This window comes from Rana temporaria, chromosome 2 (assembly GCF_905171775.1).
Source record: "Rana temporaria chromosome 2, aRanTem1.1, whole genome shotgun sequence".
Classification (NCBI taxonomy): Eukaryota; Metazoa; Chordata; class Amphibia; order Anura; family Ranidae; genus Rana; species Rana temporaria.
The window spans coordinates 236,495,235-236,639,413 of NC_053490.1; positions in this window are offsets into that span (position 1 = coordinate 236,495,235).

Below are 144,179 nucleotides of genomic sequence, written 5' to 3' on the forward strand. Positions count from 1 at the left end.
AAAATATAACAAAAACACAAATCGCAGTAAAATCGCGGTAAAAACTCATGTCGAAAAACACAGCAAGCATCCACTCACGTTTTTACCGCATTTTTACCGCCTACGGCACAAATCAATCCTATGCATGTTGCTTTTGACCGTTTTTGCATACTAAGCTAATATGACAGGAGTGCTAACCTCTATACCAAACTATGCTAATTTGACAGGAGTGCTAACCACTATGCCCTACTATGCTAATATCACAGGAGTGCTAACCACTACACCATATGATGCTAATACGACAGGGGTGCTAACCACTACACCATACTTTGCTAATATCACAGGAGTTCTAAAAACTACACAATACGATGCTAATTTTACAATGCTAACCACTATGCCATACTATACTAATATGACAAGAGTGCTAAAAACTACACGATGATATGCTAATATCACAGGAGTGCTAACCACTATGCCATGATATGCTAATATCACAGGAGTGCTAAAAACGACACCATACTATGCTAATATCACAGGAGTGCTAACCACTATACCATACTATTCTAATATGACAGGAGTGCCAACCACTATACCATACTATGCTAATATCACTGGAGTGCTAACCACTACGCCATACTATGCTAATATCACAGGAGTGCTAACCTCTATACCAAACTATGCTTATTTGACAGGAGTGCTAACCACTATGCCCTACTATGCGAATATCACAGGAGTGCTAACCACTACACCATACTATGCTAATACGACAGGGGTGCTAACCACTACACCATACTTTGCTAATATCACAGGAGTTCTAAAAACGACACAATACAATGCTAATATCACAGGAGTGCTAACCACTATGCCATACTATGCTAATATGACAGGAGTGCTAAAAACGACACCATACTATGCTAATATCACGGGAGTGCTAACCATACTATGCTAATATCACGGGAGTGCTAACCATACTATGCTAATATCACAGGAGTGCTAAAAACTACACCATACTATGCTAATATCACAGGAGTGCTAACCACTATACCATACTATGCTAATATGACAGGAGTGCTAACCACTACGCCATACTATGCTAATATCACTGGAGTGCTAACCACTACGCCATACTATGCTAAGATGACAGGAGTGCTAACCACTACACCATAATATGCTAATATCACAGGAGTGCTAAAAAACTACACCATACTATGCTAATATGACATGAGTGCTAACCACTACACCATACTATGCTAATATGACTTGAGTGCTAACCACTACACCATACTATGCTAATATCACAGGAGTGCTAACCACTATGCCATACTATGCTAACATCATAAAATAAAAAATATATAAAAAAACGCAAATTGCTGTAAAAATTGTCAGTTGCAAGGAACAAAATAACAAAAAGATCACTCTCATTAATGTTGAGGTGGCAAAAGTTAATCAGGTCCTGATAAACTTAAGAACAATGTAACTAAAAAAAACAATGCAAAAGAAAATAAACATACAAACATACAGGGGCGGACTGACAACTCATGGGGCCCTCGGGCAATAGGAGATTATGGGGCCCCCGGGCAATAGGAGATTATGGGGCCCCCAGGCAATAGATTATGGGGCAATACAGTACTGTATACACATGCAGTATACATACACAGTATACACACACAGTATACATACACAGAGAATACACATACAGACACACAGTACACACACACACACACACACACAGTATACATACACACACATAAGTTACTGGAGAGGCGGGGCAGCTATAATCTTGGGATTTTTAGACCAAAAGGATGTCGATAGGGGACATTTCAGGGACAGATGTAAAAAAACACAGATTTTTACATACTGTCCCTGGTTTTACTGAGACTGGAAACCCTGATGGGGTCCCCTAGTGGCATAGGGCACTCAGGCAGTGCCCTAATGGTCAGTCCGCCCCTGCAAACATATAATATAAGTACCATCATCAGAAGTGCAAGCTATATCCATTCCCAGTGGGTAATCCCACCCCAATAGAGGGAGGAATCCTGACTGGGGCCTTGCGTTCCTAGTGGCACTAACTCCTGTGGAAGCAGGGATGGGCTGGCCATAGGGACTACAGGGAGTTTCCCGGTGGGCTGATGGCTCAGTGGGCCATTTTTTAAAATGGAGACTCTCCCAGTCCCCCTCCTCTGTCTCTCAGTCCCCCCCCCCCTCTGTCTCTCAGTCCCCCCTCTGTCTCTCAGTCCCTGTGTCTCTCAGTCCCCCCCTCTGTTAGCCCCCTCCTCTGTCTCTCAGCCCCCTCTATCTCTCAGACCCCCCTCTGTCTCTCGGACCCCCCCCCATCTGTCTCTCAGCTCCCCCCCTCTGTCTCTCAGCTCCCCCCTCTGTCTCTCAGCTCCCTCTTCTGTCTCATTCACTCCCTGACTTTTACGCTGCTTTCACACTGGGGCGGGCAGGTTCTTCAGCTGCGGTGGCCATTCATTTCAATGGGCAGGAGCAGTTTGTACACCGCTCCTCCACTGCCTCAAAGATGCTGCTTGGAGGACTTTTTTTAACGCCCTGGCAGCGCCCCAGGGTGAAAGCACTCATGCTTTCTTACTGTGACTGCAGCGGAGGCGTTTTTAAATTAGATCACTACACTTTACAGGTGCTATTTTTAGCCCAAAAGCGCCTAAAAAACGCCTCAGTGTGAAAGGGGTCCTACACTCACCCCCTCTCTTTTACACTCACTCTCCTTTTCTTACACTCACCCCATTTCTCATCCACCCCCTCTCACCCCCTTTCCCTCAACCCTCCCTCTCTCTCGCTCTCATTCCCCTCTCTCTCACCCTCTCATGATATACAATAATGGATGTAGGGGCCTTTTGGTGGGCGTGATTTTTCGGGAGGGGGGGGGAGGGTGGGGGGCAGCACATTTTTGTCCCAGTCCAGCCCTGTGTGGGAGGCAGGCTTATGAGGGAATGTGGGTAGGCATTCAGTGCATAGGTGAGACTCAAGCGCCATCCACTAAAATACAGGAGTCAGAATGACCAGAGGCGTAACTAGAACCTTCAGGGCCCGGGTGCAAGAAACCATAAAGGGCCCCCCCTGACCACGAGTCGGGGCACACCCATGGTGGCAGAATGCCAGAGCTTGGTCGCAAGTGCAACCTTTGGGACCCTAGTAACACCGACACTGGTGTCAGTATTTTTTTTATTTTATTTGTTACCACTTTATTTAGTTTTTCTATTTTTATTTTTAGGAGCCCATTGGGGGGGGGGCTTGGGTGAGATATCATATGTGGATATTCCCCAGTACAACAAGGATCGTCAATTTCGTCCAAACATTTTTTTATTCAAGAAAGCTCACATCACAAAACAATGTAGTGAAACTTTTCAGAGCCACGCAGGACCCCTGACAAAGGGGTCCTACATGGCTCCGAAACGTTTCACTACATTGAATGAATGAATGAATGAATGACTTGTATAGTGCAACGCATGCGAACTGAATCGCCTCTGTTTTGTGATGTGAGCTTTCTTGAATAAAAAAACGTTTGGACGAAATTGATGATCCTTGATGTGCTGGCCAATATCTACAGGTTCCAGTATCCAGCTAGCGGTCGCTACAGCATCCAGTACCTTAAGCGTGCATTCCAGGAGTGTGCGCAATGGGAAATTTGGACTGTGGGTGTGATATCAGGGGTCTAAACAGACCTCTGATGTTTCATCTTTGAAACAGAGAAATGAGATTGAGGACACAGCCCACAATCTCCATTTCTGCAGCCACAGCTGCACAGAATGAATGGACAGAAATAGCTCCATACAGAGCTTCCTGTTCATTCACAAACTGAAGCATAGTAAACATAGTTTACCATGTCTCAGTTATAAATGAACTGGGTCAGTGATCCCTATTCATTAAGGCAAGGGAGGAGCCGGTAAATTACACATTTACTGGTCCCTTCCCCACACTCCATGCAGAAAACATCCCCCCGCAGCAGCCAGGAAGGAGAGGAGAGGGGGAACCCAGGAACACTGTGGGGGAGGGGGGGGGCAAAGAGTACACAGGAGATTGGGGCAGTAGGTGGAGGATAGCACGGGGGAGGGGCTGCATATAGAGGAACCATTCCCCTTCATTTTCCTTCTGCAGCCTTTCAGCTGCTGCAGAAGGAAAATTTAGGGATAGGTTCCTCTATATGCAGCCCCTCCTATCCAGGTGTACAGGCTGCCGCATGGAAACCCTGGAGCATGCAATTGTGACCCTGGCAACTTCTGTACATACGCCCCTGCTGGTGGGATGGGATGAGTGGCAGTGCTGGGGGGAATGGGATGAGTGGCAGTGCTGGGGGGAATGGAATGAGTGGCAGTGCTGGGGGGAATGGAATGAGTGGCAGTGCTGGGGGGAATGGAATGAGTGGCAGTGCTGGGGGGAATGGAATGAGTGGCAGTGCTGGGGGGAATGGGATGAGTGGCAGTGCTGTGGAGGGAGGAATGAGTGGCAATGGTGGAGGGAGGGAGGAATGAGTGGCAGTGGTGGGTGGGTGGCATGAGTGGCAGTGCTGTGGAGGGAGGAATGAGTGGCAGTGGTGGAGGGGGGGTGAGTGGCAGTGGTGGGTGGGTGGCATGAGTGGCAGTGCTGTGGAGGGAGGAATGAGTGGCAGTGGTGGAGGGGGGGAATGAGTGGCAGTGGTGGGTGGGTGGCATGTGGCAGTGCTGTGGAGGGAGGAATGAGTGGCAGTGGTGGAGGGGGGGGGAATGAGTGGCAGTGGTGGGTGGGTGGCATGAGTGGCAGTGCTGTGGAGGGAGGAATGAGTGGTGGAGGGGGGGGGTGAGTATCAGCGCTGGGTGGGAGGGATGAGTGGCAGTGCTGTGGAGGGAAGAATGAGTGACAGTGGTGGAGGGGGGGGGGAATGAGTGGCAGTGGTGGGTGGGTGGCATGAGTGGCAGTGCTGTGGAGGGAGGAATGAGTGGCAGTGCTGTGGAGGGGGGGATGAGTATCAGTGCTGGGTGGGAGGGATGAGTGGCAGTGCTGTGGAGGGAGGAATGAGTGACAGTGGTGGAGGGGGGGGATAAGTGGCAGTGGTGGGTGGGTGGCATGAGTGGCAGTGCTGTGGAGGGAGGAATGAGTGGCAGTGCTGTGGAGGGAGGAATTAGTGACAGTTGTGGAGAGGGGGGATGAGTATCAGTGCTGGGTGGGAGGGATGAGTGGCAGTGCTGTGGAGGGAGGAATGAGTGACAGTGGTGGAGGGGGGGGATGAGTGTCAGTGGTGGGTGGGTGGTATGAGTGTGATTGCTTGGGGGAATGGGATAAGTGTCAGTGGTGGGGGGAGGTAGGGATGAGTATCAGTGCTGGGTGGGAGGGATGAGTGGCAGTAGTGGGGTGGGATGGAATCAGCAGTGGTGGTGGGGACTGTCACTGACTGGGAACATTGCCAGCGCTGGGTGCCAGGATCAGAGACTTACTTGCTGGCAGTTTCCACTTGGTTTTCCCCTGCATTGCTCCGTGTCTCTACTCTTTACACAGTGGCCGCGAACTCCTGCTGCTCCTCCCCCACCTTCTTTCAATTGGTGTCAGCAGTGTCCGCCCCGCCTCCCTACATTCTCTGTCTCTGGATAGGCAGGGGTAGGGGCAGGGCGGTCCACAGTCTCAGCGCTGCCTTCTCTCTCCCCTCAGCTGACGAAAGCCCCCCTCCCCACGTCGGAACGAACCGACGACACACACAGTGACAGGACAGTTAGGTGGGCCCCTCATGCGGGTGGCGGCCCCCCTGAATTGGTGGAACTACAGGGCTCAGTCGCACATGCGACTGCTGCGACTACGATAATTCCGCCACTGAAAATGACGCAGAGGTACCAACATGGCATCACCAGAGTACGCTGATTGTCCATGATCACTTGGGCTGCAGATTATGTGTCTACAGTGGGGATGGAAGGTTTGGGCACCCCAGGTAAAAATTTGTATTAATGTGCATAACAAAGCCAAGGAAAGATGGAAAAATCTCCAAAAGGCATCAAATTACAGATTAGACATTCTTATAATATGTCAAAAAAAGTTAGATTTTATTTCCATCATTTACACTTTCAAAATTACACAAAACAAAAACATGGTGTCTGCAAAAGTTTGGGCACCCTGCCGAGTTAATATCTTGTACTGCCCCCTTTGCAAAGCTGAGACCTGCCAGTGTCATGGATCGTTCTCAATCAACGTCTGGGAAGAAAAGGTGATGTCAATCTCAAAGGTTTTAAATGCCCAGACTCATCTGACCTTGCCCCAACAATCAGCACCATGGGTTCTTCTAAGCAGTTGTCTAGAAAACTGAAACTGAAAATAGTTGATGCTCACAAAGCTGGAGAAGGCTATAAGAAGATAGCAAAGCGTTTTCAGATGTCAATATCCTCTGTTCGGAATGTAATTAAGAAATGGCAGTCATCAGGAACAGTGGAAGTTAAAGCAAGATCTGGAAGACCAAGAAAAATATCAGACAGAACAGCTCACAGGATTGTGAGAAAAGCAATTCAAAACCCAAGTTTGACTGCACGATCCCTCCAGAAAGATCTGGCAGACACTGGAGTTGTGGTACACTATTCCACTATAAAGAGATACTTGTACAAATATTGTCTTCATGGAAGAGTCATCAGAAGAAAACCTCTTCTACGTCCTCACCACAAAAATCAGCGTTTGAACTTTGCAAATGAACATTTAGACAAGCCTGATTCATTTTGGAAACAAGTTCTGTGGACCGATGAGGTTAAAATAGAACTTTTTGGCCGGAATGAGCAAAGGTACGTTTGGAGAAGAAAGGGCACAGAATTTAATGAAAAGAACCTCTGTCCAACTGTTAAGCATGGGGGTGGATCAATCATGCTTTGGGGTTGTATTGCAGCCAGTGGCACAGGGAACATTTCACGACGAGTAGAAGGAAAAATGGATTCATTAAAATTTCAAGTCTGGTATGGATTTTAAGGGAACCCCACACGCAACCTGGCAGGTCGCAGGAAAAGAGGGTGGACAAGAGAGCGCCCCCCCTCCATACAAGGCCACATGCCCTCAACATGGGGAGGCTGTCCCCATGTTGATGGGGACAAGGGCCTCATCCCCACAACCCTTGCCCTGCGACCTGCCAGGTTGCGTGCTTGGATAAGTGTCTGGTATGGATTTTTTGGGGGGGGGATCCCCACACCATTTTTTTTTCTATTTGGCACAGGGTCCCCTTTAATATCCATATCAGACCTAAAGGGCCTGGTAATGGGATTTGGGGGGACCCCACGCATTTATTTATTTTTTGGTTCAGGGTTCCCCTTAATATTCATACCAGACCCACATGGCCTGGTAATGGACTAAGGGGGGGACCCATGTAATTTTTTTCAATTACTTTTATCTGTATTGCCGGGACCCGACAATTCAATATAGCCGCAAGTAGTTTTAAATTACTTTTTTTCCTTTTAAAAAGGAAAAAATGATTTTTCATTTTGTGCAGGGACTGTTATAAACACGCATACTATAGACATCCCCCAGGTACGAAATTTAAAGGAATATTTCACTTTTATTGTTTCACTTTAAGCATTATTAAATTACTGCTCTGAGCTTTTTAGTGGGATTGCGACATTGTGGCAGACAAATCTGAACCTAAGTGACACTTTTTGGGGACCAGTGACACCAATACAGTGATCAGTGTTAAAAAAAGGCACTGATCAATGTATAAATGACACTGGCAGGGAAGGAGTCAACACTAGGGGGCGATCAAGGGGGTTAACTGTGTTACCTGGGTGTGTTCTAACTGTGTGGGGGATGGGCTCAATGGGACAACACAGAGACCGCTGTTCTCACAGAGTCTCACAGCCGATCTCAGAGTTGTCCCCTGTCAGAACTGGGATCTGCCTGGTTTACATCCCCGTTCTGCCTCTCTGTACCAGGATCACAGGAGGCTGGCGGACATTAAGTTCTCCGGCCGCACTATCTCATGCACGGACTGACGTACAGGTACGTCGGTTTGCGCAGCCTAGACGCCTTGACGCAGAATATCTGCAGGAGGCGGGTAGTGGTTAAGAATGCTTTCAAAAATAGAAGTTAATAGTTTATTTTTTATCAAATAGCAATATGGAAAATAAATGAACAAAAGAGAAATCCAAATCAAATCAATATTTGGCGTGACCCGTTGCCTTCAAACAGCATCAATTCTTCTAGGTAGAATTCTTTAGGTCCATCTCTATCCAGCAATGTGAATGAATGCCTCAGCCGTCCTGAACTCTCCCTTCTGATTGGCTGACACACAGCAATGGCGCCATTGGCTCCCACTGCTGTCAATCAAAGTCAGTTAGTCAATCAGGAGAGAGTGGGGGTGGGGCCAAACGACGTCTCTGTGTCTAAATGGACACAGGGAGCTGCGGCTCAGCTCAGGTGCCCCCATAGCAAGCTGCCTGCTATGAGGGCACTCGACAAAAGGGAGGAGCCAGGAGCACCAAAGAGGGACCCGAGAAGAGGAGGATCCAGGCTGCTCTGTACAAAACCATTACACAGAACAGGTGAGTATGTCATGTTTGTTATTTTTAAAGAAAAAAAACAAGACTTTATCCCTCGTTCTCACTGAAGGCGGGTTTGAATTCGTGCAAGTTAAACTTAACTTTTAGTGAGAGTTCGGGTGCGATTTGAAAGACATCTGTGGGGTTCATGCACAGATTGTAAATGCACTTTTGGAAATCGGGGTGACGCCACAAAGTCGTTGTCGCACTGATTAGGACAGTGCTGTTATTGGTAATAGGCTGAGATTTGACATGTCAAATCGCATGTCAAATCACGTCAATGTGAACCTTGGCTTAAGCCTCGTACACACGATAGGTTAACCAGAGGACAACGGTCTGAAGGACCGTTTTCATCGGTCCAAACCGATCGTGTGTGGGCCCCATAGGTTATTTAACCTTAGGTTAAAAAAATGGCAGCTTGCTTTAAAATTTAACCGATGGATTGCTAACCAATAGGTCAAAACCAATCTTTATGAACGCACAACCATCGGATAAAAATCCATGCATGCTCAGAATCAAGTCGACGCATGCTTGGAAGCATTGAACTTTTTTTTTTAGCACGTCGTGTTTTACGTCACCGCGTTCTGACACGATAGGTTTTTTAACTGATGGTGTGTACGCACGATGGACCATCAGTCCGCTTCATAGGTTAACCTAGGACAACGGTCCTTTGGACCATTGTCCTCTGGTTAACCTATCATGTGTACGAGGCTTTAGTATCACTTTAAGCTTCTTACACAGCTGTTTCTGTTTCAGTTAATGACTGTGTTGTGTTTCAACCTACATATGAAATTGATGATCATTACCACATGCTTGGTATGATTGGTTAGTGTAACTCAAGCTGCTTCTAATTTTAACTGTCCTGTCATCCTGGACCACAAACCTTCCTCGCTGTGCTATATGTTTTCTGCTGCACCATTGGCATGGTTATATCTTCTTAGGCCCCATACACACGATAGAATTTATCCGCGAATACGGTCCAGGGGACCGTTTCCGCGGATAAATCTTCTTGTGGATTTCGGCGGATTTTCATGCGATGGTGTGTACTCACCATCGCATTGAAATCCGCGCCGAAATCCTCTTGCGATGACGTGTCGCGCCGTCGCCGCGATTATGACGCGGCGACGTGCGCGACGCTGTCATATAAGGAATCCCATGCATGCGTCAAATCATTACGACGCATGCGGGGGATCCCTTCGGACGGATGGATTCGGTGAGTCTGTACAGACCAGCGGATCCATCCGTTGGGATGGATTCCAGCAGATGGATTTGGATTTGCTGGAATTCATCCCAGGAGATATATATGCGCGGATAAAGATCCGCTGGCGTGTACACACCATAGGATCTATCCGCTGAAACCCATTTGCTGGGATTTATCTGCGGATGGATTCTATGGTGTGTATGGGGCCTAAGTCCTCTCCATAAAATTATCCAAAATTTTTGCTTAAAGTAGAACTATAGGCAACACTTTTGTTTTTCACATTGGATAAAGTAAGGCCTCGTACACACGATAGGTTAACCAGAGGACAACGGTCTGAAGGACCGTTTTCATCAGTCAAAACCGATCGTGTGTGGGCCCCATAGGTTATTTAACCATAGGTTAAAAAAAGCCAACTTGCTTTAAAATTAACCTATGGATTCCTAACCATAGGTCAAAACCGATCGTTAGTAGGCACGACCATCGGTTAAAAATCCACGCATGCTCAGAATCAATTTGACGCATGCTTAGAAGCATTGAACTTCCTTTTTTTCAGCATATCGTGTTTTACATCACCGCGTTCTGACACAATCGGTTATTTAACCTATGGTGTGTAGGCGTGAAGGACCATCAGTCAGCTTCATCGGTTAACCTATGACAACGGTCCTTCAGACCGTTGTCCTCTGGTTAACCTATCATGTGTACGAGGCTTTAGGGTGGGTTATAGCCCCTGTCAGTTTATTGTTTACCATCCCTGTCCCATTGCAGAGATTTCCCTTCACTTCCTGCCCCATAGCCAAACAGGAAGTGAGAGGAAATCTATGCAAATTAAGGGAATCCATTGCCCCCCCCCCCCCAGGCCCTAAGAACTAGTGTCCCCACTCAAAAATGTCAGGGTGGGTCTTAAACAGAAAGGGGTGTGGCCTTGACAGGAAGGGTGAGTCATATTTTAATTAGGGGGTGCTCAAGTTTAGTCAGGCCTAGGGCAGCATAAAACCTAAATACACTACTGATGTCCATCAGACAATTACTGTTGTACAATTGGATCGTGTGTACAGGCCTTTAGAGTAGTCACACCAAATATTGATTTGAATTCGATTTTTCTTCTCTCCTCTCACTTTGCATTTTGTAAATTGATTGAAAAGATCAATTAACATATATATTTTTGAAAGCATTCTTATGTTATAGCATTCTTCACACCTATCTAAAACTTTTGCACAGTACTATGTACTGTATATTTTAATTGCTTGCATACTTTATGTATTTACCTGTATTCAGCTGTAAAATGTAACACTTTTATTGTATGTTAGATAAGATAATAACTGTATCATTTGCTAAATTCTTTTAACTCATATGGGTACAAATTAAAGTCAATCTGAGCAAATGTATGCTCTGCAATGTCAACAGAAGCAGTATGCAAATACAGCTCTGCCTACTGCTCTGATTTCAACAAAGGAATATTTAAATGAGGCCTAAGTAACTTTGGCTACCTGCTGTGCCTGAAAGTGGTTATTTCTCAATGTGTTTATATTCAGGGCTCATTAAAAAAAGATTGATATACTTCACCTCAGTGTCCTCTACTGTTCAAAAAGAAAAATAAGATTTAGTCGAATGTTTTCTAATTAAAGTTACAGCTTAATTGTTGCAGATCCTGCTAATCAAAAGCTAATGGAGTGATTTCAAAATTCTTCATTTAGAATGTGAGAGTATTAGATTGTTATCTAACTTCGGTATAATCTAAAATTAAGAAACCATTAACCACAAATGCTGCTTTTGTAGAACCAGTCAGATACTGAGGTCAAAGTGTAGCAGTTTTTCATGAACATAGGTAGTAAAACGTTATATACATGTAGCACTACCCTCGTAGGAGCTGCTGGTTTAGATTTTGGGTTTTGCACGTTACCTCTAAGTTCGTTGTCCAGGGGAGGAAGTTGTAGAAATTGCAATGTCCACCCCAAGATGTAAAACCGTCAACTGTAGGCTTCATTTTTGCTGCATAAACTAGAGAGTATATAGAGAAGGGGAAGGTTCAGGCACGCAGTACAGAATACACAAAAAGTATTCAAAGTTCCAGTATTCGCCACTCACTCCTGAGTGGGTATTGCTCACCCGGATAGACCCCTCTCACATGGCCTAGCAGCCGGAATGATGCACGGACAGTATAGAAACAGTCTCTGGCACAGTCCGTCTGAGAACACAGAAGTGCTTTATACAAAATCCTAGACATATCAAAGCAGGTTTCTGACATTTCCTACAAATCCATCATACCGGCCATTGGCTCACTAAAAGGTGTGTGGAAAGTGCATCTCTACCAGGTGCTGACTCGTGTCGTTCCCCTGACATTCTTTTTTTGTGTTGCACAGCACATCGCAGCACAGTGCAACACAAAAACAAAAGAATATCTGATGGACACAATACCCCCTGTGAGGCAGTATCCACTGCCTCCCTAAAAGCAGCAGTTCAGAAGGAGGGGGAACCTCCTTCTTTGCTCCTATGACAGAGCGGAGAGGGGAAGAGGGAGTCCTTTCCTTGAAGTCAGTACTGGAAAAAAAGGAGGTATCGTGGTGTCTCTGTAACTGAGGGGTGTGTACTGGGGAGGGAGGTCTGTAATGGAGGTTGACTGTTCTGAGGGGTCTGTACTAGGGAGAGTGGTCTATACTGAAGGGCCTGTACTAAGGAGGGGGTTTGTTTACTGGGGAGGGGGTTCTCTACTGAGGGGGTCTATACTGGGGAAGGGGTTCTGTACTGGGGGGGGGGGGGCAGGGCTGGATTTGCTCTCCCTGCCGCCCCAAGGCCAGGTTCCACAATGCACCCCCTTCCCCCGCCAACCGAACCACCCTCCCCCCCCCCAAATCAACAGAGAATGGCAACCGGATGGCAGGGGCAGCACGGTTAGTTCTAATAGTTTTTATTTTGTAGCTTGTCGTTTATTTTTTAATTTTCTTATTATTTTTAATATTGTTTTTCTTATTCTTCACTTTTTAATTACTTTTTTATTTTAATAATTGAATTATTTCTTATTTTTTTATCATTTATTTTCCATTTAACTTTGTTGCTATCACACAGGAGAAAACAATTCCCTGTGTGATAGCAATTGGAGGTAGCAGGTTCTCTTTATTGACCCTGTCACCTCAAAAACAGGAGTCCTAGCACTGTGCTAGAACACCTGTCAAAGCTGAGATGGGAAGAGCACAGCTCACCCCTCTCATTGTGTACATCGGTGGCAGGGACAGTCACAGGAGACAGACTTAGCGGCCTGGGGGAGGACAGAGTCCCAAAGACAGAGCCAGTAGAGAGAGGTATGTGGGGGGTGGGACAGCAGCACAATCGCCGCGAATACTTAAGGAGCGAGCGGATTCCAGAAAGCAACTTGCCGCCCTTAACTGGCCGTCGGGGGACTCCATGTCGCTGCCGCCCCTCGGAGCCCTGCCGCCCCAAGGCCTGGCCTTGGTTGCCTTGTGGGAAATCCGGGCCTGGGGGGGTCTGTCCTGAAGCGTCTGTATTGGGGGAGTGTCTGTACTGAGGGATCTTTGCTTGGGCAGAATAAAATTCCAAAACATGGAGGTATCTGTACTATAAGGAGAAGGCTGTCTGCATTCAGGGGTCTGTACTGTGTGCTTTGTGGAGGAGGGAGGGTTCTGGTCTGTACTAGGTAAGGTGGTATGTACTGAAGGGTCCACACAGTGGAGGAGCGTTTGTACTTGGAAGAGAGGTCTGTACTGAGGGGTCTGTACCAAGGAGGGGTATCTGTACTGTGAAGTCCAAACCAGGGAGGGGTGTCTGTGCTGAGGAGTCTGTATCAGCAAGGGGTGTTTTTACTTGTACTGGGGATGTCTGCTGTGGAGGGTTGTCTGTATTGAGGGGGTCACTTAATTACTTTTGAACATCTAGGCGGTGGCGGGGGGTGTTCAACAAATTATTGGCGCAGGATGCCAGATATCCTAGGTACATCACTGGCACACAGACAAGATTCTCACCGCTCCAGGTGAGCCCCGTAGGCAATCAAGGGCTGTTGAACCACCAAGGTGCTGGCAATGCTAATGATAGCAAAAATGGAAAGAACGAAAAACTGGACAGCCGCACTCCAAAATCACTTAAAAAAGAGATGTCTTTTATTGTTCAACTGTACATACAGTCACTGCAAACCAACAACATTCAGTATGGCCGACGCGTTTCGCACTGGCAGTCAGTGCTTAGTCATGGCTAAGCACTGACTGCCAGTGCGAAACGCGTCGGCCATACTGAATGTTGTTGGTTTGCAGTGACTGTATGTACAGTTGAACAATAAAAGACATCTCTTTTTTAAGTGATTTTGGAGTGCGGCTGTCCAGTTTTTCGTTCTTTCCATTTTTGCTATCACTGGCACACAGGACTGGCCACAAACTGTGCATATGAAGATGAGTTGCGTTGCATAGACACCAGTAAATTGGAAGTGTATACAGAAAACATCAGCCTACGTAGGAGCAGATGCAGGATTACTGTTGCTACAACAAAACAAAAAAATCCCAGATTTCAGCTGGCCTCATTCTGCTCCAGCAGCATTGCTGGTCTTCTTTAAACTGCTCTTCTACTTAGTTTGCTGTTAGAGGAGCGGAGCCTACTTACACAGTGCTTACAATGAAGTCTTCTATTTGTGCTCTACACCTTCCTATTATGTATACTCCATTGTGTGTGTTTCTGCTCCACATCTCCCTTCACTGTACTCTGTGCTGTAGACTTCTATACTTCACCACTCTGTAAGCTGCACTATACAGTATGTTCTCTGCTGCATACTTTTTTGTTTTGTGTGCTGCATTTAGTACAACAAATATATATAAAAAAAACTGGTTTGGTGGGGCTTTTAAAGTGGTTGTAAGCCCTTACATATACCCAAGGAGGATGAGACCAGGTGAATATAGACAAAAGGCTGCTTGAGGCCAATTAGCATAAATAATCACAGGTCAAGGGGTATTGGTTGGGACTTTGGAGGCACTGATAGGAAACCATAAGGATAGTATAAAACAATATTTATTCACATAAAACAGTATACATATAAAAACATTGGCTTGTCCCTAATGTTTTTATATGTATACTGTTTTATGTGAATAAATATTGTTTTATACTATCCTTATGGTTTCCTATCAGTGCCTCGAAAGTCCCAACCAATACCCCTTGACCTGTGATTATTTATGCTAATTGGCCTCAAGCAGCCTTTTGTCTATATTCACCTGGTCTCATCCTCCTTATCAATCAAACGGGATGTTGGCACATTGACCTATTATATAGCAATTCTAACTGAGGCTATACTCTCCTTTTTTGACTTACATATACTCAGTGAAGTGACTGGCCTCAGGTGATACATAGAGATTAAACAAATATTATATAAGTTGTACCCATTTATCTGCAGCCTTCTCTCATATTTGTTCAAAGTGAAGTTTTTTAAAGCTTGTGTGAGAGTTCAGAAAAAAGGGGGACAGAACAGTGAAAGTACACTCTGCAGAGCTCAGAGAGGAGAGCTCTGAGAGCTGATTGGAGGAAAGAGAAACACACTGCACACAGAAACAGAGCTGAGGCTGTCAATCAGCTGGAGCTCCCTCCCCTATCATCATTTTTCTCTTGGTGTCAGGAAAATATGCTTTGTTCATGTTTTATGTCTGGGGTTTACAACCACTTGAAGGTGCTTATACTGTAACTAATTCATAAACCCCCAAAATGTAAATAAAAAATTACAATGCTGATTCACATATCTTTAAGAAACTATACAGAGCCACACCCTTTTTATCAAGGTACAATAGAATCATGTCACAATTAATTCCTCTCCTTCAAGGGAATACCACATAGGTGGTCACCCCCCTTTTACTGTATGCAAAGTGTGTATCACTTTCTCAAAGAGTTCCATTTATTTTGTTTTCAAGGAAGTCTCCTTTTCCAACGTGTTTCACAAATAAAGGTTCATCAGAAGAATATGAAGAGGAACATTCTACATTATTAAGATCAAAAATAAACCTCAGAATCCAACAATATACTTATGTTATACGTAATGGTATATGTAATACATCACGGTACATACTGTAGGGTCTGGTATACAGACTCTTTCAAAGTCCATATTGAAGAAAGGGGGGATTGTCCTACCTGGTAGAGGAGATCAATTTTCCGTTATGAGTAGACGAGAAGTGTTTCGGATTTTTAAATTGGATACTTGTATCAGAAAAGAAATGAATTATGAGTGGAATGTGACACACTATTTGGAATAGTTGCTTCCAGGATTTTCCATTTTTCCTTTATAGTTTATTTTCTTCTTTCCATGTACCTCATTTTACCTTCTACATTCATCCCTGTCCCCCTGCCCTTTCCTTTCTTTTTCTTTTTTCTAATTCCTCTTGTAGCTTTTTACTCTTTCTCTCTATCATTTTCCTTCCCCATTTTTATCCCATGGGGGTATCATAATAATGCCTAATTGTATTGTTTGATTTACGTCTTTTAATGATTGATATTTTTAAATATTCAGGTGATTCTTTATTAAAGCGGAGGTTCACCCATAGCCAACACCTTTTCCCCTTAGCTTCATGCTCGTTTTGTCTAGGGGAATCGGCAATTTGTTTTAAAATATGATCCGTACTTACCCGTTTTCGAGATGCATCTTCTCCGCCACTTCCGGGTATGGGCTGCGGGACTGGGCGTTCCTTCTTGATTGACAGTCTTCCGAGAGGCTTCCGACGGTCGCATCCATCGCGTCACGATTTTCCGAAAGAAGCCGAACGTCGGTGCGCAGGCGCAGTATAGAGCCGCACCGACGTTCGGCTTCTTTCGGCTACGAGTGACGCGATGGATGCGACCGTCGGAAGCCTCTCGGAAGACTGTCAATCAAGAAGGAACGCCCGCTCCCGAAGACCCATACCCGGAAGCGACGGAGACGATGCATCTCGAAAACGGGTAAGTACGGATCATATTTTAAAACAAATAGCCGATTCCCCTAGACAAAACGAGCAGGAATCTAAGGGGAGAAGAGAAAAAAAAAAGAATTGGGTGAACTCCCGCTTTAAGTATTGGGTACATAATGAATGTACTTGACATTGGCATGAATAAGAAGTACCCCCATTTCTTTTCATATTCCCCCTTTTCATCTTTCCCCTTCCCACATTTCTCCCTGTCTTTTCCTGTTACTCTCTCATTACTATTCTCTGAGATGTATTTTCCAATGTGCCCCCCATGGTTATCCTATTACCATGAGATATCACTCTTGTATATCATGGGTATATGGGTATCGCTCTTGTATATCATGCAGTAGGAGATCTATGAATACCTATCAGAGCCTGTACTCACCGAGACCGAGATGCTGAGGGCGGCTCACCTTTGCGACCCTGTGCAGACCACTCCCTGGAGTTGGGACAGAGGAGGGACGGCACAAGGAGGCACCGGTGCCGGGAGCTGGCAGGCAGACTTGGTGCAGCTGACAGAAGCAGGGCAGGTGCAGAAGACTGGAGACAAGCGTTGGTCAGGCAGGAACTGGTAGGTAAGTCTGGTAGGGTCCACAGGAGATGAAGGCAAATCCGAGTCACAGGCCGAGGGTCAAGGGCAGGAGAGTTCAGAGGGAGTCCATGAGAGCAAGCAAAGGTCAAGGGGCAGGAGACAACAGCAATCCAGGTAACATTAGCCAAAGGGTCAGAGGTTCCAGGTGAGAGGAGAGTCGTCAGGAATTCCGGGTCAAAACAGGCAGGTACGACAACAGGTAAACACATAGGAGCTGAAGACAAACCAGCAACCTGTTCAGGGAAGGCTGCTGGTTTAAATAGGAGTGTCCGGCCTCTGATTGGCCCCAGGGTTGCCGCATACCTGCACGTGCGCGCTTCCACACACACGGCGCGCTGCCGTACCGTGCATGCGCGGGAGCTCAATGGAGCCGGGAATGGAGCCCTGACAGTGCCCCCTCCCAAGGGGCGGACTCCGGACGCCCAAACTGTCCATCACCTCAGGGTGCTCCGCATGAAAGGCCCGAATCAGACGAGGGGCATGGAGATTTCGGGAAGGCTCCCAGGAGTTGTCTTCAGGGGGATACCCCTTCCATTTGATGAGGTATTGTAATTGTCTTCCTCTCTTCCTACAATTCAAGATGGCCTCCACCTCAAATTCCTTTTCCCCCTCAATCTCCACTGGTGGTGGCGGCAGTTCTTCTCTACCGTTGAAGGGGTCAGACACAACGGGCTTAAGCAGGGAGGCGTGAAACACAGGGTGGATCTTGTAGGACCTGGGTAAAGCCAACTCAAAAGCTACTGGGTTGATTTCTCGCCTGATCTCAAATGGCCCGATGAACCTTGGACCTAGCTTCCGAGAGGGAATAGGTAACTTGAGGTTGGTGGCGGATAGCCAGACCTTCTCACCCACTTTGAAGACAGGGCAATCCTTCCTCCCCTTGTCATGGAACCTCTTATAGTCCTGCTGAGCTTGCTGCATGCTTTCCTGTAACTTCTGAAAGTTTTGCTGGATGCAGGTCACACGTTCCTGGACCGCTGGCACAGATGTTTCCGGGATGGAGTCCGGCAAAAAGGAAGGGTGGAAACCGAAGTTAGCCCAGAACGGGGTTTGGTTTGTGAAAGAATGTATGGAATTATTGTAAGCGAACTCGGCTGTGGATAACAAGGAGGACCAATCGTCTTGGGAGACTGAGCAAAAGCATCGTAGATACTGTTCTAGCGTTTGATTAGTGCGCTCTGTCTGGCCATTACTTTGAGGGTGATAGGCCGAGGACAGACAGATCTTTACTTCCAAAGCTCTGCAAAGTTCCTTCCAAAATTTGGATGTGAATTGAGTACCTCTGTCAGATACTATGCTTTTGGGCACTCCATGGAGCTTGATAATCTCTTTAAAAAAGATTTTGGCTGTGTCTGCCGCGGAGGGCGTACCCACCATGGGCAAGAAATGCGCCATCTTGGACAGACGGTCCACCACGACTAGGATCGTGGTAAACCCGGCTGAAGGAGGCAAATCGACAATAAAGTCCATGGAGATGTCAATCCAGGGCCGTTCTGGGATAGGAAGGGGTTTCAGCAGCCCCCAGGTCTTCGTGTTTGGCCCCTTACTCCGCTGGCAGCGAATGCAGGAAGAGACATAATCCTTGCAGTCGGACCTCCATTTAGGCCACCAGAAGGAGCGAGAGACCAGTTCGGAAGTTTTACGGGTACCAAAATGGCCAGCCAATTTACGATCATGGAAGGTGCTGAGGATTAACTGTCTTGCCTCTGTTGGAACAAAAATCTTCCCACGAGACCACAGCAGGTCGTCCTTTTTCTCCAAGGAGGAAACCTCATGATCAGGGCACCGTTGGCATGCGGTCTTTAGAGCAGTCAACAAATCTGTTTGAGGGAGAAGCAAAAAATTTTGAGGTGACAGGATCGTGCTGGGCTCGGAAGTATCGGGCGTCTCTGGAAACATCCTGGAGAGGGCATCAGCTTTTCCATTTTTTGCGCCAGGACGATAGGTAATATGGAAATTGAAGCGAGCAAAAAAAAGAGCCCAACGGGCTTGTCTGGGCCTAAGGCGTTTTGCAGACCGTAAGTATTCCAGGTTCCTGTGGTCAGTGAAAATGATAATGGGATGCGCTGCCCCCTCCAGCAGGTACCTCCACTCCTCCAGTGCAAATTTTATGGCCAGTAGTTCTCTATCGCCTACGTCGTAATTGCGCTCAGGAGGACTTAGTTTCCGAGAGGCGTAGGCTACTGGGTGAAGAAGCGACTTCGGTCCCTGTCTCTGGGAAAGAATAGCGCCTGTAGCAGATTCCGAGGCGTCCACTTCTAGAACAAAAGGTAACGTAGAATCCGGATGACAAAGTACAGGTGCCGAGGTAAAGGCCGCTTTGAGTTTGATAAAGGCCTCCTGAGCCTCTTGTGGCCACTGGAAGCGGTGCCCCTGGCGGGTCAACTTGGTGATGGGAGAAACAATTGATGAAAAACCGATGATGAATCGTCTATAAAAATTGGCGAAGCCAATGAAGCGCTGAACGCCCTTCTTGTCTGTTGGAGGTGCCCACTCCTGGATAGCACTGATTTTCTGGGGATCCATGGCTACCCCATTCACAGAAATGATGAATCCTAAAAATTGCACTGATGTCTTTTCGAACTCGCATTTTTCTGATTTGAGATAAAGCCGGTGTTGTCTCAAGATGGTGAGAACCTGCCTGACATGTTGCCGATGTAATTCTTTTGTGGCTGAAAAGATGAGAATATCGTCCAAGTAGACTACGAGAAAGTCATCTAAAAATTGTCGAAAAATGTCATTGACTAGATGCTGGAAAGTGGCGGGCGCATTACAAAGCCCAAAGGGCATGACCAGATACTCGAAGTGCCCGAATCTGGACCTGAACGCAGTCTTCCACTCATCTCCTGCCCTTATTCGGACCAAATTGTAGGCGCCCCGGAGGTCCAATTTAGAAAAAACCTGAGCTGATCGGAACCTTTGAAAGAGCTCGGGGATTAGAGGCAGCGGGTACCGATTCTTGATGGTAATTTTGTTTAACTCCCTATAATCAATGCAGGGTCTAAGCGATCCATCTTTTTTCTCGACAAAGAAGATCCCCGCCCCCGCTGGCGAGGAGGAGGGACGGATGAACTTCTTACTTAAATTTTCTTCAATATAGGCCTTGAGGGTCTTCAACTCAGTCTCTGACAAGGGGAATATGCGCCCAAAGGGAATTTCAGATCCGGGCAAGAGGTCAATGGGGCAGTCATATGACCGATGTGGTGGGAGACAATCGGCTTGTTTTTTGTCAAAGACATCCTTGAAGTCTAGGTAGGCTGGAGGAACATGCTGTAGGTCTTCAGGTGGAGTAGCTAACGTGGAGCAGGAGACTGGAACGGGTGCGAGACAGTGCTGGTAACAGTAGGTGGAAGGGAAGCTGACTTCTTTCTTGAGCCAATCAATGCAGGGCAGATGAACTTGTAGCCAAGGGAGACCCAGAATGATAGGGAACATGGGGGACGGGATCAAGTCCAAACAGAGGAACTCCCGGTGCCCAGAATCTGAGATGGCACAAAGAGGAAGGGTTTCCTGGGTAATCAATCCGGAACGGGGAAGAGAGCCGTCAGCCAGATGAACTTGCAGCTGAAAATCCTTGGTACGGCAGGGGATACGCAGCTTTTGGGCCAAGGATGAGTCCAAGAAGCAGCTGCAGGCCCCGGAATCAATTATCGCCGGCAGACGTGTTGCCCCTTCCGGGAGCTGTAGGGAAAGAAAGAGGATAACATAAGTCTGAGGCAAACTGGTAACAGGGAAATTGATAGCAGATGGAGGTTTCGACTTACAAGGCCTTACTGGGCAAGTGCGCAAAAAGTGTCCGGCGGCTCCGCAGTACAGACAGAGGTTAGATTGACGCCTCCGGAGTCTCTCTTCTGGAGTCAGAGGGGCCCGTACTATACCAAGCTGCATCGGCTCTGGGTCGGGTAATGAGGTGTTTGGTGGAGCTGGGTGAGGCGGAGGTACTGGAGCATATCTTGGTGGAACCCAGTTAGGCCGGTTGGACTGGAACCTCTCCGAACGACGTTCTCGAAGGCGCCTATCCAGCTGAGTGGCGGTTTGGATTAAATCCTCCAGAGAGGCAGGGGGTGCCGACCTTGCAAGCTCATCCTTTAGGTTCTCAGAGAGGCCCTGGCGGTATTGGTACCTGAGGGCCAGCTCATTCCAGCCTGTGTCAGCAGACCACTTTCTAAATTCGGCGGTGTAGTCTTCCACCGGCCGTCTCCCTTGATTTAAGCTGTGCAGAGTACCCTCCGCTGTGGCTGCACGTAGAGGATCGTCGTATAATTTCCCCATGTGGGTGAAGAAGGTGTCCATAGAGTCAAGTATTGGACTGCGTTGTTCCATTAAGGAGTGTGCCCATGCTTGAGGCTCCTCAGAAAGGAGAGAGATTACGAATCCAACCTTAACAGCTTCGGTCGCAAAAGTTCTAGGTTGCAAGGCCAGGTAAAGGGAACAGGCATTCTTGAAAGCCCGGTATTTCCGGCGGTCGCCTGAGAATCGCTCGGGCATGGAGACCCGGGGTTCGGTATTATTCCCCATCATGGCAGGGCTTGCAGGAGCTTGGGCAGCAGAAGGTCCGGGTGAAGAGGCTAGGGCTGCAGCAGATGGACCTGGGGAACCGGCCAGTTGTTGGAGGCGGCCATCAATCTGGAGGTAGCCTTCCTGAAGCTTCTGGACTGCCTCTGTTAAGGCGGAGACCTGTTGGCACAGCGTCTCAAAGGGTGAGCGCGCCCTGTCGGTCTCAGACATCTGGCTGGTTTGTACTATCAGAGCCTGTACTCACCGAGACCGAGATGCTGAGGGCGGCTCACCTTTGCGACCCTGTGCAGACCACTCCCTGGAGTTGGGACAGAGGAGGGACGGCACAAGGAGGCACCGGTGCCGGGAGCTGGCAGGCAGACTTGGTGCAGCTGACAGAAGCAGGGCAGGTGCAGAAGACTGGAGACAAGCGTTGGTCAGGCAGGAACTGGTAGATAAGTCTGGTAGGGTCCACAGGAGATGAAGGCAAATCCGAGTCACAGGCCGAGGGTCAAGGGCAGGAGAGTTCAGAGGGAGTCCATGAGAGCAAGCCAAGGTCAAGGGGCAGGAGACAACAGCAATCCAGGTAACATTAGCCAAAGGGTCAGAGGTTCCAGGTGAGAGGAGAGTCGTTAGGAATTCCGGGTCAAAACAGGCAGGTACGACAACAGGTAAACACATAGGAGCTGAAGACAAACCAGCAACCTGTTCAGGGAAGGCTGCTGGTTTAAATAGGAGTGTCCGGCCTCTGATTGGCCCCAGGGTTGCCGCATACCTGCACGTGCGCGCTTCCACGCACACGGCGCACTGCCGTACCGTGCATGCGCGGGAGCTCAATGGAGCCGGGAATGGAGCCCTGACAATACCTGGAATAAAACTCCAAAACATGATGGAGCAGAGATGGGAATTATGGCAGTGATACTTTGCCAGAGCTCCTGATAATTAGGGAATGGTGGCACATTATTCAGCTTGCCAACACAATATAGATTTTGGGCGGACTAAAAAATATATATTCAAAATTGGTATGAAATAAGTGTCTAAAAGAACAGTAAAATCAGTCTGTATATGAAGTAAAGTATGCTCCTGCGCATTGTGTAATAAGGCTGTTTGATCCTGTATTCTCTGATCCTCCCCTATCCATCTCCTGATAGAACAGAGCCTTATGACTCTGCACATGCTCAGTTTGGTGTGTATTGCTAGAGAGTTTATTTTTCTTTCTTCAGAGGGTGCATGTTGTCAGCACAGGACCAATCAGCACTGTCCAGACAGAGGGTCGGGGGTCTTGCAGCCTCATAGGATAGTCAGAGTAGAATGTAAACTCTTCCTACAAGCTTTAACCAGACACTCATAGAGGTCATAAGACTGCTATATACTGCTGATGAGAAAAGGTATTTAGCAGTTTATATTTACTAAAATAATTGCATTTCCATGTTCTGTATACTGTGGAAGACGAGATATAGTGAATGCAGGGTGCTGGGTTTAGTAACACTTTAATATACTGTATTTATTGGCGTATAACACTCACTTTTTTACCCTGAAAATGGAGTGTAAACTGTGCCTGCGTGTTATACGCAGGGGGCTGTGGAAAGTTTTTTTCCTGAAACTTCCCTCTTAACGTTAGGGTGCGTGTTATACGCCGATAAATACGGTACGTATCTCTCTTCCCTGGAATGTAAATAATTTAGCTGCCACCCAATAAAAGCTTTACAAAATACTTTTCATTGCTTCGGATGTGTCTGGTAACTTCCAAACTGTTCGTTACATTTTCTCGACTTTGTCACGTGCTACACAGATATAAAATCAGCCTGAGAATTTTTTTTTAAATTTGGCTTGTTTGCTACACTTATTGACAAGCTCCGAATTTATTTTTTGCACCCATGCAACCTCTCTTTTTGAAAAAGTTAGTTCATAAGAAAGGGGTGTTTAATATATTCAAAACAGAGGCAGGCATAAAACTTTGTTAGAATATTTGCAATATATGTAGTAAAGATGGAGTTTCAGTTAATTGCCTAAATATAGCTCAGCTGCCAAACACCATAATTATACTGAAAAACAGGGACGTGGATTAGATATGGAGTTTGTTCCTACAGTCAAAAATGTTCCACAATGTATGTTGTTAAACATTCAGTATTACCATAGTCAAACTAGTCAAACTTATTCACTATCCAAGGTAATCGGAGGATGGCACAAATAATTTTACTTCACGTCAATCAACAGCTATTTTTTGGAGACACTAAATCACAGCCTATTCTTATGCAAACTGAACAACTGCCTTTTTTCTGCCTAATTGGCTTCACATCACATGGCTGTCAGGTAATGACAAAGCTGTTTGCAAGTGGATCTAAAAAAAAAAGTGTTTAGCTGAACTCTGTGAGCTGACAAGTTAGTTCTTTTGGGTTTATACAAATAATGAGTATTCTGAAGCCTCTAAAGACTTATCGGTACACAACCTGCCACCCTGCTGACAACATGCTTGACTGGAAGACATGTTGCCTGAGCAAACTTAAATGTGATTGAAAAATATAACATTTATACTATATATATATATATATATATATATATATATATATATATATATATATATATATATATATATATATATTATTGGTATATATACAGTGGGGATCGAAAGTTTGGGCACCCCAGGTAAAAATTTGTATTAATGTGCATAACGAAGCCAAGGAAAGATGGAAAAATCTCCAAAAGGCATCAAATTACAGATCAGACATTCTTATAATATGTCAAAAAAAGTTAGATTTTATTTCCATCATTTACACTTTCAAAATTACAGAAAACAAAAAAATGGTGTCTGCAAAAGTTTGGGCACCCTGCAGAATTTTTAGCATGTACTGCCCCCTTTGCAAAGCTGAGACCTGCCAGTGTCATGGATTGTTCTCAATCATCGCCTGGGAAGACCAGGTGATGTCAATCTCAAAGGTTTTAAATGCCCAGACTCATCTGACCTTGCCCCAACAATCAGCACCATGGGTTCGTCTAAGCAGTTGTCTAGAAAACTGAAACTGAAAATAGTTGATGCTCACAAAGCTGGAGAAGGCTATAAGTAGATAGCAAAGCGTTTTTAGATGTCAATATCCTCTGTTCGGAATGTAATTAAGAAATGGCAGTCATCAGGAACAGTGGAAGTTAAAGCAAGATCTGGAAGACCAAGAAAAATATCAGACAGAACAGCTCGCAGGATTGTGAGAAAAGCAATTCAAAACCCACGTTTGACTGCACGATCCCTCCAGAAAGATCTGGCAGACACTGGAGTTGTGGTATACTATTCCACTATAAAGAGATACTTGTACAAATATGGTCTTCATGGAAGAGTCATCAGAAGAAAACCTCTTCTACGTCCTCACCACAAAAATCAGCGTTTGAACTTTGCAAATGAACATATAAACAAGCCTGATGCATTTTGGAAACAAGTTTTGTGGACCGATGAGGTTAAAATATAACTTTTTGGCCGGAATGAGCAAAGGTACGTTTGGAGAAGAAAGGGCACAGAATTTAATGAAAATAACCTCTGTCCAACTGTTAAGCATGGGGGTGGATCAATCATGCTTTGGGGTTGTATTGCAGCCAGTGGCACAGGGAACATTTCACGAGTAGAAGGAAACATGGATTCAATACAATTTCAGCAAATTTCGGATGGTAACTTGATGCCATCTGTGAAAAAGCTGAAGTTAAAGAGAGGATGGCTTCTACAAATGGATAATGATCCTAAACACACCTCAAAATCCACAGGGGATTACATCAAGAGGCATAAACTGAAGGTTTTGCCATGGCCTTCACAATCTCCTGACCTCAAGAAAATTAAAAATCTATGGATAGACCTTAAAAGAGCAGTGCGTGACAGACAGCCCAGAAACCTCAAAGAACTGGAATACTTTTGTAAGGAAGAATGGGCAAAGATACCTCAAACAAGAATTGAAAGACTCTTGGCTGGCTACAAAAAGCATTTACAAGCTGTGATACTTGTCAAAGGGGGCAGTACAAGATATTAACTCTGCAGGGTGCCCAAACTTTTGATCCCCACTGTATATATTATTGATATATATATATAAATATTTTTTTTTATCAATAATAACAATTATAAACATAAACCTCGAGTTTAAGAAAAGGGAATTTACCCTTATTGTTTGTACCTAGTGGGTGCTTTTCAACTATTAGCTGTATATATCCCATGTAGCTACAAAAATTACTGAAGCAAGGCATACCTGTTAAAGCAGAACTTTAAAGTGTTTGCAACCCTAAAAAAATCCTGTTCCTTTAAAGCATGTTATACAGCACAGTGCAAGTGCTGTGTGATTTGCCCCCCCTGTAACACCTGAAATATCTGGCTGATCCTGCCTGGTTCTGCCCTCCCCCCTGTAAACTGGACTCGGTTTATCATGGCTGCTGAGCTCTGACACCATGGTCAGTTTACGTGCCACTGTCATCTGCAGCTCTCCTCTGTCCTCCTCCCCTCCCCCCCTGCCTGTCACCCCCCCGTTCCTCTCCTCCCGATGATAGAATATGAGTGTAAAGTCTCTCCAATCCCCTCTGTTAGATAATGCTATGTTCCCCAGTGTGTGTGATTTAAAGAAAAGCAGCTGTGTACCTTATTCCATAGTGCCGATCGGCGCTCACCTAACCACCTGACTCTCTCCTCTCCTCTCCTCTCCTTTCCTGCTCCTGGCTGAGATCAGTGGGAGCTCCTCCCACTGTAGCTGTCAGCCTGGTGGTCATGTGAGCACCAATCAGCGCTATGGAATAAGGTACACAGCGGCTTTTATTTTAAAATAACATACACTGTGGAACATAGCATTATCTATCAGAGGGGATTGTAGAGACTTTACAAGTGGCTTCACAACCACTTTAAAGTGATTCCAAAGGATTTCTTTAAAAAAAGGTAACAAACATGTCATACTCACGTGCTCTGTGTAATGGTTTTGCACAGAGCAGCCCAGATCCTCCTCTTCTCGGGTCTCTCGCCGGCACTCTTGGTCCCTCCTTCCGAGTGCCCCCCAGAACAAGCAGCCTGCAATGGGAGCACCCAAACAGGCTCGCTCCATTCACACACAGAGCCGTGGCTCTGCCCCGCCCCCTCTCTCTCCTCAATGGCTTCTGCTGCTGTCTCAGCCAATGAGGAGGGAGAGTCCCCAGACAGTCGAGGGTCTCCTGCACATCGCTGGATCGAGATTTGTCTCAGGAAAGTATTTCAGGGGGCTGGAGGGCTGCTGAACATAGAAGGTGTTTTTATCTTCATGCTTAGAATGCATGAAGGTAAAAAACCTTGAGCCTTTAGAACCACTAGAATGGTGGGTGTTGCATATTTTTATGTCACACAATATTTTTGTTTCTTCAAATGTAATTTTTTGTGAAAAAAATACACTTAAATTAAATTTAATTCACAAAAACACAATATAATTAAAAAAAAATGTTCTCTCTACATTGGCGGCGAAACCCAGTTATTTCTGTTGATTGTCTAGTAGAGAGAGCTAGAGGCTCAATAGCCACATCGAATAGTAATGGGGACAGAGCGCATCCCTGTGTAGTTCCTCTAGACAGTGAAAATGGCTGAGATACTGTGTCATTAATTCTTACTCTTGCTTTTGGGTCATTATCCACTTAAGGACCGCCTCATGTACATATACGTCAGCAGAATGGCACAGGCAGGCACATCAACGTATATATACGTCCTCTGCTTGACGTGGGTCGGGGGTCCGATCGGGACCCCCCCAGTACATGCGGCGGTCCCCGTGGCTTCAGGAGCGATCCGGGACGACGGCGCGGCTATTCGTTTATAGCCGATCCGTCGCGATCGCTCCCCGGAGCTCAAGAACGGGGAGAGCCGTATGTAAACACGGCTTCCCCGTGCTTCACTATGGCGGCGCATCGATCGAGTGATCCCTTTTATTAGGGAGACTCGATCGATGATGTCAGTCCTACAGCCACACCCCCCTACAGTTGTAAACACATACTAGATGTACCCTAAATGTTACAGCGCCCCCTGTGTTTAACTCCCAAACTGCAACTGTAATTTTCACAATAAACAATGCAATTTAAATGCATTTTTTGCTGTGAAAATGACAATGGTCCCAAAAATGTGTCAAAATTGTCCGAAGTGTCCGCCATAATGTCGCAGTCACGAAAAAAATCGCTGATCGCCGCCATTAGTAGTAAAAAAAAAAAAAATGCAATAAAACTATCCCCTATTTTTAAACGCTATAAATTTTGCGCAAACCAACCGATAAACGATTATTGCGATTTTTTTTTTTTACCAAAAATAGGTAGAAGAATACGTATCGGCCTAAACTGAGGAAAAAAAATGTATATATGTTTTGGTGGATATTTATTATAGCAAAAAGTAAAAAATATTGAATTTTTTTCAAAATTGTCGCTCTATTTTTGTTTATAGCGCAAAAAATAAAAACCGCAGATGTGATAAAATACCACCAAAAGAAAGCTCTATTTGTGGGGGAAAAAGGACGCCAATTTTGTTTGGGAGCCACATCGCACGACCGCGCAATTGTCTGTTAAAGCGACGCAGTCCCGAACTGTAAAAACACCATGGGTCTTTAGGCAGCATATTGGTCCGGGGCTTAAGTGGTTATACAACATTCTTACCTATTTTATAAATCCAGGCAACCAAAAGCCTCTAATACAGCCCATAGATATTCCCACTCCACCATATCAAAAGCTTTCAGGGTATCGAGACACAATATTGCTCTAGATCCAATATTTTACATAGGGAGTTGAATATTTAGAAAGAGTCTACGGATGTTTGTTGATGCTGCTCTTGTTGGGATAAAACCTGTTTGATCTTTATGAATTAAAGTATTGATATATCTTGATAACCTATTTGCAAGTACCCTGGCTAAAATCTTACCATCCGAAGTGAGGAGGGAGATAGGGCGATAGGATTCAGGTAATAATAGGTCCTTACCCTGTTTTGGAATCACTATTATTATTGTTTCCTGCATTGACTCTGAGAGTTTTTGCATTCTAAAAGCAACATTTATTACTTCCAATAGTTTTTCCAATAGTTTTGGTAACAGAATCTGACCAATTGTTTTGTAAATTTCCACCAGAAGTCGTCCATCCCTGAAGCTTTTTTATTATTAGTCTGTGCTACTGCTTGTTTTAACTCTTCCAGGGATATAGGACTATCTAGTTTTACCTGTAACAAAAAGTGGTCTGTATGGGTTTACAACCACTTTAAAGTATGGCGAGGCAAAGTGCTGAATTTTGCCATCCCGTGGGCAAATAGAGTTCTTTGTTTCAGTAACCATGTATAGTGTTAAAATGCAAAGTAAGCCCGCCCATCCATTCTATATGTTTTATTTTATTGCAAAATCACTTTAAAAAACACCCTCTAGCATTTCTAGTCGTGGCTAAAGTTGTGACCATCTTGAGCAAGGGCAGATGATTCATATAGCATTTGTTTTCTGGAATCCATTGCCCTTAGTTCAAGCATGCAGACATGAGGGTGTGTTTAGAAAAGAAAAAAACTCCCATGAATATTGCTGGGATGTATGACATAATTTTGGCCTAGGCTAGAAACCAGGAAGTAGCTGAAGAAATGTAAAAAAAAAAGTTTAAAACAAGTAAATATAATATACCATCCTATATATTTATAGGAATTAAAAATAGTTTAAGTGATACTAAACAGAGAAGTGTTAATTGTCACTGTTTTTTTTTTTTTTTAGGTATACACCAATATCAGTTTTTTAAGACTGACTAGGACTATGGATACCTTTTCTCAAGTACTTTCCGATGCCAATTATGATACCCATTTTTAGTGTCATGTGACAGTATTTGTAGACAAATGAGGATGCGGAGACCACTCGTGTGTACAGAGTACCAGCAGTAGACAAAAGGAAATCCAGGAGACAAGCCAATGTCAGGGCGGGTAACGAACAAGCACAGGCGATAAACTAAGCCCGGATTGGTACACGGGTAGTCAGTCACAGTATAAAAATGTGACAAGCGACTGGGAGCTCAGAGAACTGTGAAGGGGCAAGGCTCAACATGGTCCACTCAGCCGAAAGACCTGATGGACCACTCTCCTCATGCTCTGCCGAAGCCAACCACTGAGTACTAGATGAGGAACTCTCCAAAGGGGAGACTCTCTGGTTTAGGGGAGGAAGAAACCAGATGGTCACACATCCTCCCCAGCTAGACTTCATAGGCCCTAAGACCCACACCCTCCATTCTAGTGAGAAAGAAACACAAACAAAAGTGCAAGTGACAAAACAGTGAGAACATTTTATGAAATAAATAATGCCGATGTGGGTGCACTGGCTAGGCCTTGCACCTTGGAGGTATGGACTGCAGTACAAACACAGTGGAACATATATAAGGTCCCATAGAAGAAGGCTCACTTCTGTGAAGCCCTGTATATACATGTACTCATTGTTAAGGGGGGGATTAACGTAATACAAATGTTGCAACATTTTTCCCTTTAAATGTATTAACTGTATCCACAATCTGCAAGCTGATTACTGAAGCATTGCAGAGTTAACACCATTGACAGGATCCTGTTTATTTTGGGTTCTGGAGTCTGGTAGGGGGAAATTAAAAAAAAGTTTACGCAAACCTGAAAAGTTTAAACTATGCTTAGTAGATGGAATATGTGATGCTAAACCTTTACAATACACATTGGCCCAGATTCAGTAAGCAATTGCGCCTGCGTAACCATAGTTACGCAGCGCAATTGCTGACTTGCGCCGGCGTAACGAGTTCTCCTGATTCAGAGAACTTGTTACGCCGACTGCAGCCTAAAATCTGCGTGGCATAAGGCTCTTATGCCACGCAGATTTTAGGCTGCATTCTTGCGATGACCGCTAGGGGACGTTCCCATTGTGGTCAGCGTATAGTATGCAAATTGCATACTTACGCCGATTCACAATGTTGCGCGCCCCCTGCGTACGCAAGTTACGTCGTTTCTGTACGGGGTGTTTATCGTAAGGCTGCCCCTTCTAATAGCAGGGGCAGCCAATGCTAAACTATACCCGGCGTTCCCGCGTCGCGACATTCGAATTTTACGTTGTTTGCGTAAGTGAAACGTGAATGGCGCTGGATGCCATTCACGTTCACTTTGAAGCAAATGACGTCCTTGCGACGTCATTTGCCGCAATGCACGTCAGGAAAGTTTCCCGACGGAGCATGCGCTCTACGCTCGGCGCAGGAGCGCGCCTAATTTAAATGATTCCCGCCCCCGGCGGGATCATTTACATTGCGCGCGCTTACGCCGGGCAATTTTGCCGGCGCGCCCTCGCAATTTACGGAGCTACTGCTCCGTGAATCGAGGGCAGCGCAAAATATTTGCGGGGGCGCAGGGCAAAATCGTTGCCCTGCGCCTCCGCAAATAGAGCGCAATTCTTTCTGAATCCGGGCCATTCTCACTAACAGCCCCGGACAGTCAAGGGTTTAGTCTGGGACATGTTATTGTGGCTTCAAGGGACGTTTGCCTCCTTTGAGCCGTGAAAGCCAACCAGTAAGAGTAAGGGTGGGCTCCCTTGCTCTCATTCCCTACTGGATTTCCCAACCTGGTGGTGCAATGCAGCAAGAATTCCTGTTTATAAAGACTTTCCTGTCTGTGAATAGTTATGAGGTACCAAGCGGATTGAACTGAAGCTGTTTTCTATTCGCTATACCTCTGCATGACCAGAACTATTGTTAAATCTTTTTGAACAAACAACAGTAGGAAAAAAGCCCTGAAATATAAATAAGCAACTAGAAATTTAAAAACAAATTTGCCTTTGCCATATGGTTTCTGGTCATGAATACTGGAACTTTTTTTTCTAAACTTAGAAATAATGTAGTAAAAGTCAATCCTGACATTTTAAAAGCTTTTTAAGCACATTTGTAAAACTTTTGCTTCATGCTGAGATGAATGCCACCTGGTTCACTGGGAGGTACAGGAAACCAAATAAAACTTGTTTTAAGTGTGAAGTGCAGACACCTTGCCGGTGACAAACTATTTTCAATATGCACCATTAGGAATCTTCAGCATCATTATGGTAGTTGAATGCTGGAGCACATAATTAATCCTTCATGCACAGACCCACCTTTAAATTATGTGGGCTAATAAAACTATGCCATTATGTCTAGCAACGGTCTTGTCAGAAGAAAGTAGACAACTGAACACATTTATCCAGGCATCCCACATGCACAAATCTGGTAACACTGTCAGTATTAAAATGACATTAGCTGTCAGTTTAGAAATCCTTTACTTATCATTTTTTCCATTTGGTTAAGAAATGTCTAGAATTAAATCATGTAATAAAAATGTAAAAATCTACACTCGAAAACTTACAACATCAGTCAGGCAGACCTGTCAAAAGGTAAGGCCTGTTTCTGACATATCTCAACATATCTGTATGTGTAAATTGAATTATGTGTTCCTTTTAAAGAAGTTTTCTGGTTTTCTGTACGCTAATAAACCAAAACAACAGAGAATTAAAAAAATATATACAAAGGTCAACATTGCAAACACCTTATCTCAATGTATGTAACAATACAACATGATTTCAAATAATATTTGCAACTTTGTTATAAAAAAAAAGAAGAAAAAAAACTGTATAATCCTGTAAAAATATTGGCCCAGATTCTCGTACATGGGCGTAAAACTGTGCGGGCGTAACATATCTGGTTTACGTTACGCCGCCACAAGTTTTACAGGCAAGTGCTTTATTCACAAAGAACTTGCCTGTAAAGTTGCGGCGGCGTAGCGTAAATCACCCGGCGCAAGCCTGCTTAATTCAAATGAGCCAGGTAGGGGGCGTGGAGCATTTAAATTAGGCACGTTCCCGCGCTGAACGTACTGCGCATGCGCCATCTGGAAAATATCCCAGGGTGCATTGCTCCAAATGACGTCGCAAGGACGTCATTGGTTTCGACGTGAAGGTAAATGGCGGCCAGCCCCATTCACGGACGACTTACGCAAACAACGTAAATTTTAAAATTTCGACCCGGGAACGACGGCCATACTTAACATTGGTTGCCCCTCATATAGCAGGGGCAACTTTACGCATCGCAAATCTAACGTAAACGTCGGGAATTCGCATATTTTGCTAATTTGCATACTCGATGGGGAAAACAACGGAGGTGACACCTAGCGGCAAAAAAAAATTGCATTTAAGATCCGACAGCGTAAGAGCCTTACGCCTGTCGGATCTAATGGATATCTATGCGTAACTGATTCTAAGAATCAGTCGCATAGATACGACGGCCCAGATTAGGGCTTACGACGGCGTACATTGCGTTGCGCCGTCGTAAGCCATTTGAGAATCTGGGCCATTGTCCTCCTATTGCCAGGATTTAACTTTAGCAGCCCTAAGAATGACACATGATTTTAAAAAGAGTATATACAGTATTAGACTTGCATATATGTTCTTTCCATTTTGTTTATTATGTATTGTAAAGGACTAAAAATAAAAATACGAAAAAAGTTTTTTATTTTTGTAGTTAGCCATAAAAAAGCCCATTAATATTTTTCCTATTCTTTAAGTGTTAGGATGATCCTCTGGGATCTATTCCTAACCGTTTCTCCCTACCAGAGGTAAATCTAAGCATTGCTCATCCAAAAGAATGCCAAGCATGTCGTCCTTCACACATAATTTCCTGTGTAGATGGATGAAATCAAATAGAGATTTGAATTGGTAGGATAAAATAAAAGGTTCAATACATTTTTTACTAATTTTATCTGTATCCATTAAAGCAGTTTAAGCATTGTGCAAGCACACATATACTGTACATTTAGGGGCCTATTTAAGAATGTTTTCCAAAAAAATACCTACAACTCTCACCCAGGATTGACATGTTTTGCCAATAAATCTAATAAAAATGTCTTGGATGAAAATTGTGTAAATCTCAGATGAAAAATGTATAAATATAGCCCTCATGCCTTGTACACATGATCAGTTTTCCCGGCTGTGAAAAGTCTGCCGGGAAAACCGAGAACCTGCTCGATAGCTTTTTCCCCCCACACACGGAGGGGTTTCCCGAAAGGAAAACTGCCATAAGAGTTTTGGTCGGGAAACCCGGCCGTGTGTATGCTCCACCGCAGGTTTTCCCCATAGGGAAACTGCAGGCTTAAAAAATGCTGGGAATCCCGGTGGGAAAATAGAGACCATGTTCTCTTTTTTCCCGCTGGGATTCCTGGCGGTTTTCCTGTAGGGAAAACTGCAATGGAGCATACAAATGGCCGGGATTTTCGGCCAAAAGCTCTCATGGCAGTTTTCCTGCCAGGAAAACCGGTCGTGTGTACGAGGCATGGGTGTTATTAGATTGTAAGCTCTTCTGAGCAGGGCCCTCTTAATCCTCTTGTATTTTATTGTATTGTAATTGCATTGTCTCCCTTTTATATTGTAAAGTGCTGCGTAAACTGTTGGCGCTATATAAATCCTGTATAATAATAATAATGTACAAATGAGCATTTGATGCTTGTATAGCACTTAATTTTGGACAGTCAATGTTTGACAGCCAGCTGACTAGACAGTCTTTGGTCTAGTATACTCAAAATGCATAGTACAAATTTGGTTGACCAGGGTCCATTTCAAATTCCTTGTATCACTTTGAGATATACAATCATATGGCCAGCGGAACAAGATGCTAGCAAAACAAAGCTTGTTTTTCAAAGGCTCTGTGTCTCATTAGTGCAGTGTTTCTCAATTCCAGTCCTCAGGCCCCCCCAACAGGTCAGGTTTTCAGGATTTCCCTCAGATGAAAAGGCTGTGGTGATTACTAAGGCAGTGAAACTGATCAAATCACCTGTGCAAAATAATGGAAATCCTGAAAACCTGACCTGTTGGGGGGGCCTGAGGACTGGAATTGAGAAACACTGCATTAGTGTGACTGGAAAAAAGAAAATGTCCTGGGGTCAGTGGTGTCACATGAAAGATAAAATGTCCTTGTATAGGTGGTACCAGGAAAATTGAATGGACAGTGGTATGAAGGGGGAAGGGGAGCTAGGAGGGTGGGGGCTCTGTAGAGGTTCATTTACCTAAGGGGCTCTGTGTGGCTCTGGGGGCCAGTTAACACTGGCAGTACCCCTCTGAAGAATTAAACACAGGTGGTTGTGTTTCAGGAGGCTTCATGTGACCTGCTCACCATCTGTTTTAACCCCCTAAAAGCCCACACCGCTGCTTGCATTGCACACATATTTGCGATGCAGCAGCATTGAGTTGAATGGGTTTTGGTACTGCTCAACAAACTCAACAGAGGGATACATTTTTGCCATGGCACATTTACACCCCTGTCTGCTGCCTTTGCAGCTTAACCCTTACCCTTTTAGGTCTTTGTTTCCTTTTTTATAGTAAAACAAAACACAGTATAAATACCACCGAAAGAAAGTTCTATCTAAAATCTTATCTATCTTATATAAAACTCATTTGGGTACAGTGTTGCATGACAGAGTAATTGTGAGTAAACTATCACATTACTAAAAACTGACCTACAGTAGTAATGAAGGGGTATCACAGGCTGGTACTAACCATGGCCCTTTAAGTCCCTACCACTGTTAGCGCAATTTGGCCACATAGCCCCACTCACAAGTCGGCATGCTGCTTCATTCCTTTAGGTATTTCTTTTGGAGGTGTGTGAATGTATGGGGGGGGGGGTGTTAAAAAATGATGGGCCCTGGTTGCCAGATATGTTAAATATCTTTAACACTGACTTACCCATTCATGTGTAGCTGGAGAAGTCCCACAGAGTTCACTTCATTCAATGAAGCAGAGAGAATTCAATGGTTGGAGGGGAGCTGATTGAGTGATTTGGACAGGTCAAATGAGTGGGCTTTCCTCCTGGCATTTTTTTCTCTTGCAACAATCACTCATTTCCAAGGCACTCCACTGGCTTCAGAGTCCCAAAACCAGCAGAGAATATTGGTAAAGTTCAGTGTTGTGTTTTATGAACCTGCACTGTTTGATTTCCTTTTGTGGTGCGGAAATATTGATGCTTTTCTCCCTTGTGATATAAACAGATATTCTAACTTCCAAATTTTATGTGGGAAATTTTTGCACCAAGAGTGAGCATAGCAGAAATGTATATTTACCACCAAACCCCTTCCAACGTTTACAGTTATCCTTTAAACTAATTTACAGGTGCATACAGTATATACAGTAAATGGCTAATGAAATTTGGGGGCGCACTATCAGCCCTCTGGCAGCTATCAAATATAACTTGGATATCATTGTTCGTGAATGCCTTTTGTGTACATTGATGTTTCTGCATGTGAAAATCTGATCCTGCAAAGGAAAACCATACAGCGGTGAACAATAAGGGTCATTGAAACTCAGACGGTATCGACGTTTGTTGTCTGAGCTGAAAACAATGTAGCTGCTTTGAGAGAGACCCTTAGGTCACTTTTATTGTGCCATTCGTGATTTTCTTGGCCACAGAGTTGTATTTTGCTTATAAAATATCAATAAGTCTAGTGTACATTATAACATTTTAAGTAAAAAAAGTTTTCCCAGCAAGACAAACCTACGTGAACATAAATCTAGATAAGTTCTAGACATCAAATATTTAGACAGAAACTTGCAATTTTCTTCCCTATCACAACGAATATGGTAATTAAATACATAAAAAATAATAATAATCTTAACCACTTCAATACCAGGCACTTACGCACATTCCTGCCCAAGCCAATTTTCAGCTTTCAGCAATGTCGCAATTTAAATGACAATTGCGCAGTCATGTAACACTGTACCCAAACCATTTTTTTATCAAGTAACTTTTTTATTGAAGATAAGAGAAAGAAGGAGTACATATCTTACGAAACACAGAGCCACATGTCGCAGCATGAAGAGGCACATGTAGACAAGGCACATTTCAACTTTCCATTGGTGTCCTACTGCTTCAGTGCATACAATAACAAAACATGAACCGTCTACCCGGGTCTATATAATACACAGGCACATAACTTAAGGTAAGGGTGTCGCCGTACAGCGACCAATGCTTTCATGGTGCGAAGCTGCGTACACAAAAGAACAGAGATAGTTAAAGAGAGCGAGAGAGGAAGAGAAAGAGGAAAAAACAAAGAGAACAGATAGAAGATAGGAAGGGGGGGGGTGGGAAGAGGGGAAAATGATCATCGGATTGGCACAGCTACCTGATCAAGGTGAGTCCTCCCGAAGGCGCCATGGTTCCCAGACAATGTCGTGGGTCTCCAGTCTATCCTGTATCCTGGCGGTCATTCTCTCCATCAGCTCCACATCCTTAATCCTGGCGTGCAGGGCCTCAGGGGTAGGGGGGAACCTTTTTTTCCAGTTCAGGGCAACAAGGCAACGGGCGGCCGTGAGGACATGGCGCAGCAGTTTTTTGCAAGGCGTGGAAATTTTCAGGGGGGATAGACCCAGAAGAAAAAATTTTGGGGACATGGGGATCTGAGTGTCTAGGAGGCAGCTAAGCAGGTGCTGAACATCAGACCAGTAGGGGGTAATCAGTGGACAGCTCCAGTAGATGTGAAAGAGGGAGCCCCTGTCCCCTTGGCATCGCCAGCAGCGATCGGAGCTAGCGGGAAATATGGCATGGAGCACATCGGGAGTCATATACCAGAAGAGAAGTATTTTATACGTATTCTCCTTGTATAAGGTGCAAAGGGAGCTCTTAGCTGCTTGGGACCAGATAGTCCGCCATTGCTCCAGAGAGAGTTCCTCTCCCAGGGCTTTTTCCCATTTTAACATATAGGGGTGTTTGCCTAGGGACTCCAAGGGGTAAGAATTTAGTATTTTATAGATATCCGAAATTAGGCCTTTCTGGGTCGACCCGGCCAGGACCAATCTTTCAAAGGGGGTTGGGGGGGAGAATTGCAGGTTGGGTGTTATAGACAAGGCGTAGTGGCGAATTTGCAGGTAACTATAGAATACCGTCTTGGGGAGATCATGTTTGGCCTGGAGGGTAGAAAAGGGTAGGAGTTTACGTGAGATAGGATCCACCAGGTTCCCAAAGTGAAATAGGTTCCGTGACGTCCACGGGTGAGACATTTGGTAGGTGAGGCTATCTGGCACCTTGGGATTATACATAAAGGAATTCAAAAGCGAGTGCTCCGCCGAGAGTCCGCACGATCGCGACAGTCGACGCCATAGTCGCCGAAGCTGCGCCACCGAGCCCAGCATGCGTTCAGGGGGGGCCTCCGCATCCGCGCCCCACAGCAAACTATTGGGGTGGGTCGGGGCCAGCCACAGCTTCTCGATCTCCGTCCACCTGTTGTATGACCGTTGGGTGAACCACGAGGCCACTGCGCGCAGCTGCGCGGCCTCATAGTACTTGACCAGATTAGGAAATGCGAGGCCGCCGTCCGAGCGCCCTACCGTTAGTATCTTCTGGGGTACCCTATGTCTCCTGTAATTCCATGTAAATTTAAGTAGGTCCGTTTGAAGTTTTCTCAAGTGCTTATAAGGGACCGGGATGGGCAGCGTTTGAAAAAGGTAAAGGAGCTTCGGAAGAATCGTCATCTTGACCGAGGCGATCCGGCCAAGCAAGGAGATATGGTGTCTTTTCCATTGTGATAGCAGGGATCGGATAGACCGGAATAGGGGGGGAAAGTTTTCTTGATACAGGGTAGTGAAGCTTGAGGTGATATGCACCCCCAAATATTTCAGGGAGGTTGTCTTCCATTGATAGGGGAAGTTGGCTCGTAGGAGGTCGACCTCCACGGTGGGGATGTTAACAGGGAGAGCCTCAGATTTGGAGGTATTAATTTTGTAGCCCGACAAAGCTCCGTATCGGGTCAATTCCGCATGGAGGTTTGGCAGGGAAATCCTGGGTTGCGTAAGGGAAAGGATGATGTCGTCCGCGAAGAGGGATATTTTAAATTCCCTGCCCCGGACTGTCACCCCCCGAATGGACGGGTTTCCCCGAATCGTGGCCGCCAAAGGTTCGACACATAGCGCAAATAGGAGGGGCGATAGTGGACACCCTTGTCGGGTGCCATTAGTAATGGGAAAGGAGGGCGAAAGGGCGAAGGGCGTCTTAACCTGGGACGAGGGGTCGAAGTAGAGGTGGCGAATTGCATTCATAAATGGGCCCCGAATCCCTATATGACGCAGCGTGGCAAACAGGAAGGGCCACCCAAGCCTATCAAAGGCCTTCTCGGCGTCCAAGCTAAGAAGCAGGGACGCCGCATTTTCCCTGTTCGCCGCATCCACCAGGTCGATCACCTTTCGGGTGTTGTCGCCTGCCTGCCTAAGGGGTACAAAGCCTACTTGATCTTTGTGGATAAGGGAGGGGAGAATCCCGTTCAAACGAATAGAAAGTAATTTCGTAAAAAATTTTAGGTCCGAGTTAAGCAGTGCGATGGGTCTATAGTTAGCGCAGAGTACGGGGTCCCTGTCTGGCTTGGGGATCAGGGTGATAAAGGAGCGTTGCATGTCTGCCGGGACAGGGGTGTCGCGGAGGAAGGAGTTAAAAAGCTTGCACATGTGAGGGAGGAAGAGGGGCAGAAAGGCTTTGTAGTATTCATAGGGCAGGCCATCAGGGCCAGGGGACTTGCGGGAGGGCAGGGATTTAATAGTTTGCTCTATCTCGTCTTCGGAGATCAGCATGTTGAGGAGTGTCAGGTCGGAGGGTTGGAGGCGGGAGACTCCACTCTGTTCTAGATATTGTCTTATACTAAGCGAGACGTCTGGGGGGGGTGGATTACCGGGGATGTCAGGGTTGTTATAAAGTTTTGTGTAGAAGTCCGAGAATGTCTGGGCTACATCTCTGGGGTGGGACTGAAGGCAGCCCGAACTGTCCTTAATCTGATGAGGCGTCGTCGCAAGATGTGTGTCACGTAGTTTCCTCGCTAACAATGAGTGGGCTTTGTTGCCCTTATCGTAGTAGAGTTGTCGTAGTCTAACCAGAGCCTTCTCTACACAGCCAAGAGCCAAGTCCTTCAAAATTGCGCGCAGATTTGTGATTTTCTTAAGGAGGGCAATGGAGGGGGTAAGCTGTAGGCGGCGCTCCAGACCCACCAGTTCCTTTTCAGTCCTCTGTTTAGTGGCCTGTGCGTCTTTTCTCAGGGCGGCGGATAATGCTATGCATTTACCTCGAAGGACTGCCTTATGGGCCTCCCAGAGCGTAGAGGCCGAAATGTCAGGGGTGTTGTTCTCCGCAAAGTAAAGCTGGAGTGTGGTAGTGAGTTCTGTCTTAGATGGCAAGTGCTGGAGGAGGAAGGTATTGAGCTTCCAGTTACAGGGCCTACGGGTGGGGGAGCCCAGATCTAGCGTTAGGAGGACAGGGGCATGGTCTGACCATGATATTGGAAGAATCCGCGTCTCACGCGTCGCCCGGAGCGTGGTACTATTAGTGAAGAAGTAGTCGATACGTGAGTGCGCTCTGTGGGGGGCCGAATAGAAGGTGTACTGCCGATCCCCCGGGTGGAGGGCCCTCCAGGCGTCGAAGAGAGCATAACGTCTAGTGATTTGGCGGAAGAGCTTCGAGTCTCTGAGGGCTCGAGCTGACGGCACCCGTGGGCCCACCACGTGGCGATCGGCAGTTGCAGAATGGGTCAAATTGAAATCCCCCCCCACCACCAGTAGTCCATGATCTGATTTAAAGAGGCGGGTAAGTAATCTAGTTAGGAACCTATGTTGCCGGACATTAGGGGCGTAGAGTGCGCAGAACGTCACCTCCTGTGCCTGCCATTTGCCTCTAAGAATAACGAAGTGACCCAGGGGGTCGCTGTAGCTGCTAGAACAGGTGAACGGAGATCCATGTTTGAGAAGAATCGCAACTCCGGCTCGTTTGCGAGGGCCCGAGGAAGAGTAGATTTGTGGGAATTGCCTAGAGGCGAACGCGAAAGACCCCCCGCTGTCAAAGTGCGTCTCCTGGGCGAAAATGACGTCAGCGCCCGACTGCCTAAATTCCCTCAGTGCCAGAAATCTCTTCCTATCTGAGTTTAGACCATGTACGTTCAGGGACAATATCTTAGCCATGGGAATGGGTAGAGAGGAGGGAGGAGCATCCTACCTGATGTGATGTGGAGCCGATGGAGATCAGAGGCCGAGGATGGAGGCGCCCCGGGAGGGGCTTCAGGTGGATTCCACAAGTACCATAGCGGACCGTCCGACGATCGGGGGGAAGGGAGGGGGGATGGAAACTGAAAGAGAAAAAAGACATTAGAACACAGAACGAAATAACATACAATCAGAGGTAACATTTGCGCCAGACCTTGGCAGGCCAAAGGGCCTAGGTCAGCACGGTTTCCCAAAGACCCATCCGGCCACATCCCAGGGGAATGCGCCAGATAGGTGCCCGGGAGCCCTTGGGTGGTCATCAAGAAATAACTAGGGATGCAAGGCGTGGATAAATACATTCGCTAAACCAGGGGGGGGGGGGGGGCCAGCAGAGAGACAAAACAACAACAAAAAAAAAAGGGAAGAAGGAGTAGTAAAAAAAAAAAAAAAAAAACTCCTAAACTCCCGAGTCTCAGCAGAAACAAGCCCAATGTGTAAACTAGAACTAGTGTTAGGGGCACTTTTAAGGGGGGGACTAATTGCAGGAGGAAAATGTCCAGGGCGGATAAAACGGTCCCAGTGGGACAGTAGAAAGAACAAAAAGCGGACTGTTCAGGTTGAAAAGCTAGAGAATAAAGTTCGCATAGAGGGGGGGGCTCTCCAGGTTCCGGCCTCAGGTGCCCCCATGGCGGGGTGACTTGCGGGGCGGCCCCCCACTCCGGGGGCGGTTAGACGGGGGCACCTTCTGCCAGACCACTGGCGGGGCAGGTGGTGTAGCCACAAGGTCCCACTCAGGAAGTTGGGGGACAGGGATCCCCAGCACATCGCAGAAGGCGTCGAGATCCTCCGGATACCTCAAGATGGCCGACTTGCCCTGATGCTTGGCTGTGAGGCTGAAGGGGAAGCCCCATCGGTAGATTATGTGTTCATCTTGCAGGGCGCGCAGCAGGGGTTGTAACAGTCTGCGCTTTTGAAGAGTGATCCACGAGAGATCAGGGTACAGTTGTATGGGAACCTCTCGAAGCATCACTTTCCGTGTCAGGCGGGCTTGGCGCATGATCTCCTCCTTCAAAGGGTAGGAACTAATCCTGCAGATTATGTCTCTTGGTTTAGAGGCAATGTTTTTTGGGCGCAAGGCTCTATGCGCCCTATCCATTTCAATGCGGGCGTTCGGCGGCTTCCCCAGAAGATTATTGAATACCGAGTGTAATGTGTCTTGGAGGTCCTCCGGTCCGTCCGTTTCCGGCACCCCCCGCAGCCTGATGTTGTTTCTGCGCCCCCTGTTGTCCAGGTCCTCCACATGGCGCTGCATGTCCCTCAACAGGGTGCGGTGATCTGCACCCTGGAGTTGAACTCTATGGACCGCTAATTTGGTTTCCTGAAGTTCTTCTTCTGCCATTTCTACGCGATCTGCCAGGTGCTTCATGCCAGATTGAAGCACCTGAATTTCTGAGCGGCATGCCGATTTGACTTCTTCAATCAGGAGCTTAAAGTCCTCTTTGGTAGGCATGGCTTGTAAATAAGAGTGCCACTGGAGGGGGACGGGGTGAACGTTAGGCGGTGCTGGTGGATGCCCAGAGGATGAGGATCGGGGAGTCGGATGCTCCGAGTTGGGGGTGGCATACCCGTGGGCTAGGTACGCCAGCTCCATGGGAGAGTGCTCTGGGCCAGCCTCCACCAGGGCCCGGGCAGATGGGCATGGCCCCTGATCTGAGGGGTAGGCCGCAGGGAAGCCTGCTTTCTGGGCGTATGTAGCCACCGCAGGACGCACCTCAGGATAGCCGGAGGACTGTGCCCTCGGAAGCCTCTGTGCCTTATGGGGGGGTGAATCTGATGCACGGGGGGTGGGAGCGTCATGGGTCCCCCCAGAGTCCTGCAACACACGATCCATAGGGTACATAGGGGGCGGCAGGTCAGGAAAGTCCCCTGATGAGATCGAGGGGGTGGGGGAGCCCCCTTCAAGGTCGGGGAGGCAGGGGTCCGACATGGTCCTCAGTAGTAGAGGAAATGCTTCAGAGCATTGTGTGTCAAGCGGGGGGTGGTGGGGGCCTGTCATGGCGGCCTGCACTCCATGCGGTGAGAGTCTGGGGAGGGCAGCGTGGCCTGGGCCGGGGGAACTCACCGCTCCCAGGGTGAATGGGTAGTCCGTGGAGTCCAGTGGGGCCACCGAGAGTCTCCCGGGAGACATGGATCCGGAGCAGGCAGGCCGAGAGAGCCGCGTCGGTGACTCAGTGCGCGCCGTGTGAGGGCCCGGCGCCATCTTGGCTGCTCCGTCAGGCGGCGTGTCCTGGGCCATAAAAAAGGATCGGAGGTCCGCAGCCGAGCCCGGCGGTGGTTGAGAGGATCCGCGGAGCTTTGTGGATCGAGTGCCCCTGGATTTGCCCATCAATTTGTGGTTTAGGGTCCCCTAAAGTGCCTTCTCAGTGCGGGCTGTGCTGGAGCTGAGGATTCAGGCTTCCATCCAGGTCGGTTTCCGGTCACGCCCCCCCCAAACCATTTTTTATCATTTTGTTCCCACAAATAGAGCTTTCTATTGGTGGTATTTGATCACCTCTGCGATTTATATTTTTCAATATCAACAAAAGATACCATGCAGGGGGTACATAATGGGTACAGTATCATTTAACGTGCATCCAAAAAACAAGTCGATTAAAATGCTAAATTTAATCCAGCAGGCCAATATGTATTTAAAGTATGCATCCAAAAATGCTTCTCTCTACAACAGCAAGTGAGCCAGATCACCATTTCTGTGTGGCAGAGAACCAAATTTGATGAAATTCAAGAAATAGAATTTTAATTTGAGCAAAATGTAAAGCTACATGTTTAGACATATCAAGATCCTCCTAGTAGGTCTTAATGGCCATTCAGATGTCACTGCTATGTATTGGAAACCATTGTTTCAGTGTGCCCACCTCTTACCAATATAAATAATAGATATAGGAGAATAATATAAATAGGAGAGCACTGGCACTTTCACAGATAAACACAAAAGTTAGCAATGCATATAAAATATCCCTATATCCTATAGAGCAGGGATTTGCAATTAGCGGACCTCCAGCTGTTGCAGAACTACAAGTCTCATGAGGCAAAGCAAGACTCTGACAGCCACAAGCACGACACCCAGAGGCAGAGGCATGATGGGACTTGTAGTTTTGCAACAGCTGGAGGTCCACTAATTGCATACCCCTGCTATAGAGTATGGACTGATTTTGTGTTTTGGTAGAATGGACAGGAAGTATCAAATTATAAACATTGCAGATATGACACCTGCTTCTCTTGTTTGAAAATCGGAATTATTGTCTAGTATATTTCTCCATAGGATCTGTTTTTACCAGAAACAACCTTCTTGTTCTATTGGTTCGCCCAGTTTGCATAGGGCATTGTTTGACTGGTGCATTTAAAAAAGGAAGAGTCAGCCTGTAGAATATGTCAGTTCTGGGTTATGACACTTTTTTCCACACACCCTGATGCTTGGCCGTAGGACTGAGCAAAAAGGAACTTGTCCCCATGTGTATCCACCCTATGGTGAAGGTTCATGTCCCTCTTTCAGGCTTCATCCAAGGTAGGTTATAGAAAAACTCAAAGAAAATTCCATTGTTAAAAAATTTTAAACAAGTTTTCCAGCATTATGTTCTTCGTCATTTAGACTTAAATTCTTGGGACTCACAAAATCTGAGACACAGATAGGCCCTCAGCCAGTGTGAACGAATGTTATGATCAGCAGGTTTAGTAAACAATAATGTGGTATGCTTGCTGTTGGCAAGGAAACCTCAACATCGAAAGAATGTGATGCATTTTTGTGAAAACTCCAGGTTGAAAATAACACCTGGAAAATTAGAATGTTCGATGTAAGCAGGTAATTATCATACTGTACCCACCCAAGTCATGACTAACACAAGTAAAAATAGATCTAGAATATTTCTAGGCTGTCAAAAGTTTAGACAAGACACTGAATGCAATTATGTCACTATTCCAACAAATATGGTAATTAAATATGTAAAAAAAAAAAATGTTTTCCTCAAACCTTTTTTCACACTAGGTCTCATCTTCATGGATCAATTATTCCAGTCTATAACCCCACCAAGTGGAGCCTGGTTACAATATTTATAGCTTAAGAAATTTGTTGGTGAGGTAGCTAGCCTTACTAGCTAAACAGTTAAATCACTCACTATATCTATCTATCTATCTATCTATCTATCTATCTATCTATCTATCTATCTATCTATCTATATATATATATATATATATATATATATACTGCTATTTTTGCACTTTTACATCTGTAACTGTTGCAGTACCAGCGCACTGACCGCCAGGGGCAGTGTTCTGCACCATTCTTTGTAGGGTTATACTGTTGAATTTAACTTTAATAATTCTTGCACAGAGTGTCTTCCACAGTACTTACAGTTTAGAGCTCTTTGGGGGAGGATACTTTGCATTCAGGCTTGAGCGTACAGACTCAATCCAAACCTTGGAGGTTGTGAATATTAGAGAGTATATTGTACATCCTGTATGTTTTTTGTTTTTCTCTCCCATACAGGATTTCTTCTGGACCCACCTGCTATCAAACACTGCGGAGAATGGGCAGATAGATAGCAATGTTGTGTATGTTGTATGTCTTAGGCTATTTTAAGAATTGTATTACCATGTGTGAATTCTGTCCTTCCTTCTTTTCCTCATTTCTATTTTTTTTGGCAGGTATCAGGTCAGAATTCGGGCTCGAATGCTTTAGGACACTGGGGACAGTGTAATTTCAAGTGGGGGGAGTATGTAGCGCCCCCTTGCTTTCAGCATGGGCGCTACGCTAAAGTTAGTGGGAATGGGAGAGTTACTTTGCTTCCATTCGTGTTTGTCTAAATTTGGGACTTCTGTCATCACAGAAATGTCCACTGGGTCAGTCTGTGGTCAAGGGGTGTAATACCACCCCTTTCCGGCAGTTGGCGCCAGAGGGGTTCTGGCAGAGCAAGTTTTCCCCAGCAGCCAATTGGAGGAGTTTTCCCTCGCGGGGCATGCTGGGGGAGAGTATATCTGTGACAGGGGTCATGTGTTTTTTTCTGTCCGCGGGGTCCCCGTTCCAGATGCGGTATCCACCTTCAGGGTATGCGCATCCATGGACCCCGCCAGCGCGGCCCACCTGGCCAAAGCTGACAGCTGCATCGAACCTCGTCCTGAGGAGAAAAGGGACCCCAGTCTTCCACTGGGTCCCATGACTTGTTGAGAGGATCCCAGCCTGGGATCGGGCATCCGGACCACTGACAGGTATGCTTGCTGTCATCCAGGGGGCCCATATAGGAAAAGTCAACTGGGAGGATTTGCTCTCTTTATTCACCTAAGTCCTTTATTGAAAGGGGGAAAGGGAGAAAAAAATATGGTTGTGTATTTATTATGTTAAGACTATGCATGTTGGTGTACTGTTTTTTGTACCTTTGATATGCAAATCAACAATAAAAATGTTATAAGTAAAAAAAAAAAGTCCTTTATTGAAACTGGCCTGTGGCAGAGGCCCTAGAGCCGGGTCTGTGAGAGAGACTCGTTCCTCCCAGCTAGTTCAGAGTGACGCTTCCGCTGCCAGGCCTATTATAGGGGTCTGTCCGGGGGCACTTTACCCACTCCGAGCAGAGTGTGCAAAGAGTTACTACAATTGGTACTATGCAGAGCAGTATTGATTGCTCCATTCAACATCCAGGCCTGATACCGCAAGGTTCTCTTCTCTTTCCTTCATCAACCTTGACCTTCCTAATACGTGTTGATGTTGGCCGTGTTTGGCCTGGATAATAAAGCATTGAAAACCCCTTTTATTGGCTGTCTGGACCTTCGCTCACTACCACTGTTCTCACAATTGCACCCCTAGACACTGCCAGGGTAACTTAGCAGGCCGATCCCAAAATCAACCAGCGGCTCCTTCGGGGGTGAGCGCTACATAAGGAGGGACTCTGCTGAGGACACATTATGTAAGGAGGGGCTCCGCTGGGAATGTCTGGTGTAAGTGGGGCTCCGCTGGGATTGCCTGGTGTAAGGAGGGACTCCGGGCTTCCACTGATTCTGCATTATGGTGAGTTGAATGATTTCATTTTATAGTACAATGTAATAATAGAAATAATGCGCTTCAATCATCCTGACACCATAACAACCATGGTGCTGGGATGTTTGAAGCGCCAACACCAGGTGTTTGGGGGATCTTTATCTGCTCATTTGTTAAACTTTCTGGAATACACATATTTCTATTGTGGTGTAGGATCTGGGCCTGCTGTCTGTCCATCCCTCTTTCTTTCTTTCTTTCTTTCTTTCTTTCTTTCTTTCTTTCTTTCTTTCTTTCTTTCTCCCTACATCCCTCATTCATCTCAGACTCTAACCACACCCCTCAGAGCCACGCCCATATAAGCCAAGCCCACTATTCTGTGTAAACCACTCACATTTTTCACTGCCGTAGAGGGCCCCTTAGCAGAATTTTGCTTAGGGCCCCAGGGAGGTCAGGATTGGCACTGGATAGATAGATAGATAGATAGATAGATAGATAGATAGATAGATAGATAGATAGATAGATAGATAGATAGATAGATAGATAGATAGATATACTGTATAGCTAGATATTTATATATCTAGATATACTGTATAGTTAGGTGGTAGGAAATAAGAATGGGTTTTAAAAAGTATCCTATGCGATCCCCTCTTTGTTTCTATCCTTTATCTTGTATCCAATTGTGATGAATTTTTTTTATTGAGAAAACTTTTTTTGTAAAAAAGGTCTCATCTTTAAATACATTATATCTGGACCAGTTTGTTTCCTCGGCTGATAGGAAGCTTGAAGATAAGCTTACTGACTAACAATAATGTAAATGTTTATGTACATCCTAAAAAGCAGTGTGATGTGTGGCAGAAAGATGAATTGTGCACACTCACACTCTGACCTCAAGAAAATTACGCTTTTCAGGCGATTTCACTGTAAAAACAGCACCTAAAAAGCTCACGAAATCTTATTTCCATTAAAATGATTGAATGCTTTCACACTGGGGCAATGTGCTGGCAGGGCTGTGAAAAACTCCCCTCTCCATTGAAATTAATGAAAAACTCTTCAAAAGCTCTCAGTGGGCCGGATTCAGATACCTCCGCGTATCTGTCCGGCCGGTGTAACGTATCTCCGATACGTTACGCCGCTCTAACTTTGGGCGCGACTTCTTTATTCAGACAGAACTTGCGCCCTTAGTTACGGCAGCGTAACGTATGTGTTGCGGCGTAAGGCCGCGGAATTCAAATGGGGATGTAGGGGGCGTGTTTTATTTAAATTATGCTTGACCCCGCGTATTTGCCGCTTTTCTTGAAAACATCCCAGTGCGCATGCTCGAAAATTCGCCGCAAAACGTCATTGCTTTCGACGTGAACGTAAATTACGTCCATCCGTATTCGCGAACGACTTACGCAAACGACGTAAAAAATTGAAAACTCGGCGCGGGAACGACGGCCATACTTAACATTAGCTACCCCTCATATAGCAGGGGTAACTATACGCCGGAAAAAGCCGAACGCAAACGACGTAAAAAAAAAGCGCCGGGCGGTCGTTCGTTTCTGAATCGGCGTAACTCCTCATTTGCATATTCCCCGCGTAATAATACGGAAGCGCCACCTAACGGCCGGCCTGGAATTGCAGCCTAAGATCCGACGGTGTAAGTCACTTACACCTGTCGGATCTTAGGGATATCTATGCGTAACCTGATTCTATGAATCAGGCGCATAGATACGACCGTCGGAACTCAAAGATATGACGGCGTATCAGGAGATATGCCGTCGTATCTCTTTCTGAATCCGGCCCAGTGTTTTTACTGGCAGTTTAGTAGCGCCTCAGTGTGAAAGTGGCCTAACTCATGTATTTCAGAACTAAAAGCACTCTGCACCCTTTTATTCAAAGATGTACATCCAAATATTGATGTGTTTTTCTCATGCAGTGCTACTAGACCGAAAAACTTGTGTTTTTATTTGCTGTGTATAATACAATGAAGCTTATCAAAGATGTTCATCCTACTGTACTGCTTGGCAGCAAATATGCACTTGTGTACACCTTCACTTAAGTATTCCAAGTATTTATTATGCTTCTAATACTATACAGTATATTAATTGCACCTATCAATTTTCCTATTTAGATTGTCTAATGTGTATTTGTTCCTTGTGGTATGTATACATCATGACTTGTAAGCACAACTAGAATAGATAAAAAAAAGGCTCTCAGCAAACCTCAAGATGTTATAAATCTCTCATCCTTATTATAAGGCAGAACACTTAACCACTCAGCCTTGTTTTTTCCCTGATGGCTGTTTCTCATATAGTAGCTGAGATAAAGGTGAACGTAGAAATTAGTGATCCCAGATGTTTATCATGTAAGGCAATGTGATTACTGTATTGCAAATGAGTCCATGGAAGTACTGAAAGTGTCATTGACTTTGGAGGAAGTCACACATTCTTATGTTACCAATGAAGAGATGATATTATTCCAGGGGCAATCCTCATTCACGTCAATTCATCAGGTTTCCTGATTTATACCAAGCTGTCACTTGCTGCCTGTTTGTCAGGGCCAATTGAACGGAAGATTTTTTTCCAGACAGGATAGCAGATTGGATTTGAGTTATTAAGGAGTGTGAAATGCTTCACAACAAGGTTATTTGGACAACTATATTTCCCACACTGTTTTATTATTGATTCCCTGCATAGGCAGAGGCAGTTAAAAATAAAATTGTAATATACCCAGCTGACATTGCATCCATGGTATTGATAATGCTATAATCTCCATGCCCAGCAATATATTAAGCTGGCCACACTCTGCAGTATATGCTGATGAATAGCCAGAACATTTGAACAAACCTTCATGCTACGTATAAACCTTGAATAATCACAAAAGACAAAGTATTTCCAGGTGACCTATGGTATTCTCCTCCCAAGGTCATGTCACCCAGAGCTTCAGCCTTCTGATCAAACATTTGATTGGAGATCATTTTGTCAGGAATGAACAGAGTTACATGACCCTTGCTTAATATAGCCCATATCATTTTCCATCCTCTATTTTTTCTGCAAGAAAATGGTACCCCATAGACTACATATAAACTCCTATTGTGAAAATATGATTATATATATATATCACCTAGTTATTTCCTTGTTATTAGAATTCGAATTGTTGCATACATATTTCATAGAATAAAATTAACAATTACTTAAAGCGGAGTTCCACCCTAAAAATTAACTTTCTATTAACAGCTAAAAGGGTCAGGGTTAGGGTTCGACATCGAGTTCCTCGTCGAGTTCAGTGTTGAAGCCGCCGAGGATCTCGGCGGGCCGACTTTTCCCATTGACTAACGAGAAAATAGAGAACATGTTCTCTATTTGGCCCGACTAGTTCCTCGTCGGCTTCCTCGCTGAAAAGTGTACACACGACCGAGTTTCTCGGCAGAATACGGCTCGGACCGAGTTTCTGGCTGAATTCTGCTGAGAAACTCGGTCGTGTGTATGGGGCCTTAGGGGTAGGGTTGGGGGTTAGGGTTAAGGGTTAGGGTTAGGGTTAGGGGTTAAGGATTAGGGTTAGGGGTTAAGGATTAGGGTTAGGGTTTCCCATTGAAGAATATGGCTAGGACTCAAGAATTGGAACAGGGACCTCCCCCAAAAGTCAGAAGGCGTGTTCCCAGAGGTCAAAGGTCACAGGGTGTGGCTGACCCACCCCAACCAAAGTGTACCGATTACCCCAACTAAGTCGGGGAATGAACAAGTTGGGGAATGAACAAATCGGGGTAAGCGACTTTTTTTTTTTTACTCACTTCTATCTGGCTGTTACTAGGGACATTTTGTAATCTGCCTAGTTCCTGGTCCTAGGTGGTTCAACTTCCTGTCCTAAGACCCCATTGCCTCCTGGGAAATGAAGACACTAATTTTCCAGGAGTCTCTGGGCATTACTGTGCCTAGAAATCGCCCAGCAGGCACCTCTCCCTGAAAACCAGAAAGAAAAAGGAACTGGGCTTCACATGCCCACACATATGATGGATACGGCCACAAAATGAGCTGGAGGATATAAGGCAAGTGTTTGCAATGATTTCTGAAACGATTAGGGAGCTATTAATATGTTTTAGGGACTATATAATGTGATTAATTTTAGCTTGCAAAAAAAAATAAAAAATTATGCCCGGAACCCTGCTTTAAAGTGGAACTTCAGTCATTTTTTCATCTTTCCATCTATTAATTCTTCTGCCCTTGTTATTTTAACTTTGTATAGTAAAGCATTTTTTATCTGACAGTAAATACCTTATACAGCCCACTTTCTGTAAATTGTCTGACACCATGCACAGTTCTCTCTCTCTCATTCTTGTGAGGCCCCGTACACACGGCCGAGGAACTCGACGTGCCAAACACGTCGAGTTCCTCGTTGAGTTCTGGGATGAAGCCGCCGAGCCGCCTTCTCCCATAGAACAACGAGAAAATAGAGAACATGTTCTCTATTTTCTCGACGAGTTCCTCGGCGGCTCCATCGAGCCAAAAGTGTACAGACGACAGAGTTTCTCGGCAGAATCCGGGTTTTGACCAAGTTTCTCGGTGAATTCTGCCGAGAAACTCTGTCGTGTGTACGAGGCCTGAGAGTTTGCCAGGAAGGGTGAGTCATGAGAGGGCAAATGAGAGCTGCAGAGCTGGAGATGTGCTTCTGTGTAAATCCTGGAAGTGAACAGGCAGCAGCTTCAGCTGCCCACAGTTAAAATGGTTGCAGCCAGACTCAGTGAAGGGAGATTTCTGCAGCATATTTGGCAAGTACAGAATCACAGTGTATAAAAAATAATATGCAAAGTGATTGGAATCTTAAGAATGGCAAAGATGTTTTTATTACAAGTTATGTGAGCAGACTGCAGTTCCTCTTTAAAGTGATTTTAAACGATCACCTTGTAAAACAACCTATTTAGTTTAAAATAGAAATTAAAGACAAAACATGGTTGTATAGAAAAATATATATTATTGTAAAAAAAGATTTATAAATACCCTTTTTCCATTTTTTATAAATGGTCAAATTTCCTCTGTTCTCCGCTGCATAAGAACTGGGGGGAGGAGAAGCCGCAGGACACTGAGCTTCCCAGTGAATGGCTGTGCAGCGGGGGCGTGTCAGGATACGTCTAAACATTGTTGGAGAGTACAATGAGTTCCCAGTATAGCCAGAGAACTGATCACGATGGGCTCTCCTGCTTAGTGGGGTCAGTTTTGAATAGGAAAGCATATAGATTGGCAGGAACACCAGGGATTTCACACAAATGAAGCAATATAAAGAGAACAGAATACGTTTTTATACAAATACATGGTACAGCAGGCACATATCAGGAATATAAATTGTTGGGGTAACAAACACTTTAAAGTGTAAGTAAACCCCCTTATCATTTTCAGCCAAGGAGGATGCCATCTTTGCCTCTTTTTAATCTACAACTGCCATGATGCTGCACATGTGATCAGTTATGACACCAGCCATTGGATGGTTTAACAGTTTGGTTGAGAGCACAACCAATTGAAGTGTTACATTTCTGGCACATGCCGTAAATTAAACTGTTTTATGGATGGGTTTACTTCTGCTTTAAACCTGGTGGTTCGTGTTATACGATTTAAAAATGTAGCTTTTTAGTGTGGCATTATGTTTCACTACATATTGCTTCATTTTAAATAATATGCTTTTTTTATGATTTCTTTCTACTAGAATCAGTACAGTGACTGTAAGATCGCGGATACAATGTCCCCAAGCAAATGTCGTCATTAAAAAACTCTAAGTATAAATCATATATATATATATATAAATCATAAAAGGAATAAAAATGTTAAGAATAAAACAATGAACATGTATAAAGCTTTGTAGAGCTGGTTCAACAGAATGTAAAGCTACGTTTCCACTGAGCGGATCGGTTCGGGTCGTTTAGAATGGAACGGGTTTGAATGGTCCGGTCTATTCTGGTGAGCGTTTCCACTGCAAATCGGACCGCCAGGGCCATACAGGTTTTAGAAAAAATGCCTCTCATGATGTCACACTAGTGCGACGAGAAACGTGATGCAGCGTCACTCAGCGTCAGCCAAACAACAACAACAACAATGGAGGTCATTCAGCAGCTCGTCTTTTCTCTGCTAGCCTTTTGGTTCTTTATAGGCAAAATTCATACCGCACTGTATGAGAGAAGGTTGCGAGCGGCAATGAGAAACACAGCCGAAAAGAGAAGAAAACTTTTAGCTTGGATGTGTAGCCGGGAGGAGAAGTATACATTTGTGCTGCTAAGACAAAGACGGCAGCGCTATAGGGTAAGCACAACTGACTGACTTACCTGAAACACACACACACACATACACTGACACACTGAAACACACACTGACCTACACACACACTGACACACACTGACCTATACACACACACACTGACACACACTGACCTATACACACACACACTGACACACACTGACCTATACACACACTGACACACAGACACACACACTGACCTATACACACACTGACACACACACACTGACCTATACACACACTGACACACACACACACACTGACCTATACACACACTGACACACAGACACACACACTGACCTATACACACACTGACACACACACACACACACACTGACCTATACACACACTGACACACACACACACACACACACACACACTGACCTATACACACACTGACACACACACACTGACACACACTGACCTATACACACACTGACACACACACACTGACACACACTGACCTATACACACACACACTGACACACACTGACACACACACACACACACACTGACCTATACACACACTGACACACACACTGACACACACTGACCTATACACACACACACACTGACACACACTGACCTATACACACACACACTGACACACACTGACCTATACACACACTGACACACACACACACACACTGACCTATACACACACTGACACACACACACTGACACACACTGACCTATACACACACTGACACACACTGACCTATACACACACACACTGACACACACTGACCTATACACACACTGACACACACACACACACACTGACCTATACACACACTGACACACACACACTGACACACACTGACCTATACACACACACACTGACACACACTGACCTATACACACACTGACACACAGACACACACACTGACCTATACACACACTGACACACACTGACCTATACACACACACACTGACACACACTGACCTATACACACACACACTGACACACACTGACCTATACACACACTGACACACACACACACACACTGACCTATACACACACTGACACACACACACTGACACACACTGACCTATACACACACTGACACACACACACTGACACACACTGACCTATACACACACACACTGACACACACTGACCTATACACACACTGACACACACACACACACACACTGACCTATACACACACACACTGACACACACTGACCTATACACACACTGACACACAGACACACACACTGACCTATACACACACTGACACACACACACACACTGACCTATACACACACTGACACACACACACACACACACTGACCTATACACACACTGACACACACACACTGACACACACTGACCTATACACACACACACACTGAGACACACACACACACACACACACACACACACACTGACCTATACACACTGACACACTGCATTTTTTACAGATGCTTCTCCTTTTGGCAAAGCAGCGACCAGTGATTTGGGCATTCCCTCGTGCCAATGAGTGGTGGAATGTGACCGTCCCAGGATTCACCCACAGACAGTGGGTGCAGAATTTAAGGATGTCAGAGGAAACCTTCTCATTCCTTTGTGCCAAGCTACGTCCAGTGATGGAAAAGAAAAGCACCAACTTCAGAGCCTGTTTGCCTGTAAGGAAAAGAATTGCCATTGCACTGTGGAAGCTGGCTACCAACAGTGAATATAGGAGTATAGGTCATCTTTTTGGTGTCAGCAAATCATCAGTGTGCCGGTGTGTGCAGGACTTCTGTAAGGCTGTGTGCACATTGCTAGCTCCTGAAATTGTTCATTTTCCTAACAGGGAAAAGCTCAAAGACATGGCTGAGTACTTTGAGAACAGGTGGGGCCTTCCACAGTGTGTTGGTGCTATTGATGGCTCACACATACCAATAATAGCACCACAAGAATACCACACTGACTACTTCAACCGAAAAGGCTGGCATTCCATCGTCCTCCAGGGAGTAGTGGATGGCAAGGGACTATTCTGGAATGTGAATGTAGGAAAGCCTGGGAGTTTGCATGATGCTCGGGTTCTCCGATTGTCAACATTTTGGGATTGGGTTGGCCAGGGAGGCCTGTATCCTGTTAGCACTAAGAACATTTGTGGGGTGAATGTTGGCTATTATGTGCTTGGGGACTCTGCCTATCCTTTACAAAATTGGCTCCTGAAACCATTTTCTGACAATGGGCGCCTAACAACAGAGCAGCAAATCTACAACAAGAAAACATCCAGGGCACGTGTTGTAGTGGAAAATGCGTTTGGAAGACTAAAGGGTAGATGGAGGTGTCTTATGAAGAGGAATGACAGTGACATTCAACTTACAAAATCCATGGTCCTAACGTGCTGTACTCTTCACAATCTTTGTGAAAGCCATGGAGAAGACTTTGACCAGGATTGGAATACATCTCCAGAAGAGCCAGTACCAGTAATAGCAGCACAGGATATGGAAGAAGAGTGCAGCGAAATACGTCAGGCTCTGATGAGGCACCTTAACGTTAACGTTGTTACCGTGAATAATTAAAATCTTTAATTACTTTTTGCTAAATGCTAAATAAAATCAGACATACTCAGAGAAGTCGTTATTGTTTTTTATTCCACAAAAAAAATCATCTTCATACATATTTTGTAAAAGCAAAATTTTGATAATGTAGAAACATTGTTTACAATAAAGAGCTTGTAAAGGTTTGTGTTTTATTAAGCTAGTGCAGGGATACGCAATTAGCGGAAATCCAGCTGTTTTGCAGAACTACAAGTCCCATCATGCTTTTGCCTCTGGGTGTCATGCTTGTGACTGTCAGAGTCTTGCTATGCCACATGGGAATCGTAGTTCTGAAACAGTTGGATATCCACTAATTGCATATCCCTAAGCTATTGCATTGTAGTTTTTTTCTTCAATTTCACTACCAATAAATGTTTTTTTTTTTTTTTCTTGGTCTGAATTTCTCACTTCCTGTTCCTCCTTAGTAAGCTGTTCAATAAGCTGTGCTGACTGACTAAACACAGCTCAGATGATGTTGTCAGGTTTACTGAGAAGGAACAGGAAGTGAGAAATTCAGACCAAGAAAAAAAACATCTAAAAAGGAAATTAAAGGAAAAGGTAAACCAAAAATGCCAAGTATATTCGCAATTACATCTACAATGCAAAAATGAGAAGAAATTAAGCGATCGGGGGTGCCCTTTGTTGAAATCCAGGCTCCACCGTCCAAGGGGGGTGATAACGCAAAGGAGGCAGAAGGGAATCAGAGCAGCAGCACAAAGAAAGCCATGTGCAGCAAGGAGCAAATGTGTCCAATCTTGTGTGATCGCTGATGGCTCAAAGGAGCCTATTAAAAAAAAATCTAACCTTTAAAACCCACTTTATTTTTAAACGTAAACATGGGTACAGGTCCTGTGCTGCATGAAAGGCACTAATGTCTGGGTGGTGACCTGGGTTGACGATTGGCTCCAATCACTTGAACAAGCTGACCAAGGACACCGAGGAAGGCCTGGTTGAAGGTAGCCAACTGCTCCATCTGCTGCCGGGCAATTTCTGCCTCCTGGCGCATAGCTTCCTGTGCATCCTGACGTAGTGCTTGAAACCGCCTCTCAGAAAGGTTATCCATTCTTTCCAGCTGCCTTTCTTCTGCTGCCCGCATATCCTCCATAACTGTGCGCAGATCCAACTGGAACCTTCTCCTTTCACCTGTAATGTACAAAAGACCTAAATATTGCTTTTGGTAACATCTGCCAAACCAATACTGTAAGCTCCTTTCTCATCTGCCCCACTAGACTGTACCACACTGATTCACTGCCACACCTCTGTTCCCCCCGCTCATCTGCTACACCAATACACAGCACTGCTCATCTGCCCACTGCTGAACCCCCTTCTCATCTCTTCCACCACTGTACCTCATGCACATCTCCCCCACAGCTGATCTCCCCCTCCTCATCTATTCAACCACTGTACCTCCTGCACATCTCCCCCACAGCTGGTCCCCCCCTTCTCATCTCTTCCACCACTGTACCTCATGCACATCTCCCCCACAGCTGATCTCCCCCTTCTTATCTATTCCAACACTGTACCTCCTGCACATCTCCCCCACAGCTGATCTCCCCCTTCTTATCTATTCCAACACTGTACCTCCTGCACATCTGCCCCACTGCTGTTTTAGTTTAAGAAAATGCAGTTAAAAATTACTTTATTATCATCATGTCTTACCATTGTGCCTTGGTGCATTGGGAGTACTCTGTAGTTGGCTACTCTGTGGTTGGCTACTCTGTGGTTGGCTACTCTGTGGTTGGCTTGAGGAAATACTGCTGCTGTTGCTGCTGAAAGACATTGAAGGTCCATCTTCTGATAAGTTTGATGCATCAGTGGAGAGTCCATCAACTGTTTCTGAAAATAAACATATGGTTAGATATTATATTTTAAATGGTAAGCAGAGCGATATCCTATGCAAAGTTTTTAAAAAAAAAAAACTTACCAAAGGGGTCTACCATAGATTCGAGAATTACAGTTGCAGAGTCCAGACCTCCCTCCCTGCCTTGGTTTGCTGGCCGATGACCGTAAATGGCGTCCATGGCGTCGTACCACCTCCAAGCAGTTGGACAGTTTCCACTACGGCTGTTGGCGTCCTTAATTTTTTTATATTGTGCTTTAAGCTTTTTAAGCTTTGCCCTACACTGGCCCGACGTCCGTTCAAATCCCTCGGCTGCCATCCGCTGAGAAATATCTTTATAGACCTTTTCATTTCTCACTGATCCATCAAGCTCACTCTGAATAACGCCATCGCCGATGATTGCTAAGAACGTAGATAGTTCCTCAGATAACCAGACCCTGCTGTTGTTTGCTGGCATCCTTCTCCTTTATATGGACTAATAAGGCGACGTGGTGATTGTTTGGCGCTTTGCTTTGACGTCAGCATTGATGTTTTCTGACCACCAATCAGTGGAAAGTACTGTGTGACGCCAGTAGCTCCGCCCTAACCGTACCGTTCCATTTTCTATGGACCCACATGAGAAGCAGGACCCTGAATGGTGCGGTACGGTTCGGTTTTATGGCACGCTTTCATAATGGAAACACCCAAAATAGCGTACCGTACCGAACCGTACCGAACCGATCCGCTCAGTGGAAACGTAGCATAAGTGACAACCCATAATTGGTCAGAAAACTGAATACAAGTACTAAGAAATACGAAAAAGAAACAGAAGAAAAGAGAAAGGTTTATGTGGTATGGTAAGTGTCAAGACAGTCAGCCACAGGGCCGATCATAGGGTCACAGACGCCTGGGTGCAGAAATATTTCTGGCGCCCCCACATGGGCGTGGTTATTATACTAACTCCTCCCCTTTACAAATGTTTCTATGGCAATGACTCAACCACAGAAATGCTCCCCCATGAAGTCTTCATTACCCTGGGATCCTTACATGATCTCTTAACAATAAACAAAATACAGGAAGAGAAGCAGAGTACTTTATTGGGACCTGGAGGGGGGCCTCTATAATGGACACAGAGAGGGCTTCTGTTAGAGAGTCTGTTAGAAAGAGCCCCCCAGACATACTACAGACATGATACAGGAGATGATCAGAGACTTCAGACATAATACAGGAGATGATCAGAGACTGCAGATATAATACAGGAGATGATCAGAGACTGCAGACACAGAACAGGAGATGGTCAGAGACACATCAGTTCTGGACAGACACAAACCTATGCTTAGAACACTAGTTATGGAAGGACACAAACAAGGAGAGAAGGGAGGGTAGAACTCTGCCACTTCGGCACCCCCACCTCTGCAGGCGCCTGGGTGCAATGCACCCTGTGCACCCTGCCTAGGATCGGCCCTGGTCTGCCAGATATAGTAGAGGAACAAAACAAGAAGCTAAATTGACCAGAATTTTCGTTGTAGGATCCAGGGTGTCCACACGGATAAAACATGGGCGTGGTTATTATACTAACTCCTCCCCTTTACAAATGTTTCTATGGCAATGACTCAACCACAGAATTGCTCCCCCATGAAGTCTTCATTACCCTGGGATCCTTACATGATCTCTTAACAATAAACAAAATACAGGAAGAGAAGCAGAGTACTTTATTGGGACCTGGAGGGGGGCCTCTCTAATGGACACAGAGAGGGCTTCTGTTAGAGAGTCTGTTAGAAAGAGCCCCCAGACATACTACAGACATGATACAGGAGATGATCAGAGACTGCAGACATAATACAGGAGATGATCAGAGACTGCAGATATAATACAGGAGATGATCAGAGACTGCAGACACAGAACAGGAGATGGTCAGAGACACATCAGTTCTGGACAGACACACACCTATGCTTAGAACACTAGTTATGGACGGACACAAACAAGGAGAGAAGAGAGGGGAGAACTCTGCCACTTCGGCGCCCCCACCTCTGCAGGCGCCTGGGTGCAATGCACCCTGTGCACCCTGCCTAGGATCAGCCCTGGTCTGCCAGATATAGTAGAGGAACAAAACAAGAAGCTAAATTGACCAGAATTTTCGTTGTAGGATGCAGGGTGTCCACACGGATAAAATAGATAAAAGATTTTATAGAGAGGATTATAAAGATCTCCATCCTTACAAAGGTTGGCAGATGATTCATTTGTACTAAAAGACACTGTAGACTTCCAATATAACTGTCAAAGTACCTAAAAAGAGTGATCCCAATGCTTGGTACTAGTAATAGAATCTGATAAGTGCAAAACTACTGGATGCATATTTGTTACAGTTACACAAGTACAGTAAAACCTTGGATTGCAAGCATGATTTGTTCCAGAAATACTTAGAGGCGCCTCTCTTCTCTTTAAGGCTTCATTTCCATGGACGTTTTTACAGCCACTTTGTGTAGCCTTTTTTACAGCTTAAAAACGCCTGTCCATGAGCTGGAGCTGGAGCTCAAAAACGCAGCGGTAGCGTTTTTAGCGTTTTTGCACGTTTTTTGGGCGTTTTTGAGCGTTTTTTAACGTCTGGCGTTTTTACAGCTCTAAGGCTGGAGCTCAGAACGCACTGGTCCTGTTTTTTTTCAGCTTAAAAACGGCTCAGCCATCTACAGCACAAAAACATCATGGTGGGCATGAGGCCATAGACTAACATGGAGAGCCGTTTTGAAGCTGCAAAAAAAGCTCAGAAAAGTGGCTGTAAAAACGTCCAAAAACGTCCATGGAAATTAAGCCTTATACTCAGTTGTGACATGACGCTACTTGTATATCAAGACAGCGCTTGTATATCAAGTCAAAATGTATTTAAAAGTTTTGCTTGTCTTGCAAAACACTCTGGGCCAGATTCACACAGGTTAGCGGATCTTTAGATACGTCCATCCGTATTCGCGATTGACTTACGCAAACGACATAAAAAATTCAAATTTGGTCGTGGGAACGACGGCCATACTTAACATTGGCTGCGCCTCATAGAAGCAGGGGTAACTATACGCCGGGAAAACCCTTACGTAAACGGCGTAAAGTGACTGCGTCGGGCCCGCGTACGTTCGTGAATCGGCGTATCTCGCTGATTTACATTTTCTCGGCGTAAATCAGCGAGAACGCCCCCCAGCGCCCATTTTAAAATTGCAGTTAAGATCCGACGGTGTAACACAGTTACACCTGTCGGATCTTAGGCATATCTATGCGTAACTAATTCTATGAATCAGTCGCATAGATACGACCGACGCAACTCTGAGATACGACGGTGTATCAGGAGATACACCGTCGTATCTCTATGTGAATCTGGCCCTCTCAAACCAAGTTACTCTCAAACCAAGGTTTTACTGTATATGAATATTGTAAACTATAGTTCCATTGTCAGCCTGGTGTCTATAACACACTTAAGCCCTGTACACACGATCGGATATCTGATGGAATCTAATCCGATGGATTTTTTCGTTGGATATCCGATGAAGCTGACTTTCATCAGTCTTGCCTACACACCATCGGTCAAAAATCCGACCATGTCCAACGCGGTTACGTAAAACAATACGACGTGCTGAGAAAAATGAAGTTCAATGCTTCCGAGCATGCGTCGCCTTGATTCTGAGCATGCATGGATTTTTGACCGATGGACGATCATTTTTTTCTACCGTTTTTTTTATCCATAGGAAAATTTTAAAACATGTTCTATTTTTTTCACCGATGAAAAACAAACCGATGGGGCCAACGCACGAAAATGGTCCATCGGTCTGTTTTCATCAGACAAACTGATAATGTGTTCAGGGCTTTAGATGCATCACTAAGTATTTTATATCCTGTTTGGTAGAATATGTACTTAATGATTTTTTTTCCTTTTTTTTTTGTATTAGACTAGACTGACTATCTTGCAATTATATATTAAACAGCAATTTCTGTCCTCCTCAGATTTTTTCTCCAATCTGCAATTCATATATATATTTAGTAAAAATATTAGCTAGGAATTAAGCCGTAAAGAAGAGGTATGAAATGTGCAACTCCACTCTTTTAGAAAAATGTCTTCAAAAGGTGTCATGGCTCAGGTTTAGATAATTGTAATAACCTGTTATAAGAATCTGATAAATGAAAATAGCTTAACTGTTAGCCATATAATTGCAGAGAGTAAGAGCGTATAATAATCACTCAACATGTCTCAGAACTACTCTTGCAAGCAATGCTCGTATCATCATTAAAGCTGAACTCCAGACAGATATAAAAGACACACATTATTGCAGCTCTGTATTAATTAATCATTACATTTACATTTTCTATATTAGCTACACGCAGTGCAAGCAAATGAATTTGAATTGGCAGCAGCCTCTTGCAGTTCCCTGTACAGCAGAACTCAGACTGGCAGAAGGGGAAGCAGCATAGGAAGCCGGTCAGATTTTCTGTAGTGCTCATGTGCTAACGAGGAGCATGCTGATAGGAAGAGGGACCAGAGTGACAGAGATGATCTCATTAGCATGTTGCTTTTTTTCACTGTCCAGTCCAGGATGAGAGAGGGAATACGTGTAAGTGTTATTTACCTGCAGCATGGAAAACCCAGGTCTTATGCCCTGCCAGACAGGGCTGTACACAGCTGAGATATGTATGTGTCTACTCTTATCACTGTCAAATAATTTGCTTAGGCCATTATTTTTCCTTACACAGTGCCATCTTAAGAGCATTATAGGTCCCGGGCAATACAGTGCATGGGGGCCCTGTCTACACAATCATGCACGAGAAGGGGGGGGGGGTGAGCGCCGCCATATTACACAGAGCAGGGATCTCCCACTTACCCAGTGGCCGTTGTCATACGAAGTACCGCCTCCTGGATGGGCTCCTATGATAGACTGCACACAGTGGCTGTGCTGTGTAAGCGGAAGATATTTGTAATCCGGCGGTGCTGGGGACTTCTGGTCACCCTAGGCTAGTGGCCAGCAGGACCCATAGGCTATTGTCCACTCCCAGCAAGACCCACAGGTCAGTGGCCATCAGGACCCACAGGTCAGTGGCCAGCTCCCAGCAGGTCCACAAGCTGGGTGCTGCTGGCCACTGACCTGTGGGTCCTGCTGGGAGCTGGGTGCAGACCTGTGGCTCCTGCTGGCCACTGACATGTGGGTCCTGCTGGCCACTGACCTGTGGGTCCTGCTGGGAGCTGACAGTAGCCTATGGGTCCTGCTGGCCACTGACCTGTGGGTCCTGCTGGGAGACAACCATGGCATGTGGGTCCTGCTGGGAACTGACCATGGCATGTGGGTCCTGCTGGGAACCAACCATGGCATGTGGGTCGGAGGTTCTGCTGGCCTGTAGGCCATGGGAAGCTCCCAGCAGGAACCACAGGCCATGAAGGGCAAGGTAGATGAGGTGTATGGGGGGAGATCGATCCTGTGGGGGTGTCAGGGTCTCTCACCTTGCTCAACAGACTGGTCAGGACAGGTCTTCTCTTCCACCTTCTCCTTCCGTGCACTGCTGCTTCCTCCAGTCATGGGGGTCGGTCGGTGATGTTGCTTCTGGGGTCTCCACTCCACAGTACTCTGTACTGCAGCAAGCAGCCGCCCCCAGGCCAGCCACGTCATGCAGTGTCCAGGCAGGCAATATTGCAGCGATGGGAGTTGTAGCATGTAGGCTCAGGCTGGCTGGCTGCGCTGCTCTCCTCAGTCTGACTCCACCCCCCGGGAGTAGGGAGCTTGAGCATGCAGCCGCCGCGGACTACAACTCCCATAAACAACAGCGGCGGCCGGCAGTTGTTGTGCAACGTCCCCTGGGCTAGCCCCTCACATAGTGAGGTGGCGGACAGTTTTCAATTCTGAAAAAAAATTATCTGTTATATCTAGGGCACATTTTTTTTTATGTGCCCTGTTCACACTGCAATGCAGCACAGAGGTGTGGTGCAGTGAGCATCAATAAAACGCAGACATTGTTCTGTCCACCAGACTTATAGTCTGATTATCTGTATCTGTGTTGTGAAAATAACATGTAAAGTTTGTAATTTACATAAGACAATCATATGCGGAGTGCAGGAGCCATCTAGTGTTCTATTTTGGTTTTGCTGCAGTGTTTATTACTGTATGTGTAGTTAAAGAGTCACTAAAGGAATTTTTTTTTTTAGCTAAATAGCTTCCTTTACCTTACTGCAGTCCTGGTTTCATGTCCTCTTTGTTCGTTTTTGCTTTCATGTTGCTGTAAATCCTCTCTGTTCTGGACACTTCCTGGTTGCCTGTTTCCTGATAACCACAGTTCTGGGAGATTTCCCACGGTGGTCACTAATCAAGGAGGTGTGATTACTGTGTGTAAAACGAAACTGGATTGGTGCTGAGGAGTTTTAGACAAAGTATCACTGCTCTCTATTGGCTGACTGCCCTCTAGTGGCTCTCTGTACATCAGAGAACCAGCAAACAACAGCAAAAACGAAACTACACTGCAGGCACATTATATGATTGTTTTTTTTATCTATTTTTAATCATTTTTAAAAGGAATCAGTTAACTATTATTTCTCTATGCCCTGTAAACAGTCATTTTAGCTAAAAAAAAATTTTCCTTTAGTGACCCTTTAAGGAAGTTGTTAGTAAGCAGGGAATTCTGGGTAGAATCTTCACAGGAAGTGAACCAGCCACCATTCTTTGAGGCCTTGTACACACGACCGAACATGTCTGCTGAAACTGGTCCGTCGGACCAGTTTCCGCGGACATGTCCGACCGTGTGTAGGGCCTACCGGACAGTTTTCTGGCCTAGCGGACAGGTTTCCAGCGGACAAAAGTTTCTTAGCATGCTAAGAAACTTGTCCTCTGGAAGCCTGTCCGTCGGACATGTCCGATGGTCAGTACGACTCATCGAACATGTCCACTGGCCCGAAATCCCACGCATGCGTCGAAGTGATTCGACGCATGCGTGGAAGCATTGAACTTCCTGGTGCGCGCACGTCGCAGCGTCATCATCGCCGCCACGTCGCCGCCACATAACTGCGTATTCTGTCCACGGGGAATTTGGTCTGATGGTGTGTACACACATCAGACCAAATGATCCCAGCAGACATGTCTGGTCGTGTGTACGAGCCCTGAGAAGACACTGCAGGGAGCAAGACATGTCTTTCTCAATTTATCGCCATCACTCCTTAGAGAACTTACAAAGTAAGTTTTTATTATCTCATCTTGTATTGTATATCGTTGTTTCTGTAATGTATGCTGTATTCTGTGAAATATTGTACTTATTGTGGTCTATTTCTGTTATTTATAGTTTCACCTGGCTTGTTCTAATAAAACTGAGATCAAGAAATATGGTATCTGAAGTTTATGGAATAGAAAGGTTTAGCTCTCTGTCCTAGAGACAGAACAGACATGCTGCAGTTTATCGGAGTGCACAGGAAGGCACTGTATGTCACCGCACAGCAGCGTAACACACCATGGTGCTGTGCAGTAAAATGAATGAAGGGTTAATTTGTGCACTTTAAATAAAGTTGACAAAACAGTAAAACAAGGGAAATGTGTGATGGTTTTAAATCCACATCATATCACCCCCTTACGATAGGGTGACCAGACATCCCCAGTTTCAGGGGACAGTCCCCTGATTGAGGACACTGTCCCCGGACCAAGTCTGTCCCTGGTTTTGTCCCCAGATTGGATTTAATAGGGGGCAGGGGCAATTTCAAAGACAGCCTCCTCCGCTAGTTAGAGGAGCGGACGGCGGGAGGCGGGACATTTTTGAACTGGGGGACGGGACCAGAGAGGTAGCAGCCTGTCATGTTGGACGGCAGGTGATTGGCTGCTAGGAGGCGGTCCTAGCAGCCAATCACCAGTTCGCCCAAAAGTCTCCCCGCCCTGCCCAGTGCTGCTGCGGCTTCACTTGGCGAATGTCCCGCCTCCTGCTCTCCACGCTGAAAAGTTACAAGTAGGAGTGGAGAGGGAGGAAGGGAGGAAAAATATATGGAAATGTTAAGGACGAGGAGTGGGGGCTGTGCTGTGGGGGGAAAAGGGGGGTTATGTGATGGGGGAAACTGTGTGCAGGATATGTGATGGGGGTCATGTAAAGGGGGCAATACTTTGTGGGGGGGGGTATGTGATGGGGTCATGTAAAGGGGGCAATACTGTGTGGGGGGATATGTGATGGGGCAATACTGTGTGTGGGGGGATATGTGAAGAAGGGCAATACTGTGTGGGGGGATATGTGGATACAGTGTTATGCAGAGGTGTACTTATAACAATTTTATAGACAAATGATACTATTTACAGTCGCGCGGGGGGCGCAAAATGTTTTCTTCTTCCTAGGGGGGGCATGACAGAAAATAATTGAGAAGCACTGCTTACGCCGACTCACTGCAGCCAAAACTGACAGCTAACTGCAGTAAACTTGAGCGCTTAGTGTTCTGGAAGTGTGAACGGGCCCTAAGGAGTGCAGTGATCAGCTTAAAGAGTGGACCAGCTTAAAGAGTGGAGTGGTAAGGAGTATGTCATACAGTGCCAGGCATACAGAGTTTAGTGGTCAGGAGTCATAGGTGTGCACAGCCTATTGCTTTAGAGAACAGGTGTCAAACACAAGACCCGCGGGCCGAATCCGGCCCTCCAGGCCATTTCATGTGGCCCTCGAACCTTTCCTGCAACTGCAGGAGAGCTCCAGCCCTCCTCTGGTCCTTCTCCAGACCCCTACTTTCTGCTTTCAAGCAATGCATCCAGCTTCTTCCCAGCAGCAGTATAAGGTAAGGGGGGTGCACTGTGAAATAAGAGGGGTTTACAGGATTTGTAATCAGTGACTTTAACCCTTACAGGAGAGACCCACTGCAAGGCTATTTCTTTTTTTAATTTCGGAGTTCAGCTTTATTAATGCCCTGTACATTGAAAAAATAAACCTGTAAACAGTGACTTACAGTAATGCCATCTCACATTAAAAGCCCAACCATTTACATGAAAAATGAAGTGTCCTTCTGGCTGTCATTTTATCCAAAAACATCAAATTACAACTGTACGCTTCCAGAAAAAATGTTGCCATTCGCATTAACACTGGGCTTTCTGCTAGGAATTTTCAAAGGGCATTTTACTTGTCTGCGCTGGTCTCTTTACAGCTTGAGGCACAATTTGGCTTAGAAAATACATGTTGGCAACAGACCAGACAACCTTACAAAGTGAAACTCTTTGGCGTGATACATCATGACAAGATTTGTGATTTGGTTCCTGAGAGCTTGTTTATCAAAGTTGGTACATTTGATGTAGATCATTAAGTCTGGAAGGCTTATACTGCCAGCCAGAAGCTGGCTCAGGTTGGTGTTGAATCAATACAGGAGACGTGTGAATGTCAGAGAGAGAGAGAGAGCAGGAGGTAGCTAGACTAGCTCCTCCTTTTTAATGCAGCCATTGCTTTCATTATAATAAGGTATAAATTTATGCATTCAGTCGTGTCACTTTCTGTATTATCAACGTGTTCTGCAATATAAATTACATGATAATGTTAAGTGTACAGCAAACTATCTCTGACCTTAATGGCTAACCTATGATGCCATTATAGATTAACACTGATACAAATTCTGGTGTCCTTTTAATATGCATATTAAAATAGCATTTTAGATTCATGGTGTGGTAATGCTGAACATTGGCACAAAAAAAAAAATTTATCAAAAATACAAAGTTGCATTGTGATTCTTGCGTGTTGATTTCTTACTATTGTTTTCTTACTTATGTAACAAGTCTTCTCAGACATAATTGTATTTGCATTACTAGACTTTATATATACATATATATATATAATTTTTTTTTTTTTAAAGGGGTATTAAACCCAAACAAATATAATATATTTCAGCTTATCAATCATTAGATGTAGTAGCTGCATTCATGTTTTTTTTTGGGGGGGGGCTTTTTCCCTGTTTTCACCTGGTGAAGTAACCACGCCGGTAACACACCTCCTGTATTAACCACTTGACAACTGGGCACTTAAACCCCCTTCCTAACCAGACTGATTTTAAGCTTTCGGTGCTCTCACATTTTGAATGACAATTACTCAGTCATGCAACACTGTGCCCATATTAAATTTTTGCCTTTTTTTCCCACAAATAGAGCTTTCTTTCGGTGGTATTAAATCACTGCTGGGTTTTTTATTTGTTGCGCTATAAAAGAAAAAAGACTGAAAATTCTGTAAAAAAAAATGCAATTTTCTTTGTTTTATGTTATAAAATGTTGCAAATTAGTAATTTTTCTTCATAAATTTTGGCCAAAATTTATACTGCTACATATCTTTGGTAAAAATAACCCAAATTGGTGTATATTATTTGATCTTTGTGAAAGTTATGGTGATAATCTCTGAAAATTGATCACACCTGAAGTACTGACGGCCTATGTAATTTCTTGAGACCCTAACATGCCTGGACAGTACAAATACCCTCCAAATTACCCCTTTTTGGAAAGTAGACATACCAATGTATTTAGAAAGAGGCATGGTGAGTTTTTTAAAGTTGTAATTTCTTCCCACAATTCTTTGCAAAATCAAGATTTTTTTTTCACTAAATTGTCAAATTAGTGACATACAAGTTATTATTTCACACACAGCATATGCATACCACAAATTACACCCCAAAACACATTCTGCTATTCCTCCCGAGTATGGCGATACCACATGTGTGAGACTTTTACACAGTGTGGCCACATAGAGAGGCCCAACATGCAGGGAGCACCTTGAGACATTCTGGAGCATAAATTAAACATCTAATTTCCTGACTACCTCTTATGATGTGTACACACGATCGGACATTCCGACAACAAAACCGTGGATATTTTTCCAACGGAATGTTGGCTCAAACTTGTCTTGCATACACATGGCCACACAAATGCTGGTGGAAATTCCAAACCTCAAGAACGCTGTCACGTACAACACTACGGCGAGCCGAGAAAAATTAAGCTCACTGATTCCGAGCATGCGTCAAATTGATTCTGAGCATGCGTAGGATTTTTGTGCGTCGGAATTAGCTACAGACGATCGGAATTTCCCACAAGAACTTTTGTTGTAGGAAAAATTGAGAACCAGCTCTCAAACATTTGTTGTCCGAAATTCCGACTGCGTGTACGCGGCATTACACATTTGAAGGCCCTGGAGCACCAGGATAATAGAAACGCCCCAAAAATAACCCCATTTTGGAAAGAAAACACCCCAACGTATAATCTATGAGGCATAATGAGTCTTTTGAATATGTAATTTTTTTCTACAAATTTGGAAAGAAAATTAAAACGCATTTTTTTAACATAAAGTTGTCCATTTATACAATATTTCCCAAAATAGATTATCCTACTCCTTCTGAGTATGGCGATACCACATGTGGGAGATTTTTCCACAGCCTGGCCACATACAGAGGCAGAGTTTGGCCAAGTATGGCTGAGTATGGCAGGTTGGCTTTGGCCAATTATGGCTCAGGGGGTTTAGTACACGACCCACACTATAAAAGGCTGCCTGCAAGTCGGCCTTGTGTAGTGGGTTGCGGCAGTGGTTAAAGATAGAGACAGAGAGAGAGAGACAGTGTCATTTCAATTCAGTTAGATAGAGCAGGCAGGCAGGCTATTCAGTTAGAATTACAGTGTGTATAGGATATATATGCATCCCAGGTGTTGTATTTATGTTTATACACTGTATAGTTTAGCTAGATCCGCTCTTCCTAATTTACTGACAGGCAGGCAGGTGATTGTGCTAGCTGCAGTATTCTCAAGTGGTGTACTGTCTGTGTCCTCTGCAGTGTGCACCTAAAGCTACGTGGTGTGTGTGTACTGTCCGTGTCCTCTGCACATTGTGCACCTAATGTAAAGCTGATGTTTCTCATATTTACTCCTAGAAGCAGAGATCTTCTCATATTAATACTACAGGCAGGGTATATTGCTACAAGTACTTTCACGTGGTGTACTGTCTGTGTCCTCTGCAGTGTGCACCTAAAGCTACGTGGTGTGTGTACTGTCTGTGTCCTCTGCACATTGTGCACCTAACATAAAGCTGGTGTTTCCCATATTTATTTCTAGAGGCAGGGATCTGTTCATATTAATACTACAGGCAGGGGATATTGCTGCAAGTACTTTCACGTTGTGTACTATCTGTGTCCTCTGCAGGCCATTAGTATGTCTGGAAGGACAACAAGGAGAGGTAGAGAGTCACAAGCCGATAAAAGAGGGCAAGCAGGCTCTGCGTCTAGAGGCAACAGTGCTGGTCGTGGACACGGTGCATCCTCATCGGCAATATTGCTCACGAATTTCACTCTGAGGACAGCCGTGTATTAATTCCGGTTTCTATTGTCCTTCTGGTTCGCTTCTTTGGAGCGCACGCGTCACTTCCGGTTCCAGTGCTGTGGAGGGCGTTCCTCCACAGCACTGGAACCGGAAGTGACGCGTGCGCTCCAAAGAAGCGAACCAGAAGGACAATAGAAACCGGAATTAATACACGGCTGTCCTCAGAGTGAAATTCGTGAGCAAAACACTGCACTATTTAACTTTTTGCCTGATTGAAATGTATTTGGGGTACGGATATTTGTATTAGGGGGGTTTTGTATGGAATAAACCTTTTTAAAGCAATATTGCCCTATGTACATTTTCTCAATTCCCACATATGCACATGAGTTTGGGATACCACACACTGTGACAACATTGACGGGAGAGATCGGAGGAGGATTTGAATGTTTATGCTGATAAACTCTCAGGCCCTGGTGAGTTCAATCCCCAAAGGGGATCAGATATCCCCCCACGTGGTGAACATCCCCTTTTGGTGAAAGGAGCACTCAGCACTACCATTTTAATCATCTCACTATATTGACTGTTTGATCCTCACAAACGCACTGTTTGCAGCGCTGCTGCAGGGCTAGCTATAGACTCTATTTGAGCCTGTTTCTTTTTCTGCTTTGTTTGTGCATGTGAATTAAGGGGATGTCTCACATATATATATTTGACATTCCTAATTTTTCACTTTCACATTTGTGTCAACGGGTGTGTGTTTTAAATGTGCAAATTAACTTTTAATTAATCGATTAATCTTTAATTTATTTGATCGATCAAAATCTTTTTGATCGATTAAAATTCTTTTGATTGGTACTCACCTCTCCGCCGGCTTCTGGGCCTTCAGGGAGTTCTGTCGGAGATCTAGTAACGTCACAGACACCGGTGGGGCTTGCCGTGTCCATCTGAAGAGCTCCTTTGCTGTGCCTTCATATCTGCATGCTGGTGGGACCTTACTATCTGCCACACGCAAGGGCTGTTACACTTCCCTCTATCACTTCCCTCTATCAACCTGGGATTCTACAACCATCCACTGGGAGTTGTGATAGTTCCCTTCATGGGACATCTACATGCCGACGGACTGATGTTAACCTCTCCTCATCTGGATTCAGCAGTGGCATCGCTGTACACATTTTTATACCAGTATCATACTTAGCTACATGTTTTTATGACTGCTTTTGGTACCGTTTTGGTATTACTCGCACCATTTTTACAGTTTATGTAGCTACATCAATTTTTTCTCCAGTGCAATATTTATTTGGTTACCTACTTGAAGACTATAAAAGTTTTAATGCTATTCCCATCGAGCGCTGCCTTTGTGTGTTTTTTGTATCCTGCTATCCATTTTACCAGTGGTTGGTATGGAATGTTATGTCCCCCAGGGATCTGTCCTGGGACCAATCCTATTTAATTTATTCATAAACGACAGTTTACAGTTCAATCTCTGTAATTGCAGACGATACTAAGCTAAGCAGGGCAATAACTTTTCTGCAGGATGTGGAAACCTTTCAAATAGATCTGAACAAATTAATGGGTGGGCAACTACATGGCAAATTAGGTTTTATGTGGAAAAATTTAAAAAATTGCATTTGGGTGGAAAAAATATGAATGCAATCTACTTACTGGGGGGAGAACCTCTGCGGGAATCTAGGATGGAAAAGGACCTGGGGGTCCTAGTAGATCATAGGCTCAGCAATGGCATGCAAAGCCAAGCTGCTGCAAACAAAGCAAACAGAAAATTGGCATGCATTAAAGAGGGGATTAACTCAAGAGATAAAGCGATAATTCTCCCACTCTACAAAAGTCTGGCCGCACATGGAGTATGCTGTCCAGTTCTGGGCACCTGTCCTCAGGAAGGATGTGCTGGAAAGGGAGCGAGTACAGAGAAGGGCAACAAAATTAATAAAGGGACTGGAGGACATAAGTTATGAGGAAAGGTTTACGAGCACTGAACTTATTCTCTCTGGAGACGCTTAAGAGGGGATATATTTTCAATTTACAAATACCATACTGGTGACCCCACAATGGGGATAAAACGTTTCCGTGAAAGGGAGTTTAATAAAGACATGTGGCCATTCATTAAAATTAGAAGAAAAGAGGTTTAACCTTAAACTGCGTAGAGGGTTCTTTACTGTCAGGCCCCGTACACACGACCGAGTTTCTCGGCAGAATTCAGCCAGAAACTCGGTCGGAGTTGGATTCTGCCGAGAAACTCGGTCGTGTGTACACTTTTCAGCGAGGAACCCGTCGAGGAACTCGTCGGGCCGAAAAGAGAACATGTTCTCTATTTCCTCGTTGTTCAATGAGGAAAGTCGGCCCGCCGAGCTCCTCGGCGGCTTCCACACTGAACTTGACGAGGAACTCGATGTGTTTGGCACGTCGAGTTCCTCGGTCGTGTGTACGGGGCCTAACAGGTGGTGGTTTCAGCTGGGAGCATCAATAGTTAGATAATTAGATAAGCACCTGAACGACCACAACATACAGGGATATACAATGTAATACTGACAATAATCACACACATAGGTTGGACTTGAAGGACTTGTGTCTTTTTTCAACCTCACCTACTATGAAACTATGTAACTTAAACCAACCTAGGTGACTCAATGCCCACCCAGACAATGTGGTGATTAATCAGACAATAGGTGACCCAATCAACAATTAACTATGGGACAGGCATGTTTAGCAAGGAAACACACAACAGACAATAGCAGGAGACCACCAGCGCCAGGTGGCTTGCTGATTATTTTAACATCTGCTATGAGCCTCTCAGTCTGAAACAGTGGAATTCATTTCTCTTCATATATTTCTTGAGGGATATTGTTGATAAATATTACTGTGACATTTGAAGTAATCCGAACCACAAGATTTAGCCTGCCCACTAATGGTTCAAATTTTGGCCAGTTGAACAGACTGGTTTAGGCATATGGCCGGCCTAAGTTTAAAATGTGTTGTTCTTATCCTGAGTATTTAAAAAAAAAAAACAGTGGCCTGGTTGTAAGAAATAATATCCTACAGTTTTGCATTGATCATCCTCATTAAAGCGTAGTTCCGGCCACAATTTCACTTTTTAAATATAAATACCCCTGTAATACACAAGCTTAATGTATTCTAGTAAAGTTAGTCTGTAAACTAAGGTCCGTTTTGTTAGGTTGTTACAGCATTTAGACACTTTATAAAATAGAAATTGACTGGGGCCATCTTAAGTGTGGGCATCATGAAGCCAGGCTGTATGACTTCCTGGATTTCAGCCTTGCAGATCAGGTTTCAGCACCTGTGCTGTCCAAGTCACATGATTCTTCGAGACTGGGGAGTGCACAGACTCCTGGAAAGTTACACCCACTACATTCCCAGGAGTCTGTGCGGTGTAGGTTAGGAAGCTTAAGCACCTAGGTGCAGGAAGTGGGAAGATTAACTATTCTGCCTAGCAACAACACTTTGAAGGCATCTAAAAAAAAAAATGTTTTCTTAAAGGACTAATGACATTTTTTTAAAACTACTGATGTAATGTTATATTTATGGGTGGAACTCCACTTTAAGTTCTTTTATGTCCTATTTTTTATGTTTCTTTTTTTGGGGGGAGTTTTTGCTTTGTTTCACAATAGAGGATCCTTAGTGGCATTCATTTTACATTAAATGACGCACGTCACATTACTGAAGGCACAGCTTTATGATTCTATAATATTGAAGGTTCCTTTTGCATATATGACACTTTTTAAAGAATTCATTTAGCTGCACAGTTTGTAGCTTTTGTTGTTGAAAAGCTTTGGTTCCTTTATTTTCATCTCTGTAATCAGAATGAAGTTTCCCGCTGATTAATTTATGTCTGAGGTTGGGCTGCCTGAAAGTCAGCATTAGAGATTGTCCTGCATATCAGTTTTCTAAAATAGTGTGTATCAGTACTGCCTGGGCCTTTGAAGAAGGGGTGAACCCTGAAAGTTTGTCCTGAAAATTGTATTATTAGTGCAAATAAAAAAGTATCACCGATCATACTATATTGTTTTTCTAATATGAAGGCAAACAAAGGTCCACAGGGCAACCTCATGGTAAATGCGCTTTAACAGTTAGGTTAGTTAGTGGGCCTGACAAGTTCACTGTATGTGGTCAGTTAAGGTTGACTTTCCATGCCTGGGAGCTTAATGAAGGTCTCCCATGGCTTGAAGTTTATTCCTGAATTATTGATGTACCGCAGGTCTCCCAATGAGTCGGGCGCTATTGTAAATTTAGGGGTGTCTGAGCCCATAGTTGGGCTCAGACTTTGCTAAATCTATGTAAATTAGCCTATGTTCTGGCTATGGTTGTGTTCTGTAGAAGTTTTCCCTTGTTGCCTGTAGGTGGCGTTACCACCTCAGGTCCATGTTGGAACTTGGGCGAACCATTGTGTGTTAAGTGACCCTTCTCAGCAGCAGCCCAGTGGAAGTGGTGCCCCTCTGTGCATTCTGGGAAGGCATACTTGAGGGGCAGATGCCGTTTTTCAGGGCCCTTCTCTTTATACTCTGCTTCCTTTACAAGTTTATGCAGCAAAAATAAAACCAAACAGTTGAAGGTTTTACATCTTGTGTGGACATTGCAATTACTAAAGGCTTTCTTCCCTAGACAACAAACCTGGAGGTAACGTGCAAAACCCAAAATCTAAACCAGCAGCTCCAACGGGGGTAGTGCTACATTGAATTTACATTTTCTTCTATTTCAGAACTGTCTTGGTTATCTTACAGCTTGGGGTTACAGATTTCATCTGGAAGCTGTTGGTTTATACTATGTAATAATAACAATGAAGGCTCCCTTTATAGAGCTCTCTATTTTTCTTAGAACTAAGATTCATGATAACAATTTCACCTGCAGAGCCACTTACAGATAAATGCTATAAAATCTGCACATATATTCAGATACATCCATTATAAAGTAACAAATACTATAGCCTCTGAAACAGCTGAGAAAGATGATTTTCTCTCCCCTTTAACCCAGATAAAGCAAGTCTTTCTATAGCACGGTGGAGTATATCACTTTGATATACATATACTGTATTGAGGTCAATGGCTGGCCCATCTCTCCCACATTAGAATCAATAGTTATGCAGTAAGGGGGCAGGCCTGCCATCAAATTACCAAGTTTGTATTTGCATATCAAAACACCTCCAGCTTCAGGAGCTCCAGAAGGCAAAAAAACTGCACGCCAGGCACATAAGCTTTTATTTAAATATATTTTGCAGTATCCTAAAATATATAAATCCTTTTTGTAAGCACCAAATACCTTTGTAAACCCAGTTATTAACTTGTACAATTATTGACAACATCAACACTGTGCTCAGTGGAAAAAAGAAATGCTCCTGGACTGCCGCACTGTCATAGGCAATTTATTTGAAACAAAATGAACAAAGGATAAAATCCAAAGCTGTATAACATCCAAAAGTTCATGCAACACTGCAATCAATGGTAGAAAGTGGACATAGGGGACAAAAAAGCTAACATGTTTCACATCATGGATAGATGCTTAGTCATAGCTCTGCTCAACATAAAGAGCAGAGCTGTGGGAGGGACCCAGCAGGTCCTCCTACTATTGGTTGCCTTTTACCAAAAACTACGGGGAAGGGGGTCAGATACAAGACCAGTAACAATGCACGGAACAGCAGTGACTGGCCCTCATACATTCACACTGGTATACTGCATACATTTGGAATAAATATACCTGCTTTTTGTATTTAGACAATATTTACTTATCCGAGAGTTCAGCTTTAAGAGGTAGGTACAAGCACCAAAGCATGCTTATAGCTTACGGGTTTTTTCATTTACTAATAGCTCACAGAGCTTTGAAGGGGAAAGTAAGGACAGAGGAAATGAGCAGTGTGAAAGGCTTACTGTACAAATATATATTTTTAGAACTTCTATGTTGTTTGCATAAATTGTATTTAGCTTGGCCCATTTTTTGGGGGACTGGAATTGTCCTTTAAGAAATCTGCCAAGACAAAGACTAATAAATGTACAAGCAAGTAAAACTTTATTTCTGGAATACATTTTCTTTCATTTTAAGAAACTGATTTAGAATATGTAACATGCCCACTAGTGATTACATGTCAAGGTTATCTGTCTAATTACAGAAGTGCTTGCCATTTTGCTAATCCAAAAAAAAAACATATTTCCCAGTGGCACTTCAAATTATAAGGTACTGATTGTACTGATTTTCAAGTCATTTAGAGTCCTCAACATTGGGATCTACTATTGTATATGCTAAATCAGGTTAGTCCAGAACATAGAACATATTATACACGGTATAGAATTCATATAGGAATCATTAATGTATTCTAATGTAGAGGCTAACCTAGGAATAGACACAACTGCTTCAAAATAATATTGTTATATTATAAGTAAATGTATTTTTTGTACTACACCATGACTACATATCAAAGGGCCACATACCAAAATTGTTATGGGACCCTGCTGTTTGGTCATGTTGTTGGGGTTGTCTTTGATATGTACAAAGAGAGAGATCACACAAATAATTATAAGTGTAATTTTTATTAAACGTAATGACAGATACCAATAGAAAATATAACAATAATACTAAAACTAAAGATACTGGGCCAGATCCACAGAGCAAGTACGCCGGCGTATCTACTGATACGCCGGCGTACTTTCAAATTTCCTGCGTCGTATCGTTGTTTTAAATCCTCAAAACAAGATCCGACGGCTTCTGGGTTAGATCCGACAGGTGTACGTCTTCGTACGCCTTCGGATCTAAGATGCAATACTTCGGCGTCCGCTGGGTGGCGTTTTCCGCGTCGGGTATGCAAATTAGCATTTTACGACGATCCACGAGCGTACGTGCGGCCGTCACATTTTCTAACGTCGTCTGTAGTCGGCTTTTTACGGCGTATAGTTAAAGCTGGTATTTTGCGGCATATAGATAGAATTGCCATGTTAAGTATGGCCGTCGTTCCCGCGACGAAATTAGAAATTTTTTTTTTTTGCGTAAGTCGTCCGTGAATAGGGATGGACGTAACTCACGTCTAAGTTTAAAAAATGACGTCGTTGCGACGTCATTTCGCGCAAAGCACGGCGGAAAAAATCTGGACGACGCATGCGCATTTCATTCGGCGCGGGGACGCGCATCATTTAAATGAAATCCGCCCCCAATCTGCCCAATTTGAAATCCGCCGCCAGAAATACACTACGCCGCCGTAACTTACGCCGCAAAATCGCTGAGGATTCGAAAATGCGCCAGGTAAGGTACGGCGGCGTATCTCTGATACGCTGCACGGAACTAAATGTATGTGGATCTGGCCCACTGTTTCTGCCATGGGTCCCTCCAATTATATGGCTTGGCGCAGGTGACCACAGATGCATGCATAATGCAGCTCTGACATGAGACAGTTATTACAAGCTGTGTGTGTTATATAGAACTTGTGTAAGAAAATGGTCAACTCCCACTGCAAGCAACACCATGACCTTTTAAGGACTTGGTCAATTTGCAGTAACATTCTTTTGGTGTGAGTCAACCAGTGTTCATTTTGTCGGCTAAATTAATACTATTTTGGTCGACTTAAATGGATACCATTTTAGTCGACTAAAACAATTGAGATGACTAAAACACAACTACAATTAAAATGACATTTTAGTCAAATAACTAAAATGGGACTACAACTAAAATGCCATTTTAGTCAAAAGACTAAAAGACTAAATTGAAATTTGATTTCAAAATTAACACTGGTCTGTAGTGCATGTTCATCTCTCAGAATTAGAAATAATACTATATTCGATTTTTCACTCCAGCAGTATATAATGAGTTTGGAAATTGTGGAGAAATCTTAACTAATGCATTACAATTTAATTACGCCCATTCGATTTTAGATGACTAAAATTAGTTTTGGTCGACTAAAATGTACTGAGGATTTTAGTTGACTAAAACGTAGGACATTTTAGTCGACTAAAATCTACTTGAGATTTAGTCGACTAAATATGACTAAAACTAAAATAATTGCAGAAGACTAAAATGGGACTAAATGTAAAATGCCATTTTAGTCCTAAGACCAAGACTAAAACCAAAATTTGATGCCAAAATTAAGTCAACTTAGGTAAAACCATACTTATGTCCTTATACAGTATGGCTTGTATGGTTCCTTAACCAGGGCTTGGAATTCATTATTAGACATGTGTGAGACCACTAAACAACTTTAACTAAGAAAATATGTAATATGCAATTTTCCCATCACCTGGTGACTTCTGTCTGTAACGTCTACCATTGTTTGACAATACTGTAATTGATCTTACCATAAAACCAACCTCAGTAACTTAGTGATAAAATTTAGCTCCACCCCAACCCCTTACGCCATCACAGCAAGCAAGTGCTTAATAAAGCATTCTAGTAGTTGTAGTAGCAATAATAATAACACAATATTTTATATATTTACATCGATGTTAGTGCTACACACAATTACTGTATATCCTAATACAGACGTATTTAATCTGAGCCTTTTTTTTTATTGCAGAACTACAGATCTAAGTTATAAGATTTGTTTTTAGCTGAAAAGTCAAGGATTTTTTACAGCCAGAGAAACACTGTGATGTTATACATGATTATTTACAAAGCTGTTGACTAGGCAGCAGAAAATCTGAGGTCAACAAATTTGCACTGGTACAGTAGCTGTTTTCTGCAAAGAAAAGCAATGGGGATTTGTGACTAGACTCCTCCTGTGCATCTAATGTCAGCTCTTCAGGATAAACGTTACAGGGATTTAGTGTCACCACCAAACTTTATGTAGCTCCCTGGTCCTAAACTAAGCCTACAATGCATATATTTAGGTAGATTCACAAAGAGTTAGGTCGGCTTATCTCCAGATAAGCCGACCTAACTCTGAATCTAAGCCGACCTATGTTTAAGTGTATTCTCTAACAGAGATACACTTAAACATATCATAGCTTGTGCCGTCCTATCTTAGATTGCAATGTTTTGGCTTACTGCTAGGTGGCACTTCCATTGCGGCCGGCGTAGATTATGTAAATGAGCATTTACGATGATTCCCGAACGAACGCGAGCCCGCCGCAGTCGATTAATGTAGTTTCCGTAAGCGATAGGCCGCCTAAAGTTATTCCACCTATGAGGTGGAATAACAATGTTAAGTATGGCCGCCGTTCCCGCGGGCGAGGTTCGAATTTTTTACGTCGTTTGCGCAAGTCGTCCGCGAATCGGGATTTACGTCGTTTACGTACGCGTCAAAATCAATAGGCCCGTACGGCCTACTTAGCCGCAATGGGCACTGGGAAATGTAGTCGCCCGGCGCATGCGCAGTGTCAAAAAACGTCAAAAAACGTGAGGTCAAGCCTCATTTCCATACAACACGCCCCCCTCCAAGTCATTTGAATTAGGCGCACTTACGCCCGCTCGTTTTAGGCTATGCCACCGAAAATTAGCAGGTAAGTGGTTTGAGAATCACTACTAGCCTAACTAATTTACGGCGGTGTAGCCTAAAAAGACTAGGCTAGGCCGCCCTAAAGTTAGGCGCCCCTACGTGAATCTACCTATTAGTTTTTGGCTGTGCTGTAGGCAGGCTTTCCCCTAAGCTCAATTGGGCTGTGCATTTCTCACTGCCGCCAGTAGGTGTCACTGGTACCTCAGGTCATAATATGAGATAGTACAACTAGAATGAGCTATGAATATTTATATTTCTTCCAGCCAGAGGAGGCCTGAAGGAGGTGCTGCTGAAGTAAGCTATGCATGTAGGCCCAGAAACCTGTCTAGGTTCTACTAATGCTGAGGTGGTCATAAGGCTCTCTTGCCTGGTTTGGAAGAAGCCAAGCCAAGGTAAGAAAACCCTTGCTGGAAAGAACCAGGATGAAGGCTGGTCTTTCAGAAGGGTCTGGTGACTCACTTGGAGGACACACCAGAATCTGAAAATGTACTATCAGTGTTGCCAGGTCAGCTTAAGTTCTGACACTGTGAAGCTGGATCTTGTTCTACATCTGAAAACATGTTTGCAGTGTTGCTGGGTTGGCTTAAAGGTCCTGACACTGTGAAGCTGTACTTTTTTGTGATTCCAAGGAATTTGTAAGTGATCTTCTGCAGTATCTGAGACCCCTAACCCCCTCTCCTACTACCTTCTTCAACATTAAAGCCTTGAAAAGATCAAAAGTGTCTGGTGCCCAATTTCTGATTAGAACTCCCCACTAAAGCCATGGACTCATGGGTAAATGCTAACGCGCTCCCTGCCTCTGGAAGTTTCATCTTCACTCTAGAGGACCCAGGGGGGCGCTACACTTATTATACAGTACTTGGCCTGTGTTATGTTAACATGCACACTGATTTTCTATGTATAATGTATAACTATGTATAATTTTCCTCAGCAACCTCCCTCATAAGGTCTACCCCTCCTCCAGTCCAGGCCCCATAGCGGTCACATGGACTGCTATGGCTATAGTTATGCCACTAATTGCTAGATAGATACACATCCTTTATTTATAAGAAAACATGTATAACATGCTTTGATCAGCACATTTAATGCATTTAATGTGGTACCTGCAGAGACTATTGAACTGTGACAGCAACAACAACATGAACAAGAGTTCAAGTGGCTTGCTGAGTACCCATTTTTGTGTTGAGTCATACAGCTAGAATGAAAACTGCCTGACTGTCAATGTGATCATATGGTTTAGTACTTTCACTTACTGGGGACAAGCATGCAGATCAGGAAGGCAGATATTTATTAACATACTGGGCCAGATTCACAAAGAGATACGACGGTGTATCTCTTGATACGCTGTCGTATCTCTGATTCCCGTTTGTCGTATCTATGCGACTGATTCATATAATCAGTTACGCATAGCTATGCCTAAGATCCGACAGGTGTAAGTGACTTACACCGTCGGATATTAGGCTGCAATTCCAGGCCGGCCGCTAGGTGGCGCTTCCGTGTCTTTTACGCTTTGAATATGCTAATGAGCATTTACGCCGATTCTGAAACGAACGACCGCCCGGCGCTTTTTTTTTACGTCGTTTGCGTTCGGCTTTTTCCGGCGTATAGTTACCCCTGGGTCTATGAGGCGCAGCCATTGTTAAGTATGGCCGTCGTTCCCGCGACGAAATTTGAATTTTTTACGTCGTTTGCGTAAGTCGTTCGCGAATACGGATGAACGTAATTTACGTAAAAGTCTAAACCAATGACGTCCTTGCGATGTCATTTGGAGCAATGCACGCTGGGTAAATTTGCGGACGGCGCATGCGCTGTTCGATCGGTGCGGGAACGCGCCTGATTTAAATACTACACGCCCCCTAGCCGCTTACCTATGTGAATCTGGCCCACTGTATGTAACTAATATAAATTTTTGGAAAATGATCTCCAATAATGACTTAAACTTGCTGCTTCACTATGTATTGGTTTATATGAATCTGACACTCTTTAGTCCACAAAACCTAAATGATAATCTATAGTGCCCCCATCACATCGATTTGAATTGCGCGCCCTTACGCCGCCAAAGATACACTACGCCGCCGTAACTTACGGCGCACATTCTTTGAGGATTTGAAGAAAAAGTTACGGCGGCGTAGTGTATCTTAGATACGCTACGCCCGGCGGAAATATGCGCCGATGTACGTGTATCTGCCCCATCGTCTTTATAGGTGATTGTGGAAGCTATAGTTAAATATACAAAGAATCCATTAATCAGTCATTCAATATTTTTACACAATACAGTTTAATGCGGCATGTCTCTGCATTTTCTTTCATTTGTAATGATCAGCAGATCCCACGTTTGTGTTTTTTAGAATATTAATATCACTAGCTTAATGAATGCCACCAAGAATGTGATTGTGATTAATGCCTACGCAGATAAAGTCATTATTTTTCTACCTTGCCCATTTAAATACTGGCCGCTTTCCTGGTGATGGAGAAGGCCAGCACAAATGATTGTGTTTGTCATTTCCACACCTGGCATTTGCCAAATGAACAAAAAGCATAAGCTCATTTTACAAAGTGCACATTGGTATGGCAGCGTATTGTGTCAGTATTACGCTTGTTTCTGAAAATTGAAGAAGATAATTTAAATCAAACTATGGTTTTAATTAAAATATTCACAAGAGAAGATATACTATTCAAGTTCAGAAAACCAGTGTTTGCTTTCAATGATCATTCATAAGTAGCATATGATTAAATGTTGGAAGAAAATAGGGTTTAGAGAATTGTAAAAATGCTTTAGTAAATTGGTCTAACAAAGTTTATTTCTATTTTACACATATGCAAGAATGCTGCAGCCTCATAAATGTTTGACCAACACTGGATGATGCAAAAGTTATGTAATCAAATGTCTTACCCAAATATTAAATAAAAAAAAAAAAAATAGGCTTAACCAATGCTATCTAAAAAGGCACATGTACTCTTGCTTGCGTATTGGTGTCCTTTGTGAAATTCTTAAAAATCTGAGCACTAATCCAGCATAAAGCAACTGCTGTACTTTACCTCTGTGCAAGGGTTCCCTGTAATAAGGACCAGTCCATGCTGCTCCTGTATATACCCCCATAACGGATCTTGCATATTCTTCCCTGTGAATGGTCTTGTATATGCCCCTTTGTGACTGGTCTTGTATATGCCCCCCGTGAGTGGTCTTCTATATGCCCCCCTGTGACTGGTCTTGTATATGCCCCGTGATTGGTCTTGTATATGCCCCCCTATGACTGGTCTTGTGTATGCCCCCCTGTGACTGGTCTTGTGTATGCCACTCTGTGACTGGTCTTGTATATGCCCCCCCGTGACTGGTCTTGTATATTCCCCCCTGTGACTGGTCTTGTATATGCCCTCTATGACTGGTCTTGTATATGCCCCCCTGTGACTGGTCTTGTATATGCCCCCCTGTGACTGGTCTTGTGTATGCCCCCCTGTGACTGGTCTTGCATATGCCCCCCTGTGACTGGTCTTGTATATGCCCCCCTGTGACTGGTCTTATATATGCCCCCTGTGACTGGTCTTATATATGCCCCCCGTGACTCGTCTTGTAACTGCCCCCATGTGATTGGTCTTGTATATGCCCCCTGTGACTGGTCTTGTATATGCCCCTCTTTGACTGATCTTGTATATGCCCCTCTGTAGATTCTGTAGGCAGCCTGTAGTGGAAGGATTTGCTGTGTTCTACCAACAGTTCTGTTTTTTCAATTAGCTATGTGTAGCATTGTGATGTTATCATAACTATTTTGTAATCATTCGGTGCACACAGCGTTGATTTATTTTATTTGCAGTTGTTGAGCTTTAATACAAAGACATGTTGGCCACAAGTCATTTGGTTTGATTATTTTTGGGGATTTATTCTAATACAATTAGACAGTCTATTAATATATTTTTTTTATTTTTTCATACATTTTTTCATTGATATCAAAAGCAGGTAAATGTTTACAATTCGAACAGCATGTACATCATACAATTTTTTTTTTTCTGGACTACAAATGTCCTTTAGGTAATATCATGTACCAGAGAGAAAAACAGAATGCAAAACAATCAGGGAGTCATAAGAGCATATTCTCCGTTTAGCTTACGTACCTAACCATTGCTATATGTACATGGTCAGCAACCCTGCTATGTCTGGTACGTTAATAATATCAGAGGCCCGATTTCAAGAACAAAAATGGGAGGGAGTGAGAAAGGAAATAGACATAAAGGCTGAAAAGGGGGAGAAAGAGCGAGGGGAAAAAAACTGCCTAATAATATTCTATACATTCAGATAAACCCTCATACTATGCAGCAGTAGGTGAACTTTATATATCTGCCAAGTAAAATCTAAATCAAAAACATGTGTTTCCAGCAAAATTTATAATAAGAAAGAACTATGTAAAACTCTTTTAATTATTTCAAGACCACCCCATAGCAGTTTTACTGCTACAGAGAGGCTCTCCTGTGCAGAATCACATATATATATACGTGATTCTGCATTTCTGCCTGTAGGGGACGTGTGAGTACCACTGACAGGGCGCTTCTACTGTGATTATTTACAGCAAAAGCCAATCTATGGGTGCCAGGCACTGGATGTCTGCCAGTACCTGCCGATCATTGGTTAAACGCACAGGACTGAGATCTGCCTATGTAAACAAGTAAGATCTCCATTCTGACATGGGGGAAGGGATGGATTTTGTGTTTCTGCAAAGCACGGAACAAAATCTATCTCACAGGCACACAGTTAACCCTTTGATCGCCCTAGATAATTAGCCCTTAGTACATTGACAGTGCATATTTTTAGCACTGATCACTGTTTTAGTGTCAGTTAGTTTACGGTTGTCCACTGTAATATCGCAGTCCCGCTTTAAGTCACTGATCACTGCCGTGAAAAACGTATGATAAATATATACTATAGTTTGTGGGGGCTATAACGTTCACATAAACTAATCGATATACGCTCCTTGGGATTTTTTTTTACCAAAAACATGTACCAGAATACATATTGGTCTAAATTTATGAAGAAATTCAATTTTAGATTTTTTTTATTGGATATGCTTTAGAGCAGAAAAGCAAAAAGTCTTTTTTGTTTATACTGCAGAAAATAAAGACTGCAGTGGTGATCAAATACCACCAAAAGAAAGCTCTATTTGTTGGAAACAAATGACATTCATTTTATCTAGGTACAACGTTGCATGACCGCGCAATTGTCAGTTAAAATAACACAGTGCCGTATTGCAAAAAAATGGCCTTGTCATGAAGTAGGGTAAATCCATCTGGAGGTCAAATGATTAAAAAATATTGGGTAGATTCAGGTACGGGCGCGCAAAACTTGGTCGGCGTAGCCTAGCGTGTTTACACTATGCCGCCTTAAGTAAGAGAGGCAAGTACATGATTCACAATGTACTTGCCTCCTTACTTAGGGCGGCGTAGTGTAAATGCGGCGGGCGTAAGGGCGCCTAATTCAAATGGGTTGGGGGGGGGGAGCGTGTTTAATGGTAATGAGGCTTGACCTCACGTTTTTGAAGTTTTTTGGCTACTGCGCATGCACCGGGCGCCTACATTTCCCAGTGCATATTGCGGCTAAGTACGCCGTACGGGCCTATTGATTTCGACGTGGACGTAAACGACGTAAATCCTGATTCGCGGACGACTTACACAAACGACTTAAAAATTTCGAATTTCGCGGCGGGAACGGCGGCCATACTTGACATTACTATTCCACTAGGGCCTAGCTCTAACTTTACGCGGCCTATCTCTTACGTAAACGGCGTAAAAGTACTGCGTCGGCCTGGCGTACGTTCGTTAATCGGCGTATCCCCTCATTTACATATTCTACGCCGACCGCAATGGAAGCGCCACCTAGCGGCCATCCAAAATATTGCAATCTAAGATAGGACAGCGCAAGCCGTCGTATCTTAGATATGTTTAAGCATATCTCTGTTTGAGCATACTCTTAAACATAGGTCGGCTTAGATTCTGAGTTAGGTCGGCTTATCTACTGATAAGCCGGCCTAACTCTTTCTGAATCTACCTATATATCTTTATTTTTCCATTAAGAAATATTCAAAACCCACTTTAAAACCTTCTCCATTGCCTTTTTGTCATACAGTATTACATACTTTAATGTCAATTTTAAAACACCTCTTTAATGCACTAACTGATCCCTCTACCCTAGATTTACCACTCTCATATTAGTCATTGAAAAAAATCACATTTGTAATACTTTTTTTTTTTTTTGTTTACATGCAGTCATGTGGCCACTAACTGTTGTATCTGTGCTTTGCATATTTCTCTTTGAGCTGACTTCTTTTCTCCTGGTTCTCTCTCTTGCATTATTGTTGGAGAATACCGATGGATATGCAATAGACAAAACAATGCAACAGCGGAGAGTTTTTGATTGAATAATGAATCGCTAATACTTTTTGGTGACAACACTTTAGGCTTCTTTCACACTATGGATTGTATGTCCGTTTTATAATATCCGTACTACACCTATTAACGGACGTTTATTAACGGATTTAATAACGGATACATACGGATAAATATTTTACCATTCTTCCTTTATTGAAAACGGATAATGTTTATCCGTATATATCCGTATACATCCGTTATATCATTCCTTTCTAACGTCCGTTAATAAAAAACATTTCACCCTTTCTTGAAGTCCAGCTCCAGAAGTCGCATGGATATTCAGGGGAACCCCGCCGTCAATTTAAAACAAAAATGACGTGCGGTTCCTGGTAAATATCCATAACCAGACCCTTCAGGTCTGGTATGGATATTCAGGGGAACCCCGCCGTCAATTTAAAACAAAAGTGACGTGCGGTTCCCGGTAAATATCCATAACCAGACCCTTCAGGTCTGGTATGGATATTCAGGGGAACCCCGCCGTCAATTTAAAACAAAAATGACGTGCGGTTCCCCCTAAATATCCATAACCAGACCCATTATCCGAGCACGTTGACCTGGCCGGCCGCAGAAAAGAGGGGGGGACAGAGTGCGGCCCCCCCTCTCTCCTGAACCGCACCAGGCCACATGCCCTCAACATGGGGAGGATGTCCCCATGTTGATGGGGACAAGGGTCTCATCCCCACAACCCTTGCCCGGTGGTTGTGGGGGTATGCGGGCGGGAGGTTTATCAGAATCTGGAAGACCCCTTTAACAAAGGGGACCCCCAGATCCTGACCCCCCCCCTGTGTGAAATGGTAATGGGGTACACTGTAAGGAAAGACCTTTCCTCTTCATGGTCTTCCCCAGTGACGTAGCAGAGGTACGTCAGAGGGGGCAGGGTCACGTGACGGGTGGCTCTGCCTCCTCTATATAAGAAATGTCACCGCTTCAGCCGCTCATTCGCTGGGCTGTGCCCAGCGGTGAGAGGAGGTCCGGGATGCTGCTGCGCCGGATGGATGGATCTTCACATCGCCGGAGCGGAGATCACCCGACGCTGGATCTTCTCATCGCGGGAGATCACCCGCACCCGTCGCAGGATCAGGACAACGCTGGAAGCCGGGAACGAGTGGATTTTTCAGCGCTGGAGTTTTTTTTTTTTTTTTTTAATAAAGGACTTTATTCTTTTGTGTCAGTGTGTTTTTTTACAATACTTTTTACTTCCTTCGTGAAATGGTAGAGGTACAGTGTACCCCATTACCATTTCACACAGGGGGGGGGTCAGGATCTGGGGGTCCCCTTTGTTAAAGGGGTCTTCCAGATTCTGATAAACCTCCCGCCCGCATACCCCCACAACCACCGGGCAAGGGTTGTGGGGATGAGACCCTTGTCCCCATCAACATGGGGACATCCTCCCCATGTTGAGGGCATGTGGCCTGGTGCGGTTCAGGAGAGAGGGGGGGCCGCACTCTGTCCCCCCCTCTTTTCTGCGGCCGGCCAGGTCAACGTGCTCGGATAATGGGTCTGGTTATGGATATTTAGGGGGAACCGCACGTCATTTTTGTTTTAAATTGACGGCGGGGTTCCCCTGAATATCCATACCAGACCTGAAGGGTCTGGTTATGGATATTTACCGGGAACCGCACGTCATTTTTGTTTTAAATTGACGGCGGGGTTCCCCTGAATATCCATACCAGACCTGAAGGGTCTGGTTATGGATATTTAGGGGGAACCGCACGTCATTTTTGTTTTAAATTGACAGCGGGGTTCCCCTGAATATCCATGCTCAGTAAAATTAACGTCCGTTAACATAACGGACATTTACGGAGACATTTACTAACGTCCATGTGCCATAGACTTCAATGTTAAAATATAACGGACGTTAATATATCCGTTACTTGCAACGGACAAATAATTTACAAAAAATAGTGCAAGACCCGTCACATATTCCGTTATAACTAACGTACGTATGTTATAACGGACTATTACGGATCTTTACGGAACATAAAAAAATCCCATAGACTTTAATGATATTTTATAAAGGACGTATAACTTCCGTTTTTTAACATTATCTGACGGATTTTAAAACGGATTATTAAAACGGATTTATTTTGTAGTGTGAAAAGGGCCTTAGGGATCAGGCATCTGAACAGCAACTGCATAGCATCGTCTGCCTGGATTAAGAAATCAGATTCAAATGGAGAAGGCGAGGTCTGGAGATTTACATTAAATAATACTGATACAAATCTGAATACTAATAATGTGAAAAGGTGATAGAACTGTTGAATATGATTTTTTAATTTTGCCTGGAGAGACGCTAGATCTATAGACCTAGAAAATAATGACTCAGGACAAATGATTTATTCAGGTCGCAGCTCTGGTGACTGCTAATTAGTTGGTTATCTTGAAGCTTCACGTATGCTGTTCTTTATATTACATAAGTCAATTTAATGACACAGGAGTGATGAGGCAGAAATGACTCTGTACATATATAATTCACATTTGATTCATAAGCATAACAGTTTAAAGCCATCATTTCCACAACAGGCCTCTAACTTGCTCTGCCTAAGTATGTTCAACAATGTAAAGTTTTATGCCCCGTACACACGATTGGAATTTCCATCGGGATAAACTCACGGATTTTTCTGACGGAATTCTGTTCAAGCTGTCTTGCATACACACTGTCACACCAAATTCTGACGGTCCAAAACGCGGTGATGTGCAACACTACGATGAGCCGAGAAAAATTAAGTTGAATGCTTCCGAGCATGCGTCGACTTGATTCTGAGCATGCATGTTTTTTTCTCCATCGGAGTTCCATACAGACGAACGGAATTTCCAATCTTTTTTATCGGAATAAAAGAGAACATGTTCTCTTTCTAAGTCTGTTGGAATTTCCGATGGAAAAACTCAGATGGGGCACACACGGTCGGAATATCAGATGAAAAAATTCCGTCTGACTTTTTCCATCGGAAATTCCGATCGTGTTTACAAGGCATTACTGTCTCTTCAAAAGTTGACCATCATATAATGAACTGTTCCAGTAAAATTAAATGTGTAATTGTTTTATTAAATAAAAATCAATGAGAAATTAGAGTAATAAGCTATGAAGGGTAGCAATTGAGCAGCCAAACACATTGTAGGTTTTGGTGGCTTAGATCATAATGACCAAATATTAATTGTAATTGGTTGCTATAGCTTGGTAACCATATCTGGGGTTGCTGGAGCTTCACTTTTGGTTATGCAACATGGTAAGTTTAGAGTTGGATGATGGGTATTCAACAGAAAGAGCTTTCATGTTAACTATTAGCTTATTTTTTTAGAGATCATCCTGGCTTTCTTGCTTGTAAAATTAAAGGGGTTGTAAAGGTTTGTTTTTTATTTTCTAAATAGATTCCTTTAAGCTAGTGCATTGTTGGTTCACTTACCTTTTCCTTTGATTTCCCTTCTAAATGTTATTTTTTTCTTTGTCTGAATTTCTCACCTGTTCCTCCTCAGTAAGCTTGCCCCCATCATCCAAGTTATTCTGGCTGGGGGTTATACAGCATGCTCGCCCCCTCCCTTGGGACTACATCCCTGCGGGGAGATGCTGTGAACACCTGGCCGGATTTACCTGGGTGAATTGGTATATGCTTATAATTTGGTTAAATTCTCAGACACAGGAGTGTCTATTGAGGATACTTTAAGTGAGTGTCAGATGCTATTACATTAAGATCTATTAGGTATACCATTTGTTCTTCCTATAAGGTATTATTAATTTTATTATTATTTCAGGTACTTATATAGCACTGTCAATTTACGCAGCGATTTACATATACATTGTACATTCACATCAGTCCCTACCCTCAAGGAGCTTACAACCTAGGGTCCCTAACACACATTCATACATACTAGGGCACATTTTTAGACAGGATCTAATTAACCTACCAGCATGTCTTTGTTCGGGCTGAAATCGGACCTGAACCGGTGAATGGAGACGCACTGGACCCCCTGCTGTGAGCTGATCCGTGCTCTAGTATGAACCCAGCCTTAAAGTGGTTCTAAAGTCATATATTTTGTTACCTTAATGCATTCTATGCATTAAAGTAAAAAAACTTTCAGTGCTTGTTTCTCTTCCTCCCTTACTACTTACCTGTATCAATCCAGTGATGTTCTAATCTGCAGGTCTTGGCGTGAGGTCAGAAGCAAACGAGTCAGAAGGCAAAGCCGTCTGAAAGAAGGAGAGGGGATTTGGGGGGTGGTTCCCTTTTTTGGGGGGGGGGGGGGGGGGATTAAGGGGGAATTAGGAGGGATAAGATAGTTGGTAGTCAGTGCATGTTGAGGGGTAGCCAATGCAAGGAAACCCGGAAGACAACCAGAAGGGTAGAGACCCCCGAGAGGGATAAGCCCAAACAGAAACTTATATTGGGGGGACTCCTCTCGGTTTTTCTTTTCTTTTTCGTTTGCTTATTAATTTAAGTGGTTGATGTACTGGTTGATGGTATAACAAAATGTGACTATCGTGAATGCCTTTAACGTGTATCTGCTTATCTCTTTGGAAACAAATAAAATATAATATGTTAAAAGAAGGTAAAGCCGGGTCAAAGCACAAATTTAACAGAAAGCAGGGCTGGTCATAAGTCACTATAATAGTGTCATAAAGTTCACATTAGCTGCGATGCTAACATAAGATTAATTGCAAAACTTAATAATGAACATAATCGTACATCGGGCCAGAATAACATAAAACTACTTCAGTCTAAAAATCAAATAAAGACACACAATTAAGTACTCAAGTCCCATAAAGTAATTAAAGTGCTCATGTGGGAAATCTTCAGAATGAAATAAGTGCTTCACTAGTGCCTAATTTAAGTGGAAATAGTGTGGCGCTAAGTGAGCAAGTGAATAACGTATGAACCTATTAAGGTAAAACAGGCAGTGCAAAATTGAATGTGAATAAAAACCAAAATATAAGTCCAAAGTGAATAATAAACATCTTTGGAAAGTCCATTAGTTCAGAATAAAGTGAAAAGGTCTTTCTTGGATAATTCAGAATAAATCTTGAAAATTAAGTCAAAATGATAAAGTGTTAACGCTTACCAGATTTGATGGACACACTTACCCTATAGCAGGGGTCTCAAACTCAAATTATCTGAGGGCCACAAGACAAGTTTTCATATGCCATGGGGGGCCGCATGCAAACTTTCAAACTTCAAAAACAACAGTACTGGTGTCAGCGAACACATTATTAACCCCCAGCACTGGTGTCAGCGAGCGCATTATTACCACCAGCACTGGTGTAAGTCAGGGTTTGACAAATTTGCTTGGAATCTAGAAGCCAGCTAAAAAAGTTAGGAGCCAGAAAACGCACCCCGTCCCGACGAGCTTGCGCGCAGAAGCGAACACATACGCAAGCAGCGCCCGCATATGTAAACGGTGATAAAACCACACATGTGAGGTATCGCCGCGATTGGTAGAGCGAGAGCAATAATTCTAGCCCTAGACCTCCTCTGTAACTTAAAATATGCAACCTGTAGATTTTTTTAAACGTCGCCTATGAAGATTTTAAAGGGTAAAAAAGTTTGTCTGCATTCCACAAGCGGACGCAATTTTGAAGCGTGACATGTTGGGTATGAATTTACTCGGCGTAACATTATCTTTCATAGTATTAAAAAAAATGGGGATAACTTTACTGTTGTCTTATTTTTTAATTAAAAAAAGTGTAATTTTTTCCCAAAAAAGTGCGCTTGTAAGACCGCTGCGCAAATACGGCGTAACAGAAAGTATTGCAACGATCGCCATTTTATTCTCTAGGGTGTTAGGATAAAAAATATATATAATGTTTGGGGGTTCTAATTAGAGGGAAGAAGATGGCAGGGAAGAAGATGGCAGTAAAATGACATTAGAATTGCTGTTTAACTTGTAATGCTTAACTTGTAATACCAACGGCCACCACCAGATGGCGCCAGCTCACATCTGGTGGTAATAACTTGTAATACCAACGGCTCACCACCAGATGGCGCCAGCTCACAAAAAAAAAAAAAATTTCTCTTTGCTCCCCCCACTTCCACCCTGCCTGCGGGCCATTTATAACTGGTCCGCGGGCCGGTACTTTGAGACCACTGCCCTATAGCATGTGGGTCAAACAGACACTCTTGAGGGAATGACCTCAAATAGGAACTCCCACCACTGGAAAAACAGTAGAAAGTGTTCCATCAAATGTTGAATGTAGACTGTCAGGTATCCATGATGGACTCCAAAGCATGCAATGGATCACATCAAATGGTGTACATGAAAAACAAATTATACGCACATAGTGTCATACTGTTTGAAGTTTAATGGTAAAAAAGGGGGTTCACACTTACAGCAAATCTGAAAAAACAAGCTTGTAGATAAAATGGAGTATAAGCAACAATTCCAAGAGCATCACCCGACACATTTCGTCCTATTGGACATCAAAGTGCCCCACATGGATGTGCAATCACCCCAGATGTGGACCAACTATTTTGAGTATGGTAACTTGCACCTGTGTGGAATCCACCCGTGGGTGATGTCCTAGGTGGTAACTCTCTCAAAGGGGTTAATTTCTAGGTCTCCAATTCCTTTCGGGATTTCCTGCATTTATAGAGGATCCAACTCTATATGGGATTCTCTATGGCAAACACCTTGCTGGATAGGTGCTCAGATGGTATTATGCAGAAAAAACACACTGGGGGAATACCACATAGTGTAAAACCATTAATTTATTCAAAATTGGTAAGAAACAAAGGTAAACACCACTCACACTTTAAGATGCCTAAAACCTGGCATCCGGTACATGCAGCATGTTTTTTTACAGCTCACTCCAACCAGCATGTAGTGTAAAATCTGTGGATAGCCTAGGTTCCCGGGTGTCTCGTGGGCGGAAGTGATGTCGCAGTGATGCAATAAAGCCTCAACACGTTTCAGCCAATCAGAAAGGAACATCATAAGGAAGCTCCTGATGACAGCCCTTGTGGTACCTTAGTTGTGGTACTAAGGTATGCTTGAGAATGGGGAGAAAATTATAAGTTTATGTTTAAGTAATTGAAGGATTCTACCAAACCTTTGAAATAATTAGATTTGATGGGGATTCCGAAAATATGTTTTCGGTTATCGGAGAGTTCCAGTAATAGTTATTGGAGGGAGGGAGGGAGGATTGGAGGTTTTGCTCAACCTCTTGGACACACAAAGTTCCCGTTAGGGGTGTCGGAGAGGTTGATGCACTCCGGATATCTTATCCTTTAATTATTCTAAGTAATTTAATCTGGTACACTCAATTAGTTTTATCCCTTATATAACTTATTGTGTGATAACGCTAGACCTAGGAATTCCTTGATATATGAAAATATTCTGTTTCTCTTTCAAGTTTAAAGTATTACTTTGAAATAGTCTTTTAATTTAGCTTATGTGAACTGCCTTACTTTCACCACATGGTGTAGAGCATATAGGATGGATAGATATAAGTGGCAGTTAATAAGACAGGATTGATTATTATGAATTGAAATGTATTTAAATTATTATATTTCTGCGTGCTATTGACTTATTTCTTGCTAATTTAATACACATGTATGTATTTATTTTATTGAAAATAGACTTAAATTTGAATGAAAAAAAAAAGAGAATGGGGAGAAGTTCTCTGTTTTGTGTTACATAGTTGCATAGTAAGTGAGGTTGAAATAAGACACAAGTCCATCAAATTCAACCTGTGTGTGTGCAGTGCTGTTCCCATTGGCTGAGGAGGCAACAACTGTAATCTTTGTTTTTGTTTTTAGACACTACACAGTTGGCAGCCCTGGTGATTAGAGTGTGCCCAGGCACACCAAGCACACTCTTTGTGCACGCTTATATAAAGCGGTTACCTCCAACAGTTCTAGACCCAGAACAACAAATGTTGGTATTAATAGAGGAATATTCAGAAAGAACTATACAAAAGCAGTTTCTGAGAAAACTTTAGAACCTAGGTATAAGAAACACACACCCTTTTTCCCAGAAAAATATATTATACACTTGTACTTTCACGAGAACAACTGTGAAATTATTCATAAATGTTTCTAGCACAGCTAAATAGCATGTCTTAGAATTGCAAAGCATAAATGAATGAATTTTAAAGAAAAGAACAGTCTACTTTCTCATTGCCACCAATTACCTCTCATTATTGGTAACTTTCCTTTAAAGGCAATAAAAGGCACTGGAAAATGCTAAGGTGTAAACGTTTCTTTCATTATTTGATAAAAAAAAAAAAGTCTACAGTGTTTTTATTAAAGCCGTTTTCATTCTTAAATGAGACTTGAGAGACTTACAAATAACATTGCCTTCCTACAAGCTTAAAAGTCAATGGAATCACTTAGCAATTATTGATGAGACATCTGTTCTGTTTGGAACACAGTGCATATATGAATGGACACCAATATTTTGGCATAGTGGTGACATTAACAGCTAACTAATTTTCTCTCTGCCTCACTATAGGGGTCTATAATTATCTTTAAATGCATTTAGACTTTGACACCTGCAAGATCATCTATCTCTACTGAATACGGACTCCAATGCCAATGCTTACAGCTCAGAAATATTCCAGTAAAAATGACTAATGCGTACAATTATCTAAGATAATGTTATACATTGTAACCAAGGAAACTTGGCCCTTACAAGAGCTTTAGAGATTAAGTACAAGGCAGCAATGCAGCGATGTTATCTCCTGGGACGCCCCTGCTCTATGAAAGTTTACAGTAACAAGGAAACATAGAATTAAACATTGGAGGAGAAAAAAAAAAAAAAACATAATCAGTTCCTATAATATGCAATTTTGTATTATTATATTCTTGTTTGCTCAGTAGAAAGCATAAAAATTATAGACTGAGCCAGTGAAAATTTATTGAAGGGCCATTGCATGGGATTTTGCTCTAACCAGTTACCTCGTAAAAGGAACATGCTTCACCATAAAAGGATATGTCAATCGAGATAATCAGGTGTAAAAAATAAAAATAAAATCACATCTGATATATACAACCTCTGTTATAGAGGAACACATCACTGACACAATATACAGCAAGGAATTATATTCTTCCTGACCATTTTATGAATGTATTCTTGCTTAAAATACGATTCCACAGTGAAATCACTGACATTCTCTCGAGCTTTTCTTATTGTAATATATTCTCTACAGAATTGTGCATTTCTTGACTGTTTTATGAATAATCTATCAGTCAGATCCATAGCAGTACTACCCTGGTTTTACTATTCCATTTGATATGATGAATTGCCCTGCGATAATCAAAAAATAAGCTTCTATATCAAGCCCATAGTTTGATATTTTAAGCGCAATATATTATAGTAAATACATAGACATATTTATTGAATGCATTCAAAACAAAACCTGTAGACTCTTAAGATTTTACAACTTTAATGAATAATGATATTTGAACTAGAATTTACCCAAGAGAATGTATAATGGTGCATAAGGATAGTAACACTGGTTTTATTAAAGAATAAATCTGCTTGTTTGCAGTGGGAATAAAAGAATAGAATTGGATGAAATTTTTCCAATAAATGATGGCAAGGGGGATATTTTTGCCATAAATCCAGCATATGATGGAATGCATAATGATGAAAGTACTATATTAAAAGTGACATTAAAGTCTGCTTGCAGCTAATATTATACATTTAAAGGAACAGTATAGAAATGTTAAGTTGAATTCCAGGTAAAAATACAGTTAAATGCATATGTAGAGATCTGCTGTCCTCTACTGTTTGATTTTGTAAGTGTCTGTAAATATATTATGTATGCATTTCTGCTCTGGGTTATTGTCTTTGAAACCCTGGAAAGCATTCCTATGATCTAATAGATTAGCTGCAGCTGCTGAGTGTATATCTAAATCCTAGTGATAGACAGAGTATTTCTTTCCTGTCCTTGTTATTATTTCACATGCACAGTGCCAGATAGCTAGGTATGTGCTACTGTATGTGTAGTGGTCACCTCCCAGTATATTGGCAGATAAACCTGTTTATTGCAATATAGTCTATATGCAGCTCCTGTTATTCTAGTTAACCCTGTCCCTTCTGGTTTGGGATTCTATAGCTAGTTTTAGGTTAGGGCTCAATTACCAGCATAGACAAGAGCCAGGTTAGGCTTCCAGTGGCCATGTCAGGACAAAAGAGCGCCGCCAGTGGCAAGACATTTTCCAAGTCAATACAAAGCAACGCAATGGCATTGAAAGGCAAGAATGAACATTGAACAAATTATCCTTCACATGCTTTAAATATTGCTTAACATACCATTCAAAATGTCTATTTTATTTGTTTGCTGATTAATATATTTATAATACATGCACATATGTCCATTGTTTACACCTAGTGAGACAACTTACTTGTGCGCATGCAATGTTTGCAACCAGGGTGAGGGACCACCGGCTGTTAAGCTTAAAAACAGTTTTGTGCCACAAAAATGAATGTCCCTGCCATTCGGTTTTGAATTTATTGCATATAACATTTTAGATTATGTGACCTCAAGCTCCATTTTGCACCCCATGTTAATATATTTTAAAAACAAGGATAGCATTATTGTGCTGCATCTGCTCTGATTTGTACTGCAAAAATATATTTTTTCCAGAGATATTACTCATAATGTGACCCCTAATGACGCCAGACGTGCTAGCGAAACGTGTTGGCTGTAGTCGAGCATGATACGTCACTTTCGCCCACAGTGGAAAGCAGGTGGAGTGCATACGGCGTCCCCAAGTCCATCTGTATATTTGTTATAATCTTTCTTTGTTGGACTGTTTAAAAGAGCCATTTTTAAATCAATACACTTTTGATGATATACTTCACCATGGGAGATTGTTCCCTGTTTTATGTTTGATCCGGACTAATGTGGCCATCCCCCTTAAACGATCACTTTGGATTTGTGTGACTATCCACCATAAACTATCGATTTGAGGTTTCATCCGCTTTGCTGTGACAGATCTTCAGAACTATCTTATTCCACCGCTGTTATGATCTCTGTAATACCTAAAAAAAAAAATAGATCTCTGTAATAGGGATCATGTCCATTTGGTGAGTAGGCTGAGTAATTGGTTTTGGTGAAGGATTCCTACAGTCACCCATTCATTGGATTAATGAAACCAAGGTTTCACTGGAAAATGTTTGATGGAATTCTTTGGACTTAAATTATTCACTTATTCTTGTTTTGACATTACCGATTTGTGATTTCTTATTGTGTTTATTTATTCATTTTATGTGATTCCAGTGGTTGTATATTTCATTGTATTTTTTGCACTATAGTTTGCACTGTATGCACTTTAAATTAAGGAATTTATTCATATCCACATTTTATTACTCATAATAGTTGATGAAACCCCACCCACTTTGCACCCTGTGTTGTTCAATTTTAAAAACAATTATACCATTTGTTTGTGATGATTTGTTCCACAGAAACGAATGTTTCAATTTCTGAGATATTGGAATTTAAATTCCAATTATGTAACATCAAGCCCTTGCCCACTTTGCACCCAATGTTATTAAAATTTAAAAACAAAGATAGCATTTGTTTGCACTGCATCTGTGCTGAAAAAACAAGCATATGTGCTGGTATGGTTTCAGAGATATACGTATTATAGTTGATAAAAACCTCTCCCACATTGCACCACATGTACATTTTTTGGGCAATTTGATGGCTGCAGATGGGTACTGAGCTGGCTGCATTTTTTGGGCAATTTAATGGCTGCAGATGGGCACTAAGCAGAGTGCATTGTTGGGCAATTTAGAGGCTGCAGATAGGCACTGGTGAGGCTGCATTGATGAACTGTGAACCTAATTTTGCTTCAAAGTTCTTTATTTAAAATGTATTTTTTCCTGAAACCTCCCTCTTAAAATGAAGGTGCGTGTTATACGCCTGTGCATGTTATACACCGATAAATACTGTATATTATTGTTATATAAAAACCTTCAAACATATATCAAACACATTTGGAAAATAAGTTTAACCAACTTAAAAAGATTGAGTAAGTTACAAGAAAAAATAAGTTAATATCACTTAAAACTATGGTTCCAGACAAGTTAATGCAATGTAAAAAATATTGTGCTGGGTCTACTCAAAAAAAAAATTAAGGCAACTATTTGCATCAGCTTTCTACTGTCAAGTACTGTCAACTAAACTTATTTAGACTTTCACATTTTCAACTTTGTTGTTTTAAGTAAAGCCTACTCAAAATATTGAGTAGGCTTTACTTAAACCTATGGTCTATAAACTGTAAAAATGTAGTTGGCTTTACTTGATCCTATGGTCTATAAACTGGAAACATTTTGTTGGCTTTACATAAAACTGTAGTTCCAGACAAATTAGGATATGTATTACTAACTTAAAACACCATGGTCTATAAACTGAAAAAATAGAGTTGGCTTTACCCAAAACAACAAAGTTGAAAACATAAAAAGTCTAATAAGTCCGAAAAAAAGTTAGTTGACAGTACTTAAAAAGCTGATGCAAATAGTTGCCTCAATTTTTTTTAAAGAGACCCAGCACAATGGGCCAGATTCACAGCAGAAATACGCCAGCGTATCTACTGATACGCCGGCGTATTTTCAAATTTGCCGCGTCGTATCTTGATTTGGAATCCTCAAACCAACATACGACGGCTTTTGGCATAGATCTGACAGGCGTACGGCTTCGTACGCCTTCGGATCGTAGGTGTAATTCTCCGGCGGCCGCTGGGTGGAGTTTGCGTCGTTTTCCAGCGTCGGGTATGCAAATTAGCTGTTTACGGCGATCCACAAAGGTACGTGCGTTCGTCGCATTCTCTTACGTCGTCGCAAGTCGGCTTTTCCCGTCGCAAACTTAGGCCTGCTATTTCATGGCTTAGATTTAGAACAGCCATGTTAAAGTATGGCCATCGTTCCCGCGTCGAATTTTTAATTTTTTTTTTTGCGTAAGACGTCCGGGAATACGAAAGTACGTTACGCACGTCGCCGTTCAAAAAACACGTCGGGGCGCCGTAATTTTGCGCAAAGCACGGCGGGAAATTTCCAAACGGAGCATGCGCAGAACGTTCGGCACGGGAACGCGCCTAATTTAAATGGTACACGCCCCATGCACCGGACGGCTTTACATAACACCGCCGTAAATTCCAGTGTCGGGTATGCAAATTAGCTGTTTACGGCGATCCACGAAGGTACGCGCGTTCGTCGCATTCTCTTACGTCGTCGCTAGTCGGCTTTTCGCAAACTTAGGCCTGCTATTTCATGGCTTAGATTTAGAACAGCCATGTTAAAGTATGGCCGTCGTTCCCGCGTCAAATTTTTTTTTTTTTTTTGCGTAAGACGTCCGGGAATACGAAAGTATGTTACGCACGTCGCCGTTCAATAAACACGCCGGGGCGCCGTAATTTCTTAATTGCTTAGTTATTTGCTAATATGCATACCATATATTCAAATGTACAAAATGTTCAATATAATAAGTAGTATGTCCTTATATTCTCCCAAATGTATTTTATCTACAATCAGATCATTGTATTATTACATCTAAAAACTGTTATAAATATAATTCAAATGCCCTTGCATAGATTTGACTTTTAGTAGATTTCAACTTAATGTACAGCTGTCCTTGAAGTATATTTACTACACTGCTCACATGAATAAAATTCAGGTACCTAGAGTTACTTACACCATTAGAGTGCCTTAAAAGTTGAGTTTTGACCTTTTCCCTCCCAAACTCTCTTAATGGCCCTTTAAATTATATGTGCCCTCATTAACCAATAATGAGATGATAGCATGAAAGGAATCGTTAAATACTCAACATTCAGAGATAAAGTTAAGATTTGAAAATTAACACTACAACTTTGTGGCTGCTAGGTTCTAGTAGCAATCTTGACATGCAGTATGTGCAGGAACCTTTAGGTGGCAGCTTTTTGTATCTAGATGTATGTGCAGAAACCTTTAGGTGCCAGTTTTTTGTATCTAGTTGAATGTGCAGAAACCTTTAGGTGCCAGCACGCTACTGTCTTAGCCAAAGAGGAGGGGAGTGCCGGACAGCCAAGTCTCTCATGCAATATCACTGGATATAGATGGGGCTCAGGTAACTATTAGGGGGGCTGAGGGGGGCTGCTGCACACAGATGTCTTTTTATCTTAATGCATACAAAACTTTCTGCCTTTACAATCACAAAGTAAAGATCAGAAAGTAGATAGATTAACCACTTCCCAACCGGCTTCTGTACATATACGATGGCAGGATGGCTCTCCTGCACGAATCGCTGTATATGTACAGTGGCTCCTTTAAGAGCCATAGTCAGCGTGCGTTGCACGATCACTGCCGGCCACCCGCGATCTCGGGCACGAGAGCCAGAACGAGGATTTGTGTGGGAACACACATATCCCTGTTCTGACAGGGGAGGACAAACAGATTGTCTGTTCCTACTAAGTAGAACTTAGTAGTTGACTTCAATGGGAAAACTCGCTTTGATATGTGAGTACTTTGGATTACGAGCATACTCCTGGAACAGATTATGCTTGTAATCTGAGGTTCAACTGTATTTTGGAACACCCTATCAGAGGCTTGACTTTGACTCAGACTCTTGCTACATATCATGTAGATTAACTGTCTCTACACAGTGCACAGCAAGACATTCCAGAAAAGAGAATAACAACTTATTCTAAATAACATATTTCTGCAAAATCATTCTAGCAAAAAACGTGTTATATACAGCCTTATATTAGTATATAAGCAAGCACTTAGTCAGTGATAAAACATAAAATATTTTTTCTTTATTAGTTCCCTCCTTTTGTTTATTTATAAGCATTTTAAACTTTAACCACTTCCTTACTGGGCACTTAAACCCCCTTCCTGCCCAGAGGACTTTTTGCGATTCGGCACTGCGTCGCTTTAACTGACAATTGCGCGGTCGTGCGACGTGGCTCCCAAACAAAATTGACGTCCTTTTTTTCCCACAAATAGAGCTTTCTTTTGGTGGTATTTGATCACCTCTGCAGTTTTTATTTTTTGCGCTATAAACAAAAATAGAGCGACAATTTTGAAAAAAAAATAAAAAATGTTTAATTGTTGCTGTAATAAATGGCTCAATTTAAAAAAAAAAACATTTTTTATCCTCAGTCTAGGCCAATACGTATTCTACATATTTTTAGTAAAAAAAAAAAAAAAAAATCGCAATAAGCGACTGGTTTGCGCAAAAGTTATAGCGCCTACAAAATAAGGGACAGAATTATTATTTTTTTATTATTATTTTTTTTACTAGTAATGGCGGCGATCTGCGATTTTTATTGCGACTGCGACATTATGGCGGACACATCGGACACATTTTTGGCGCCATTCACATTTATACTGCAATCAGTGCTATAAATATGCACTAATTACTGTATAAATGTGACTGGCAGGGAAGGGGTTAACACTAGGGGGTGAGGAAGGGGTTAAATGTGTGTTCCCTATATAGTGTTCTAACTGTGGGGGAAGGGGGGTGACTGGGGGGGTGACCGATCTGTGTCTCTATGTACAAGAGACACAGATCGGTCTCCTCTCTCCCCTGACAGCACCGATGTCTGCGAGAGCCGGGAATGAGAGATGATCTCATATGTAAACATATGAGATCATCTCTCATTGGCCGCACAGATCGCCTAGGAAACGGCCGCTCCGATTGGCCGTTCACGGCGATCTGTGACTGGCTGTGTCCAAGGGACACAGCCAGTACAGAAGTTTCCCGCTGCGGGGAACGCGGAAATGAGCTGCCGTCAATTGACGGCGGCTCAGAGATTTAGAACCACCCTGCGGCCGTCAATAGTCGTACGGCCGTAGGGAAGTGGTTAAAAACAAGTATTTCACTTCTATGACCTAAGAATCTTCATTCAAAGAACAGTAAAATGAAAGTCAGAGTCTTGGTTGCTTTTACAATTCCTCAGACATGCTCTGAAGACAAATACACATACAAATACAAAACATAGCATATAATAGCAACAATTGGTTTTAGAAATTAACCAAACAATGCGCCGCCTTTTTTAAGCAACCCACAACAATATCAGAACTATCAGAAATATAAGTACAGCACTTATCTGCAAGAAAAGCACACAAACTTTCAACAAACAATCAATAAGCGATTTCATGTATTCCTTGATCCATTTGGCAGACTACTGAGTCAACCTTCTCATCATTGCATCTTGTTTTTTAATACCCCAAGGGTCACGTGTATTAAATAACCAGAACATAAAAGAACATTGTATAGTGCAGAATAAGTATGTTTTTTAAGTAATAAAAAAAGAAAACATGAATTCCATTATCCACTGTCATTAGCTCTGTATTTTGTGTTTTGCCCTATTGAGCATCACCAGGTGGGACAACTGCATTAACTGTATGTGTTTTTCTTGTTTGGATACCTATATCAAATTAATTTTGAAGCATTAGCACAGAAAAATGTTTTCATTACTATTATTTTTAAATGTAGGCAGTCCCTAGGGACATGCAGTAAAGCCAGGGTACCTGCAGGTGGCACTGTGGTTACTGTACAGGAGTGGTGCAATTTCCAGTTTCCACTAGTGTGTGTCTCCCACTGGTCGATGGTGCTTCGTAGTAAAGTCTGTTACAAAACTTCTAACTTTATACTATTGGGTATCCTGTATTCTCATCTAGCTCTGTTCTGCCTGGTCTCCTTTATTTCTCTTCCCTGGCCTCTTCATCTTTCTGTATTTAGCTGTTTGTTTAGTTAATTTAACTACTACATGCATGTTTTCACCTGATTGCTTTTAGTTTTTTTTTGCTGTCACAATGTAGAGTATAAGATTTCCTATCATCTGTGCCCAGTCTTGCCACAAAGAGTTAATCCAGCTCTGAGCAATCCTCCTTTATTGTTCAGTGAGATAAAACGGAATAACAGAGAAAAACCTTGGTCCGTTCCGCCCCCTTGCTGTGAGTGACAGGTTATTTGCATATCTCATGCACTAGCCTGGAGACAGGCATTATTTTTTAATTTGCGCTACCTATACCACCCTTCTTGACAAACACAAACGTATACAAGTGGGTAATCTCTAGTGATATATATGAGAAGCTCACTGCTATATCAAAACAGTGACATATGATGGCCGCTAGGGTACACCATGCAGCCACCTCAACACCCCTCAACAATAATTGTGATGGTGATTACTTGGATCAAAAACCATAAACTGAATTTGAGTTTTAGCTCTGAATAAAAATAATAATAATAAACAGTCCAAAGCATTGACAATAGAAAGTCCATAAATATCAGGTAAGATGTCAAACACCCATGCATCTGTGCCACATTACAGAATTAACTATTCTGCCTAGCAACAACACTTTGAAGGCATCTAAAAAAAAAAAAAAATTTGTAAGGGACTAATGACATTTTTTTAAAACTACTGATGTAATGTTATATTTATGGGTGGAACTCCACTTTAAGTATGGCCATCAAAAAACGTCAATCACGTCGGGTCACCAAACATTAACATACGCCGGCCCAATTTACGCTACGCCTCCGTAAGTTAGGAGGCAAGTGCTTTGTGAATACAGTACTTGCCTCTCTGACTTAAGGTGGCGTAGCGTAAATATGAAACGCTACGCCGCCTTAAAGATACGCGCCCCTACCTGAATCTGTCTAATACTATTTTACAATCCGCAGCCGCTCCGCATAGTTATTCAAAAAAGCTAGTTTATAAAACTATGTCCACACCGTTGTAATTTTGCTTGTGGGCATTGTGAAGCCCACAAGCACTTACTTCCTGGAAGTCTTGGATGGGGGGTGATAATTGGGTAGCACACTGCATCCTGGGAAATGATGATACACATTTCCCAGGAGCATTAGAGGGAGATGATGTCAGAATCCTAGGTGATTCCAAAGGCAGATTTTGTGGGACCGCATAAAAACAGGCATTTCCAGATGAGTAAAAAAAAAATTATTTTTTTCTTTTTTTAGGTCTAATGAGCACAATAATGAAAAAAAAAATTTTTGGGATGGAAAATCCACTTTAACAGGATGTACTGTGCATAGTGTTGACTGCAGACCTACAACAACATGGGAATCAGACACTTACAGGCTGTAGCATCCTGCCAAGCGAAACACCTATATTGTAGAAAGGGGTAAAGCAGTAAAAGACTTCTTCCGCAATGTTGCAGTAGCTTTTTTACAGAAGTAACTGCAAGGTTGCTGTAGTTACTAGCAAACGGATCCATGGCTAAGAAAAGCTATGTTGGTTACAGTTGGACAAGATGGCTTTACTTGGCAACATCTGGTCTAGAATATAAAAATACAGCTGTCATTTTGCATATTGCATTTGTTGGAAAAGGTCTGCTTCCCAGACTGGCCCCCAACCTCCCTAACTGAATAGGGAAATACGGCCTGCATGTACTGGATCATAGGCTTCCCTCTAACTCACCAAAGACTGGGTCAAACATCTATCTAATATATCCTAAGTGATTCAAGCAGTAGCTCCTGATGAATTCAGTGAGGCTGCCCCCCTTTGTCTTGTCACTTATGCCTATATATATATATATAATTATCCCTTCTAAGCTGAAGTTAACTTGTAAATTAATAAATTCTTATATTCAATGAATACAAATGTTTCTTTATGGCAAACATAGGGCAGCTTTAAAGCTAAATTGTTAGGATATCATATTTAATTTCATTTGGAGTATATGCAGAAACAACTTATTTACTGACACCACAAAAAAAAATTTATTTTATGTGAAAATTGTGCATATTCAGTAAAAAACAAAGTCACAATTATTGGATAATAGGCCTGGAGAGTGGCGGCCCAAACCCCAGACATTTTCCTGGTGATGCCTATCCTTGGGCAAATAATACTGGTGAAGTTTTAGGACTTTATCCTGGTGACACCTTGTGAATGTTATTGAAGTGAATATTATTCGAGTAGTTTTAGAAAAAGTTCCTGGTTTTGCACTATCATTGAGAGAATAATATTGTAGCAGTTTTTGGACTGTCTCCTAGTGATGCCCTGTGCTTGGGTGAGATAGTACTGGAGCAGTTTTGGGACTTTCTTCGGGTGTTGCCTTATCTTTGGGTGAATAATATTGGATGGGAGTTAGGACTGTCTCTTGGTGGTGCCCTGTCTTTTGGTGAATAGTACTGGAGTGGTTTTAGGATTTCTCCTCTTCGTCGGGTCCGGCGTCATTCTGCGGCGTCCTCCCCGCTTTCCCGCGCCGAGTTTGAATACTGCGCCGGCATATACCGAGCGCAGTACACTCATGTATAGTCGGGCAGGCTCGGCTACTCTCGCGCTCACGTCCTGTACGTCCAGGATGTGAGCGCGAGAGGAGCCGAGCCTGCCCGACTATACACGAGTACTGCGCTCGGTATATGCCGGCGCAGTATTCAAACTCGGCGCGGGAAAGCGGGTATCGGCGTATATCGCGCACCCACAATTTTGCCCTGATTTTCAGGGCAAAAAAGTGTGAGGTATACGCCGATAAATACGGTATATATTCCCCTGGGGACCTCCGAACCCCTAAAAAAAAGGGGGGGGTTGCCAACCCGGGCCCCTGGGGACCTCCGGGCCCCTTACAGGTGTACTGCCTGTACCCCCCTGATGGCGGCCCTGCTGTTACTAGACTAAAAGGTGGGTTGGAAAACCATAATCCAACAACAAATGAAATATCATTTTAAACTTCAGTTATTTAAATCAAAGACTCATATAAGTATGTGTGTAATTGCCATCATCCCTTGATAAATGTAAATTGTAGTAAACCTCTAAACTGTGATTTTTACGGCAATTTAAAGCAAAGACATTTGTATTGTATGTTAAATAATATCTTTATTTTACATATTGAATAAAAATGAATTCATTATTGATCAAATACTATCGACATTGTATACACAATATTCTAAAATTGTACCTATCACATTATAATTGTACACAAATTGAATGATCTTGAAGTGGTATTTCCCCAACTACATGGTGTTCCAACATAGAGGCAGATGGTCATTAGTAGATTGGGATATCCAACGCATTTCAAAATGTATAAGCATAAGCAAAATATTCTTCAGGGATTAATACCATTTATTTTGTAAGTATTAATCTCTGAAGAAGGTTTTTCTTATGCTTATACACTTTGAAACGCCTTGGGTATCCCAATCTACTAATGACCATCTGCATCTATGGTGGAACAGTAAGTAGTTGGGGAATACCACTTCAGGATCATTCAATTTGAGTACAATTATAATGTGATAGATACAATTTTGGAATAATATATACAATGTCGATAGTATTTTGTCAATAATGAATTCATTTTTAATCAATATGTAAAATAAAGATATTCTTAAAAAAATAAAAATAAAACATACGATACAAATTTCTTTGCTTTAAATTGCCTTAAAAATCCCAGTTTAGAGATGTATTACAATTTAGGACATGTTTAAAGAGAAAAGTTATAATACAATTGCAATGCATAGTTTTTAATACCATAGGCTATATTACAAACAATGTTATAGATATGAACCAGTAGGCTAGTACTGAATGTATATTTAGCAGTTTCAGCAGCTTTTACTAGCCTTGCACTCACTTCCCTGCTAACCCAAACTACCATCACAGTCTGGAAACCCAGCACTAAAAGATATGGGCGAACACATGACACTGCCTCTGTCTCTGCCACCCCAAAATATAATGCTCAGGAGCTTACATCTTACATCTTGACACTGTCTCCTGTAAAGAAGACCTATTACTATAGATCTGCTTAAAGCTAAAATAGACATTTACCTGATTTTTGGACAGAAGAATTGTTCTCTTCATCTGACAAATATTTTCTGCAAGATTTTTCATCACTACATTTGTAATTGAAATGTAGTCTTACACTGACATCTAGTGGTAAGATTACTATACATATAGCCTTAATGTTCACACTGAACCATCAAAAAAAGAGATGTAAAGGTTCATAATAATGTGTTAAATATCTGATAATTTTTTTCTTTTTCTTTCTTGTTCTGTCTGCTTTAAAACCAGCTTAACCTCATAAAACATAAATGAGCTAACACATTTACAACTATGCTTGAATTTAGTCACTAGAAAAAGAATGTTAAAAAAAAACATTTATTGATTTATTTCTTACAGGTACTTATATAGCGCCATCAATTTACACAGTGCTTTATGTATATATATTGGGCCAGATTCTCATACATCCGCGTATCTTTGCGCGGGCGTAACGTATCCGATTTATGTTACGCCTCTGCAACTTAGACAGGCAAGTGCTGTATTCTCAAAGCACTTGCTCCGTAAGTTGCGGCGGCGTAGCGTAAATCGGCCGGCGTAAGCCCACCTAATTTAAATATGGGACACGGGGGCGTGTTTTATGTTAATGTTCTGTGACCCGACGTGATTGACGTTTTTCACGAACGGCGCATGCGCCGTCCGTGGAAATCTCCCAGTGTGCATTGCTCCTAATACGCCGCAAGGACGTATTGGTTTTGACGTGAACGTAAATTACGTCCAGCCCCATTCACGGATGAGTTACGCAAATGACGTAACATTTTCAGATTTCGTCGCGGGAACGACGGCCATACTTAACATTGGTACGCCGCACTTACGCCACCATATAGCAGGGGTAAAGCCCTTTTCACACTACAAAATAAATCCGTTTTAATAATCTGTATTAAAATCCGTCAGATAATGTTAAAAAACTGAAGTTATACGTCCTTTATAAAATATCATTAAAGTCTATGGGATTTTTTTATGTTCCGTAAAGATCCGTAATAGTCCGTTATAACGTACGGACGTTAGTTATAACGGAATATGTGACGGGTCTTGCACTATTTTTTGTCCATTTTTTGTCCGTTGCAAGTAACGGATATATTAACGTCCGTTATATTTTAACATTGAAGTCTATGGCGCACGGACGTTAGTAAATGTCTCCATAAATGTCCGTTATGTTAACGGACGTTAATTTTACTGAGCATGCTCAGTAAAGACTTCTGGAGCTGGACTTCAAGAAAGGGTGAAATGGTTTTTATTAACGGACGTTAGAAAGGAATGATATAACGGATGTATACGGATATATACGGATAAACATTATCCGTTTTCAATAAAGGAAGAATGGTAAAATATTTATCCGTATGTATCCGTTATTAAATCCGTTAATAAACGTCCGTTAATAGGTGTAATACGGATATTATAAAACGGACATACAATCCATAGTGTGAAAGAAGCCTTACTTTACGCCGGGAAAAGCCTAACGTAAACGGCGTAACTGTACTGCGTCGGCCGGGCGTACGTTCGTGAATTCGCGTATCTAGCTGATTTACATATTTCGACGCATAAATCAGCGTACACGCCCCTAGCGGCCAGCGTAAATATGCAGTTACGATCAGACTTACGCCTGTCGGATCTAAGGGAAATCTATGCGTAACTGATTCTAAGAATCAGGCGCATAGATACGACGGCGCAACTCAGAGATAGATACGCCGTCGTATCTCTTTTGAGAATCTGGCCCTAAGTGTCTAACCGGGGGCCCATAGTTTCTCAAATTTATCAGGATAACAGTGCCTGGGGCCCTAAGCAAAAAGCGGGGGGGGCTGCAGAAAATGACATGTCACATTAAAGTTGAGAAGCGGGGGGTGTTCTGCTGTCGGTAATGACATCTTACATTAAAGTGAGAAGCAGGGGGTGCTAACTTCTTACCTCTTCTCCCATGCAGCCAGCGAGTTGAGGGTGAGGGGCCAAAAATTACTTTTCAACAGGCGGGGCCTCTAGTAATTAGGGGGGCCCTCCGCAGCTTTGCGGGGCCCTAAGCGGCTTGCATATTGAGCCTATAGGGTGTATCGGCCCTGGTATCACCCATAAACCTTAGCCTTAGTGTGTATGGGCAGGTCCATGGACTTCCAGTGAAATAGTATAAGTCTGCATGCTTGAAATATAGTCCTTGCAATAGCTTCTCTGGTGAAGTATTGTAATTATAAAGCATCTAGGATGCCCAATACATGTTGTTTAGGGTCTATCTGAATTGTTACTTCAAATACTATATTCAGCATTCGGATAATTCCTGTCTAATAGACATGTAGCTTGGAGCAGTGCTGCAGTAAGTAGATAATATATAGGAAGCCCACCTTAAAAAACTTCTGAGCATTGGCGGCCCATCCATAAAGGGCACAGGGGCACCGCTCCCTTAATCCATGCGCCCGGCCCTTAATCTACATGCTGGGCGCTGGACACATGGATTTCAATGTTTTTTTTTTGTTTTTTTTTCGAAGTGCATGATTAGATACACAAATTTTTGGTGAAATATAAAATACGCCAAGTAAATAGATACCCAACATGCCAAATCTTAAAAAATGTTTGCGCCCGTAAAATTGCGTCAAACTTTAGTACCCTATATTTTCTATAGGCAACACTTCAAAGGCCCCCTGTAGGTATCAGTTTAGTGTTATGGAGGAGGTCTGGTACTAGAATTATTGCTCTTACTCTGGCGTACACGGCGATATATAACATGTGTTTCGCAATCGATGTTTTCACACGTAGGCACCCCGACGCATGCGTTTATGTTCATGAGTGTGTGTATATGTGGGGGTGGGGGGCTCACAAAAATTGGGGGGATTTTATGTGCTTGGGTGTTACTTTATTTTTTTGCAAAAAAATAAAGTAACAGGTTCTCTTTATTGAGATATGCAGGGTCTAAAAGACCTTGCATGTCTCCCCTGTATTTCACTAAATGTTTTGCAATGCAGATCGCATTGCAAAACATCCTTTCTCTGCAAAACAAGCTGGGGACACAGAGAACGTGACCCAGAAGTGACATCAGAGAAGGGGAGGAGAGCAGACATGTATCTGCTCTTCTCCTTCCCCCTACCCGCCGGTACCCGCCATGACTGTCCCAAGCCCGCAGATGGGCAAGCAGAGACCGGTAAGCATGGCGGGAGCACGTGTTGGGGGGGGGCGCCGGTACCGGGTGTGTGTTAGAGCGATCGATGTACGGACCTGACGGCGAAACTGTTAAGAGGGATAGGGTTCCCTCTCCAAAATTGCTCTACACAGCTCACAAGCGGGTCATAGACAACAAACAGAAAAGAACAGCCTCCAATAGTGCAGTACCTGGGTTACTACGTTCGACAAACCGCACGGACCCCGCTTCATAAAATACACTCACATTTATTTGATAAAAACAAGCATATAATAAACATCAAGCAACTCTAAGTGAATACTCCCACCGCCAGGCTCAACCTCTTAACCACCTGCCTCTCATTATGTCTATTCTATATTCCCTAATTCACATTTTCAGTCTCAACCTCTCTACATGTCCCCTGCCTCTTTGCTATTGTATGGAAAATATATATTTTTATATATATATATATATATATATATATATATATATATATATACAGTGTATATATATATATATATATATATATATATATATATATATATATATTGTAAATAACAAACATATCATACTTACCTCCACTGTGCAGCTCGTTTTTCTTCTCGGGTCCCCCGGTGGCTCTCGCGGCTCCTACCCGCATCAGACAACAGAAGAAGCGCACTCACGGGTGGTTAACTTGCGGGTGCGCTCCCAAGTCATTCATTCGGCAAATGTATGACTCAGCCCTGCCCCCGGCGCCCGCGTCATTGGATTTGATTGAAAGCAGCTGGAGCCAATGGCTGCTATCAATCTATCCAATCACAAGCCGAGAACCCCGGGAAGTGGAAGAGCGTGTCTCCACCGGGTGAAGTTCCAGGGCTCAGGTAAGTAAAACGGGGGGCATAGGATGCATTAAAGCGGTTGTAAACCCGCATCAAATTTTTTATTTATTTTTTCTCCTGTAAGGCAAAAGTCATAATGAGCTAATATGCACCGCATATTAGCTCATTATGAAATATTTACCTCGGAACTAGGTGTGTAGCACTTACCTGGTCCACGCCGAGCGAGATTTCATCTTGCCTCGGCGTGTCTTCCGGGTATCGCCGCTCCAGCGCTGTGATTGGCTGGAGCGGCGATGACGTCACTCCCGCGCGTGCGCGCGGGAGATTTAAAACTCGGCAAGGTCCGGCGGCTGCCGGTCCTTTCGCCGTAGATCCCCCCTGCGCATGCGCCGCGGCGCATTGCGAGGGGAATATCTCCTAAACCGTGCAGGTTTAGGAGATATTCTCCTTACCTACAGGTAAGCCTTGTTATAGGCTTACCTGTAGGCAAAAGTAAAAAAAGTGGGTTTACAACCACTTTAAGGTGAAAAAAAAACCTTTAAGGCAGTGCTGGAAAATAATGGGGGCCACACAAAATATTGAAACTTTGGGCCCAATTTGGACATTTTCACTTAGGGGTATAATCACTTTTGCTGCCAGCGGTTTAGACATTAATGACTGTGTGTTGAGTTATTTTGAGGGGACAGCAAATTTACACGGTTATACAAGCTGTACACTCACTACTTTACATTGTAGCAAAGTGTAATTTCTTCAGTGTTGTCACATAAAAAGATAGAATAAAATATTTTCAAAAATGTGAGGCGTGTACTCACTTTTGTGAGATACTGTCTATAAATTACATAAATCTAGTAAAAATGGAAGTGCAAATTGTAGTCAACACTAACAGTTGTAAATCACATCTCATTGTTACAGTACTAGGTTTCGTAGCATCTTTTCATTTTAGCTTATGGACTTTAGTTTCCCCCTGTGGTAGTCATTCTGCATTTAATGTAGACTACATTAGATGATAGATTGCAGAAGGAAAGACTATAAACTCTTACTAAACAAAGGATGAATTGCCACTCAGGCCTGTGTACTGTCATTTAAACAGTTGATTGTGTACGATGGTTATACAGGTTAAATTAAATAACCGAGAAGAATGTAGGTCTCAAGGCAATAGACAATGCACACAACTTTTTTTTTTATTGTCAAGTTAAACTGAAAAGGAAATATATTAATTTTGTAATATAATAGCCTGACAATGACAGCAAAAAATACATTTTTATTTACTTGACTGGGAGAAGATGAAATGAAATAATGTTACAGAAATTGTAAAAGCTTTTTAATTTCTTGAAACATATTATACAGCCTTTTCTTCTCTAAACACTTGTCAACTTTATTCAAAGCCTTTCTATTTTTTCTGCTTTATACATTCAGATTAATAGTCTGCTCACAGCAGCCCAGGTTATCAGGAGGAAAAGGCTAATTAGGAATCCAGGCAATGTTTTATACATACACGTGCTATGCATGATTGAAATGTACCTATAATTTAACAAAATTCATCAACTTCTAACAAAGTGGCTGACAAGTTGTTAATAGCACAACTCCAGGCAAACAGCTAAATACACAATTGAAATACATCTGTACAAGCTGTTCTACAAACCAAAAATGCGTTTCCTGACCATCCGTTGCAGAGATATAAATACACAATTGAAGTACATTTGTAAAAGCTATGTTGCATATGTAGCACTACCCCCTAAATGACTGCTGGATTTTGGGGTGCCCTTCACCTGACAGCCAGCCAACACACATTTTTAGTCAGTAAACAGGTCCTAGAGCTTGTTTTTTTTATTTATTATTAATTTAGGGCAGGGGTCTCCAAACTGCGGCCCAGGGGCCAGATGTGGCCCTTTGCTTGTTTTTATCAGGCCCTTGGGGCACTCTTGCATCCACTGATTCCAACAATGGGGTGTAATTCCTCCCAATGACACCAATGAAGGGGCACAATTCCTCCCAATGACACCAATGAAGGGGCACAATTCCTCCCAATGATGCCAATAATGGGGCACAATTCCTCCCAATACCATTAACAATGGGGACCAATTCCTCCTGCTGACACCAACGATAGGGCATTGTTTTTTCCCCACTGCCTTCGGACCATTTTCCACTCCCAGTGACCACAGTCCGGCCCCCCTAAAGTCTGAAGGACAGTAAAGTGGCCCTTTAAAAAGTTTGGAGATCCCTGATTTAGGGGTTATAGCTTGGATGGGGTATAGGGAGGTATGGGGTGCCCAGAACTTGTTCACTGTAGAAAATGTGGGGACAACTTGAACACTGAAGAAAATTTAAGGGCAACTTGATCACTTAGCTTGTTAGCAAGGTCCTAACTGTACTCCCTCCGGAATACTGTCATTTTCTGGCTAGACAAAACAGCCCCTAACTATGTGCAGATACTGCAGCTTTCCCCAACGCGAACATGCCAATGCAACTGGTTCGCTGGTGCACAATCCCCAAGCAAGTGATAAGGAAAACAGCTCTCTGTCCCTTGGTATGCAAGCTGAAGATTGAACTCCCTTGTAGGCTATGGGTGGGGGGTGACAAGGTGGAACTTTACTCACTCTGGAGCATAGCTGGTGACTTCTGGTCAGGCCTTCTACTAATCAGGTTCCACTTTGCAGATCAGGGTGTCTCCGGTTTACGAGTGAACCGGGGGGATTGGGGGGTGAGGGTTCCTCATTGGTTCCTTCCTCTCTCTTTCTTTGTTCAGCGGCTGCACTTCCCTCTCTCTCTCCCCCTTCTCGTCAGCAGCACTCCTGCCTGGAGGCAAAGCCCACTTCCAGACCTCTGGATCCTGGAATCTCTCTCTACATGGTCATGCTCTACAATATTTAGGAGCCATCTCCCCACTTTCTGGGCCATCCTTGCCCAGGGATTAGCGGAAATCCCTTGAATATTCAGTCTCTCATTTTACATCAATTTCTGAGAGTTATGCAGCATTTCCAGACAGCACAGCCATGTCGCTGACCAGACTTTACTTTACCAAGCAATACAACTTGGTCACCTTCCTGCTCCCAGCCTCTTCCTGGACATTGATGTGCTCATCCTCCTTCTAGCCCCTGATATCAGCATGTTCCTTGCCAGCACAATTACTGTACATTAGCACAACTGATTGTCTCTCAGTGCTGCTTCACCTTTTCTCTGTGTGAGTGCTGTTGCAGCAAGGATTACTGTAAAGTACTATTTAAAGTGTTACTAAACCCACAACAGTAAAATCTGTCGGTATATGCAGCATAGCATGCTTGTTATACTTACTGTGGAACTTAAAGAGGAACTGCAGTCTGCTCACATAATTTGTAATAAAAACATCTTTGCCATTCTGAAGCTTCCCTTCAACCACTTTGTATATTCTTTTATATATACTGTGGTTCTGTACTTGCCAAATATGCTGCAGAAATCTCCCTCCACTAAGTCTGTCTGCAACCATTTTAACTATGAGCAGCTGAAGCTGCTGCCTGTTCACTTCCTGAATTTACACAGACACATAGAGACACACCTTCAGCTCTGCAGCTGTCATTGGCCCTTTTCTGACTTATCCCCCCCTCCCTTCCTGGCAAACACTCACGAGAGAGCTGTGCATGATGTCATAAGTTTAGGCTAATGACCAGACAAGAAACAGGAAGTGGGCTGTATAAGGTATTTACTGGCAGAAATTTATTTTTTTACTATCCAAAAGATTTAAAAGATGGAAAGGTGAAAAAATGACTGAAGGTCTGTTTAAGTGATTAATCCATTGCGTAAAAGTCGGTTTGATCCTGTATGAACAGATCCTCCCCCTTCTGCAGGGTCAAGTCCAGATAAGTCCAGATAAGACACAGTCTGAGTAGTCCTGCTGCACATGCTCAATTTGGTCTCTATTGCTGGAGAGAACATTTCTTGTTTGAGCTGAGCTTTTCGGGTCACAAGTTATTGACATCACACATTTGGGTGTGTTTACAGATCCTAAATGACAGCCCAGTCCCTCTCTCCTCCATGCCCAGTAGCTACAAAAGAACACAGTGGGCGGGATGTCAAAACTTGACTGATGGATGATCCGCATCCCATAACAGCATGATGACATAGGCTGTATTTGATTTCAAGAGGCAGTGATTCACATAAGCGAGATAACACCACTGTACATGTTTTTGTAGTGTTCTTTTTGATCTCTCAACAGCATCATTTACAGCCTGCAGAGGTGCATAGTGAAGTCATAGATATTTCTAAAATAAATGTATTTCCCTATTTCTAAATTCATAAATAATACAGATCGTGCCAAAAATGTGTTATGTTTTCTTTATTTCATACTTGTGATCCTTCTTTATCTCTCACTGTGCCTTTCCTCTTTTTCTCTCTTTCTCTCTCTCCCCTGTCATCTTCATCCCACCTGGCACCCCACTGCCACCTTGCTAACACACTACCCACCCCTGTCATCCTCATCCTCCTCCCACCTGGCACTCCACCGCTACATTTTTAACACACTCCTGTCATTCACATCACACCCAACACCCCACTGCCGCTCTGCTAACATTCCACCCCCTATCATCCTCATTTTCATCTTCATCATACCTTGCACCACACTGCCCCCTTCCTAACACACTACCTCGCATGTCAGATGTGGGCCTCCTGGATTCCAAGTTCAACTACTGTACAGGTTTGTCTTCAGGTACAGGGATCCTATAGGGCAGTAATGGTGAATCTTGGCACCCCAGATGTTTTGGAACTACATTTCCCATGATGCTCATGAACTCTGCAGTGTAGTGGAGCATCATGGGAAATATAGTTCCAAAAAGAGGTAAAAGCATCCGCAAAGCGCTTCGGCAGCGCTGGCCATTGATTTCAATGGCAGGGATGGTTTAGAAGCACTAAATACAGGACTCCCGCACCGCCCCAAATATGCTGTTTGCAGGACTTTTTTTCCCGTCTTCCCAGCGCACCCCCCCCCCCCCCCCAGTGTGAAAGCACTCAGACTTTCACGCTGGAGTGACAGCAGAGTTGGTTGCTTTACAGGCGCTAATTTTATTGCTAAAGCGCCTGTAAAATGCTTTTCACAATGAATATAAAGGGGTTGTAAAGGCAGAAGGTTTTTTTCATTTTAATGCATTAAGATAAAAAGCTTACCTGATGTCCCTCTCTGTCCACAAGTGTCTCAGCCATCCGAGATTCTCTATCCTGATCGGCTAAGACACAGCAGTATCGCCATTGGCTCCCGCTGCTGTCTACCTTTTGCATATCAATAATGACACAGGGGAGTAAAGGTAGGCGACATTGTTTTCACTTCCAACCAAAGCCATGGGGGGTGCATGGGACTTCCTCTGACATGCTCCACCGCTCATACTTGGTGATATGCCACTTAGGTACCCGGTGTTCTGCCAAGCTGGTCCCTCCTATAGATATGGTTCCCTCCGAAGTGCGCAGGCGCAATCCGATCCGACGGAAAACGCTGAGCGGGAACAGCTGTTCGTCAGCTACAGACGCGCTCGCTCCCAATGCCTGATTATACACTGTATAGTACACGCCGCTGTACACAGCAAGGGTGTGATATTGAGCAATGCTTTTTTGATTGGTTATCCACGCCGCTCTTTACAGCAAGGGGCGGATGTGATATTGAGCAGTCCTTTTTTGGGGGATGGTTTTCTCAATAAAATAGACGTCTCACATCCGCCCCTTGCTGTATAGAGCGGCGTGGATAACCAATCAAAAAAACACTGCTCAATATCACATCCGCCCCTCACTGTGTAGAGCGGCGTGTACTCTAGAGTGCCGTGTATAAGCAGGCATCGGGAGAGAGCTTGTCTAAGCTGACAATCAGTTGTTGAGGCTCGGAGATTTCTGTGGCCTCCTACTGCGCATGCCACGCTCCTGGCCGTGCCTGCGCAGTCGAGGCAGGAACCTATCCGATGGAGGAACCAGCTCGACAAGACACTGGCACTGACATGCTGGGTTAAACTTCAGGTCCTATATAAGATCTTACCCTGCACTTCTTCTCTTTGCTCACAGCAGCCAACTTAGCAGAATGGGACAAACAGAAGGTGCAGCTCTGGAGGGCACTAATTCAGTCCTTATTCATGTCTGAGCATTTTGAACCTTCAGCAGAAGCATTTTAATGCTCAGCACTGGAGTTTCCATTATATTTAATGAGGCCCATTCACACCTGAGCATAGTTAATCTTATCACTCGTACAGTGCATCAGTTTCATTTGGAGCAGAGCTGTGCGTTTTGGCCCCAGTAGATTTTATTGGGAAATCCTGAGGCTGTCAGCACTGCTGCTCACACAGGTATCTTAAGGCTCCATGCACACTGGGCTTAAAACAGGGTTTGACAAATTTGCTTGGAATCTAGGAGCCAGCTAAAAAAGTTAGGAGCCAGAAAATGCGCCCGTCACGCTAAGCTCGAGCGCAGAAGCGAACGCATATGCTGGTAGTGCCCGCATATGTAAACGGTATTCAAACCACACGTGTGAGGTATCGCCGCAATCGTTAGAGTGAGAGCAATAATTCTAGCCCTTGACCTCCTCTGTAACTCAAAACATGCAACTTGTAGAATTTTTTAAACATTGCCTATGGAGATTTTAAAGGGTAAAAGTTTGTCAGCATTCCATGAGCGGATGCAATTTTGAAGCTCGACATGTTGGGTATCAATTTACTCGGCGTAACCATATCTTTCACAATATAAAAAAAAATTGGGATAACTTTACTGTTGTCTTATTTTTTAATTTAAAAAAGTGTATTTTTTCCCCAAAAAAGTGCGCTTGTAAGACCGCTGCGCAAATACGGTGTGACAGAAAGTATTGCAACGATCGCCATTTTATCCTCTAGGGTGTTAGAATAAAAAAATATACATAATGTTTGGGGGTTTTAATTAAAGGGAAGGAGATGGCAGTAAAAACAGTAAAAAAACACACATTAGAACTGCTGTTTTACTTGTAATGCCAATGGCCACCACCAGATGGCGCCAGGTCACAAAAGGCAGCTTGGGCCTTCACAAGGCTGCAAAGCCGCGGCCTAAATTACACGGCGGTGGAGGTGGGGGTGCACAAAGACACAGGATCCTGTGCCCCCATGCGCCCCCACCTCCCCCGCCACGCGATCGCGGCGGGCCCGCGACGGCCGGTAATTGAGGCCGCGGCTCTGCGTTCCATTCATAGAAGCCATACTACAACTTCTATGAATGGAGTAAGGACGGATGATTGATGCCCCCCCCCCCCATTCATAGGTCATGTTTTATTTGTAGAAGCTGTAGAAATGGATTCTATTACTGGAGAAGCAATAGGATGGGCAATAGGATGGGCATAGTCGGGCACTCTTGATGAGTGATAGCTCCCTTAGTTCTGTTAACCCCCGCAGCACAGGAAGATTGTGGGAGGGAGACCCCAGTGGGGGAAGATTTTAAATAAAGGAGGACAGCAAAAACTGCAGAGGTGATCAAATACCACCAAAAGAAAGCTCTATTTGTGGGAAAAAAATTATAAAAATGTAATTTGGGTACAGTGTTGTATCACCGCACAATTGTCATTCAAAGAGTGAGAGTGCTGAAAGCTGGATATTGGTCTGGTCTATTTTTAGCCCTATAGCGCCTGTAAAGCGCCTCAGTGTGAAAGCAGCCTAAGCTATCAATAAGAGAGTCCAGAGACGGGTAACAAAATGGTGAAAGGTTTGGGGGATAAAACATATCGACAGCGACCTCAGGATCTTAATATGTACAGTACAGTCTGGAGGAAAGGAAAGACCTGATTGAGGCAAGATTCACATATGTGTGGCTGCGGGTTCCTGCCTGTCCACTGATTTAGATGCTAATTGTTGCCTGAATATGCACCTGAACCGGAGCTAAACACGCACAAGACCCTTTTGCAATCCACTCCACGGCCACCCCAGACCTGTGTGAACCGGCTCCATTCAGAGTCAGTCACACTGGCATGGTATGCAAATTGGATGCGGGAAAACCTGTACATATGTGAAGCGGGCCTTAAACTATCAAATACATCAGTGGTTCTCAACCCTGTCCTCAAGTACACCCCCGCCCCCCAACAGGCCATGTTTTGGGAATTTCTCTTAGATAAAATATCCAAAATACCAAGTCATGGACTCTGATTTAAAGCACCTGTGCAAGATAAAGGAAAACCTGCAAACATGGCCTGTTGGGGGTACTTGAGGACAGGGTTGAGAACCACTGAAATACATTAAGGGGGTGAACAAGGTTCAGAAGGGCAGTTTTTTTCAATATAAATCCCAAATTAAGAACACGGGACATGACCTTAAACTAATCTTAGAAACTATGGGGCAGATCCACAGACAGAGTACGCCGGTGTATCTACTGATACGCCGGCGTACTTTCAAATTTCCCGCGTCGTATCTTTGTTTTGAATCCTCAAACCAAGATACGACGGCATCTGGGTTAGATCCGACAGGTATACGACCTCGTACGCCTTTCGGATCTAAGATGCAATACTTCGGCGTCTGCTGGGTGGCGTTCACGTCGTTTTCTGCGTCGGGTATGCAAATGAGCTATTTCCAACGATTCACAAACATAGGCGCGGCCGTCGCATTCTCTTACGTCGTCTCTAGTCGGCTTTTTCCGGCGTATAGTTAAAGCTGCTTTTTTGCGGCGTATAGTTAGATTTGCCATGTTAAATATGGCCGTCGTTCCCGCGTCGAAATTTTAATTTTAATTTTTTTTTGCGTAACTCGTCCGTGAATCGGGATGGACGTAAGTCACGTCTAAGTTTAAAAAATTACGTCCTTGCAAAGTCATTTCGTGCAATGCATGACGGGAAATTTAGAGACACGCCCCTTAATCGACAATTTGAATTCCGCCGCCAGAGATACACTACGCCGCCGTAACTTACGGCGCAAATTCTTCCAGAATTCGAACCAGCCAAAAGTAAGTTACAGCGGCGTAGCGTATCTCTGATACGCTACGCCGATGTATTTCTATGTGAATCTGCCCCTATAATTTTACTGAAAGGGTAGTTGATGCTTGAAAAAAACTACCAGCAGAGGTAGTGACACAGTCAACAGGAAATGGCTTCAAACATGCTTGGGGCAAACCTAGATCTATACTCAAACAATAAACGTAACAAAAAAATTAAAAATTATGAAAGGATGGACTACTTGGTCTTTTTCGGCTTCAATCGTTTTTATTAGTTTTACAAAAGACAGTAAAACAATTAAATACAAATGTTTACATTACTGAGACTATCAAGAACAGTAAAGGCCTGTCATCACTTTATGTATCTAGTAATGAGCACCCCCTAATCTGTGATGATCCCCCCCCCCCTACCTTTCTTAAGGATAAACCTGCAAACTATGACTCCCTCTACTATTTACACCCGAACCCAACAACCTGCAATGTATGACTCCCCATCATAAGGGGCACCCTATAATATATGTACCCCACCAACATACTGATGACCCTGTAATGTGACCCACCATTTCCCCATACCAGACAGCTTACAATCTATGTACTTGTGTAAGATGTAGTAGATCTTCTGTTTTAATATCAGATGTTGCAAGTGATTAATTCAGGTAATCATGCCAACTAGCTTCAGAGGGAATGGTCTCATAGGGCACAGCAATCCTTCTTCCATGAGGGTCCTGGAAGAAAGCCAAAAGCATAAGAAAGCAGTTAGTGCACCACCAATGTAGAGAATTACACCCAGCATACAGGACAAGAGAAGTGCTACTGTGCCGATTCCATACATGCAGAATAAGAACAGGTACTGAGAATTATACCCAGCATAGGGGACAAGAGGAGTGGCACTGTGCAGTGTAAATACATACAGAAACAGAATGATGTGCGCTGATGAGGCAGCACTTATGGGCACTGATTAGGTGGCACCGATATGCAGCACTGATTGGTGCCATTGATGGATACTGCTGGGGTTGCGACGATAATCAGTGCTGTGATGATCTGTACAGGTATCCTCTGCGAGGAGATGCTGCTGATCGGCTCTCCTCTACTCTCCTCACACTCAGTGTGCAGCAGGGGTGTCAAACTCAATCTCATTGTGGGCCGCATGAGTATTATGATTGCCCTCAAAAGGGCCAGTTGTATCTGTAAGATTAGATGTCCAGAGCATCCCCTCCCCTTACATTAGATGTCAAGAGCCACCCCACCATCAGAAGTTGAGTCCCCCACTCTCCCTTACATCACAGTGCACCTCCCTTTCCTTATGCTGCTGCTGGGAAGAAGCTGGATACATTGCTTGAAAGCAGAAAGTAAGGGATTGAAGGAGGACCAGAGGAGGGCTGGAGCTCTCCTGCAGTTGCAAGAGAGGTGCGATGGCCACATAAAATGACCTGGAGGGCCGGATTCGACCCGCGGGTCTTGTGTTTGATATCTGTGGTCTAGATTGTGAATACGTAGATATATACATCTATAAAGAGAGGATTTTACTTTATCAGGTGCTGAAAACCTCTTCAATGGAGCAGGTTTGTCACCTGACTATTTAGGGAAAATTAAGCAGTGCGTAATTTAGAGAAAACATCTAAAATCCACTTACAGTTTCTACAGATGGTTCAAAATCTGTCCAGCTCAGCAGGGACCAATCAAGATTCGATCCATGTATGGGCAGGCTGAGTGTACCCAAGTCGATCGATCGACTTCTGTACAACCAACATGTCAGATTTTTAGGATGCGATTATTGTCGGTGGCTATTGCCGCTATCCACAATCACTGTGTTCTCCCAGCTGGGCGGGTCCCCACACACCCCACCAGGAGAGCACAATAGCTCCTCAGGAGGAATTCCCCCAACAACACAGTCACTGTTGATGGGCAATCAAGCAATGTTCTTTGTTGCAGGAAAGATAATCGGATCTTAGCAAGATTTTAAATGCACCTTCCTTTATGCATATTAAATGTATGAGGCACTTTGCAGGTACGTCTTTGTAAAATGATATAATAAGGCTGTTTTTTTTTTTTAACAGACACATAGGAGTTGATTTACTAAAGGCAATTAGACTGTGCACTTTGCAAAGTGCAATTGCTCTCTGCAAGTGCAGTTGCTCCAAAGCTTAGTAAATTATGTAAAGCTTCACTTTACAAAGAATACCCAATTGAATGCAAGGAAAACAAAAAAACAGCATTTATTTCTTGCACATGATTGAAAGATGGAAGTCAGCAGGGCTTCTGCTCCTTTACTAAGCTCAGGGGAAACTGCTCTTGCAGATTGCAACGCCACTTTTCAAAGTGCACATTTGATTGGCCTTTAGTAAATCAACCCCATAGTCTTATTAAAGTGGAGTTCCACTTGAAAGGGGAAGCTCCGCTTATCTGCCTCCCACCCCCATCCGGTACCACTTCAGACAGATCGCTTCTTCCCACACCACCGGGCCATTCAGAAAGTGCAGCACGCTTCGCGCATATGCAGTAGGGAACAAGCTGTGAAGTCGCAAGGCTTCACAGCCAGCTTTCCTTACAGGCAATGGCAGTGGAAGCACCCGAGAGCCGATGGAAACTTTGTCTGGGGTGCCAACATCTCTGGATTCCAGGACAGGTAATTGTCCTAATATTAAAGGTCAGCAGCTACAGTATTTTTTTGGGGTTGGGCAGAACTCCGCTTTAAGTATATGTTGTTTGTGTATAAGTATTTTTCTTTCTTTTTTTTTACTTTTCTTAGGCCAGAACTGATTTCTGAAGGACTTAAAGCGGTTGTAAACCCGCATCAAATTTTTTATTTATTTTTTCTCCTGTAAGGCAAAAGTCATAATGAGCTAACATGCACCGCATATTAGCTCATTATGAAATACTTACCTCGGAACGAGGTGTGTAGCACTTACCTGGTCCACGCCGAGCGAGATTTCATCTCGGCGTGTCTTCCGGGTATTGCCGCTCCAGCGCTGTGATTGGCTGGAGCGGCGATGACATCACTCCCGCGCGTGCGTGCGGGAGATTTAAAACTCGGCAAGGTCCGGCGGCTGCCGGTCCTTTCGCCGTAGATCCCCCATGCACATGCGCCACGGCGCATTGCGAGGGGAATATCTCCTAAACCGTGCAGGTTTAGGAGATATTCTCCTTACCTACAGGTAAGCCTTGTTATAGGCTTACCTGTAGGTAAAAGTCAAAAAAGTGGGTTTACAACCACTTTAAGGACTGAATTCAGGATAGCTCTGGTCCTTTGGGTAGGTTTGGGTAAGTTCTTACTGACAGGAGTGACTGAAGCATCATTCCTGTCAGAAGGACAAGGGCCTGATAACTGCTGGAGGGGGGCTTCTTCTCTCTCCTCTGTCCATTAGCAGCCTCCATTTGTCATGTGACAAATCCCATGACCCATGACCCAAGACGGGAAGGAAGAGCAACTGCAAATGATAGGGTATGACCTGCTATACACTAATCTGGAAATTGTGCAACTAAAGTTGGGTTTGATCCTCTACAACTTGTAATAGAAACAGAGCCAATAGTTTGATATAAATTTACTTTACTCAATTTACCATTACTAGTTGAAAGTAAAAATGAGCATGATGAATTAATACTATAATTTTGGTAATGCCTGACTAATAAAATCTTGTGTAAATAAACTTACCCAAAAGACCAGAGCTATCCTGAATGCAGTCCTTAAGTCCTTCAGAAATCACTTCTGGCCTGAGAAAAGTAAAAAAAAAAAAAATGACTTATACACAAACAACATATACTTAAAGCGGAGTTCTGCCCAACCCCCAAAAAATACTGTAGCTCCTGACCTTTAATATTAGGACATTTACCTGTCCTGGAATGTTGGCACCCCAGACAAAATTTCCATCGGCTCTCTGGTGCTTCTGCTGCCATTGCCTGTAAGGAAAGCAGGCTGTGAAGCCTTGTGACTTCACAGCTTGTTCCCTACTGCCTATGCGCGAAGATTTTATTAGTCAGGCATTACAAAAATTATAGTATTAATTCATCATGCTTATTTTTACTTTCAACTAGTAATGGTAAATTTTGTAAAGTAATTTTATATCAAACTGTTGGCTCTGTTTCTATTACAAGTTGTAGAGAATCAAACCAACTTTAGTTGCACAATTTCCAGAATAGTGTAAAGCAGGTCATTCCCCATCATTTTCAGCTGCTCCTTCTTCCCGTTTTGGGTCATGTGATTTGTCACATGACAAGGGGAGACAGGAAGAAGACCAGTCTGCTTTTATTCCCCAGTGGCACTGCATTGTGTTTTTAGCATCTGCTCTATTTCACCCATAGCAGACTGCTAATGGACAGAGGAGAGAGAAGAAGCCCCCCTCCAGCAGTTGTCAGGCCCTTGACCTTCTGACAGGAATGATGCTTTAGTCACTCCTGTCAGTAAGGAGGAGGAGAAATGGAGGCAAGGCTCTGGAGCAACTGCATTTGCAGAGTGAAAATGCACATTCTATTTGCCTTTAGTAAATCAACCCCTATGTGTTCAGTGAAAATACTAACATTATATGGACACATCAGTTAGCAAAATGTAATATTTTTGATTTTGTTTTTATTTTCTTTTATGCAAATGGGGTCTGAATGGAAAAAAAAAACTAAGAGGTTCCCCCATCCACACAAGCAAGGTGGATGGAGGAATTTCCCCGCCAGGACATTGTATTTTGACAGTGGGAATCTCTGCTGTCACATTACACGAATCAGTGGCTACAGCTTTTCAACGTGTCCCTTCAACAGAAGTCGATCAAATGATCTACTTCTGTCATGCAAGGACAACCACACACTATTTGAAATTTGGTCTGTCACTGCTGACAAAAACAAAAATAGACAAATAAGAGCCGGTTCACACTGCGGCGGCACGACTTCGGGGGCGACTCTGCAAGTCGTCTTAAAGATGACTTCAGAGGCGATTAGCAAAATTACTTCTGTATATAAGTCAATGCAAATCGCTCCGAGCCGCCCCCGAAGTCGTACAAGAACCTTTTTCTAAGTCGAAACGACTTGCGTCTTGCGTCGCTCCTATTAGAACGGTTCTATTGCATAGAAGGGGACGCGACTCGTCGGGCAAAGTAAAATGAGTTACTATGGGTTACCCCACTCCACCATCAATGACCATGAGTGTTTTACCAGTATACAGCAATTCTAATGTCTGATCAATCGTTTCAGGAGTCAATGATAACGATTGTCACAATTCCCTATCAGATGAAAGCCAGAGGCCTAACTTTCAAGGTAAGAGCCACTGTATTTAGATAGTTTGTGGATTTTTACAAAACCCTCTGTAATAACTGTACTTGTTTTGAACAAAGAGATCATGATCTGTTATAGGCGCCATAGAAAAAGAGGAGTAAAAAATAGGAAATTATACTCAGGGATTTATTTTCAGTTTAACTGGTATACAGTACTGTCTGTATATGCAATATATTATATTGCGATCTGCCTCTTCAAGGTCTGTGGTACATGGGGGTATTCAGATAACAAGGAAACAAGCCCAGTTTGGATTAAAGGATAAGTTCACCTTTGGGAACACATTACATGTTCCACCCGTTTTGGAAGAGCCGCTCCTGCAGCTCTTCCCTGATCCCCCCTCTCTGTGATAGCGGGTCAGGAATCTTCTCCCCGCACCGGCTTGTCACAATTTGAGTTTTGTGAATAAATGCCTACAAGTACCGTCAGGCTTTGCGCCTGATGGCTTGTAGTTCTCAATGAACTGCAAGGGTGCTAGTGAGCGCTTTCATAGTCCATTGAGCCTCCTGGAATGTGCATTTTTTTTTTTAAAGGTGAACCTATCCTTTAAGCATTAGTGGTACTAGTAGAGCAATTGCAAAAATAATAATCCCCTCTGGGTGATCTTTCTACATTGCAAGGATTTTAATTAACTTTGTTGCAGAGTTCTATATGTTTCTGTGTGATTTACTGTATGATTCACTGTGTTCTTTGAATAAATCTAAACTAGTGCAGCGCTATTCAGAAAAAAAACAATGATAATTCTCCAGCACTTGTGTAAAAAAAAATATACAGGAACATAAATCAATCACAAAATAAGAACATTAAAGCTTTGTACACACGATCGGATTTGCAATGGACAAATCCATGGAATTTTGTCCAAAGGGCGTTGTCCGTGAAGTTGTTCTGCATACAGACGGCAGAACTTTTTCAGCCAACATACACGAAACAATATAGTTTTTCAGCTCTTTAGCGCCACCCTTTGGGCAACTTTTGCTAATGTTGTGCTATGGTTAGCATTGATTTGGAGCATGCGTTTTTGCACTTTGGATTTTTTTATGGACGGACTTGTGTACACTCAATCGGATAATTCAAAGAGACACATTTGTTGTCGGAAAATTTGAAAGCATGCTATAAAACATTTGTTGTCAGAAATTCCGACAACAATTGTCTGATGGAGCATACAAACGGTTGGATTTTCCGACAAAACCTTGCCATCACACATTTGTTGTCGGAAAATCCGATTGTGTGTACAAGGCTTAAAGGATCACTAAAGGATTTTTTTTTTTTAGCTAAATAGCTTCCTTTACCTTACTGCAGTACTGGTTTCATGTCCTCATTGTTCGTTTTTGCTTTGAAGTTGCTGTAATTCTGCTCTGATCTCCACACTTCCTGCTTGTCTGGCTCCTTATGAAAAATCTCATGGGAGCTTCTCACTGTGGTCTAAGCTGTGTGTCTAAAACTCCTCAGAACCAATCAGATTAATTTTAAAAACAAAACACTGCCCTGGATTTGTTTGTTTTTGTTCTGTGTGTCTCTTTACTTCACATAAACATGAAACCAGTTTAAAACTGAAAGTGAAACTAGAGGCACATTATATGATAGAATTGAATCTATTTTTAATCATTTTTAAAAGGAATCAGTTAACTTTTATGTCTCTATACCCTGTAAAGTCATTTCAGCAAAAAAAAAAAATTCCTTTAGTGACCCTTTAATAATCATCAGCTTTTTCATCCCATGTGTGCTGAAATGTGCAAACAGGGAAACCAAAGTCCATGAAGTGAAAACAGTGATATTATGAGACAGTAAAATCTCTTGTTAGCATAAAACCCCTTGTGAACAAACATGTTCTCCAAAATCCACCTCGTAAAACAGATACACACACTGCTCACCTTCTAGTTAGAACAACCACAATTATACAAAGTTAGCTCTTTTCCACTCCATGCAACATGAAACCCATGAAAGAAAGCACAAAAGCCAAAAATCATAGTGTTTACTGCATATTTATTATTTTGTATTTATTTATTACAGTTATTCATACAGCGCTGTCAATTTTTACATAGCGCTTAAATATATATTAAACATTCACATCAGTCCCTGCCATCAGGGTGCTTACAAGCTAAGGTCCTTAACTCACATTCCTACTTAGACATACTGGGGTAGATTCAGATAGGTTAGCAGATCTCTAGATCCGCGTAACCTATCTGATTTACGTTACGCCGCCGCAAGTTTTTGAGGCAAGTGCTTTATTCAGAAAGCACTTGCCTGTAAACTTGCGGCGGCGTATCGTAAATCCCCCGGCGGAATTCAAATTCCGCGGCTAGGGGGCGTGTAAAATTTAAATCAGGCGCGTCCCCTGCCGAACGAACGGCGCTTGCGCCGTCCGTGAAAATTTCCCAGCGTGCGTATTACGCAAACGACGTAAAAAATTTGACCCGGGAACGACGGCCATACTTAACACGCCGCATATAGCAGGGGTAACTATACGCCGGAAAAAGCCGAACGCAAACGACGTAAAAAAAAAGCGCCGGGCGGTCGTTCGTTTCTGAATCGGCGTAACTCCTCATTTGCATATTCCTCGCATATACAAACGGAAGCACCACCTAGCAGCCAGCGTGAGATTGCAGCCTAAGATCCGACGGTGTAAGTCACTTACACCTGTCGGATCTTAGGAAGATCTATGCGTAAGCTGATTCAATGAATCAGGCGCATAGATACGACGGCCGGACTCAGAGATACGATGGCGTATCAGGAGATACGCTGTCGTATCTTCTTTCTGAATCCGGGCCTCTAGGGCCAATATAGACTGGAGCCAGTTAGCATGTCTTTGGAGAGTGGGAGGAAGCAAAAGTGCCCAACGATCAGACACAAGGAGAACATGCAAACTCCAAGCGACAGTAGTCCTGTGGTTAGAAAATCGAACCGGCGACCCTAGGGCACCAATGAATAAATATAGTAAATAAAGAACTTACACAATAAGTACGAATGGTCCATTAACCACTTAAGACCCGGAACATTATGCAGGTAAAGGACCCAAGGTGTTTTTACAATTTGGCACTGTGCTGCTTTAACTGGTAATTACGCGGTCATGCAATGTTGTACCCAAACTAAATTTGCGTCCTTTTCTTCCCACAAATAGAGCTTACTTTTGATGGTATTTGATTGCCTCTACGATTTTTCTTTTTTGCGATATAAACGGAAAAAAAAATGATATTTTCTACTTTTTGTTATAAGAAAAATCTAATAAACTCAATTTTAGTCATACATTCAGGCCAAAATGTATTCAGCCACATGTCTTTAGTAAAAAAAAAATGTCAATAACCGTATATTTTTTTGGTTTTTGCAAAAATTATAGCATCTACAAACTAGGGTACATTTTCTGGAATTTACATAGCTTTTAATTTATGACTGCCTATCTCATTTCTTGAGGTGCTAAAATGGCAGGGCAGTACAAAAGCCCCCCAAATTACCCCATTTTGGAAAGTAGACACCCCAAGGAAATTGCTGAGAGGCATGTTGAGCCCATTGAATATTTTATTTTTTTGTCCTAAGTGATTGAATAATGACAAAAAAAAATGTTTTGCACAAAGTTTTCACTAAATGATATATTGCTCACACATGCCATGGGCATATGTGAAATTACACCCCAAAATACATTCTGTTGCTTCTCCTGAGTATGGGAGCCTAGCCGCGTACGGGAGCCCAAAAACCAAGCATCGCCTTCAAGATTTCTAAGGGCATACATTTTTGATTTTACTCCTCACTACCTATCACAGTTTTGAAGGCCATAAAATGACAAGATGGCACACAACCCCCCCCCCCCCAAATGTCCCCATTTTGGAAAGTAGACACCCCAAGCTATTTGCTGAGATGCATGTTGAGCCCATTGAATTTTTTATTTTTTTGCCCCAAGTGATTGAATAATGACAAAAAAAAATATTTACAAAAAGTTGTCACTAAATGATATATTGCTCACACATGCCATGGTTATATGTGGAATTGCACCCCAAAATACATTTTGCTGCTTCTCCTGAGTACGGGGACCTTTTGGGAGCCTAGCCGCGTATAGGGCCCCAAAAACCAAGCACCACCTTCAGGGTTTCTAAGGGCGCAAAAAAAAATTTCCACTCCACACTACCTATCAGGCCTCGTACACACGACCGAGTTTCTCGTCAAAAACCAGCAAGAAACTTGCTGTTTTTTTTTTTTTTTGCCGAGGAAACCGTCAAGGAACTCGTCGAGCCAAAAAGAGAGCATGTTCTCTTTTTCCTTAACGGGAATGGAGAAAATTGGCTTGTCGAGTTCCTCGACAGCCTAACAAGGAACTCGATGAGCAAAATGATGTGTTTCGCCCGTCGAGTTCCTTGGTCGTGTGTACGAGGCCTCACAGTTTCGAAGGCCATAAAATGCCAAAATAGCACAAAAAAACCCAAATGACCCCATTTTGGAATGTAGACACCTCAAGCTATTTGATGAGAGGCATAGTGAGTACTTTACAGCTCTCATTTGTTTTTAAAAATGAAGAAAGAAAAGAAAAAAGTTTTTTTTTTCTTTTTTCAATTCTCAAAACTTTGTGACAAAAAGCGAGATCTGCAAAATACTCACCATTTTGTGCCATCTGGGCATTCCATGGCCTCCAAAACTGTGATAGGCAGTGAGAAGTGAAATAAAAAATTTACACCCTTAGAAAGCTCGAAGGCGGTGATTGGTTTTTGGGGTCCCGTACGCGGCTAGGCTCCCAAAAAGTCTCACACATGTGGTATCCCCGTACTCAGGAGAAGCAGCAGAATATATTTTAGGGTGTAATTCCACATATGCCCGTGGCATGTTTGAGCAATATATCATTTAGTGACAACTTTGCGCAAAATAAAAATTGTCTTTTTCCCGCAACTTGTGTCAAAATATTAAATTCCATGGACTCGACATGCCTCTCAGCAAATAGCTTGGGGTGTCTACTTTCCAAAATGGGGTCATTTGGGGGGGGGGGGGTTGAACTGTCCTGGCACTTTATACACAACATTTAGAAGCTTTGTCACACATCACCCACTTGAAGACAAAGCCCTTTCTGACACTTTTACATGAAAACATATATTTTTTGCAAGAAAATTAAGTTGAACCCCCAAACATTATATATTTTTAAGCTAAAGCCACACAGATTAAAATGGTGGGTGTTGCATTTTTTTTCCACACAGTATTTGCGCAGTGATTTTTCAAACGCATTTTTGGTGGAAAAAATACACTTTTTTTTTATTTTAATGCACTAAAACACCCAAATGTTTGATGAAATAAAAAAGATGATCTTAGGCCGAGTACATGGATACCAAACACGACATGCTTTAAAATTGCGCACAAACTACATTTTTAAAAGCCTTTACAGGTTACCACATTAGATACAGAGGAGATCTACTGCTAAAATTACTGCCCTCGATCTGACCTTCGTGTGATACCTCACATGCATGGTGTAATTGCTGTTTACATATGACGCCAGACTGACGCTTGCGTTCGCCTTTGCGCAAGAGCAGGGGGGACAGGGGTGTTTTTTTTCTTGTTTTTTTATTATTTGTTTTGCTTTTTTATTTTATTTTTAAACTGTTCCTTCCATTTTTTTTTACCATTTTTATTGTTATCTCAGGGAATGTATATATCCCCTATGATAGCAATAGTTAGTGACAGGTACTTTTTTTAAAAAATTGGGGTCTATTAGACCCTAGATCTTTCCTCTGCCCTCAAAGCATCTGACCACACCAAGATCGGCGTGATAAAATGCTTTCCCAATGGCGCTGTTTATATCCGGGGGGGGGGACATTCCCTCCCACTGCTTGTAAAAGCAGTCTAGAGGCTAATTAGCCACTAGGATTGCTTTTACATGAAAGCTGACCGCTGGCTGAAAAGAATAATACCAAGATGACCTTCTCTTCACCATCTGTCAGGCCCAGAAACTCGTAGCCCTCTTTACTAGTGTACATTCGCTTTGCCATTTTGGGCTCTAAATTTAGTGGTACACTAGTAAGGATTCACAGGTAAAAAAGCACCTAACCTGTCAGCAAATGTAGAAAACGCTTCCAAAAAAAACTGTTAGCGATCGCAGGGATCAGGCCTTTCTCTGCGAACGTTGCAGTTGTGTGTGTTGTGTTTTGTAAGTGACAGTGATCGATCGATACTGCACTTGGGTGGGCTGGGCTGGGCGGAGGGACAAAACGCAGGTGCTAGCGGGTATCTGGGCTGATCCCGCTAGCAATGCGTTTTTGGGAACCCTAACCTGCTGGGTATGCTAGTATAGATCTGATCAGATCAGATATTGATCTGTTCAAATACTATACCACTAAGGGAGGTGTATGCTTTGCGCGTGGGTGTAAGCGTTACTGGCACTAACCTGACGCTGCCTGGGGTGACGCAGACCCTGACTGACGCTAAAACCTGATTAGATGTGAAAGAGGGAGCCCTTGTCTCCCAGACATCGCCAGCATCGGTCGGAGCTAGTGGGGTATATGGTGTGGAGCACGTCAGGGGTCATATACCAAAATAGAAGGACCTTATATGCATTGTCCTTATACAGTGTACAAAGTGAACTCTTAGCTGCCTGGGACCAGATAGTCCACCATTGCTCTATGGGTATTACCTCATTAAGGGCTTTTTCCCATCTGATCATATAAGAATGTTTACCCTGGGATTCTAGGGGGTAGGCGTTCAGTATTTTGTAAATTTCAGAAATTAAGCCTTTCTGGGCCGATCCGGTCAAGACCAGCCTTTCAAAGGGAGTTGGAGGGGAAAATTGCAGGGTAGGTGCTATGGACAGGGCGTAATGGCGGATTTGGAGGTAACTATAAAATACCTGCCGAGGGAGATCAAATTTAGTTTGTAGGCTGGAGAAGGGCATTAGTTTGCGTGACAGGGGGTCCACCAGATTCCCAAAATGGAATAGATTCGGGGATGTCCACGGGTGAGACATTTGGTGGGTGAGGCTATCCGGCACCTTGGGATTATACATAAATGAGGTCAAGAGCGAACGCTCCGAGGACAGTCCACATGGTCGCGACAGCCGACGCCAAAGTCGTCAGAGCTGTGACACAGAAGCCAGCAGGCATTCAGGGGGAACCTCCACATTCGCACTCAAAAGCAAGTTATTAGGGTGAGTCGGGGTTAACCACAGTTTTTCGATCTCAGTCCACTTGTTGTAGGACCGCTGAGTGAACCAAGAAGCTGAGTGGCCTGGTAATACTTAACAAGGTTGGGGAACGCAAGACCTCCGTCCGAGCGCGCCGCCATTAGTACCGTCTGGGGAACCCTATGTCTTTTGTGATTCCAGGTAAATTTAAGTAAGTCGGATTGAAATTTTCTCAAGTGTTTATAAGGGACAGGGATGGGCAATGTTTGAAAAAGATAGAGAAGCTTTGGGAGTATCGTCATTTTAATTGAGGCGATCCGGCCGAGCAGAGAAATATGGTGTTTTTTCCATTGCCTCAGCAAGGATCTTATTGAGCGGAATAGGGGAATAGGGGAGGGAAGTTTTCCTGATCCAAGGTGGTGAAACTTGGGGTGATGTGTATCCCCAAGTATTTCAGGGAGGTTGTTTTCCATTGATAGGAAAAGTTGGTCCGCAAATGAGCGATCTCCGTTCCAGAGATATTAATTGGGAGAGCCTCCGACTTGGAGGTGTTGATTTTGTAGCCCGACAGAGCTCCATACCGGGCCAACTCTGCATGAAGGTTCGGGAGAGAAATCCTAGGTTGCGTCAGGGAGAGGATAACGTCGTCCGCGAACAGATAAATTTTTAATTCCCTGCCTCGGACTGATACCCTCCAAATGGACGGGTTACCTCGGATCGTGGCCACCAAGGGTTCAACACACAGCACAAATAGCAGGGGTGAGAGTGGGCACCCCTTCCGGGTGCCGTTGGTAATGGGGAAGGAAGGTGAGAGGGCAAAGGGTGTCTTGACCTGAGAGGAGGGATCGAGTAGAGTGGACGGATCGCACTCAGGAATGGGCCCCGAATCCCTATGTGGCGAACATGAAGGGCCACCCAAGCCGGTCAAAGGCCTTCTCGGCATCCAGGCTTAGAAGCAGGGACACCGTATTTTCTCTGTTCGCCACATCTACCAGATCAATTATCTTTCGAGTGTTATCGCCTGCCTGCCTAAATAGCACAAAGCCCACTTGGTCCTTGTGGATAAGGGAAGGAAGAACTATGTTCAAATGAATCGAGAGTAATTTTGTAAAAAATTTCAGGTCCGAATTCAGCAGGGCGATGGGTCTATAGTTGGCACAGAGAACGGGGTCCTTGTCCGGCTTGGGAATCAAAGTGATAATGGAGCGCTGCATATCTTCCGGGACAGGGGTATCCCGGAGGAAGGTATTAAAAAGTTTACACATGTGGGGGAGCAAGCGGGGCAGCAAGGCTTTGTAATATTCATAGGGCAGGCCATCCGGGCCTGGTGACTTACGGGAGGGCAGGGATTTAATAGTCTGCTCTATCTCCTCTTCAGTGATTAGCATATTTAGGGATGTCAGGTCAGAAGGCTGGAGTCGGGAAACGCCACTCTGTTCTAAATATTGTTCCATGCTACGGGAGATGTCCGGGGGAAGTGGGTCACTGGGTATGTCAGGATTATTGGAAAGGTGCTTATAAAATTCTGCGAATGTGTGGACTATGTTTCTAGGGTGGGACTGTAGGCAGCCTCAGCTGTCCTTAATTTGGTGGAGTGTCGTCGAAAGGTGGGCATCGCGCAGTTTCTTCGCTAGTAGGGTATGGGCTTTATTGCCTTTGTCATAATAGACCTGCCGCAGTCTGATAAGAGCTTTTTCCACACGACCCAGAGCCAGATCTCTCAGGGTCGCTCGGAGGTTTGTGATTTTCTTAAGGAGGGCGACGGAAGGGGATATTTGTAATTGGCGCTCCAGAACCTCAAGTTCCCTCTCAGTTCTTTGTTTGGTGGCCAGTGCATCTTTTTTTAAGGCGGCGGACAGTGCCATACATCTACCTCGAAGGACCGCCTTATGGGCTTTCCAGAGCATGGAGGTGGAGATGTCGGTGGTGTTGTTCTCCGCAAAATAAAGTTGAAGGGTGGAGGTAAGCTCTGTCTTGGACGGTAAGTGCTGGAGGAGGAAGGTATTTAGTCTCCAGTTGTAGGGTCTCTGGACAGGGGAACCCAGGTCTAGTGTAAGTAAGATAGGGGCGTGATCCGACCACGATATTGGGAGTATCTGTGCCTCACATATCACTCGGAGCGTAGAGTTGTTAGTGAAAAAATAGTCAATACGGGAGTGAGCTCTATGGGGAGACGAGTAGAAGGTGTACTGCCGATCGCCCGGGTGGAGGCGCACTTTTATATTTTTATTGGAAGCGACGAGGGTGGGAGAGTAGTCATTGGTCAAATCTGATTTTGCTAGTCAGTCTGGCAAGCTGGTTGACCTTGCAGTCTAGTTTAAGAGTTGTCACATTGTGGTGAAGATGACTGCAAAACATATAAAAAAAGTGTGGAAACTTTTTGAAGAACCCTCGTATATTCATTAGTGGCAGCTATCGCGGTGTAAAGAATACTATTAAATAACTAACGAAGTATATAGTACATGTCAGCCTTAGCCCATGAGTATGAAAAGCAAATTCCAAACTTTGTTATAGGAATTCATGTGGTTACAGAGAAAGACATAAGTCTCTCCATATTTTGCATATAGCATTTGGTCTGAATTAGCACAGCAAAAGGTGGTTTGGTTAGAGTTTTCCAGTGAGCAAAGACAGAACACCTAAGCACCTACAAAGGGTAATATAGAGGGCAAAGGTTATGGTTTTTAAGACTCGAAAACATGTTTAACTAGTCTATGACTTTGGCCATGCCACACATGCCCCCCCCCCCCCCCAAAAAAAAATCATCTAAATACTGCCCTGTCCTTCTTCCTCCCCCCAACTCCATGGCCACATTTACCAGCAAATCCGTGTAAGCCCATGAAAAAGGAGGCCTAAAACTATTTTTTTATTTTGTTACAACTTTTTTAATAGATTTTCCCAACAATTATCTTGTATAATAAGATGTTTGAAAGATAATATTACTTAAAGAGAACACCCTGTTTGTTCCAATTAAGCAATATACCCGTATTTGCCGGCGTATAAGGCGACCAGGTGTATAAAACGACCCCCTAATTTCACAGTATTTTAAGATTTTTTACCTGTACTCACCGTATAAGACAATCCCCCTTTCCGAGACTTCCAACGCTTCATATTTCTTCCTTCTAGAGCCATATTCTTCTTCATTCTTGCTGAAACTGGAGCCATATTCTTCTTCCTTCTTCCTTCTTGCTGAAGCTGGAGCCAATCACGGCATGCAATGTATTCTATTAATGAATACAAAGCCTGGTTGGATTGGCAGAGGCTGTAACATCATCAGCCCACGCCTCTCTGACTCTCAAAGCCAATCCTAACAGGCTACTAAATGTAGCCTGCTCGGATTGGCAGAGGTTGTTACTCCAATCCGAGCAGGCTCTGTATTCATTTGAATACATCGCTCACCGGGATTGGCTAAGCGGTATATACTGAATGTAGTCGAAGCTACATACAGTATTACCGTACATCCAGCAGGCATCCGAGCAGCTGACCCGGCGTATAAGACGACCCCTGCTTTTTGGCCATTTTTTTTAGGTGTAAAAGGTAGTCTTATACACCAGCAAATACAGTATGTATTATTTGTTATCTTCCCATAATAATAAATGGACAGCTCAATGCTCATCCTTTCAATACACATACATTTCGCAATCCTGTTTACTTGCACCATGAAAGTGCTCAAATGCTTGATACTCTCACTGACTTGACTATGCAAGGAACATTATCTCCCAGCTCCCCATGTACTTATATATCAATGCTCTGATATTTGTTGTTCATGTATTTTCAGTCAAAATGGTTAAAGAGGAACTGCAGTCTGCTTACATAATCTGTAATAAAAACATCCTTGCCATTCCGAAGCTTCCCTTCAACCACTTTGCACATAAAATACATATATAATGAGATTCTGCACTTGCCAAATATGCTGCAGAAATCTCCCTCCACCAAGTCTGCTGCATCCAGTTTAAGTGTGGGCAGCTGAAGCTGCTGCCTGTTCACTTCCTGGATTTACACAGACACACAGAGGCAGCACATCTCCAGCTCTGCATCTCTCATTGGCCCTCTTATGACTCATCACCCCTCCCTTCCTGGCAAGCTCTCAAGAGAGTGAGATAGAGAGCTGTGCATGATGTTATAAGCCTAGGCTATTACCAGACAAGAAATAAGAAGTGGGCTGTATAAGGTATTTACTGGCAGAAAAAAAAGTTAAAACAACATGGGCAGAGTATTTAATAGATGGAAAGATGAAAACATGACTGAAGTTCTGCTTTAAGTTTATATGAACAGGCTTTTCGGATGCATGAATGTGTACCCAAAAAATTAATAAATAAAAACTTTTAATGGGAATACAATGCTCTGGTCCAAAATGGGTATACAGCGAGCTGAAGTGCTTAAAGTCCATCGGCACCCAGAAAAAGCCTATAGCTTGTAAAGCAGTTCTGTTCTCACAGAATCTTCTAAACAAAAATGTTCAAAATTATTTGACAAATATAAAGTTAGATCATTGTTTCATTTAAAAAAAGATGACACAATATACACTAGAATGGTATAGCATGCTGAGTCTATTCAAAATATATAAAACCAAGTATTGCCCTTACAGTTGAGAGCATAAGGGCAAATGCTTCAAATTTGGGAAACATCTTTTAGAATACCCCACTTATGGCAGACCCATGGATGATTACAGGTTGCGTACAGACTCAGCTCTCCAAGGCTCTTTCTTTCTTTCTTTCAGTCTCATCTAACATGTTTCTAACAAATAAATATATGATTTTTTTGTTTTTTATAAACTTGGCCCAAAAGTACTAGCAGGATTTAGGCAGGTGGGCGGCAGGTAGCGGGATGCGGGCATGGGAGCTCTTGTGGTCATCCATACTGGGCGACTTTGCTGAGAGGAACGCTCCGCCCGGCGTTCACATAGCCTGCGGTCGATCTGGATGGCCTTGGCAATTAAGTCTTCGAGGGTGTCTGGCACTCCAACTCGAGCTAGCTCATCTTTAAGAGCCTCGGAGAGGCCTAAGCGGATCTGATGTCGCAGGGCTGCGTTGGTCCACTGAGTGTCTGCCCTCCAGTGATGGAAGTCTGTAACATAGTCCTCGGCCGCTCTGCGACCTTGCTGGAGAGCAAGCAGGGCGGACTCGGCGGTGGCAGCTCATTGGGGGTCATCGTAAAGCTGAGCCATGGCTTCAAAAAAGGCCAGCAGGGTTTGTATCTGGACGTTATTCTCCTCCAACAGCCGATGGGCCCAGGTCTGTGGTTCCCCCTGGGGTAGGGAGATCACGAATCCCACCTTTGTGGCCTCCAAAGAAAAAGTCCGGGGTTGCAAGGCAAAATATAGCTGGCAGGCATTACGGAAGGCCCGGAATTTGGTTTCGGTCTCCTACAAATCTTTCTGGCACAGGAACTCTTGGTTCGGGCGAAAGCATCACCACTGAGGGGGCAGAGGTAGTTGGTGAAGACCTGGCAGCGGGTGTAGGAGCTGTGTCTCCGGAGGCAGATAGGTTTTGAACTTGACCCTCTAGTCTCATGTAGCCTTCTTGTAGGCTCTTTACCGCTTGTGTGAGGGCTGCCGGCTCTGTCATGGCTGTCTGATACTGTTATGTATGAACGTACCTGGTAATCAGAGCCTAGTTTGCAGGAGAAGGCCTCTCTTACAGCCCTGGCTCACGAGTCACTGAAGTGGGAACAGCAAGCTCAGGAGCACAGTGAGGTAGGAGTGCCGGAGTGATAGCAGTAGTCAGGCACTGGATGATGATCCTTCAGGGATGGCTGGAACTGAGGACAGTTGGAGCGGAAGTGGTGGGTCAGCGATCCAGGAGCTGGCGGTACTGGAACAGCGGCAACAGGAGCTGGTGAGGTAAGCCGGGTTAAGTATAATCAACAGGCAGTAGCGGAGTCAGACGGGCCGGCTCAAAACAGGTAATCAGGCAGCTGATGCAGAGGACTTAAGCGTGGTCAAAGGTTCAGGCAAAGGGTCTGGCAGCAGGTAGGCAGAGAGGGTGAGCAAGGTCAAAACAAGCCAAGGTTCGATCGGAGAGGTTTGGATAGTCAGGTAGAGCCAGGTCTGTGCTGGTAACAGGTTATACAGGGATTCAGAACACTGATACAGAGCTGAAGATCAGACAGCACTGTATTGGTGCAGCTACTGGCTTTTTAAAGGCAAAATGGCACCAACCCGTGTTAACGCGCACGCTCCCGGGGGCGCGCACCCATCGTGCACATGCGCGCCATTTGCGCATGTGCGTGTGCATTTGGTGCGTGTCGGCGCACAGGTACAGCTGGCTGCTGTTGTCTAATTTGTGCAGCAGCATGCGTGCGCATGCGCACACGCCGTGGTCGGGCAACAGGTCCTTGACATGGGGTATGTAAACTTTTGATCCGGGTCACTTGGGTAGTTTCTGTTGTAATTATGATTTAAAAAGTAGTTTGATTGATAATAAATGGCTTCACCCAAACACTAACCATGAGTGAAAGAAAAGTTTTTGTGTTATCATTCATATTCTCTGAAAAATTGCCAAGAAATCATAAGTTCTGCCAGGGTAAGTAAACTTGTGAGCACAACTATATATATATATATATATATATATATATATATATATATATATATATATATATATATATATATATAGATATATCACTTTGATTTGTTGTTAATTGACATATTTTTATGCACAATTTTTGTGCGATGTTTTCTATCTTAATATCAAGTAAATGCAGCTGTTTATATTATGTGATTGGTCTACATTAGGTGCAGGTTTATACTTACTTTTATCTGAGGTATTTTTGGGGTTTTATGATCAGAGTGACTTTTCTCAAAAGACTTTAAAGGTTTAGATGATATTTGTGTCTGCTGTTAAAGCACAACTTCAGCTAAAACACAGACATATGCTGTATTTGCAGATCTTAAAGGGTCACTAAAGGAAAAAAAAATTTTGGATGAAATGACTGTTTACAGTGCATAGAGACATAATAGTTAACTGATTCCTTTTAAAAATGATTAAAAATAGAAAAAAAACAATCATATAATGTGCCTGCAGTGTAGTTTCGTTTTTGCTGTTTTTTGCTGGTTCTCTGATGTACAGAGAGCCACTAGAGGGCAGTCAGCCAATAGAGAGCAGTGATACTTTGTCTAAAACTCCTCAGCACCAATCCAGTTTCGTTTTACACACAGTAATCACACCTCCTTGATTAGTGACCACCGTGAGAAATCTCCCAGCACTGTGGTTATCAGGAAAAAAAAAATCCTTTAGTGACCCTTTAAGGCTTCTGCCCGAAGAAGAGGTGATGTCAGGGGCAGGAAGGAGGATCCACAAAGCCAGGCTAAAATAAAAAGCCTCAAACACTTCAACAAAATGTCAAAGGGATTGCCGAGGCACAACAAAATAATGATCATGTTGGCTAGGAACTTTTATCAGAAAAACCTAAGAAAAACAGCCACAGCTTTTCCATTGTAAGTGTTGCAACATAACATCATCTTAGTAGGCTAGGGTCTCTTTAAAGCGGAGGTTCACCCTAAATTTCATGTTTGTCTTAATCTAACCACTAGCCATCGTTTAACCACTTCCCGCCCGGCCTATGGCCGATTTATGTCTGGGAAGTGGTTATGAAATCCTGACAGGACGTTCTAGAACGTCCTGCAGGATTTCATGCCGCGCGCGCCCGTGGGGGCGCGCATCGCGGCGATCGGTGATGCGGGGTGTCAGTCTGTCAGTCAGGAAGAGCCGTCGATGGCTCTTCCTCACTCGCGTCTGACAGACGCGAGTAGAGGATAGCCGATCGGCGGCTCTCCTGACAGGGGGGGTTAGCGCTGATTGTTTATCAGCGCAGCCCCCCCTCGGATCGCCACACTGGACCACCAGGGATGCCCACCCTGGAGCACCAGGGTGGGCAAAAAATAAAAAAATGGCAAAAAATAAAAAAGTCTAAAAAAAATAAAAAATAAAGAAAGAAAAAAGATGCCAGTCAGTGCCCACAAATGGGCACTGACTGGCAACCTGGCAAAAATAAGTGCTGCCACCCCAGTGTCCATCAGCGCCACCCCAGTGTCCATCAGCGCCACCCCAGTGTCCATCAGTGCCACCCCACAGTGCCCATCCATGCCCAGTGCCCACCTATCAGTGCCCATCTGTGCCACCCATAAGTATCCATCAGTGCCGCCCATCTGTGCCGCTTATGAGTGCCCATCTGTGCCGCCCATGAGTGCCCAGTGCCGCCTATGTGTGCCCATCAGTGCCGCCTATGTGTGCCCATCAGTGCCGCCTATGTGTGCCCATCAGTGCCGCCTATGTGTGCCCATCAGTGTCGCATACCAGCGCCGCCAATCAGTGCCACCTCATCTGTGCCCGTCAGTACTACCTCATCGATGTCCATCAGTGCCATCTCATCGGTGCCCATTAGTGCCGCCATATCAGTGCCCGTAATTGAAAGAGAAAACTTATTTACAAAAAAATTAACAGAAAAAAATAAAAACGTAATTTTTTTTCCAAATTTTCAGCCTTTTTTTAGTTGTTGCGCAAAAAAAAAAATCGCAGAGGTGATCGAATACGACCAAAAGAAAGCTCTATTTGTGGGGAAAAAAGGACGCCAATTTTGTTTGGGTACAGTGTAGCATGACCGCGCAATTGCCATTCAAAGTGCGACAGTGCTGAAAGCTGAAAATTGGCTTGGGCGGGAAGCTGCGTAAGTACCTGGTATGGAAGTGGTTAAGCACAATCCGTTTTTTTTTTTTTTTATCTGATTCCTTAAATTTGTAATGCCGCATTTAGTGTTGTGTCAGTCATCCATTCCCCGCGGGAGTGGGCGTGTATTATCTTTTCCCCGACAAACGCTATGTCTCCTGGGAGTGAGTGATGAGAATCCCAGGAGACGCGCTGTACTGTAATCCCGCGATATCTCGTGGGTCACGTGATTTGGCAACTGTGCAGCGTTGACGGCGACGCTCGCCGTCAACACTGCACATGCGCGGGATAGAGCGGTGAATGCTGGGACGTCAGCATTCACTGTATCCCGGAAGGACATCCTGGTGGGCTTCAAAGTGCCCACAATCGGGATAGAAACGTCCATTTATGAATTTTATAAAGTATCGTTTGCAGGACAAAAACAGTGCTGACGGCTACACGATTGGGACACACGAGTTGCCAATTACCAAAGGTAAGATCGCCAGAAGGATCCAAAAAAAAAACGAAAACTCGCGGAACCCCCGCTTTAATGTCTGGCACGGTAGACATTGAATGTTCTGTAAACACACTCTACATGCTCTCGTTTTCTATGGTTAACATATTATTTTGAGTAATCAAACTATTTTAAATTCACATAAAACACGTATTAAAATTAAAAAAACTCAATATCATATAAAGCTGTGTACATTTAGGTTTAGGTTTTCTTTTCTCAGTACAGAGTTTGCTGTATATCTGTGAAAGGCCCTTTGTTGACTACACAGCCTTCTTAATCATAAAAGATATTTGTGAGACCGGTTCTACAACTGGCACAATGCCTACATGCTCTGTCACTACACTAATTAGTACATGAATACTGTTAATATGAAGCTCCCTGATAAATTGCACACCATGGATTGAAGACAGTAAATTGTTTATTTGGGTTGAGCATTCACGTGTGGCTTCCTAAAATATTTAAGATTTTTGTAATCTAGTTCAACTTAATGTCATCACTATTGGCACATGCCAAAATCCTTCTCCAATTCCAATATTATTATTCCAACCTATAGTTAGCAATTGAATCATTCAAATCAGATATGTACAGCCAAACAATATAAATGCACAATAGGATTCTTTATAATCAGGGGAGGGCTGGGCCAGGGGGCAGGGTGGCAATTGCCTCCCAGGCCGCTCTAACTTATGTTCATAATGGTCTGCAGCCTCGGCCCTTTACCATCTTTTTTTATTCTGCACTAGGAAGTTGGGCCGGGGGCATGGCCACAGCGGCTCGCCATTAGCTGTTGCATTCTGGGAGTTGTAGTCCACGCTCAAGCTCCCGGTGGGTAGAAAACAGAGCAGAGCAGAGGAAACTACAACTCCCTGGGACCGGATGGTGAGCTCATTCGACGGTTCAATGGGCCACTTGACTGGACTTTCCCCCCAGGCCTAAGGCTGCCAGCCCTCCCCTGTTTATAATAATCGGAAGGGAAGAAAAGGCCATTCTTAAATGTCACACATGTATCAATACGATTGTCAGAAAGAAACTTTTAATTATATTTTTTGTATGATTGCACAAACATTCATCTCTGGTTATGTCAGCTGTTATTTCAATTACAAAGAAAAAATTATCAGAAATTTGTTAACAGTAAAGTGACATATAAACTCTCACCCACAATGTTGTGGGGTAGTAGAGCTGAGGTGAGAGCCTATCCTGCCTCCACATCGCCCAGCACTCTACAAGACTGAGCTTTTTAAAAGTAACAGCAGCTTATCCCATGAAAATGATGCAGCCACTCTCAGTATGAAAGCCTCCTTTTGTATCAGGGGCACTGACTGCGCAGCTCCACTAATTACTGTAACCTTCAGTTCAGTCCTACTCGCTACTTATTTTTTTATTTAAAAAAGTGTATTTTTTCCCAAAAACTTGAGTTTCTAAGACCGCTGCACAAATACGGTGTGACATAAGGTATTGAAACAGACAACCACCATTTTATTTTCTAGGGCGTCTAAAAATAAATATAAATATATATTGTATATAATGTTTGGGGGTTCTAAGTAATTTTCTAGCAAAAAAAAACATGATTTTAACTCGTAAATACCAAGTGTAAAAAATAGGCCTGGTCCTTAAGTGGTTAGATTATATCTCCAATATAATTGCAATACCTGTTATTTTACAATTATCATTGGTCAACTTATACCCTAAACTGTCCTGGCCACTGTAAATTTGGAGAGCCACTCTTGCTCTGTAACCTGCAGTTCAGTCCAGCACTGCGTTCATTTATGAACATAGGTGTGCGAAGCCTATTGCATTAGGGTGTGCACACCAAAGCTCAAACACACATGCGTGTCTAATATACCATATATGGCAGTGGGCAAGTCAGTAGGGCTTTGTCAGCAGGGCAGAGATCGTTGTCAGTAGTTTATCTTTATTTGTATTATTATTATTATTATTATTATTGTTTTTTTTACAAATGTATTTTTATTATTATTTTTTTAATATTAGATTTTTTTTTTTTTTTAGGAGCCCTGTTTGGGGGCTTTGGTGAAATATCAGTGGTCCAAACAGACCTCTGATGTCTAACTTTTGAGACAGAGTAAGGGACTGAGGACAGAGATTCCCCAGTCCCTTTCTCTGCAGCCAGGCAGCAGGGGGAATCTGTATAGTACAGGGTGATTAGGGTGTGCCCAGGCACACCTTACACCCTATGTGCGCACGCCTATGTTTATGAATGAATGCTACCTTTATACTAAGAACATTATTTTGGAGTCCAAATGAATGGTACTTATTTTACATCTCCAGGATCCCATAATGAAGTCATGAGATTGTGACGATACGCGTTGTTATTGATTGACAGGCACGCAGGAAGTGATGCGGGAATACGAGCTCGCCGCTTGTGGATTATATGCTATATGCTGCTTTTAATAATGTGAGTAAAAACAAGGGGTCAGATCCACAAAGAACTGCCTATCTTTAGGCAGGCGTAGCGTATCTCAGATACACAATGCCGCCGTAACTTAGAGCGGAGGTTCCTTATCCAGAAAGAATTTGCGCCGTAAGTTACCGCGGCGTAGTGTAAATGTGTCGGCGTAAGGGCGGGAAATTCAAATGACTAAGATGTGGGCGTGTTTTATGTTAATTCATCTTGACCCCACGTAAATGACGTTTTTTTTAACGGCGCATGCGCCGTCCGTGGGGGTATCCCAGTGCGCATGCTCGAAATCACGTCACAAATAGTCAATGCTTTTGACGTGAACGTAATTTACGCAAAGCCCTATTCGCGAACGTTTTACGTAAACGACGGAAAATTCGACACTGTCCCGACGTCCATACCTAACATTGCGTACACCTCATAGAGGCAGGGGTAACGTTACGCCGAAAAAAGCCTTACGTAAACTACGTAAAAAAATGGACGTACGTTTGAGAATCGGCGTATCTAGCTAATTTGCATACTCTCCACGGAAATCAACGGAAGCGCCACCTAGCGGCCAGCGTAAATATGCACCTAAGATCCGACGGTGTACTAAGACGTACATCAGTCGGATCTAGCCCACATTCAGGCGTATCTTTGTTTTGTGGATACAAAACAAAGATACGACGGAGCATCGTAGAACTTACGCGACATATCAATAGATACGCCGCCGTAAGTTCTTTGTGGATCTGGCCCAAGTTGTTTAATCTAATTAATGTACCAAACGTTACTACACTATTTGGAAATCCCTTTCTTCTATATGCTACATGGGTAAGTCTGGGGTGGACCCCCAGACCACAATATTATCTTAGAAGAGAAAACATCAACCTTAGGGAGTCACCAGGCTAAGGAAAGGGTCCTCCTCTCCTTAGCCTGGTGACTCCCTAAGGTAGATGTTGGCTCTTCTAGGATAAGGGAGAGGGAGCTGGAATTTGTGGCTTCAGAGAACGATCAGCTGGGCTAACCATAGGAGGGCTAATAAAGCCATTGGAGTTTCACCAGGATTATTCACATATGCTGTTACCTTACAGCAGTAAGGTGAGAGGCCAATCAGAACAGAGGTGTCAATCAATGCACTGAAAGAAAAGACACTTGTCACACCTTTGCACGTTTCACCATCTAGAACTTTTGATATTATTCATATTGGACTGCTTCTAGGATTTTTATCACGTTGATTAATCTTCGAATCATTTTGTTTTGTTGTTGTTTTTTTTTTTCTTCACTATCAGCCCTCATTGTTTTTCTGTTATTTAGATTTTTATCTTATGTTGAGAGGGTCGCTATATCTTTTTCTCTGTGCATTTAATATTTGTGATATTGTTTTATCACGTATCTGTATATTGTAGGTACTTATGCACTCTATATGAGATCGTTCTACCAGTTTTTTCACCTTGGA